This window comes from Chenopodium album, chromosome 22 (genome assembly GCF_948465745.1).
Source record: "Chenopodium album chromosome 22, dcCheAlbu1.1, whole genome shotgun sequence".
Lineage (NCBI taxonomy): Eukaryota > Viridiplantae > Streptophyta > Magnoliopsida > Caryophyllales > Amaranthaceae > Chenopodium > Chenopodium album.
This window is the reverse complement of record NC_137855.1, coordinates 11,733,154-11,877,332: the sequence shown is the minus strand read 5'-3', so window position 1 is coordinate 11,877,332 and position 144,179 is coordinate 11,733,154. Positions and strand designations below refer to the sequence as shown.

Genomic DNA, 144,179 nt, shown 5'->3' with positions numbered 1-144,179 from the left:
CGTTAACTAAACGTAAGTCAAGGGATCTAAGGTCATTTTTAGTCGAAAAAGATGAAAAGACCTCAATGCCCTCCCACTTATTCTCCCTCCAACCTTTCCCTCCGACAATTCCCTCCTAATTTTTGAAAAAAAAAAAAACACAATTCCCACCACACTTACACTTATAAATACATGCTCTGCTTCTTGCTTTCTCCTTGAATTTTTTTTCCCTTTCTTACTTTTCCTTTCAATCAAATCAGCAATGGCTTCCTCGTCTTCCACAAGGTCTATTTCAAGCAACGTATTTGTAAGAGGTGTGTGGGTTAAAAGCATTACCTGCAACTGTAATATATCCTCCAAGAAGTGCGGACATGAGGTTCTCAAACTCAGCAGCAAATCCAGGAAGGCCCTATTACAAGTGCAGCCTTTGTGGATTTTTCTTGTGGGTTAGTGATGAACACATAGTGAGGGATGTTGGTGGCAGACCTGGTAACATGTCAGAAGCAGCACACGTGCAACATTTAAGGGCAGAGTTCAGTGAGTTCATGAAGAAAACCGATGAATTTGCTGATTTTGTCCATATGGTTGTTAAGATTGCAATTGTTATGTATTTTGTCTTATTGGTTGTTGTTTTGAAATAGATCCAGGTTAAGAGTGGGTGTATCAGTTGCAATGGGAAATTAGTTATGTAATCTAATTCGAATTGATATAAATAAAAGTGTTTAATTTATGTTCTTTTCCTTGTTTCTGTAATTATTAGTACTCAATGGTTCTACAACATAAATAAGGTATCAAAATTAGGCAAAATGACATAAATTAGACAAAAGCCATATATTTACTGTTATAGCGAAAGAAAACAACCCAAGCATTTGATGGTTACAACAAAGGTACTGAATGTATTTTGTTCAAAACAAGTACACATTTTCACCAAAAAAAATCCTAACCAGTTTCTGTTCAAACAACCTTAAACTTATGCATCAGTTATAGAAAAAAAAAAACAAAAGCAAATCTGCATATATCCCTTGACTCAGCTATAAGATTGTGACAAGTCTTGTGGCTGACTTGACAGCTGTGAACTGCTGAGCTCAGTTGCACCAGAACCTTCAGCTTGTGATTTTGATCTAGCAGCTTTTGCAGCATTTGTCTGATCTCTAACTCTTGGGTTCTTGATCACAAGTGCTTCTCCAGCCCTGAGCTCTTTCCCAGTCAACCCACCTTTGCAAGTTGCCTTGTTATGTCCAAAACATCCACAACTTGAGCATTTCACAGTCCTTGACCTTTTGCTTGGCTGGTCTTCTCCTTGTTCCCTTTTCCTATTTCTGCTAGGTCTGCCCACCCCCCTTTTCATCTTTGGTGGGTGGACATGTTGAGGGTTCTCAGCAGCAGATTCGGGCCACTGAGCAAGGTCTGGTATGGGGAATATGCAGTGACTGTAAACCTTCTTGTATGTCTGTGCAGAATACCAAGAGCTGACATACTTGTGAGGATCCACTTTTGCATGAGTCATTGCTCTAATGGCATGTCTGCAAGGTATGCCAGTTAATTTCCATGCTCCACATGAGCAAATCTTGGAATTCAGGCTTAGAGGGAACTGTGATTTCCCCTCATGAATCTCATATTCACCAGGACTTGACTGGAAAGCTCTACAAGTTGCCACGGCTTTGCTAATCTCTCTGACCAATTTTGCTATCTTGGGGCAGAGCTCATCATCACTCAAACCCATTGCAGCTTCATGTCTTGAAGCCATTCTGACCATGCACACTCTCTTGATACCTATGACAGCATTAACAGATAATTTAGGAATTTGAAATTGCAAGTGTGAAAATGAAGTATGCAGTGATCATCATTACCTTCTAGTAAAGTCAATACTGGCCTGCATCTGTCAGCTCCAAGTGTTGAGTTAAAACTCTCAAAAAAGTTTGAAGTGTTGGAGTCATTGCACACATTTGGATCAAATTTGTGCTTACTCCACTTGGACTGATGGCCTAAATCTGCAAACCATTGCATGACATCCTCACCACCTTCTTTCAAAAGTCTCTCCATAGCCTTTTTGAATGTGAATTTGTTGGTAGCATTGCAAGCTCTCCAGAATAAAATGTACATAAGTGGACCTGGGAAAGACTTCTTGTAATTCCTACTTAAGTGTCTGCAACAGTATCTTCTTTTAGCTTCTGGCCATACACTTTTCAATGCCACATCAACACCCTACAACAACACAATTTAAAAAGTTATGCCATGTATTTGTAATTTAATATACCAATCAGAAACTGAAACAAAGTAAATATATACAAACCTTTTGCCTGTCAGAAATAATTGTCCAATCTTTTCTCCCTGAATCTTTGACTATGTTGTGAATGTGCCAGAAAAAATAACTCCAAGTATCTTTGTCTTCACTACTAACAATTGCATATGCAACTGGGTAAATCTCATTGTTTGGATCCAAGGCCACAGCAGACAGTCAAACTCCACCATAATTACCCTTCAAATGAGCACCATCAACTCCAATCAATGGCCTACATCCTGCAAGAAAGCCTTGGAACTGTCCAGCAAATGAGATGAATATGCTGCTGAATAAGTTGACTCTTGGAATGCTTTCACTCTCATGCCATGCAACAAAAGCCTTTGATCCAGGATTGGTGTTCATTATGACTTCAGCATATCTAGGCAGATGACTGTAGGACTCATCATGTCCTCCAAATAGCTCCTGAACAACAAATCTCTTCAATCTATACAAGGTGGCTTGCTTCAAGTAAATGCCAAACCTCTGTAATAGAAGCTCATTTAGGGCCTTCCCTGGGATATCTGGGTTAGCCCTTATGTCTTCCATAACCTTAGGTGCAGCCCATCTTACTGTACAGATTGGATTGTACATCTCTAAGCCTCTACAGTTATGGACATCTGGCCATATCTTTTTGATAGCCCATGTCTTACCATCAGGGAGCCTACTAGCATGCAGCCTCCACTCACAACATTGTGCCAAGCAAGTGACAGTGTACCTCTTGTTGTCTGCAGCTACAACAGCTATTGCAAAGCCTTCCTGCACTGCATAATCTTTCAAAGTCTCTCTCAAATGGCCCTTGTCAATGAATATCATCCAAGGCCTAAGCACTATCTTCCCAAATTTTACTTCTTCATACATCTCTCCCTGCTTATAAAGCTTATCCATGTAATTATCATCATCAGAATCATCAATGAATGCTGACCAAAAGCTAGGTTCCCAGTTGTCTTCTATATGTGGAACATTGCCTAATTCAAGCAACTCATCCTCAGGGACATCACCATCTGGATATATCTCTTCATCTGAGTCTTCACCAGAATCATCACCACCAGAATCATCATCACCAGAATCATTACCACCAGAATCATCCTCAGAATCATCACCAGAACCTTCAGGACCCCCACCAGAACCACCCAAACCATATGTCACCCTCCTTCTAGCACTAGGTGCACCACTCTCCCCTATCTTAATAAGGTCCACACCCTGTTTAGGCACTCTACCTTTCTGACCAGTCCACAAACTCTTCCTAAATTGAGTTGTCTTGGGAATTTTCCTAGCAAATAGGTTAGGGTCAGTGATTATATGTGATGGTTGGCTGTTTGGACTTGATCTAGGTAGGGGGGTGTTGTGTTTAGTTGGGACTTGGGCAGGTGAAAACCTAGGACTCCTTCTCAAAGGTAACTCTTTGAAGACAGTGTGTGGTGATATTGGGGAAGGTGGTAACTTCTCACTCCCATGCCCAACTGAAACTAACTGTATAGGTGGGGCCTTACCCTTGCCCTTACCTACAGCAGAATTATCACCTTTCCCCCTACCCTTGCCCTTACCCTTTGATGCTGCACTTTTAGCCTCTGCCATCTCAAAAGCCTTCCTACCCTTGGTATATTCCTTACTAGACATGTCCACACCACTATCCTCAACTTCATTTTGCAAATCAACTGCAGTTACAGTTGGATCATAATTAAACTCTGGAGGGAACATGTCACCTACAATGGGGTCAGTAGGAAAATCATCTAGTGATGGGTCTGTAGGCATAGCATCTACATCTTTGGTTTCCTGAAATTTCTTGACCAATCTCCTCCTAGGTTTAAGTTTGGCCAAAGGTTCTTTTGAAGGTTGCTTAGGATTTGTTTCAAGCAGAGGCTGCTGAATATTTGTTTGAACCAGAAGCTGGTCAATCACAGGTTCTTCACTACTAGGTCTAATTATGTGGCTCATCACTAGTGGAGGTGACTCTGGTTCATTCACATGTGGAGGTGGAGGTGGGGGTGGGGGTGGATGTGGAGGTGATTCTGGTTCTTCCATAGGATGTGCTTGGTTAGCTTGTTCTGCCTCTACATTTCTTCTCCTAAACTCAGAGACTAAGTCATTCATGTAACTATTGATTAAACAGGTTTAAGGTTAATCTATTGATTGTATGTTAGTCAGAAAGCGCACATGAATACAAGAAGAATAAAGTACAGGCCTATTTTTTGGGCAGATTCAATCTCTTTTAGGTTGGATTTGTACCTTCATCTCCGAACTTCCAGTCATGGTTCCAGACCTTTTGGAGTTAACGATCTCCTGGATCGTTAAGGGGTGTAACCTTTACCCTATGAACGGTTTACAAGTTCCTAAAACTTGTTGGCGACTCTTTTGCTATAACTTCCTTCCCTTTGGACGCCACCATGCTTAAGTAGTGTATGATCACAGTGGGGCTCAAGTGTGGGATGTTTGAAATATTCCCTACAGTTTTTCGGCGACTCCACTGGGGAGTATTTCTATTTTAATTCCTAAAATTTATTTTGGCAATAATTTAGAATGAGTGGATGAGACTCGAAAAGTTCTAAGTATTTCATTACGTAATTTTGATTAACATTATTGGCATAACATAAAAAGGTTCGCATTGGAAAGACCATCCGTAATGCATCAAAAACATAGGATTTTTACACGTAGGACATTAGGGAAATATCTTTCACAACTAAAGTCGAAATAATGCTACGAAAAAAAAACTGGAAAATTCAAGAACAGAAAGCTGCCGAGGCATGTAGGAATTAGCGCTGAGAAAACAGCGACAGCGCCGAGCGATGGCTTTGTCGCCTGGCGACAGTACTTGTCGTCTGGCGACAGCGGCATCGTCTAGCGACAAACGCTATTTTCTCGCGCCAAATTCTTCCAATACCGAGCTAGAAATCTACCTTCTTGTTTTGACTATTTTTCTAGTACTGTTTGCTCGGTTTTACTTCCTGATTGAGTTTTTCCCTTTTTTCTGAAACCCATATGTGTTCTACATATGGCCATAACCCTCTGGGAATTCACGCTCCATTTATCTAATCGAACACTCCTAGCAACGAAGGGTACATCCGAGTTTATTGAATTCACCAAACCATGAAAGCGAGTTTAACTCGCGGGGTCCCATCCACTCGCGCCAACCCTTCCAAAGGTAAGGCTTCCGCACGGTGCATCCGGACTCATAACCATGGACCCTCGTTGACTAACCCATATCCTGAACTTTAGAGAACTAGAGCCATGGTTAGGTTGCAAACTCATTGCATCATATTGTGATTATGTGACTACTTGTGCATTATTTGTTTTGCATATCTTATATGTGTTTCCCCTAACCGTTTGTTTGACTTGTGAATGAGTTTCAATAAATTCATTAATGACTAAAGGACTTTGCTAATTTTATTAATTAATTAATAAATGATTAAAGTCTAAATAAATTGATCGAACTTGACTTAGTACGACTTTTAGGCTCGTCCCTTAGAATAAAATACTGGAAACAATCCTAGATCAATGTTCCAGCAATGGCGCAGAGGTCTGGACTGTAGCGCCACACACTAGTGATTAGCGTCAGGCGACAATGTTGTCGTCTGGCGCTGATCCTTAGCGTCTGGCGATAGTCATGTCATTTGACGACAGTCCATATTTCTGCTCGAGTCTTCACGACGAGTCTAACTAATCAATTTGCTTAAACGGTTTAATCGGTTTATTAATGACAGTAATCATGTACAATCCTTAATTGAGTCTAGGCACATAGTCTCATGGTCTCACACAAGAGTTAAAGTATGTCACTCACATTCACTATTAAAGCACACACATAATATGTCACATTTTGACCATGTCTAGAGAGTCTTGTATGCGCGTATTTTCCGTCATTTTTCTAGGGGGTAAGTTGGATATTAATCCTCCAATTAAACTATACTTGTTTAAACCCTTACTTAATCCTAAAAAATACACCCTATTTTTGCTTTTTTGTTTTTTTTATAAACCAATAAAGTCAAAGTCAATTTGAGTCAAGTCATTAAAACAAATAAATGGTTAATTTACAGCGCTTGGTCAAGAAAAGAAGGGCGATTAATCAAAGAAAATACATTTGTTCAAGTACTTCTTTTTAACAAACCAATCAATCGGAAAAGAAAAGCCAAGAAGATAATGGCGTCTCAAGAAGAAGTCAATGAACTCAGGAAGGACGTGGCCAACTTAACTGAATTGATGAAGAATATGGCTCTTCAAATCAATGACCCTGTGAAGCAACAACAAATGGAGCTCATGCAAGAAAGCTTGAGCAAAATATCCAATGATTATAGATTCTAGGGCATTAGCTCACAAGGGGTCTCACTGGATGAGGAACTTCTTCCGCAGAAGTTCAATACCAATGACATCCCTAGGTTCAAGGCAACAGATAATCCTTACTTCCACCTAAGAGCTTTCGAGACAATAATGAACATTAGGGGGATAGATAGGAAAGTTTTTCATTCACTGTTTTCCCTATCTCTTGAAACCGTTTGTCAACAATGGTTTTTTTCCCTTGACAAAGAGAAAATCTCTACTTGGGATGCCATTGTAAACGCTTTCATTGATAGGTATAAATGTAATATTCAAGTTGAAATTGATCATAGGGAACTTTAGATAGTTAAGCAAAAAAGAGAATGAAGGCTTTACTTCTTTCTTTAATAAATGGAAGGAAACCTCTGCTAAAATGATTGAGGTACCTACTGAAAAGGAATCTGTGAGATTATTCATAAAGAATCTCCAGGAAAAGTGTTCCAAACATCTTAAGTACCAAAGCAACTTGAATACTTTCAAGGCTGTTTATGACATTGGAATTAATATTGAAGACGACCTTGCAAAGCAAAAAGCTGGTAACACCAACTCCAACAGTGGCTGGAAAGGAAAGAAGAACGAAAATCCTTCTTCTTCCAAAACCACCCACTCTAATAATGTAAGCACCTTTTGAAGGACTTATGTCTTCGATAAGTGAAATTACTAGATATATCAAGGATCACTATTATGGAGATAATAAGTTCGTTCTTTTGGGTCGTCATTATCTGTTGCTAGACTATGATCAATGATCTTTGGGCTAGTCAAATAGTCCAAAGCCCGCTAGAATGGATCCTATGAGGTCACACACAAGGGTATTGGGTTAAGCAAGTTAGAGGCCCATTTATGGGCCTCATGAGTAAGTAACTAATCATGAATTTGATTGGGCTAGCATAGTTAGATTAGAGTTAGGTTTTGGGCTTTGTCATGGACTCTTATTTAGAGATGAGATCTATAAATAAGATCCATGCCTAGGGTTGTGACACAGAACAATTAACAGTTGATTGTGAATCAAGGCAACCAAATCCCAAAACCCTCTCACTCTCTCTTTAACCCAAGGCTCTCTCTCTCCTCCCCTTGGACTCATGGCCGGCCACCCCTAGTGGCGCGTGTGGTGGTTCGTGGTTGGTTTGTTGCTTGTTATTCTGCTTAGAAGGTCAATTGAAGGGTTCAATTGCAACTAACTAGCATTAGTGGAGGTCTTAATCCGTGCCCGTGGACCAAGTAGAGGAATCACGTTTGAGGTTCTTTGTCTCCCTTGTTCTTGTTCGATCACACGTGGAATCACGCTACAAAGGTATTAATTCTAATTCTTTATGTGTTATGCATGATCTTGGGATTAGGTGCTATATGAATATGATTCATGTTTTCCGCATTCGTACCTATAAACTCCTACAGTGGTATCAGTTAGCCTATGCATGTACATTATATTGAATATAATTCTTTGATAGTCCACAATTTGAATTCAATTTGGAAAGAGAATAATTTAATTATGGGTCAATTATTATTTTAATTGTGATTTAACAATATAGAATCATTAAAAGTTGTTTAATTTGCTCCAAATTATCCATCAAAGATCCGAATTTTGCCCCTAAATCACTTGAAAATTCGAACCCACCCCCCAACCCTAATTTTCGAAATTTTCAAAACCCTAAACCCTAATTTGTGAAATTTGTGTTTTGGTTTTGATTTAATTCGATAATTATGTGATTAATGAATTTAATCTATTTGATTTCATGTTAAATTATGAATTTTCATGATCAAATTACTTAATTTAAGAGTTAAATTAAATTGGGGATTAATTTCATGAAGAACCCTAATTTCAAGATTGAATATGATTTAATTTTGAAATTAATTGGACCACATTAAGATTAATTTAATTTTAACAAAATTGTTTTGTTTTTATTTAAATTAAAATAAAAAAAAGGGGGGGGGGGGGGGGTTTAAAGCAGCGGCAACCGCGGCTGGGTGGCGCAGCCACGGCGGCTGCCGCTGTAGGTGGTCCGGAGGGAGGGCGGGGCGGGGTAGCAGGCAGGTCAGGGAGGGGCAGCAACAGCAGCACCGTGCAAGGGTTGCGCGGCACTGCTGCTGCTGCTGTGCACCGCTGCAAGCAGTGTACACCTCACGAAGTACGGCCACCGTGGCTGGCTTCGGCTGGCCACACCACGATGGCTGGTGCACGGGTCTAAAAAATTATTTTATTTAAAAAAAACAGATTTCAAAATTAAAAAAAAAAAGGATAAGTTTTGATTTTGAAAAGATAATTAACAAAGTTAAAGTGGTTAATTTTGTTTAGTTTGGATAATTATGGAGCAAAAGATTCTATTTGGATAATAATTAATTTAATGAGATTATCCCATAATGAATTTTGGATAATAATTGATTTAAAATTATGTGATTGGCTAGGCAATTAGGATAGAATCTCCTAAATAAGTTAGGATAATCATAGAAAATAAATATGATTTATCTTCCATAATTAAAATATGATTTGATTCTATCTCTTACCTAAAATAAAATATATGATATTTTATGGTGGTTAGAAATAATATATGATATTATCTAATTGCAGTAATTAATTAAAATATGAGATATTTAGAGCCATGTTTCCTTAATTATGAACATTTGATGTTGTAGTTTAGGAAAGCATGATGAGTGATTTATTATGTGGCACTTTATAATATATGATACTATTTATTGCTATATATAAACTAGTATGGCCTATAGATTCTAAATACAATCTGCGCATCGTTTTGTATTTTTGTAATCTAAATACGGTATGCGTACCGTTAAGTATTTTTCTAATTTATTTTATTTTATTTAAGTAGTAGATAGAATAGAATAATATTACAGGTTGCAGTTGATCCAAGAAGCCTATGGAGTGGAGGCCCAAAGGAATAAGATGGATGAGATCCATGAAGATTCAAGTGGGAGCATTTTCTGCTTTATTAGTTTTCTTAGGATTAAGGGGCCATACTATGTCATGTTTTATTTATGCATTAGTAGATTATGCATGTTAGATTTATTTTATGTTGATTGATGATGCGCTAGAGTTCACTAAATAATCACAACATAATAAATCTAGGTCTCAGTAATATTGAGGTTGCTTTTCCAATTGAATACACAACAATCCTTAGATCATGAGTGATGGGTCGGCCTCGGCAGAGTGTCACTTGTTATCATAGGTAATTGTGGGGTAGATCACGTTCTACAAATTTAATTGGTCATACTCAACAAGGTTACCTAAAGAGTTTAGAACCTTGAAGCTAAGGGTAATAATTAAACATGTGATGATTAATTATTCAACCAAGAATTACAAAGAGTTGTAATCAGTAAAGAGTTTACTCACCTTGAAAATGTAATGCTTGATGGTAGGGCCTCAGTCCGGTCAACTATTACACAAATAAAGGATCTTGGAATCATTTAATTCAATAGGGATCAATTTAATATTGAATAAATGCTTTAAAGTTACCAATTTAAATCGTTTATGGTACTTTAAATTTATTAAACATAATTATTGAACTTTGCCTCGTTTTATTTTTGTTTGTAGATGAATAACCTTTACGACAACACTATTTTGCCAAACAAATTGAATTTAAGGCTGAATCTCATAAACTTCAGGGAATGGGAAAACGAGCTTAGAAATGTTCTCAAAAGCCAAAAGCTTGAAGCTCGTTTATATATACCCATTGAGAGCAGATATATTGTTGGTTTTACTCCTGAAAGGCATGCGAAAGATGTTTCGAATGCAGAGAAAATCAGGAAACTCATTTTAGAATCTATTCGAACTTGTTGGAAAGGAAGGTTCAGGCACTATGAGTTGACCAATCTTCATGAATGTCTTCGTGCCATCTGTCGAGGTGGCATTGGAAGGCTAGGAAGTGGAGGCTTCAACGACTATAATGTAAGAGATGTCGTTAATTCGATACCTCATATTTACTACTCCTAGACTGACAGTGTAAGGTTTGAGACTTACAATATCCATTGTAAGATTATGGCTAAGAAACTCATGCTTGGTCAGTCAGTTAAGACCCATGTCAATGAACTGATTGGATTATTCAATCAGATGGATGTCCTAGGGAGGCCGTTCGATGATGACTCTGTACATGATATTATCATGTTCTCGCTCCATGATGGATTTGATCTAGTCAAGCTTATTCATGATGATGAAGGCTCGACAGTGACACTAGTCAACCTTTTGATCAACCACTCAGAGGAGTACTTGAAGAAGGAAGGAAGTCAGTGCTTCTATTGCGGTAGGTGGTCTTGCCACATACTTGGGTGTCCCTATTACACACCAGTGAGAACGGAAGGTAAAGAGTTACCTAACGTTTTTGTTGTAGAAATTAATCTTACTTCTTCCTCAACTTGGGTATTCGATACCGGTTGTGGTGCTCACATTGTTAATAACATGCAAGGCTTAGAAGGAAGTAGGAAGTTAGCAAGAGGGGAAGTCACACTCCGAGTAAGAAATGGAGCAACAGTTGCTGCACTTGCTATTGGAGATTATCATTTGAGACTTCCGTCTGGTCTAGTTTTAGTTCTTAATAAATGTTATTACGTTCCAACAATTACCAAAAACATTATTTCAGTTCCAATTTTAGATACTGAAGGTTTTTCTTTTGAAATAAGAGACAAGTGTTGTTTTATTTCCAAAGAAAATATGTTATATGCTAAAGCGAAATTATTTAATGGCTTGTATGTCATAGATTATACAACTCATATCTACAACATAGATCATAAAAAGCAAAGAACAGATGGATCAAACCCAACTTACCTATGGCATTGTAGGCTTGGACATATTAACCAAAAGCGCATCCAGAAATCACATAAGGATGGACTCCTTTAAACATTTGATTATGAATCATTTGAAAATTGTGAGTCATGCTTGCTTGGTAAAATGACTAAGTCACCCTTTACGGGTGTAGGTGAAAGAGCAAGTGACCTTTTGGGACTCATACATACGGATGTGTGTGGACCAATGAGTTCAAAAGCTAGGGGTGGATTTAGTTACTTCATTACTTTTACTGATGATTTAAGTAGATTTGGTTATATTTACTTAATGAAGCAGAAGTCGGAAGCTTTTGAAAAGTTCAAAGAATTCCATAATGAAGTACAAAACCAGCTTGGGAGAACAATTAAGGCATTACGATCTGATCGTGGTGGTGAATATTTAACCCAAGAATTTGATGAAAATCTGATTAATTGTGGAATACTTTCACAGTTAACCCCTCCAGGGACGCCACGGTTAAATGGGGTGTCATAAAGGAGGAATAGGACCTTATTGGATATGGTTCGGTCCATGATGAGCTTTACTGATCTTCACATATCATTCTGGGGATATGCATTAGAAGCAGCTGCTAGAGTACTGAAAAGAAGCCCGTCCAAAGCAGTTGAAAAGACACCATATGAGATATGAATGGAAGAGTTCCAAGTTTGTTTTTTCTCAAGATTTGGGGATGTGAAGCCTATGTAAAACGTTTACAAGGCGACAAACTACACCCTATATCAGACAAGTATTTCTTTGTGGGTTACCCCAAAGAGACAAAAGGGTATTACTTCTACAATCGCGAAGATAACAAAGTGTTTGTTGCTCGCGATGGTGTCTTTCTAGAAAAGGAATTCCTCTCTAGAAAGCCAAGTGGGAGTAAAGTAGTTCTCGAAGAAATTCGAGACGAGCAAAAAATGGATGTGGATAACACCACATCAGAGGCGAGGGCGCATAATCATGCGTCGAAGCAAGCTAATTCGACTAGCAAGACTCCTATCGTCCCACTTGAATCTAATTCTTGTGAAAATCTTTAAAGAGTTGAAGAGAGAGCATTTCTATTGTTGCTCCTACCCCACGTATTTCTGCCAGAATCAGAAACAAACAGTTTGTTGAGAATGAGGAACCTACAACCTACAAGCAAGCTTTGGCGAGCCCCAACTCAAATGAATGGCTTGAGGCCATGAAATCCGAAATGGAATCGATGTCTGAAAATGCTGTGTGGACCCTGGTGGACTTGCCTAATGGGGTAAAACCTATTGGTTGCAAGTGGGTTTACAAGATTAAAACAGACAAGGATGGAAATGCCTACATCTATAAAGCAAGACTGGTTGCAAAAGGGTACAGACAGATTCATGGTATTGACTATGATGAAACCTTTTCCCCAGTAGCAATGCTTAAGTCCATTCGGATTCTTTTAGTAATTGCTGCATTTTTCGATTACGAAATTTGGCAGATGGATGTCAAAACTGCCTTCTTGAATGGGTTCTTGATGGAGGAAGTGTATATGACACAACCTGAGGGTTTTGAAGATCTAAAAAATCCTGGAAAGGTATGCAAACTTCAGAAATCCATTTATGGATTGAAGCAAGCATCAAGGAGTTGGAACCTTCGTTTTGATGAAGCAATCAAAAAGTTTGGTTTTCTTAAAAGCGAAGAGGAACCTTGTGTATACAAGAAGTCCAGTGGGAGCAGTATAGTTTTCTTAGTCTTGTATGTAGATGACATACTGCTCATAGGAAACGACATACCAATGCTTAAGTCAGTCAAGGAGTGGTTGAAGAGTTGTTTCTCCATGAAAGACTTGGGTGACGCCGAGTACATCTTGGGAATCAAGATCCATCGGGACAGGTCTTGAAGGATGATTGGACTGAGTTAGGAGACTTATATTGATAAGCTTCTTGATAGGTTCGAGATGGCAAACTCCAAGATAGGATTTCTCCCCATGTCCCATGGAATTACGCTTAGTAAATCTCAATGTCCGGTTATGCTAGGATGAGACGTATGGCTATTATACCTTATGCTTCGGCAGTAGGGTCGATAACGTATGCCATGATTTGTACAAGGCCGGATGTTTCATATGCTTTAAGCATGTGTAGCAGATTTCAGGAAAATCCAGGTGAAGCACACTGGACAGCTGCCAAGAACATCCTTAAGTACTTGAGAAGGACTAAAGGAATGTTTCTAGTATATGGCGGTGAAAATGAGTTGTTTTTCAAAGGTTATACGGATGCGAGTTTCCAAACAGACAGATATGATTTTAAATCCCAGTCTGGATACATCTTCTGTCTGAATGGAGGAGCAGTGAGCTGGAAGAGTTCAAAGCAAAGCATTATCGCAGACTCTACAACAGAATCAGAGTATTTAGCTGTTGTTGAAGCAGCTAAGGAAGCAGTTTGGATTAAGAAATTCCTTATTGAGATGGACATTGTACCAAGTGCTCAAAAAGGGATTGAGTTGTATTGTGACAACAATGGCACCATTGCTCAATCAAAGGAGCCTAGGTCACACTTCAAATCCAAACATGTTGAGAGGAAGTATCATCTCATTCGAGAAATCGTTGACAGAGGAGATGTCAAGATGTGCAAAGTTCATACGGATGAGAATATCGCTGATCCACTTACTAAACCCCTTCCATTGCCTAAGCTTGAGAAACATGCTAATGCAACTAGATTGAGGCTAATGATGTAATTTAAGTTCTATTTGTTTTTGAGAAAAACTTATTACATATGTAATACATTCATTGGCAGAATTATGTTTAATAAGAAATTCATCATTTCTCTTATTTAATTATGGTTTTATGATATTAAATAGAATGTCCAAAATAATTATGGATTGATGGGCTCATCAGGTTGATGACCTGGTGATGAAACCCCACAGGTGAACAAAATCCATACATTATTCTGTTCCTAGTTTGAAATCATTAAATTGGACATAAATGATTTCAATAACTGGACTAGCATGTAAGATTGATTGGATAGCGCAGTTTCATGGGCTATAGGAGCGTAGTGATGCTCGGTCAATCACATGGATATGCATGAATGATGCATGATCGAACTATAGACCTACTTTGAAGCTCAAGTATAAAGCTTCCGGATATATTAGTGGATTCCTTTGACATGAGTGGAACATTGATTCCATTCAATGAATTATATAAATGTGTACACTCAAACGTCTTCCCGTAACTGGAGATTATAAAGGGTGTTTCCTGGTTACTTCATGATTTGAGTGGGAGCCTTGGTTTCCACAAGATTGGATTGAGTCTACCTATTTAATTAGGAATGTGTATTGGCCCCTTGAAGAGGGAGAATTTAGAAAATGCATGGCCGTGCTCAAATGGATTACATAGTAATCATTTGTTTTGTAATTCTAACTCAGTTTTCAAGAAAAGATTTGTAGATTAATATGATCACGCCATGAGATGCAATCATATTATCAAATCGACACACATTGACTTAAGGAATTTGAATATTGCGCACTTGTCTCAGACAAGTGGGAGATTGAAGGAGTTATGTCTTAGATAAGTGCAATTACTAGATATATCAAGGATCACTATTATGGAGATAATAAGTTCGTTCTTTTGGGTCGTCATTATCTGTTGCTAGACTATGATCAATGATCTTTAGGCTAGTTAAATATTCCAAAGCCCGCTAGAATAGATCCTATGAGGTCACACACAAGGGTATTGGGTTAAGCAAGTTAGAGGCCCATTTATCGACCTCATGAGTAAGTAACTAATCATGAATTGGATTGGGCTAGCATAGTTAGATTAGAGTTAGGTTTTGGGCTTTGTCATGGACTCTTGTTTAGAGATGAGATCTATAAATAAGATCCATGCCTAGGGTTGTAACACAGAACAATTAACAGTTGATTGTGAATCAAGGCAACCAAATCCCAAAACCCTCTCACTCTCTCTCTAACCCACGGCTCTCTCTCTCCTCCCCTTGGACTCACGGCCAGCCACCCCTAATTGCACGTGTGGTGGTTCGTGGTTGGTTCGTTGCTCGTTCTTCTCATTAGAAGGTCAATTGAAGGGTTCAATTGCAACTAACTAGCATTAGTGGAGGTCTTAATCCGTGCCCGTGGACCAAGTAGAGGAATCACGTTTGAGGTTCTTTATCTCCCTTGTTCTTGTTCGATCACACGTGGAATCACGCTACAAAGGTATTAATTCTAATTCTTTATGTGTTATGCATGATCTTGGGATTAGGTGCTATATGAATATGATTCATGTTTTCCGCATTCGTACCTATAAACTCCTACACCTTTAACCTGAATGAAGTCCTTGCCATGAATAATCAAGGACAAAAGAAACCATTTAGGAGAAACTTTACTCCTATTGGTATGAGTTATGACACCGCATTTGACCGTCTTCATGCAAAAGGTCTTATAACTCCTATTAGACCATTTGAGGATCCACTAGTCGAAAGGAGAACGGCTAATTGGAACCCCAATGCACACTGTAAATCCATCAAGGTAAGGGCCATCTTACTAAAATTGTCTAATAAATTGAAAGTAAAGCAATGCTCTAATCTTTCTTCTCTTTCTTTGCCCTCTTCTAATTCTTGTCAGCTTCTTCCTCTTTATCCATCACCTTTGCTAGCAAGCGTCCCTAAGAGGATCTGCATTCGATCTTGGTGCCGATAGTTTCCCCTTTAGCCATCACACCATGTTTCTTCTCTACCCACACTTTCTTATCTGTTAAGACATCTTTTCTTTTCTCTTTGCCTTTAGTAGTGTTTTTCTTATTAGGCATAATAGAAGTCTTAAATTCAACCTTTTCACCTAGGCGTTCCTTAACAGGAGCTTTCTTGTCTCCCAGACGATTCTTCACGTTGGTTTTATTTTGAACTCTATTCTTGTCCTTTTTAGGTCTATCAAGTAGCCAATACTTCACATCCTTAGACAAAGAAGGAGGAACCTTTTGGGTAACAACTTCCCATAAAGGCCTAGCACTCCAATAATTATCAAACCTCTCCATGTCTTGTGAAATAGGGAATTCATAAGGACGACGAAGATCTCCAGAAGGAATGGTTTAAGCAAGGCCATACTGTCTTTTTACCCTACAGGGGTAATAAAAAGTCAACTTTGATAAGCTAGGAAGACGGCAAAAGGGTTGTTTGTTGACACCAACCATCTTCTCAATTTTCCACAAAGGGATGACCCACTTGATGGCAAAATCACAAGAGGCAAATATTTTGCTCCACTCTCGACGGTCCATCTTTATGGAAAAGCGTTTCTTTCACCTTACAAAGCAATTTGGTGTATATTTGTCAATATTGTCAGGAGGACTAATTAATTCTAGCCTCTCCATTAGCCACATCTGCAAAAATTCAATGCAAATAATTAGTATTACTATACAAAAATATATATTTTTGATTCCTGTAATTAAAAGTATTATTTTTCTACCTGTAATAAAATTGGAGAACCTCGAAGAGGTGCTTTTGGATTTTTCTTTAATTCATCCAAACTAAGCATAGTTTCTCCAACAATTGATGGCATTGGATTCCTCCCTGATTCAATTTGTTCCATAACGAACACTAAAATTGCTTGACCCTCACGATTACTTCCACTAGTGAGGAGATATTGGCTAAACAGGCAAAAGAGGAAAGCTCTCCTCCTATAAACATGAAAATACTCAGAATATGGTCTATCAAAGTAATGGCGTGCAAAATCTTTCAGATTAACTACATTTCCATCTACAATATTTGTTAGATCCCTGTCTTTAAGATTAAAGAAACGCTCAAAATCTTTATAATAATATTCGCTCACATTAAGAATTACCGCAAGATCTATGGAAGGGAAGCCTAGAATGGCACCAAATTCTTCCGATAAAGGACTAATTTCATCATAGCCTAAACTAAAGCAATGGGTGTCTGGATCCCAATATTCTAAGGTGGTATGAATAAAATCTATATCTATGTCTACCCCCTTAATACCATAAATACCTCCCAAGTGAAAGAAATCAAGCTCTTTTCTCTCCTTAGCAGTCAAAAATCGGCACCACTCACGAGTAAAATCACTAAAACTCTTAGACATGATTTCTTAATGAGAATTAAAGCTATAATTATTGTTTTAATCTGCTCGAAATATACAAAAATCGGCAGATTTGGGGGCTATTTATGCACAAAACTAGTACAGTCTGTTTCCCGAAAGGATTCGGAGAAAAAAGTTTAGCGCCAGACGACATGAGCAGCGTCTGGCGACGAGGCCTATTGCCCGGCGACAAAGGTCAGCGTTTGGCGACAGAGAGTCGACACGACGCCAGCTTTTCGCGCTATGCGAATCATGTTTTTATGATTACGACTCGATTTTGTACATTGACTTTACGGTTTTTGACCTCTTGTTTTCAAAACCTTATCCAAACACTTTTTCGATTAATTTAAGCTTAATTAATTTTAGGCTTATTTTAGTCAAAGTTTACTTTATTTTTCATTTTTTCTTTTTGGGGGAGAAAGTCGGATACCCTCCATTGATAATAAAAATGACGGAAATTTTTGCGCAAAATTAGACACAATTTTTCACACACTCACATGCACATGAAATGAAAAATAAAAATGCAGAGATAACATAAGCATAATAAGTTTGTATATACAGTATGTCTAACATAGAAATCATATAATACATGATAGCAAAATCCTACAAGTCAAATAAAATAAATACAGGTACAACTACGATGCCGGAGGACGCAAATGGGGAGGACCTCCCAAAGTATCAAAGAACAAAGCAGATCGCGGGGTATGCCCCTCGCTAGCTCCGGGATCACCGACAGTCGGGATCGACAAAGTAGGGTCAGCCCATCCAGGCTCACCCTGATGATGAATAGCCAACGGCTGAGGCTGCGGCGGATACTGCGACGACGAGCCAACCTCGTACGTCCCACCACCCCCTAAAGGAGCCGATGTCACGCCTCCTTGGCCTATCGGCCTAACATGTGCACCCTCAGACGAAGAGCCTGAACCCTCCGATCTCTCAGCAGGAGCTGTCTCCGATCGGCCACCCTCACCCCTGGAAGAGGTACGTCGACGCCTCGAGCCAGACCCGGATCTCTCTCTCCTAGCCTCGGGTCTCGTCCGACTATGTGGAGGAGGAATAGGATGTCCCTGCGAAAATAAATCATGTCAGATGCAAAATAATTAAATAAAGCATGAGATAAGGATAAGAGAAATACCTCTGCAGCATCGTCACGACGACAAGAGGCTCGATCCCTCAATCACACCAGCAGGTAGCGAAAGGCATCCAAACCCCTCGCCATCCTCGTTACCACCTCGCGAGAGAACTGTCAAGAGACAAGTCAGTGACAATCAAAGATATATTTACAAGTAAACTGCAAATAAATAACTCACCCAAGTCTGGTGCCGAGGTATCGACCGCTCAATAAAGCAGTGATCCGGAGGAGCTAGAGGAATCATCTCCTCAACGGGACCATACATCCCCTGGTAGGTGATAGATATGGGTGGAGCAACAAACTCCGCGCGCGCATCCTATAAAATAAATCTGAGTAGTCAGTTACTACTTGGGGGCTATACAAAAGGCAAAAATGGAAGATGAGGAATACCTCCTCCGCTCCCTCTAGAAAAACAAGTGGTGGAGCCAAAAGCGGCAGCAACGCCTCCGTATAGCATAGCTCCAAACGGGCATGAGTCCGCCAAGGTGTACCCACTGGCGACCTACTCGCAAGGGTCCTCAATCTCGCCTTGTCAAACATGTGCCGAGAAGGGCTAGCAGGAACAACAAAAGCCTCCGAGGAGTGCTGAATAGCCACTTTCTCGCCTATAAACCACAGCGTCGTACGTCCCCTGTAAGTACCGACGCTGAGCAATGTACTGCACAGCAAGCACAGGAATGTCGAAATCGGCCTATGGCCGAAACTCTACGGTCGGCTCCTACAAAATGCATATTCATAAGATAAAATCCTACTAAAGGTACTAAAAGGCAAGTATTTGAGGAACATACCGAGAGGATCAACTCTCGAACGTGCCTGGTAGTAGCCTCATCACTGTGATGGCCTCCCCAACCGGCAGCAATGGGGAGCTCGCGAGTTGAGGGTCTCGCCGGCGCGAGAGACGCAAAATACTCGTAGAATCAGATCTACGAGAATAAAGAAGTGTCAATAAAAGCTAAAGAGATCTAGGGCTAACTTTAATAAAGGAAATAAAGTATACCTCTACGGTTCTCCAAAAGCTTGAGAGCGTGATATCTCGCTCGAAAGAACCATGACGACTAGCAAGTCGCAATTCGACTAGGAAGTCCGCGTAGGCCAAGCTGGCCCAATCATATGACCCGACCATGTGAAGGTCGCGAAGAGCAGGCAAGTAGTAGAGTAGCACTCGACTACCTCTGTCAGGTGAAAAAGTCCCTAACAGCAAGATCAGAGCAAAGATGCGCACCCGCTGCTTTGGGGTGGTCGCACCATCCTGAAAAGCCGCCGCGAGCGTGGACCGGCGAATACACCGAGAGCTAAGATGCGTCAGCTCAGCCTCACTACGAGCCCGAATGGTGATAGGGCCAAACAGCTCCAATACCTTTAGAGAAAAGATGGAGATCTCGCTATCAAATGGAAGCACGAACGAACTAAACTCCAATCCCGTGATGAGACTTAAGTCAGTAGGGGTAACAGTCATCTCACCCCAGGGAAAATGGAAGGTGTTGGTGGTGTCCCAAAAGAACTCCACCAAAGCTCGGACCACGTAATGGCTCTATCTGAAAGAACACAAAGCCCGAGTGGCCCGCAACAGAGGAGTCAAGCCACAAGACTCCCACAGGCGGCGCAGACCGTCATGATCGCGGAAGTAAGTGTCGTATAAGGAGCCAATGGTCGTGTTTCCAGAACCATGGCTACGAACACTCCCACTATGGATCCCACGCCGAACACGCTCCGAGATGTGAAACTCAGGTGCAAAGTACAGAGTTCGCTCATCCCACTCTGGGAATGTCCCTAGAGAAGAAGAGGTCCCTACGCCGACATCGACGGGATCGTCCTCCCGATGAGTCTCCCTAGAACGAGAGCCGAAACCTCATCGTCTATCCATGCTATATTATGCAAAATGACAGTAAATTAAAGGTTCTATAGTATCTAAGGTTCGCTTAGACACATGATACTATGTTCGCAAAAAAAAACAGAGTACGTAGTACTAAAACAGAGCGTAATTTCAATACATGCAGAAATAGCAATTTTCAATAATCAAACAATTTCTTGCAATACTATGACAAATATTGTGACAAATTGAATAAGAATGGCTAGCAAAAATACAAAGAACAAGCCGCATTATTCTCACGAACTCAAGGGGCTTAACAATGGCAATTTGCTCATTTCTTCACCAAATCGAGTAAAACAAGTCTCAAAATACTCTAAAGGCAATATATAAACATAATCAAACAATTTCAAGGCATAAGATTCAACAAACAAAGCAAATTAAGCATAATTGGGTTTGAAATTTTCGAAAACCAACGGATAAACATACTCGAATTCAGCAAAAATCGAGACAAGTTTGATTAAAACTTACATGGATCGGGAAAATAGATGAAATAAGCTACGATTTGCAACAAGTTTGAGCGAATTTGGTTGAAAAACAAGCGAGAACAAGCAATTTGAAGTTTTCGAGCGAAAACGCGAGCAAGCAGCAACAGCAACAGCAAAATGAAGAAGAAAGGGGTTTTATTTGAAAAACCCGACATCAGCGCCGGACGACAAGCTTGTATCCATGCGCCAATGCCTGTCACCTGGCGACAAAGCGAAATCCTGGCGACCGCATGTATCGGCGTGCGCTGGTGCGGCGACAGGATGCATGTCACCCATAAATGATTATGCGGACCTTACACGGCAATTTTGGGTTCCTTGGTACGCCTGTTAGCCCCTATAAGCAATTGACATGATTAAGTAATCGGTTCGGTTACAATTGCAGTAAGTGATCGACCTAGTCAAAGATCGTTTTACTTAGCTTAAAGCGCCTAAGTATTGGCTCATCGCAAGCACCGAACTAATGGTTCACAAAGAAGCACAAGAGCCAAGGTACCGGCTCATTCACAAAACGCGCCGAGGTACAGGAACAGCAGCAAATATTCAAACAAAGCATTGAGGATCAACAAGCGATGGTCTTCGGTAATTTTCCTCGGAAAGTTATCACTAGAAATTGAAGATAACTACAAGCAGCGGTCTTCGACGATGTCCCGAAGCAGAGAGGAGATTGTCTATAGCGGCGAAGCACAGCCGTGGCGAGGTATTGCCACAAACCTTGAAGATGGCGAAGCACAGTCACCTTCGACGATGTCCCGAAGCAGAGAGTAGATTGTCTATAGCGGCGAGGCACAGCCATGGCAAGGTACTACCACAAATTTGAAGATGGCGAGGCACAGCCATGGCGAGGTACTACCACAAAATATCTCTCTTTCTGTTTTCAAAAATATTTTTTCTTTTACTTTATTCATGAAAATTGCCAGTCCAATTTAGTTTGGTCCATCGTAAGGGTCCAATAATAGTGTAGTTGGATTGGGCTCGAAAAGAGCTTTCCAACGATATATTATAAGCCCAATTCCGATGAATAATGAGGAAGTTTTGGATTAAATTAAATTAGGCCCAATGATTTTACCTGTGGCCCAATGGTCTAGAGGATGGCCTATTAATTATTAAACCTAAAGTTATTAGGATTGATTTTAATCTTCTATAAATATCTAGAAGGTTCCTTTTAATTCTAATAAGATTAGGATTGATAATTATATTTTAAAGATGTTTTATTTTGAATAAAATATGTGATTTATCACAAATATGATTTTAATTTGCTTAACGCGGAATTAGCTGCTTAATCGTATTAAGAAGATGATTCTGCGTACAAAGCGCGTTTTAATTTTGACTTAGCGCGAGACGACAATGTTGTCGCCTGGCGCTAACAGCTGTCGCATGGCGCTGCTCCTGTCGTCTAGCACTAACTTCTGTCGTTGGCGACAGGAGGTATTTTATTCCGAGTATGACTTGATTTGATTTCGAGCTATTTTTTCTATAAATAGGGGTCGTATCTCCCCGTTTTTCATCATTCACAACCATCATCTCTCTCTATTCTCTCTCTAAAAGCTAGAAGCTTCTTCTCTCTATTCTTTTTCTAAACCTTCCCTCTCTCAAAATTCCTCATACATTAGTTCTAGGCACACCTAGCCAAGTTCGAAGTTGCCTTCGCCCTAGATGTGAAAGGTTAATATTTCTGAGGGTTTGGTCCCAAATTTCTATTTCAATTATTTAATTTAATTGTTTAATTATTATTTTCCTTTAATTTACTAACGTGTGTATTTTGTTATTAGAAAGAGGTACGAGGCATCGAAGTAAGTAATTTAATTGCTTTATTGATCTTTTGATATAGAAATCATGCTTAGATTATTTTGTTGATTCCTAGTATCATGTTAGGATGTTTTTCTTGCTTCCTAGTATCATGTTTAGGGTAATAACTAAAATTTCTAATATCATATATGTTTATGATGTTTTCTATTTCTTTCCTAATATCATGGTAGTGTCATGTTAGGGCTAATTGATCTTTAATGTTTAGTGACATGCTAGGGTTTGTTATTAATCTTGTTAGTATCATGCCTAGGATCTTGCTATTATTATTATGCTTTATTTTTAACATGATTATGATTATGATGATGATCATTATAATTATTATTATTTCTTGATCACACCTTTTATGCATGTTTAAAGGGAATTTGTACTTGTAATCACGCTTAATAAGATAATTGATAATCTTGTTTAGGCTAATATGATTGTAATTCAAGTGATTGCCAATAATAGTTTTGTTTGTGCATTACTATTCAACCAATATAGATTAAACAGGTTTAGGGTTAATCTATTGATTGTATGTTAGTCAGAAAGCGCACATGAATACCAGAAGAATAAAGTAGAGGCCTATTTTTAGGGTAGATTCAATCTCTTTTAGGTTGGATTTGTACCTTCATCCCCGAACTTCCAGTCATGGTTCCAGACCTGTTGGAGTTAATGATCTCCTGCATCGTTAAGGGGTGTAACCTTCACCCAATAAATTGTTTACAAGTTCCTAAAACTTGTTGGCGACTCTTTTACTTTAGTTTGCTTCCCTTTGGACGCCACCATGCTTAAGTGTACGATCACATTGGGCCTCAAGTGTGGGATGCTTGAAATATTCCCTACATGTCCCTAACTCCCTATTGAGTTCAAGACGAAAGTCACTTGGTAGGTGAGGGATCATAGCTTGATGTCCAATATGTGTTAATTCAAGTCACGAGACATTGACACTTATGCAATTGTTTTATTTTGCCTAGAATTCATTTTTCTTTCCTTTATTTTTCATATCTTCGAATCTGTGGGGGATTGTTGGAAGTTCTTGATATAAAACAAGAGAGTTGGGAAAAACAAAGAGAGAGAAAAAAACAAATGAAAGGGAAAAGTCCCACATTAATTAGGGAATGAGGTTTTTCCCTGTTTTTATATTGTAGTGCTTAAGCACTACTTAATTGAGTGAGTGGGAGGTGTGTGTTACACCACACATACACGCGCGCGCGCGCTGAGCCGGGTCGGGTCGGGCTCAGGCCTCAGGTCTTGGGGTCTTAAGGAATGCGATGCGCGGGCGTGGGCCCTTATTATCTTTTTGGAGAAATTTTATTTCCTTTCTTTGTTAAACAGAATATTCCTTTTTGACTGTTGGGATTACGGAATTTAATTAGTCCCTTGATTGTAGCTGACTGATTCAATTCCTTGATTATTGCTTCTGTTCTTGACTGGCCAAATATTAATCTGGACGGTTTCTTGGCCAAATTCCTCCCTTGTTTTATGCTAGCCGTTTTCCATTAGTTGGCTATATATATTCCGTCTTTCTTCAGCCAGAAAACACACAAAAACTTCAGTCTTCTCTTTTATAAATATTATCTAAACACGAGTTCTTTCTATTCTGTATTCTGAGCAAGTATTCTGAATTCCAGTCGGGTTTGTGAGTGCACATAAACTTTGGCGCTGTGCTTATCCTGGAGGGCGACCGCTTCTAGTCTACTACACCGGGAGGTAGCGCGGAATCGTCTTTTAGGTCAGTGGTTCTCCATGACACGGCTACTGTCAGTTTGGTTCACGCATCAAGAGATAAGTTATTTCTGTTTTATTGCTTTTTAGAATAACAATTCTTACAAAAAAATCATTCATAAACACCAATTTTTATGTTTGGCCTGGCCAAACAATATAATAATGAAAACAAAAAGGAAATCAACTTGGTCTTTAGCTTGTTGGAAAATATGAGAAAATACGAAGAATCTCCAAATTTCAAAAAATAGACACATGGTAGCTGTAAATAGCAATAATATCAACAGATATCAGCAGTTAGATATGGTAGAACGTCAACAGTAATATATAGCAGCTTGCAGAACGACAACGGTAATATATAACAGCTAGTAGAACGGAACAATAATAGCAGCTAGCAGAACGGCAACATCAGACAGTTGTAGCAGGAAAACAGCAGTCAGCAACAAATAGGAGTAACAGCAAAAAAATAGCAATAATAGCAAAACAGCAGTAGCAGCAGCAAAACAGTAGTAACAACTAGCAAAAAGCTCCAACCTTTTCAATCCCGGGATAATAAAAGAAACAAAAATTTATTATTTCTCTCTCTAAACATCAGCAATCACATATATGCAAGCATGCTTCTTGTGGCATGATCACTTCCTATATACCCTAATTTTTCATCTGGATCCATTTGATCCTATATATGTGTGAAAGTATCATATATCAAACAAATGTAGCAAAAAATGAATTATGTGCTTTTTAAAAGAAAACTAGTGAATAGCCCGGGCCTTAGGTTGTAAATTTTGTAATTGTACATACAACTGCTAATTTTTTAAAAAGCATTTAATAGTTTGTATGTGTTTTTAATACTTTTGTACGTAGTATAATATTGATTTATTTGTGTGTAAGATTAGAGCATTAGTGACAATTAGCCTAGATGATTAAAAAAAAAAAAAAAATTATCTTATGCTATCTTTTTTCTTTTTCTGCTTTTTCTTTGTTGCTCATATTGATGTTAGACTTGTTTGTTTGGGCTGAGAAAAGTGAGTATGTGACTCATGTGAGTCTTTTTTTTTGTAATTTTTTTACAAGCTCTTACCTTTTTCATTGGTAATTATTAGTCCTGTAACTTGTGGACTATCTTGTGGGTTATTGAGCTTTATTGTAGTCGTTCAGTTCCAAACCATGTCTGTTCAGCTCTTACCTTGTTCTGTTTTTGCTTTGTTGCTCATATTTCAGTTTTGGATTTGATTTTCTAAGCTGTGTTTTGGCTTCATCACTGAGTTAGCTTGAATATGTTGCCATGCTGCTTCCCCTCTGCTGCAATTTTCATATCCCAATTTAAGTGAGTTAAGACAACAAATGGGCCCTCAATTGTTGATTTTTTCACCGTTTAAGTACTCAATTTCATCGTTTGGGTACTCTTACCCTATTTCCGGCCAAAAAAATTAATTCACCCAAAAGAATTGAGTCCCTTGATTAAAAATTGAGTACCTTGGGTTAACTTGTGGGGCCCACCAAAAAAAGCACGGCTTTCTTTTTTCTTCCTCCCCTTTTCATATTCTTTTTCCTTTTCTGGAAAATTGTCACGAGGTTTGGTGAGGAAAAGGGCTTGGATTGTAGCCAAATTTGGGGAAAAAGGTAAGAATCCCAGCCATTTTGTGAGGTATGTATGATTCTTCAGTAATCTACTTGTTTTTTTACTTTTTTATTTCGATTATTTATGGTATTTGAATAGTGTAGTTTTGCGAGTTAGGGTTTATAGTTTATGGGTTGAGGACGACAATGCAATGGTGACTTGTTGTTGTTTTTTCAATTAATTTGTGCTTATGATGTAGTATATTGCTGCTATGTGATTGATTTTGTTGAATTGTGGGTAATTGTTGTAGAAATTGTGCTAGGGTTTGATCATAAATGTTTTTGTGCGTTCAAAAATTTTATGGGTGAATGTTGCAAATTTGGTTGTTTTTGTTGTCAATTTGAAGTCGCTAACTTTAGATTATGGTCAATTTAATTTGTTTAGGCAAGCAAAAATATTCCAAGGGAGGAACTTGAACACAAAAGGGAGAAGGATATCTGTTCTTGAGAAAGCTGGACTGATTTTTAGGATTTTTTGTCTTATTTTTTTTTTTGTTTGGGATTTTTTGGATTTTTTGTTTGAATTTTTTTTTATTTTTTTTTTTTTTGGAAAATCTTGCTTTGAATTTTGCCTTATTGATATGGTTTTTTTTGGGTGAAGAAGGATATTTTTATGGCTTTTTTTTACTACTGTAAACTCAAATTAATAGCCACTAACGACTATAGATTTAATCAGTCATCAGAGTTTGATTGTGAGTTAGAAAGTTGAAGAGGGAAATATTCTGATTTTTTCATCCTCTTCCTCATGAATTGTCTGTATATTGATATGTATTGAAAGGATTTTCAGGAATTCTTGTTCTGTTGTTTCTTTTTTTTTGTTTTGTGGGGAAATCTTGCTCTCAATTTTGCATTACTGATATGGTTTTTTTCCATATGTTTGGAAGGATATTTTTATAGTTTTTTTTTTGTTTTTTTTTGCTGTTGTAAATTGATTTTAAAAGCCTCCAATGGCTATATTTTTTTAGAAAACAGATTAGTTTAATTTATACATTTTATTTTTATTAAATCTATAACTAATACTAAACTAATTCCCGCTGACATCATCACTATCCACGTGTCAGCTTCTTATAATAATTTCCCTCCAAAATTATTTTTGACATTATTTTCTTTTTAACTTTTTCAAGGTAAAGCTAATATTTGAAAATGGTTAATTAATTATACATTTTTCTAAAAGTTTTAACAATTAAATTGACTAAATAAAAAATTTCTATTTCTATTTCTATTAAGTAAAAATAATTGACGATTGGTCTCTTTCACATTTTCTTTCCTCCTACATTTTATTGGTGATTGTAGAGTTTGGATTTTTCACTCTTTATTAATTCTTCCTACTTTCAACAATGAATAAAAAATGAAGGCTAACATGTTTAAAATTTTATTAAAGCTATGAAGTTAATAAGAATATTTAACAATATTAATCCTTCATTTTAACTCAGTTAATATTACTAGAGGGACCACAATTTGCGTGCTATGTTTTACTTAAATATTAGATAAAGTGGCGCGTTTACCAAAATATTTATAGTAAATTTTTATTATTTAAACCGTGCATTGCACGGGACTAATTAACTAGTGTAATTAGTATTTAATTACCTATAGTTAACGGTGAGTTAAAGGTGAGTTAGTTGGCCGGATTTTGGGTTAAAGTACCCAAAGAGTGAAAAAAATAATTGAGTACCCGAAGAATGAAAAGGTAAGAATTGAGGGCCTGATTGTGATGTTAACTCAATATAAGTTAACTTGGTGTTCAATAAACTTTTAATTTCATTAGACATAATGTGTGGGACGTGACACCAGATTTATTGTTTTGACAGAGCTTCTTGATGACTATACATTTAAGACTACCTTTAGTTTGAATCATCTCCTTATGTTGATTGCTGTTATGCCCCTGCTCCTGTTGCTGTTTTGCTATATAGTTATTCTGTTGTACTTGTTTTGTTTTTTTTTTTTTGTTGAATTAAAATTGTAATATTATAGCTTTGTATTAATGAAAATTATAAGTTTATATACTTCCTCTGTTTTTTTTAGTTGACACCTTTCTATTTTCACGCTTGCCAACGCATGTTTTTAACGATTAATATCTCTAATTATCAACATTGTAAAATTATAAAAAGTGGATATTAATAAAATATACATTGAACCGATTCAAACAAGATCCCACATGAATATGTTTTATCGTATGTATAAACCACAAAAGCGAGTCAAAGCGTGTTGTGTGAATAGTGTAAAAGTCAAACAGTGTCAACTAAAAAAAACGGAGGAAGTATATCTTAGTGTTTATATATCAATTTAAATGAAAAAAATGCAAAAAAAAAAAGTTAGACCATTAAGGGCATCGATTCTAAACAGGAACCGGTACTAAAAACCCCATTTTTGCCACCGAACCATAACTAAAAATATCAGTTTTTGGCATCCCTCAAATAAGCACTGGTCCAAAATCGGTGCGCAAAGCCGGTTTTGAACCGGTGCTCATTCGCTATTTTCTAGTAGTGACTGGGAGTACCGGACGCTGTATTTTCCTTTTATTATTATTATGCGTAGGACGTTCATTACTTCATGTTACATTTACTTACCCGGTTAGCTCCCGGTGTAGTTTACCTCAATTTATTTGGGGCAGGGATTTGGTTGGAAACCCGTTCGATGCGTAATCAAATTAAATGGACATTGGTATTTGTCTAGTTAAATGTTGAATGTCTTGAATGCTTGTTTACAGGTGCAACAAGGTAAGCTGTGCGGTTGATAGGATGAAAGCATGTTAGTGTGTTTGATTTTGTTATGTACTCAACTTTGCTGATTGTGTGTTTGTATGTTTGTATGTTTATTTGGTCTTGTCTTTATCTTGGCCTTACGAGTGGGGACAAGTAGAAAGAAGTTTTTCAGGTGATGAAGTATATTCATGATGAGCATGAGTGAATAGCGAAGCATGCTTAGTTCTCCTCGGAATATGTTGTGTTTTATTGCTTTATTAATATTTATTTATTATGCTTGCAGACTAACGCAAAGGTTTTGGTATCACTTGGTTTTAATAAGGGACTTCAACATTTTTTTTTTTTTTGAAAGAAAATTTTTATTTTATTTGTGCAACAAATAGATAAGTATAAGGAAAATTTGATTCTAATAAACCAACCTTTGCGTGGTCTATTTTTATTAATCCGACCTTTTGATTATTCTACAATAATCCAAGCTTTAGGGGTTGTTCTATTCTATTAGGTCAAGCAGGTCACTTAACCTAAAATAATAGGTCACCTGCCACGTGTTGCATTTTTATTTGTCCAAAAAATATTTTTGGCTATTTTTTTTAAAAAAAAAAACTTTAAATTTTTTTTAAAAAAAACATTTTCCCCCTTTTTTTTCTTTCATCTTCTTCCTCCCTTGCCATATTCCTCCATACCCAGATCAAAACCCAGAAATCCGACAGCAAGGAACCCACACTTCCACCTCCGACAGCAAGGAACCACCTCCGTTGAAACCTAACCCTCGAACCCAGACATCTCGCGAAACCATCGAAAACCCATCATTCCCTTCCTCATCTTTCTCTCTCCTCCGATTTCAAGATCAAAGATGGACTTCTATGGAAAAAGCTCATGAATCTTCTCTCTCCTCTGCGCTCTTGAGCTGCTCCTCGCGATTTCCAAGTGATAATTTTTGGTTCTCTTCATTTTGATTTTTGTTTCTTGTTGTCTATTGTGAAGCACGTGTCTCAAGTTGTTACAACTGTAACATACTAGTGCCACCTCAGCACAATTAGTTAGAGTATTTTAGTGCTCGAATTAGTTGTAATAAATACAGAGTAATATATAAGATCTTGTATTAAGCTTTACATGCAATTAATTCATTTCATATTTTTCTCCTACTATCTTCTTTCTTTCTCTCTGTAATAAAGCTACAGTTCAAAGCCTTTAATAGAGATTAATAAAGCTTCCGATATTTTCTGATTCTTTCTTCAGTTTGTAACATGGTATCAGAGCGAGGTGTTGCGATTCTGATTAGTGCGAAGTTTGTGCTAAGTTCTTGAAGAAAAATCTTTGTGAGTTTTTCCTTCAGTTTTCTGGGTTTAATCAATTGTTTCGATAGTGATTCAAATTGTTTCTATTTGTCCGAGTTTGATTGATTTTGTTGTACGAATTGTTTTTGGGTTTGTTTGTTGGATTGAATCGATTGAATCAATTAAATTTCTTGATTCTGGTTATTCTGGGTTTGGAATTTTTTGTGCATATCTTGTGTTTTGTGAAATTGATTCTTAAAAATGGCTGGGAGTGATAGAGTTCTTGATCTGAATCAAGATCCAACTAGTTCATATTATTTGCATCCTTCTGATTTTACTAGGATGAAGCTTGTTTCTAGTGTTTTTGATGGTAATGGATATGGAAACTGGAAGAGGTCAATGATTGGCTTAACAGCTAAAAATACGATGGGTTTTGTAGATGGAACTTTGACTAAACCTTCTAGTACTGATGTTGTCACTTTAAGGGCATGGAATAGGTGTAACAACATGATCATAGGATGGATTATAGCTGTTTTAGATCCACAGGTTGCTGATAGTATTCTGTTTGTTGACACAGCAAGAGAAATTTGGTTGGACTTGGAAGAAAGATTTGGTCATGCTTCTTCTGCACAATTATTTGCATTACAGCAAGATTTGGCTAATGCTGCTCAAGATGAAGACTCAATTTCGGAGTATTATAATAGGCTTAAGAAGTTATGGGATGAATTGGACAATCTTTGTCCATTGCCTGTTTGTTCCTACACTGGTTGTACCTGTAATTTGGCACAAAAGTATGTGAAAGTTCAGCAAGATCAAAGGTTAATGGTGTTCTTGATGAAATTGACTAACAATTATGCAAATGTTAGGTCAAATATTTTGATGATGCCTGCTTTGCCTACTCTAGCACAAGCATACATGATGGTTTTACAAGAAGAGAAACACAGAGAGTTAAGCAATTTGTCTCAGAAGAATACTGCTGAACCTGTAGCCTTTGCTACAAAAAGGTTTGATAATAGATATAAGGGTAATCGGTATAATAGAGGAGGATATAATAGAGGTGGTTACAATAGAGGTGGTTTCCAGCAAGGTTAGTCTAATAGAGGAGGTGGAGTTAAAAGGTCGATCAATTATTATTGTGATCACTGTAAAATGACTGGACATAGTATGGAAAAATGTTTTCAGCTGAATGGGTTTCCTCCTAGTTACAAGGGGCAGCCTGGTTACAATCAAGGTCAGAGCAATAAGAGGTTTGCTAACTATGCAGAGAGTAGTTTTGGTAGTGGTGATTTGCTTGAGGTGCCTGTACAATCTGTTGCTCCTGATGCTGGTAGTTTCACCATGGAAGAGCTCAGTTAGCTCAGGAATTTTCTCAACAGACAGAAAGAAGAGTCAATGAATGAAAGTGGAGATGGAAGTGCTCTTTTTGCAGGTAACTATTGTATGTTATCACCTGCTTATAGTTCTGGTTGGATTGTGGATAGTGGTGCAAGTGATCATATGTGTTATAGTTTGGATTTGTTTGATTTCTATAGGATAGTTAATGATTTGAAATATTTCATTACTATTCCAGATGGGTCTAAGGTTCAGGTGACACATGTTGGTACAGTTAAGTTGAGTGAGAGTATTGTTCTTGAAAATGTGTTATTTGTGCCTTGTTTCAAGTTCAATCTGATTTCTGTCAGTAAACTTTGTTAAGATGGGCAGTGTACATTAAATTCACACCTGATAAGTGTGTTATTCAGGATTAACACTCTATGACACCTCCACTTGTTATTGGTAAAGTGGGAAATGGTTTGTACTTTGCTGAAGTTGGTATGGGAATAAGAGTTGGAGCAGCAGCTGCAGGATCTTCAGGTACTGCTTGTACTAGTCTTGTAGATCAGGCTAAGTTGTTGCATCTTAGAATGGGTCACTTACCATTTAGTCAGTTGAATTTGATACAAGATAGTGTAGATTGTCATAGAGTTTCAGGTGATATAATCTGCATCATTTGTCCTGCTGCTAGGCAGCATAGCAAATCCTTTCCTCATAATAGCATAAAGTCTTTTGCACCATTTGAGCTTATTCATATTGATGTCTGGGGTCCTTATCAGACTATGACTCATAATAAGTGTAACATGTTCTTGACAATAGTTGATGATTTTACAAGGAATGTTTGGATTCATTTGTTGAAGTCTAAGACAGAATCAGTTGATGTTTTGGTTAATTTTGTTACTTATGTTGAGAATCAGTACAATGCTTCTGTGAAAATAATAAGAAGTGATAAAATGCTAAGGAGTTATGTGAGGGTAAGATTGTGCAGTTGTATACTTCCAGAGGTATTCTTCATCAAACAAGTTGTAGTGACACACCTTAGCAAAATGGGGTTGTTGAAAGGAAACACAAGCATTTGTTAGAAGTTGGGAGAGCTTTGTTTTTTCAGTCAAAACTTCCTATGAGCTATTGGGGTGAGTATGTTCAATGTGCATCATATCTGATAAATAGGATGCCTTCTCAAAGTTTGGGTAATCTAACACCTTATGAAAAGTTACATGGTCATAAACCAGATAACAGTTACTTAAGAGCTTTTGGGTGTTTATGTTTTGTTTCAACATCAAAACAACATAGATCAAAACTGGATTCTAGAGCTGATGTCAGTGTCTTTGTTGGCTATTCTCCTACACAAAAAGGGTATAATAAGGTTTTGAATTTGTCTTCTAGGAAAATTACAGTGTCAAGGGATGTTGTGTTTCATGAAAGACACTTACCTTTTCATCTTTCTAATAATCCACAACCAGCGCCTACACCCTTCTTTCTGCCAGCTCATACACCCTTTCCTACTATTTTTTATGATGTTATCCTTGATGTGTTTACTGAGCAAAGTGTTCCAGCTGATACCACAGCAAGTTCCAGTTCTTCTGCAACCACATCTTTAAGTCAGGGTAATAATGAGTCAACTGTTGTTGATCTTTCTCATGGTGTTAATACAATCAGACAGTCCACAAGGCCAAGAAAACCTCCAGGTTGGATGGATAAGTATGTATGTGGTAATGTAGTTGCTAATATAGACCACTGGTGTAATCTGGTGGCTTTTACTTCTTATTCTGATGATCACAAAGCCTTAATTGCTAGAGTAATGTCTGTCAAAGAGCCTGTGTCTTATAAAGAAGCAGCTGGTGACAAGAATTGGGAAGAGACTATAATGAAAGAGTTACAAGCACTAGAACAGAACAAGACTTGGGTTTTAGTTGATCTTCCAGCAGGGAAGAAAGCAATTGGATCTAAATGGGTTTTTTAAATCAAGATGAAGAAAGATAGCACTATTGAAAGGTTTAAGGCCAGATTGGTTGCAAAGGGATATAATCAGAAGTATGGTATTGATTTTGAGGAGACTTTCTCACCTGTCATCAAGATGGCTTCTGTTAGATGTATCATAGCCTTAGCTATACACAAAGGTTGGCATATTTTTCAGTTAGATGTTAATAATGCATTTCTCCATGGAGATTTGCATGAGGAGGTATATATGAAAATGCCTGAGGGAGTGCCAAACCCTAGTAACAAAGTCTACAAACTGAAAAAGTCCCTTTATGGTTTGAAATAAGCCAGCAGACAGTGGTTTGAGAAGTTAGTTTCTAAACTAAGAGTTTTGGGTTATGTTCAATCCAAAGATGATTATTCATTGTTCATTAAACAAACAGCAAATTACATAATAATTGTTGCTATTTATGTTGATGATATAATCATCACAGGAAATGATTTACAGCAGATCAGTTTTTTGAAGTCACACTTGCATAATACTTTCACCATCAAGGATCTTGGAGTTTTGAATTATTTCTTGGGAATGGAGATTGGATATGAAGATAAAGCTGTCACTATGTCACAAGCTAAATTCACCAGAGAATTGCTTGAGATGTGTGGTATTTCAAGTTACAAGCCTGTTGTTACTCTATTTCCCCTTCATCTTAAGCTGAAAGCTACTGATGGTGATTTGTTGACAGACCCTTCACATTATAGATGTTTAGTGGGAAAGTTAAATTTTCAACTCACACTAGACCTGACTTAGCCTTTACAGTTCAGAATCTAAGTCAGTTCACGTAAGCTCCAAGAAGTTCTCACTTACAGGCTTTGCATCATACTCTTAACTACGTTGCTGCAACAGTTGGACAAGGCATTATATTCAAGGGTGGATTGGATCTCAAGTTGCAAGCCTTTATTGATCAGATTGGGCAGCCTGTATTGATACAAGGAGGTCAATTTCTGGTTATGTGATGTTGTTAGGCAACTCCCCTATCAGCTGGAAATCTAAGAAGCATCCAACAACTTCTAAGTCATCTTCAGAAGCTGAATACAGGGCTATGGCCTCTGCTGCTTCAGAAGTAACCTGGTTAGTCAGAATTTTAGGTGAGCTAGGTGTTGATGATTTGAAACCTATGCAGCTACACTATGACAACATGTCAGTTCTATACATAGACTGTCACTTCACAAGGGAAAAGGTCCTAGAAGGGTTGCTGCAGCTTACTTATCTGCCTACTACCTCTCAATTAGCTGACATCATGACAAAGATCCTTCCTTCTGCTCAGTTTGAAGTCTTAAAGTCCAAACTTGGTATGTTTAAACCATCCCAAGTTTGGGGGGGGGGGGGGGGGGGGATGTGTCTCAAGTTGCTACAACTGTAACAAACTAGTGCCACCTCAGCACAATTAGTTAGAGTATTTTAGTGCTCGAATTAGTTGTAATAAATACAGAGCAATATATAAGCTCCTGTATTAATATTTACATGCAATTAATTCATTTCATATTTTTCTCCTACTATCTTCTTCTTTCTTTCTCTCTGTAATAAAGCTACAGTTCAAAGCCATTAATGGAGATTAATAAAGCTTCCGATATTTTCTGATTCTTTCTTCAGTTTGTAACATCTACTTTTGATTTGCATTTTTGGGTTGTAATTTTTGTGGGGTTGGTTAGTTGATCTGATTTAATTTTGGTGCGACAGCGGGGGTGGAGGTGGCGACGGTGTCGATGTCGAAGAAGAATTTGACGGTATAAGTTTTGGCATTTTGCGGCGCTTTGAGTTGGGGTTTGAATCGGGAATTATGGTTATGGAATCTGGGTTCATTGTTGTTGAGTCGTGGGTAGGGTGGCTGTGGCTGGGGGTAAGGGCAGTAAGGAGGTGGCTGGGGGGAGAGCTGGCCGGAACGCTGGAAAGAGACGGGAAGGGGAGAGGTTGGCCGGAATCAATGGGGGGGTGGGGAAGGGGAGGATTGATTTTTTTTTTTTTAAGAGTTTAAAAAATTGAAAATGAATTTAAAAAATTTGAAAATGAAAAAAAAAATAAAAAAAACTAAAGATCAGGTTGTAGGTCACCTTAGCCTAATAAAATAGAACACCCTTAAAGCTTGAATTATTGTAGAATATTCAAAAGGTCGGATTAATAAAAATAGACCGCGTAAAGGTTGGATTATTATAATTAAATTTTCCTAAATATAAATACAAGTATGTATCAGATTCGTGTATACACACACCGTATGACCTTGGCAATCCTAATAGCTTCAGGACTGAGGAGGCACCGCCTTATCTTCCTATAAATACAAACCCATCTACTCCTTAGGTTTTTTTTTTATTCACAATCATCATTAGAAAAAAAAAAAGGTGGGTTAGAATTTGAATCAGAATCTCCATGGCGTGTTTTGGTGGTTTTTTTCCTTGTGATTCTTCTTTGGTTTTTGTTTCAAGCGATGAATTTGATGATGGTGATAGATCTGTTTCTCATTCCCAATCTCCAGTTTCTCGTTCTCGTTCCCGATCTCCGGTTTGTCGTTCCCGATCTCCGGTTTGTCGTTCCCTATCTCCGGGTTCTCGTTCCCGATCTCCGGTTTCAGTTTGTAGTTCCCAATCTCCAGTTTCTCGTTCTCGTTCCCGATCTCCGGTTTCAGTTAGTCGTTCCCAATCTCCGGTTAGTCGTTCCCAATCTCCGGTTAGTCGTTCCCAATCTCCAGTTTCTCGTTCTCGTTCCCGATCTCCGGTTTCAGTTTGTAGTTCCCAATCTCCGGTTAGTCGTTCCCAATCTCCGGTTAGTCGTTCCCAATCTTCCGTTTTTCCTATTAGTATTAAAGGCACAAAAGTAGACATAGTATCATTGCTATGTAGCAGGCAGCGGGATTTCCTGGTTGACGAAAAGGGTAATAAAATTAGTGTTTCTAGCCTTATGAATACGGGCAAATACATAATTATCCACTGCTTCGAGGTTCCTGTTTTATCGAACTCCTATCCTGGCGAACTTTGCTGGGCACTTAAAGCCGCGTTATCTACTCCTCTGTGGTCCAATAATTGTCAGTTGGTTGTGGCTCTCAACATAAAATCGGAATGGCAACACAAATACGAAGATAGTTATTTGTTAAATTCTTTTTTATCGGCCCTCCCCTCCTCCCTTGCTATCCCCCTATGGGACTCCGCCTCTTACCATCGCCTTTCTGAGTTGAGGCCCCGTTACTGTTCTCTGCCTGCTCTTATTTTAGATCCTAACCATATTGTTTTGGACCAAGATTGTGACGATGTCGTTCTTTATGGTGCTGAATATTTTCCCTTCACTAATGATCACCTCTCAACCTTAATAGCCACTTTCCGTGATTGGTCAACTCGAAGACCTATACCGCCCCTTGAGGATCTCTTGGGTCTTCCACTTGATCATTCCCTATCTAACCTCACTGCTACTGCCACCACTTGTGTTTCCGATCTCAAACATAAGCTTGTGGGATTGTACTTGTGCCGTTATGGCAGATTATCATACAAAATCAACACGGTTTTTAAACAATGTCAAGCAAAACACCGTGACTTGGAGATCGTTGTGGTTTACCTCAGCTTTAATGATAACCCTCTGCATTTCATGGCTTCTGCCAATGCCTTTTTAATTAATCAGGGGATAACTTCCTGGTGGGTGTTGCCGTTCGACAACTCTACCAGCCGTAGGCTGTGGAATATTTGTCTTAGGTCTGATCGTGAGAAGTTGATCATCATAGGACCTCAAGATCAATTTTTAGAAATAAATGCAGCTAGTGCTATTACCGACTTTGACCCAATCTATGATATGTATCCCTACGCTGCGGAACCCATTGCCCGGCAAGAGACTGCAAGGCTTCAAAACCTAACTTTAGAGTCTCTCTTGTTTTCTACTACACAGAAACATGAACATGGTTACCTACTTACCCAAAAAGGTGATCATATCCGTGTCGCAGAGCTTCGAGGCAAAAGGGTACTGCTTTTCATTGCCAATTTGCATCATCCAGAGCAAGACTATGTTTTCAATGTTATCAGGTATGAGACGAAAAATTGGTGCAGTTATAATAAAAAAGAATACTGTATCAAAGAATACTGTAAGGATTCTGAGATTATTCTAGTTTTCGTCCCTCTCTTTTTTTCAAATCAGCTGTTATTCAGTAAAGATTTAATGCCGTGGCTTTGGGATTCCACAATTCCATGGCTCATATGCCCTCCTGATCCTGTTCGTGAAGCACGAATATCCAAGGACACAGTTCTATATGGTTTGGACAGTGATTACTACTTATGTTTGACATTTCGAGAGGATGGCCGAATTGTTTCAAAGAATTGGCCTCAATTATTGTCAGACCATAATTGGGTTGATGATCAGCTCTACTCCGAAGTTCTTTATTTATACAATGAGAAATTAGAAGGTTTTTTTGATTAACTTGTTATCATTTGACAATTAGTTTGACGATCATGTAATGTAAGTTTTTTTTTTTTTTTTTTAAAGACGTTATATTAATATGTTTTAATTACCAGTGTTTTAATAATTGATAACTGTACAATATAATTTTGTTCTTCGTATTTTAAGTTAACATCAGACACATTATGATCTAATGCCTTTAGGGTCGTTCTAATTATTTTGGAGTTCCTGTGCAAGATAAAATTCAGCTCTCCAGAGTCTAAGCAGAGGTGGAGTGCTGATAAAATTCAGGCACCTCTTTAGTACTCTACTCGGGTTTGGGTTAAGGAGGGGCCTTTAGCTATTTCAGATGGTGTTGCTGCAGATTACTGCTTATTCTTCAATAATAATTAAGTGCCTTTAGTCATATCCAATTATCCATGGTATTAAGTGCTAGTCTTTAGGCTGATAGCTGATAGCTTTAGGCAACACTGTTTCAGGGCTAGTCTTTCCTTCTTTCTTCCATTTTGAGGATGTTCACTTATTATCTTCAATCCTGCGTTACGTAACTTAAGTTCCAAAGCTCTAACATTTTGGTGATAGCCTCTTCTGTCAAACTCGTAAAGTTCTACTGAGCTCTTGTTACATTACACTCACTAGTTTTGCTCGTAATTAACTGATTCATATTTGTTCCTTTATGTTCCTCTAAACTCGTCAGCATATTGTTATGCTAACCCCATCCCTACGTAATATTCTATTGATAACCTAAATATATTTTTTGCATATAAAGTATATTGATATGAATCTATGATGATGTATAAAGTTTTACTAACGAGCTCCTAAAAAATTGCCTCATAGTAGTGTGTGTAAACTGTAAATGACCAGTCACATATACAGAGTAAGTCTGAATAGTCCAAAACAAGTTAAGCAAAAGTATCAGTATCAACTCTGGGCTAGTGTCATAATCCTTGGGTAATTTGGAGTTCAGAAGCCAATTATATCTTAGACAACCATTGAAGTCCATTATTATCTTGCTTACTTGACATTTCGAGTGAGCTTATTCAGGTTGGGTCAATTTTGACAAAATGATCCTAAACTAATGAATCGTTTTCATGTTGTCGCTGCACCATAAAGGGCCTATAATGTCATCCATATAACCATGCTCCTGTCATTCATGTAAAAGAAAATTCTGGTGAAGCGATTTACAGGAGGAAAGCAGCCGGATATGTCAGAGGAACAGCACAGAGAACAAATCTGAAGCCTTCTTCTATACAGCCCTGTTTCATGGTCGGATGATTTAGAACTTAAAATTTCTCTCAATACTATGCTTCCATCTATATTGGGTGTGTACACGAACAATACTAAAGGAGAGTATCTTACCTATTGTGCTTCATGATTCATCATGAACAACAAATTCGCTCACCAATCACGCAATCAGCCCAAATATGCATCAATAATTAGTTGTTCAGAGCAAAAGAGGCCAAGAACACAAAAATGAAATTATGGATAACTGACAAAGATTTAAAGAATTATATCAATAAAAGCTTCTACAAAACCCCCAACCATCCTCAGTATCGGGTCCAACCCAGTAGCCAGTTAATGTTTGGGGACTGTAACTTACATCATAATAAAGGGGTGATAGAACAAATGAATCCCTAGATGGTACTCTAATCAGGTGCCCTGAGTACAGACTCTGTACAGCGGTGTGATTCCTGATGCAGGCAGAGGAGATGACTCTGAATGCTGCAAGCATAGGATATGATTTTAGAATAACAATTCAATTTTAAGTTTAAAAGCAACTCTAGCATAAGGAAGTTTGAAAATGTATTATTGATTATATGAAACCATATTGAATATATTAGCATCGTATAAGACATCCATGTTTGCAATATTTCTCAAGGGAAAAAAAGAGCTATATAAAGAGAAAAATAAGGTGAGAAGGTTCAAAAACAAAAGAAAGAAAGTGAGAGAAGGGTCAAAAACAAAAAATGCAGAAGGTAAAAAACAAAGAGAATACGTGAATCCTAGTTGTTAAAACTATGATCTATACCAAATTACCAAGCAGCCAAGATCAGAAGTATAACATCAAAATCAGTTTCTCATATATATGATGGTACCATTTTTTCTAGGCTTCATATTATTCCTGCTCCAAACCAGAGATTCCTATAAGACATTTGATTCCAAACATACATCAACAATCCAAACCTAACCCATTGATCAAACTCATCAGAGTCGGGAGCTTCACAGGAATTGCTTAATTGTTCTCATGTAGCCTTAGTTATGGGAACTTGGAAGTCCCACCAAATAATTAGTAAAAAATGAGCTACAACCATAATGACACGGATAGTCAGCTAGGGGGGAGCAATATAGCAGTTTTGAAGAACCAACAGTCTCATGCCACCAGCTCCTAAGAAGAAAATTAAGATCAAGATGAACATGACAGAAGAGATATTTGAAAGTTGATATAAGAAGCAAAGGTGGATCAAGTCAAGTGCCTTAGCTTACATGCTCTCTTATAGACCATAGACTTGAAACCATGTAAAGAAATCTGTAGTGAAAACCTTAATGGCGCAAAATGAAACTTACATGCTCTTAAAGACCATGGACTTGAAACTACACGGTGATCACTTGTTTTGGGCTGTAGCTCCTGAAGTGAATAAATTACTTTGTAAGTCAGTAAAACCAATCATCAAAACTAAAAAAATAAATAATACAAGTAGTAACAATGTAAAAGTTGCTAATATATTTTGGTGCTTCTACAAGAGAACAATCCCTCCTCACCCTTACTCCCAGAGTAATCACATGAACAGCCAGATCACCCCACCAACTTCCCTGCATCAGCGGGGGAATGGGCTAAGCGCCATAGCTTTTTAAAAGGAAAAAACACCGAAAAGAAGCTCAGGGAAGTAGGGAACTCTTGATATTCGAAATGTGTCATCATATATTGCATTCAGACACAAGGTTACGAGTGAAACTAATCAACAGAAGTATTGAGATATGTGTATTTCAAGCAAATACCAAGTAGTAAAGGACTAATGAACAAAGCTGATTAGCAGAAGAAATGAGATACGTCCTATTACTCTAAGCTGCGCCCTATAATACCTCCAAAAGACTAAGGCCAATCTTACTCACTCAGACTCTTCGTTCCAACTCAAAGTTCCCATACTGCCCAACCCTCGAAAATACACAATGTCGCATACTACATATTCACTTGGATACCATAGTAGAATGCAGATAGCTGCACAATTGACCTCTTGCAATCAACAACAACTATAATTGATTTCTTGATACCAACAATTATAATTGAATTTAATTTCAATCAGCAAAGCCTGAGTCTCATCTAAACAATGTACTTGTATTTCAACAATTTCATACTTCATCTAAGTTAATATGATAGGTACATACACTATTTTGATATGTCCTAAAAACCTTGTCATAGTTCCTAAAACAGTATGATGAATGAATTATCATAATTATATTCCTCAAAAGTCACATACCTACTTAAAAGTTATAACTATATCAAATAACGGTCCAAAATTTTCAAAGTCTCCTACTAATTTAAGGGTTTGAAACTATCCAACAATAACAGAATCTAATGCCTGGAATTCTAGAAATAATGAAGGGGCTAATATCTAACGGGGTAGATTCTACTTGAGCATTGATTTAGAGAGTAATAATTCATTTTATACTTATAATGGCGGCTAGCAGCTTCCACCAGGCGGCTATAAAATTGGGTGGAGGGATATGAAGGTGAAGGATAGAGTACATAGCATGGGAAAAGAAGATGCAGTATAGAAGAGGAATTGTTATGGGGGAAATTGTTATGCTAGGGGGGAGGTGGGTAACTATTAACCTCATTTTTTAGGGAAATAGATTAATTACCCTAGATCTAAACTTTAAAATAATCCAGAATTATTACTCATGTAATTTTTCCCCTCCCATTACACCTATTCCAGGCAGCCCCTAAGTGTTACACTTTTCATTTCTGATCGTGTTTTTTTAAGTGTTATACTTCATTTTTTAGCAAAAAGCTACATTAAAATACAATATCTCTCTCCTCTTATGGTCCCCACCCAAACCCACTACTACTTTTTTATTATATCTATCCTCTCACATTCGTTACTTTTCAATAAACTATTAACCCCGGCCCACTGTCTTTCTTTAATACTCCAACTATCCCACTTACCTCTTATTTTATTTAAGTCAATTATATTGCCTAAAACTATGTGCCGGTCAAAGTGTAACACTTAAAAAAACACGGAAGGAGTGATAATTTGCTTTACACTTTGAATAAAATGAGAAATTGGGAGATTTTAATGAATAACATTATACAAGTAAGTTACAAAATACAGCAATTAGCCTTCAGGTTCTTCAAAAGAAAACTTGTGAAATGTAAGATAACATTAGCTCAAATGAAAATAGGAAAATAAATAAAAAGCGCAAAATTGAAAAAAAGAGTAATACCCTGAAATAATAAGAGACGATTGGAAAAGGAGAGAAATTAACTGCAATTAAACACGCCATTTTCTTCTCTCTCCAAATTCTTCAGCCCTTTTTTGGCTACTTTGAAGTTTGAACTGCTTCAAGTTTTCTTCTGTTGCTTCACAATTTTTCCAGAGAATATTGATGAAATTTTTTTTTGAAAACGAGAATATTGATGAAATTTTAATGGGTAATTATCACTGGTACACTCGTGGTTTTGGCTTTTATCTTTGGTACACCTCATTAAAATTTGATTATCAGCGGTACACTCATAATTAGCAACTAATTACTACAGTAACTAAAACGTTAACTAAACGTTAGTCAAGGGATCTAAGGTCATTTTTAGTCGAAAAAGATGAAAAGACCTCAATGCCCTCCCACTTATTCTCCCTCCAACCTTTCCCTCCGACAATTCCCTCATAATTTTTGAAAAAAAAACACAATTCCCACCACACTTACACTTATAAATACATGCTCTGCTTCTTGCTTTCTCCTTGAATTTTTTTTCCCTTTCTTACTTTTCCTTTCAATCAAATCAGCAATGGCTTCCTCGTCTTCCACAAGGTCTATTTCAAGCAACGTATTTGTAAGAGGTGTGTGGGTTAAAAGCATTACCTGCAACTGTAATATATCCTCCAAGAAGTGCGGACATGAGGTTCTCAAACTCAGCAGCAAATCCAGAAAGGCCCTATTACAAGTGCAGCCTTTGTGGATTTTTCTTGTGGGTTAGTGATGAACACATAGTGAGGGATGTTGGTGGCAAACCTGGTAACATGTCAGAAGCAGCACACGTGCAACATTTAAGGGCAGAGTTCAGTGAGTTCATGAAGAAAACCGATGAATTTGCTGATTTTGTCCATATGGTTGTTAAGATTGCAATTGTTATGTATTTTGTCTTATTGGTTGTTGTTTTGAAATAGATCCAGGTTAAGAGTGGGTGTATCAGTTGCAATGGGAAATTAGTTATGTAATCTAATTCGAATTGATATAAATAAAAGTGTTTAATTTATGTTCTTTTCCTTGTTTCTGTAATTATTAGTACTCAATGGTTCTACAACATAAATAAGGTATCAAAATTAGGCAAAATGACATAAATTAGACAAAAGCCATATATTTACTGTTATAGCAAAAGAAAACAACCCAAGCATTTGATGGTTACAGCAAAGGTACTGAATGTATTTTGTTCAAAACAAGTACACCTTTTCACCAAAAAAAATCCTAACCAGTTTCTGTTCAAACAACCTTAAACTTATGCATCAGTTGTAGAAAAAAAAAAACCAAAAGCAAATCTGCATATATCCCTTGACTCAGCTCTAAGATTGTGACAGGTCTTGTGGCTGACTTGACAGCTCAGTTGCACCAGAACCTTCAGCTTGTGATTTTGATCTAGCAGCTTTTGCAGCATTTGTCTGATCTCTAACTCTTGGGTTCTTGATCACAAGTGCTTCTCCAGAGCTCTTTCCCAGTCAACCCACCTTTGGAAGTTGCCTTGTTATGTCCAAAACATCCACAACTTGAGCATTTCACAGTCCTTGACCTTTTGCTTGGCTGGTCTTCTCCTTGTTCCCTTTTCCTATTTCTGCTAGGTCTGCCCACCCCCCTTTTCATCTTTGGTGGGTGGACATGTTGAGGGTTCTCAGCAGCAGATTCGGGCCACTGAGCAAGGTCTGGTATGGGGAATATGCAGTGACTGTAAACCTTCTTGTATGTTTGTGCAGAATACCAAGAGCTGACATACTTGTGAGGATCCACTTTTGCATGAGTCATTGCTCTAATGGCATGTCTGCAAGGTATGCCAGTTAATTGTCATGCTCCACATGAGCAAATCTTGGAATTCAGGCTTAGAGGGAACTGTGATTTCCCCTCATGAATCTCATATTCACCAGGACTTGACTGGAAAGCTCTACAAGTTGCCACGGCTTTGCTAATCTCTCTGACCAATTTTGCTATCTTGGGGCAGAGCTCATCATCACTCAAACCCATTGCAGCTTCATGTCTTGAAGCCATTCTGACCATGCACACTCTCCTGATACCTATGACAGCATTAACAGATAATTTAGGAATTTGAAATTGCAAGTGTGAAAATGAAGTATGCAGTGATCATCATTACCTTCTAGTAAAGTCAATACTGGCCTGCATCTGTCAGCTCCAAGTGTTGAGTTAAAACTCTCAACAAAGTTTGAAGTGTTGGAGTCATTGCACACATTTGGATCAAATTTGTGCTTACTCCACTTGGACTGATGGCCTAAATCTGCAAACCATTGCATGACATCCTCACCACCTTCTTTCTGAAGTCTCTCCATAGCCTTTCTGAATGTGAATTTGTTGGTAGCATTGCAAGCTCTCCAGAATAAAATGTACATAAGTGGACCTGGGAAAGACTTCTTGTAATTCCTACTTAAGTGTCTGCAACAGTATCTTCTTTTAGCTTCTGGCCATACACTTTTCAATGCCACATCAACACCCTACAACAACACAATTTAAAAAGTTATGCCATGTATTTGTAATTTAATATACCAATCAGAAACTGAAACAAAGTAAATATATACAAACCTTTTACCTGTCAGAAATAATTGTCCAATCTTTTCTCCCTGAATCTTTGACTATGTTGTGAATGTGCCAGAAAAAATAACTCCAAGTATCTTTGTCTTCACTACTAACAATTGCATATGCAACTGGGTAAATCTCATTGTTTGGATCCAAGGCCACAACAAACAGTAAAACTCCACCATAATTACCCTTCAAATGAGCACCATAAACTCCAATCAATGGCCTACATCCTGCAAGAAAGCCTTGGAACTGTCTAGCAAATGAGATGAATATGCTGCTGAATAAGTTGACTCTTGGAATGCTTTCACTCTCATGCCATGCAACAAAAGCCTTTGATCCAGGATTGGTGTTCATTATGACTTCAGCATATCTAGGAAGATGACTGTAGGACTCATCATGTCCTCCAAATAGCTCCTGAACAATAAATCTCTTCAATCTATACAAGGTGGCTTGCTTCAAGTAAATGCCAAACCTCTGTAATAGAAGCTCATTTAGGGCCTTCCCTGGGATATCTGGGTTAGCCCTTATGTCTTCCATAACCTTAGGTGCAGCCCATCTTACTGTACGGATTGGATTGTACATCTCTAAGCCTCTACAGTTATGGACATCTGGCAATATCGTTTTGATAGCCCATGTCTTACCATCAGGGAGCCTACTAGCATGCAGCCTCCACTCACAACATTGTGCCAAGCAAGTGACAGTGTACCTCTTGTTGTCTGCAGCTACAACAGCTATTGCAAAGCCTTCCTGCACTGCATAATCTTTCAAAGTCTCTCTCAAATGGCCCTTGTCAATGAATATCATCCAAGGCCTAAGCACTATCTTCCCAAATTTTACTTCTTCATACATCTCTCCCTGCTTATAAAGCTTATCCATGTAATTATCATCATCAGAATCATCAATGAATGCTGACCAAAAGCTAGGTTCCCAGTTGTCTTCTATATGTGGAACATTGCCTAATTCAAGCAACTCATCCTCAGGGACATCACCATCTGGATATATCTCTTTATCTGAGTCTTCACCAGAATCATCACCACCAGAATCATCATCACCAGAATCATCACCACCAGAATCATCCTCAGAATCATCACCAGAACCTTCAGGACCCCCACCAGAACCACCCAAACCATATGTCACCCTCCTTCTAGCACTAGGTGCACCACTCTCCCCTATCTTAATAAGGTCCACACCCTGTTTAGGCACTCTACCTTTCTGACCAGTCCACAAACCCTTCCTAAATTGAGTTGTCTTGGGAATTTTCCTAGCAAATAGGTTAGGGTCAGTGATTATATGTGATGGTTGGCTGTTTGGACTTGATCTAGGTAGGGGGGTGTTGTGTTTAGTTGGGACTTGGGCAGGTGAAAACCTAGGACTCCTTCTCAAAGGTAACTCTTTGAAGACAGTGTGTGGTGATATTGGGGAAGGTGGTAACTTCTCACTCCCATGCCCAGCTGAAACTAACTGTATAGGTGTGGCCTTACCCTTGCCCTTACCTACAGCAGAATTATCACCTTTCCCCCTACCCTTGCCCTTACCCTTTGATGCTGCACTTTTAGCCTCTGCCTTCTCAAAAGCCTTCCTACCCTTGGTATATTCCTTACTAGACATGTCCACACCACGAAGTTACTTCTTCCAATGATTCGAGCATCCAACGGGTCATTATTATCCAAACACCAACACATCCCAGCATGACGAGAGTCTTGGAACCAAGCACCGTCAACTTGTAGTGACAGTAAAGTACCCCCATAGTAACTCTGACCTAGCTGAGCTGAGTAAAACCCAGGTGAAGGAGAGGCACCTGCGTCACCTCCTGTAATAATAAGGGAATTAGCCGAATTTGCCGAGGATACAAAGACTGAATGAGTGTCCATGACCTCAGCAAACTGTGAATCAAAGGGCCTGGAAGTAAAAGAATCCCTAAAGATTCTGGAGTTCCGACATAACCACAAACTCCAAAGCGTGCCAACAAAGGTACCTAAGCGAGTACTGGAAGGCCCGTCCTGACTAATAAAAAGTCGGATATAATCTTGGATCCAATCTGTGAGAGAAAGGTCTCCATTAAATTTTGAGCGGATACCAAGGCATCTAGCCTCCAAACTTAGCGTGTATTAAAGCACATTCTGAAGAGATGTTGTAAGCCTATAAATCCTCAGGTTCTAAATGACAGAGGTCACATGTCACATTAGGAACCGGAACACCTCTGTGATGAAGTTCCACCTTAACTGCTAGTGCCCCATAGGAACAATTTCCATAGGAACACCTATGTCATGTATATATTTTAAAATTTACGCACATATAGTTCTAGTAGGAAAAAAATGTGCCCTTAGATTAAGCACTTGGCATTACTCCCTCCGTCTCTTATTTACAATCCTGTTTTCCTTTTTGGGTATTTCGAAATTACATTCTTACTTTCCTTTTTTAGTAAGTAAATTTTTACCAAATATCCCAAATTATCCCTATTTTTCTGTTTTATAATTAATGTTTTCTTTATTTTCTCACTCTTATTTTCTTATTCTCACTCTTATTAATGCCTTTAAAAAATTCAGAATCCATGTGCATCACTTTAGATGAATATGCTTGGTCCTTTTATTTTTCACCAAAAAATGTTATTGATCCTTTTTCTTTTTAAAGGATTGATAACATGTACATCATTAAATATTATTCAATCTTTGTTTTATTCAAAGATATCAATTAATGTATTGTAATTCTCATTGTACTTTGTTTTATTATTCTTTATTTTATTCCAAGTTTCTTAATTCTCGTGTAATTTTAGAATTAGGAATGTAAAAAAGGGACAGAGGGAGTAATAAACAATTAAGGGAAAAGAAAAAGGCCAAGCATGGAATTGAATGGACAATTATGACACTTATTTACAAGCATGCCATTGGTGCATACAATTATGTATAGATCAAATATATTTTAGAAATTTCCCCTTAGTATCATATGGATGATAAAAGTAATATGATATTTGCTAATGGTTTCGAACCTCAAACCTTTAGGTAACTGTCACATGTAATTATCAATAAGCCAATATTTTAGATTTACTATAATATTACAACCTACTTTGTATTTGTAACTACTACACGACTACATCTTTGTGCTTTTAGTAAACATTTGGACTATGTAACTCAAGATCCTACTTCGAAGATTTCTCCATTCGGAACTCCGGCATGTCTATAGAGAAGCAAATAGAGCTGCATATTGGATAGCAAATGTTGGGCATATTATCACCGACAAATTGGATATTCCATTTGTACCTCTTCAGCTTTATACCTCATTCTCACCTCAGATGCTTTAGGATCGCCCCTCGTGAGGAGGGGGTCCTAATTCTTTCCTTTTTCTTACCTTACCAAAACATATATATAACTTTTCCCACATCTCTTGTATTTTATATAGAATTTACAAAAAAAAATATAGCTGTATCAAGTCTTGTTAGGTTCGTTCCTTAAACCAAACTAAAGAATATTACTCCATTCTTCCTTTTATTAGAGTCTCATTTCTCTTTATTATGTGAGTAATAAATGTTAGAAATGAGACTCTAATAAAAGGACGGAGGGAGTAACATTTAAAGTTTTGCCTTAACAAGCGTGAAAATCCAAAAGGCGCAATACGAAAAAATGGAAGAAATACATAATAAGATAGAAGAGGCCCTTTAGAGTTTGGAAGTTGCCTGCTTTATGCCATGCCGGTAATTAATAAACTCTAGCTCCTATCATCCTGTTTGGCGATGTAGCTAACTCATCGTAGTGAACCTAGATAAATCTATGTCCTACGGTGAAAGATAAAGTTAAAAACATTTATTAGTTTGAGTTCTTATATCCAAGTAGTGTGTACCCTGGGCGATGCCCCGTATTGCTAGTTTGTGTATTTCTTGAATTAATTTAACAATTATGTTCGACTATTTGTATATTTAGTGTGTGTAGTGGTTCAAGCGTTGCCTCAGATGTCAATTATTTATTTTATTTTTTTTTACTTCATATGTATTTATATTCTAATCTTGTGAAAAATAAATGAATTACATTACCTCTAATTTACTTAATAAATGAAAGGAATATATAATAATATTGAAACTTGAAATACTAATAATAGTTGGTTGAGATGGTAAAAGTATTACCTATATGTATGTATTGGAGGTTATCGGTTCAAATCTTGTTCAAAGCATATTTTATTTTGTTAAATGAAGTGGCTAGCTTACGTACGTGTTATTGTGACGTAACACACATACTTTGAATTGAAGGGTGTCACGTAGGGATGGCAATATTAAGTGGATATCCACGAACCCGCTCCACCCGCTATAAATAAATGGACGAAAACCCGAATTCAATGGATGAGAAGCGGGTGACGGATGAAGCGGGTGATGGATCGAATCGGATGTGGATGATACTTTTTTCACCCGCTAACCATCCACCCACCCGTTTAACATATATTATATTTTTTAATCTAAGAATTTTAATAATAAAATATGAAATGTGCAAGAAAATTACTTATTTTTTTGTTGCAAATTAATTGTTCAAACAATATATTGTTATTGTTTCATTTTGTATTAATAAAATAAAAAAATTATTGTACAAATAACCGAAAATTAGAGTTTATGTGAGTTTTTTTTCCACTTTAATACTCATCCATTAGTCATCCGCTCCACCCGTTTCATCCGCGGATGATGGACGGACGGATATGGATGATGGGTGAAGCGGATGACGGATGGATGTGGATGGAGCGATTAGAGTAATGGATGGATGCGGGTGAAGCTCCACCCGATCCGAATCCGATCCATTGCCATCCCTAGTGTCACGTGACACAACTTTTTAATATATAAAAAAATATAGATATAGATTGGTTTGAAGATAAAACATTTCTTAAGGCTTTTTTAGTGAGCTTATATCCATTGTGTCTCTTAGACTCCTTTTTAACCGTTATACACATCACTTTGATTTTTTTTTTTTTTTTTTTTATTTTATTTTTTTTACATTTAATATTCAAACTTTGACCATATTTATTTATGACTTTTACACCATTCAATTATAACTTTGACCATATGTATTAAACTATCATTAAATACAAATAATATGTAGAGAAATACTCCCTCCGTTTTTTTATTTGCATCACTTTACTTTTTTAGGGTGTTTTTTTTTTAAATGTATCACTTCTATATTTGGTAACTTTATATTATATTTTATCGTTTCTCTTTCTTACTTTTAACCTCACTCAACTTATTTTATCATTTCCATCTCTTTCATGGTCCCCACTAAAATAATAAAAATATATATCCTCTTTCACATACTTTCTATTTCACGGTCCTATCTTATTTAAACTATAATAATTTATTCACCCACTCACAATATTATATTACTTTCCTAAATCTTTGTTCAATCCAAAGTGATGCAAATAAAAAAAACGGAGGGAGTATGTTATTATTTTGATGATGTATACCGTATTCACGTTGTAAAAATTCATTGCATCAACTAAAAAAATTGTAAAAATTCAAAGCAATGCATCCATTGTAAAACAAAAACAGTGTATATACCAAAATATGAATGAAAAAGATAAAATTATAAACAAATTATAATAACAAGATTATATAACATATAGTATATTATTATTATTATAGAAAAAATTTGGTTCCTAGAATGAAGGAAAGAAAAAAAAAAAAAGGAAAGAAAAAACAGAGTAGCGCAAGACACCTCCACCAAAACTCAAAAATATAAACTCACTATTCTCTCTACACTTCTCTTTCTATACTTCACCCCCACAAGAATCGCTCTCCTTCTTCTCTCCTTTCTCTCTCCTCTTTCTTCTTCCTTTCTCTCTTTTTATTTCTTCTACATTTTCCCCTCCAAATTACACCCATTTCCCAGAATCCTGTAAGTTTTTTTCCTCTTTTTTTTGCGTATTTTTTCTGGGTTTTTCTCCTACTTTATGCTTCTTGTTTACTTCTTTTTGTGGCGGGAACAATTTTTCCACAATGTTCTTATTTTTTTGTGTTATTGTGTTCCAGATTACGTATTGGGTTAATGTTGTATTGTGATTTTGAATTTGTTTGTATAATTTTTATGTTGTATGCATGAAAGTATTGGATTTTTGTTTGGTTTTGTTGTTTCAATTGTTTGTGATTTTGTTTGGGTTAGTTCATGTTTTAGGGTTTTGAATTGATGATCGCTGCTTGTTTGTGTTGCATTGTTGATGTACAATGCCCAATTTCTGCCTCTGATTGCTGAATATGTTAATGGGTATTGCATGATTTGTACCGTTTGTGGTTAATTTTGCTGGGTTGTTGTTGATTTTGTGAGGTTCGCTTAGGGTTTTTGACTTTTTGTTTTGCATGTAATGATACATTGCTTATGTGGGTTCGTTTCGATTCTGGGTTTCGAGTGTATTTGTGCTAGGACTTAGAAATATTGAGCTGACCATTGATTGTTAGTGGGATAATTGTAAATTTATCATTTTTTTGGGTTGTTCTGAAGGCATGTTAGGGTTTGCCTTTTGTCTCCATTGACACATTGCTCGCGGGTGGGTGTGTCAAAGTGCCGGGCATCAATTGCTGACTTTTTGATTGAGTTGGACAATGCCGCTGCTCAAGAGGAAGCCATTCTCATTGTTGGAACCCCCTACTGATTTACAGCCTCGTGAGCTTGTCTTTCAAATTCGATTTACAAAAGAGATCTTTCGAGATTATCAGTATCCTTACATATGACTTAAAATTGAGTAAATGATTTATGTATTGTTTTTTTCATATGTATTTGTTCTCCCCTTCTCTCTTTGGATTCCTTGATTCTAAATAGAGAATACTTGAAGCGGCTAAATCTATATCGCCAAAGAATATGGACATGTAAAGTAACTGGAAAGTCTAATTTTACATATGAGGAGGCTTTGGTCTCAGAGCAGCGTGCATCAGAGAAGGTTCAGCAGTTTCCTGAAGAGTTTATTGTTCCTACACTGCGAACTATTCAATATAGTAAGAGCTTCTGCTTGCATTATTTTATTAGTTACTTCCTTTAGTTGTGCTAAATTGATTTCTGCTGATATATTTGCATATGCAAATATCATAAGCCATTGTTTTTGTAGTGCCTAAGATTTGGCTTTTTTTTTTATCTAAATGCTGTTACTAGGGAATCAGAAACTGCAAGCATATCCTTGAACTAATTGTTTATGGAGTTTCCTCTGCTTATTCTGCCATTTCTGTCCTTTTCAACCTATCCTTCAGTTTACTTGTTCTTTCTTTATGAAATTGTTTCTTGCAATGTAGAAATGGTTGGGTGCAGATTGATCCTCTCTCTCTCTCTCTCTCTCTCTCTCTCTCTCTCTCTCTCTCTCTCTCTCTCTCATATATATGTATATTTAACCACCCCCTTCTCCCTTGTAATGAAAGTCTTGTATTCCATTATACAAAGTAATGCAGAAGGAAAGGTGTACATAGGAGTGCATTTGGAAATTTGTTCCTGTAGATAGTGTTTCTGTAGTTAAATATATACCATCTCTGACTTTGTGAATGGCGCTAGATGATATTCTCATCCAATCCTGGACTAAGTACTTGGCTAAGGCCTAGCTGAAATTGCGACCCTTCTTGGTGGCTTGGGTTGGCGAGCTAGTCTTACCTACCTAGGTAATTAAATTAGTGTAGACTACAGTAGTACTTTAGAAGGATGTACTCCATATACCCAAAGGATGAGGTCTTGAACAGGTTTTAAAGAGGATTAACTACTGTACTCACCCTATATTCTTGACGCTGGAGCTGTTAAAGTAAGCTCAGTACAAGCATTGGCCTCTTGACTTTCTAGTTATGCTTGTTAAGACTCTGTCTAAGATGAGGAGATAAATCAGATAATGGAGTGGTGACTATTTTGAGATATGGGATATATCTGTGTTCATTTCTCTCAAGCAGCTTGTCTTTGTTTTTGTTGTGGGTATATGAGTCACAAACTGTGGAAAGTAACTCCAGATGAACTGTTTCAGACTTTCAGTGACCCTCAAAGTTCTTTCTGCTTCACTTATATTATATAGGATGGCTTGGGTCAAGCACATATATGACTGGCTGCATCCAATTCCTGTGGAGAGGATATCTTTGATTAGTAACATGACGATCTGTTCATCAATGAGAAATCAGAGGCAATACACACTGCTATGTTCTCCTCGACTTTATTTTGCTGAGTTCTACTTAATATTGTTGAACTTAACTTATTTTTTCTGATTTTACTATTATAAAAATTGAGGAGAACATAGTCTCTCTCAGTCATTTATCGATTAGACTTGTTTCATTATTGCTGATATTCATGCAGTTAACAATTTCTTTTTGACACTCTTTCATAGGCTTTAATTGAGAATTTTTTTTATTGACTCCCATTACATATATCTTCTCCATTGCCTAAGCAAGATTTGGTTCATGTAGTGAAACAAAGAAATCATAGCCTTCCGTAGAAAAGATCTGCAATGGAACTTTATTGATTTAAGTTATGGAGAAAATCGAATTGGGTTTAAGTCATCAATGGAACAAAATCTTATCAGGTTTTTAGTTAACTATCTTTCAGTGGCTTGGAGTATTGACTGGAAAAATAGACTTTATTGTAGTTACTTCAATATGATCTGAAGTGTCATTAGATTAAGTTTACAGATATTGGATGAACAGAGACATGTATTGTTTTCTGACTTGTCCCTTAGGGTACAGGGGCTTAGGAGATATCACATTTAGTGACAACTTAGAATTCACGTAAAAATTGTGGAAAGATAGATACAATGGCCAGGAAAGTTTGTGTATTTGACAGGCTACAACATATACAGAAGGTGTCACCTACAGTTCTTGTTCTAGCTTAACTGAAGGTGCGATGTATAGAGGATTTGTGATGTCATGTTAGTGCTGGTTTGCTTGCAAATTAATTAGCTTCAGCTTCTATTGGAGCGTCTTGTTGTTGATTTTTTTTGGTGACTTTCTCAAGTGCTTCATGCGCAAGGTACTAGTTGTGGATGTGTTTCTTTATATTATCATCTTTTGCAGAATTAAAGAGTCTCTCCTAAAGGAAGAGATTGATTGTAACACCTCTTTATTGAACATTTTTCAGATGTCTTGGCCTATGTAGAATGTCCAGGCATCTGTTTTTATGTCAATTTTCTGTAATATTTTCACTTCATTTTCAATACACCCTTTTTGTTGAGACATGTAGTTAGCTATGGACTCAGGGTCTGTAAGGGCATGTTCTTTTTATTGTTCTTACCTCTTACCTCCCTACTTCAATTCTTTCAGGCTTCTGAGTCGTATCATGTTGGGTTATTTGTGTTTTCCTGATAAAGCCTCTTTGTTAAATAAATGTGCTTCGTTTTCTTGTCACAGTATTATGAAGTCCTTGTGATTTTGTCCTTCTATACCTTGGAAAAATCCAAATCAGGGGGAGAAAACTTAAGCATCATTCATGTACTTTTACGTACTAGCTGAAAAGATTTCACACGGAAGCTGGTAGATTTCCTGATTGGATGCTAATATGTGTGCCAATGAGGTCGTTGCATTGAATCATTGATATCCCTTGGGGCTTCCCACCTCAACCCCCCCCCCCCCCCCCCCCCCCCGGCCCCTTTTTTTTTTTCTTTTACATGACTGTCATTCTTGAAAAACTCAAATTACTTGATGGTGTTCTACTGTTCTATTTACGGAGTATTATGCTACTAGATTTTTTTTCAAAAGATACTGGTAATAATGGAATTTGAATATAGCCTGTTATGACATGTGAGTTTCATCTCTCCAATTGCAATTTGCCATGAGCCAGAAATTGTCTGTTGTCTTTCCTTTTGGATTGGGGACATTGTCTTAATCAACACCCTGAGATGAATTTGAATTGTAGAACAATACAAAGCAGTCAGTGTGTGGTGTCTTCCGTAGATTGGAAAGGAATAAAGTCTTGAGGCATGATATTGCTGTTGAGTTGTTTTATTCGGCATACTTTATTTGCTCTTCCCAGCTACAAGCCTCTGGAAACTCTGCTGTTATACACGCTCAAGTAGTTATTCTTCTTCACTGCAGGTATGCTTCCGCTAAGCGATTTGGTCCGCAAAATCAAAGCAGAGCTGCAAGAAAGCCTGGTTGAGGGTGCAAAGTTGCAAGGGAAGAAGGATGGTTGTGTACATTCATGCAAGATAATTAAAGTATTAGATGAGGAAGCAGGCAAAGGTCGTTATGAGGTGGCATGGCTTGATAATGATGACGAAATAAGTGGAACTGCTGTGGTAGGTGAAGATGACTTTGTTCGTAAAAAACTTCCATTTGGGCGAGAGGTTCTAAAATCTTATATTAGGGAGTCTACATATCGGAGTCTTCCTTGGGTAATTCACAATAATTTGGCATCAAAATATGGAATTCCTACTGATGCACCTGAAGAATTAAAAGGCAAAATTTCTTTTTTGAATGGGTGCGTGATCAAGAACAAGAAGAGAAAGACAAGTAAGGTAAGAGAGCATAACAACAGGCAACCCTCCCGACACACCCACCCTCCCTTTTCCTTGGATGTCTTTTGTTTGATTTTAAGTTGCTAATGAACTTTTGTTTTCTTTGAAAATGATTAGGAAACCCAAGAAGGAAACGCTGGGAAACATAAAAGGAACAAGTTACAAACAGAGAATGGATCACTCGGTGACAATGATCTGGAGAATGGTGGGTAACAGTGAATATAGAGCCATATTGCTCCTGTGGTACTTGGTTGCTCCATTAGGATTTCTCATTTATTTTGTGGTTTGGTGCTGTTATAAATTTTAGGTAGATGGATACATGTAGTAAAGACACTTTATGCTTCACTTACGTTTTGCACTATTCATGCTGAATATATGATTGTTTACAAGTTGTTAATTATATCAATCGTCATCGCTGAATATACAGGGGATGATTCCATCAAGTATCCAATTGATGACCAGCTTGTGCAGCCTGGTGCTGATGATCCAATTTTCACTGATCGTCCTACTCCATTGAGAGACTTCAGCATACAAATGGATTCTGTTGGAGACCTTTTATTAGTTTGGGATTTTTGTTCATCTTTTAGTAGGCTGCTCTACTTGTGGCCATTCTCTTTTGAAGATTTTGAAAAGGCAATATGCCACAAAGACAGCAATCTTACTCTTATTGTGGAAACCCATGCAAGTCTTCTTCGCTTGCTTATGAATGACGAAGGACTATATTTCATAGTGACCCAGCGTAAGAAGCGTAAACCAAAGGTCAAACATTAATCCTGCTCCTCTTAAAAGCTCCTTTTTCCTGTAATTAATTGGCATATTACCTTTTTATCCATATCCTGTAATTTGCATTTCAGGGAAATCATGTTTTGTTACTCATCAATTTTTTATTGTAATTTTTTCAGATTACTCTAATTACATGGACAGAATATTTGTGCGATTTTCTTGAAATGATTGACATTTCTGAATTAACCACTCATATACCAACTATAAAGCGTGGCCATTATGGGCTGTTAGAACCTCCTATCAAATTGAGAATCTTGAAGGAATTGGTTGACCAAGCCATTGCCACTGATCTAGTGAGGGCGAAGATAGATGAGCGGCTCGAAGAACGACAGACGCTTGCTGCTTCAAAAAGAGGGGAAGCATTAGAGGAAGGTAAGAAGAAGAGGGAGGCAAAAGAACGTCTAAAGGCTGTTTCTGAAACCAATGGCACTATGCTTGAGCATAATTCAGGTACTGCTGAAGAAGTCCCATGTGTGGCAGGGAGTAATGGTGTTGGTTTAGAAAATGGACATGTTGCTAAAGTGTCTTCTGATCAGAAAGATGTGTCTGAGAATGGGTTTGTCTCTTCTTTATTATCAATGAAATATTCATTTAAAAACTGGATAACTGAATATATGTGTTTGACATCTTCTGGGTTTATTGTAGTGAGAGTGACCATAAAAACAGTGGACTGAGGGAAAAGACAAAGAAGCTATTGGAAGATCTGGAGAAGAGCAAAGACGAAAGGGTTTGTGTTTCTTTGTTTCTTTTTCTTTAAAAAGTGTGTTGTGGGCAGGGATGGGCCTGCCCTATTTTAGGTTAGCAGGCCTGCTCATATTTAACCCATGTTCCGTATGAGAATCAAACGCTACTCATGGGACCATGATAATAGTCTAAATGCCGAGTGTGTGTGCCTTGTTCTGTGTCTGTATGATATTTGTGGCTGTCACTGGATGTTTAATATGATTACATGGAAACTGGAGAACATGTGATAGGGTTTATTTATTTTTTTATTTTATTTGGGGGGGGGGGGGGGGTGTTGTACTTAACTGACAACGTATCTCTGCTATTACCACAGAAAGATTTTCTTGAAAAGGAAATGGAGAAACGAGTTATTCGGACCAACTCCTTGGGCAAAGATAGAGATTATAACAGATATTGGTTTTTCCGGCGTGATGGGCGAGTATTTGTTGAGAGTTCTGACTCGAAGCAGTGGGGCTATTATTGCAGTAAAGAAGAGGTAATATCAGTTTCTTAATTCAAGAATCTAAATTTCCCAATCAAACGTTACTGTGAACCTCCTAATTTATTTGTTGACTCGTTTTCTGATTTTAGAATTTGGAGACTCACAAGTTGTGTTATTCATAAATATTTATGTTTGAAATGCTTCCTCCTTTTCATAAATTGGAGTAGCACGTGCTTTTTGAGGTTGAATTTCGACCAATAATTTTTCTCAAATATATTAGTAAACTTATAGAAATTGTACCCTTGGATTATATGCAAAGAACACTTCCATGTTATTATCTTCTGAGATAAGAGTCAAATTTGATTTTGAAAAACAGGGGTGCCCTGTATCTTGAAACGGAGGGAGTTTTGTTTAGAGGGGAGATTAGACTAGAGAGTAAGCATGGCATAAATTGCTCAGCGTTATCTATGGATTATATTGTTTTGGAACATCAAACCTAATCAACATTTAAAAAATTTAGAATGCATCTAGGAGGAATGTTTTAAAAGTTTGAGGAGTTTGCTGTTGGTCTATGTTCTAATGATGTGTTTTTCTGTTAATCCACAGCTTGATGCATTGATTGGTTCCTTGAATCCAAAGGGGGAGAGAGAAAGGGCTCTCAAAAAGCAGCTTGACAAGTATTATTCTAGAATAAGGTTAGTGTTTGATAAGTGAGTCCATACAAATTGTAATTGATCGACCTTTTCATGTGCTGTCCCCAAGCAGGTGGTAAACCTGCATCGTTTGTGCAGTGACATCACATGCTAGCTATATTTAAGTGACTGTTGTGCCCTAGGTCTGGTTCTTGTCTAAATTTCTATACAATTTATCTAACAATTTTTCTTGCAGCAAGGAATTGCAGAAGAGATCCAAAGACATTGCCCGGAGAACTGCTATTGAAGATGCAATTCTTAGAAGGTCCACTAGGGTGCGAGCTCCTCCCAAGGATAATCCTTCTTTGGCATTCCTTCAGTATTCCAATAAGTGGAAAGTTTTGATGGGATAGAGTTAGGGGGTGTACTACGTATACGTTTGTGTTAAACCCTCCTGCCTAATTCAATAGATCACCCAGTGCTGCTTCTAATTTTGCACTGTTCTGGATATGTAAAATTCGTTGATTTGGATTAAGGTGCTTCGTAGTTAATTTCATTGGAGGAAATATAATCAAGTTAGAGCTTAGGACTTAGAAACCTCCCTATTTTTGAAAGACCCGGAAGGATAGGTTCCGTGGGTATAGTAGTAGACTTCTTACCATGAGAGCATCAATTTTTGTAAATGACTACGCCCATGATTCTTAATTAGATGTGACAATTATAGTGCATGTTAAATGTTCATAGCTGTAAATTTATTTGTTGCGCAATCTTTTGTACTTGGTATTGATATAAAGGAACTTGACTAATGAAAATCAAAATTCAGGACAAAACAAAAGAAATTTGCTTTAAGATTTCATTTCTCATGGCCGCATGGGGAAATTTTGCTAAAAGATGATGATTTAATCACAAGAGTATAAATTTGTGAATTATGATAGCTTGACAATAATATGGCTATCTAACTGTCCCATAGAAGTAAGCACAACTTAAATGTACACTTATTTTGTGGGCGAGTAAGGACTTAACACATTGTTAAAGGCCAGAATCTTCTTGTGATTAAGCTCTATAAGACCTAAATGGTAAAGTTAAGTTGCTATTGTTGATGCTCTAGATTCGGTTATAGCTGGAAGGGGCACAAAATTCTGATGGGTTTGAAGGGTATCAAATTCTTCGGCGCCCATTGAGGATGGGTTGTTCCTCACTCCAACTCTCTGTCAAAGGTATTTGAGATTTTGAGGAACTCCCTCAAGTTTCACTTGTGTTAAGTTGTGTGTATCTTTTTGCACCATTTGTATATTGCGGCTATAATAAGTGACCATGGGCAGGGAATTTAGGGTCTGATTAAATAATAGAAATCGTCAACTTCAAGCCTGAAAGCATTATAGCAAAAACAACCCCCTGAAAAGTTTTACAGCTAAAAAGGTTTTAGGAACATACCACACTTGTAAAGTTGTAAACCACCCAATTTACAACAATATAGAACAATTTATGATCCAAGTATCACTTTGCGATTTGTATCCCATCAACTAAATTTGCCAAGTGCTAAGATCTAAGTAATTCACAATCATCTCTTTTGACATATTCAGCATATACATGAAATTAGCTTCAGGAACATCTTAATTTTATTCTTTATTAGTTTGACATCCACCTTGAGCTTCAAGCAATACTGATGACAGCACGACCAATTATGCTGCCCTGACTGAGATCTTTGTATGCGTTGTCTGCATCCTCAAAGTCGTATATTTTTGAGACAGCTGAGCTGAGATTAAAGGCACCTGTTTCTGCCAATTTAACTATCTTGGGTAGGTCCTGTCTAGCTCTTGCTCCGTAAGAACCAATAATTTTCACCTGTAGCTCAATATATAGAAATCAAGATGTATCAGCTACAAAACTCAAGGTAAAACTAGTTGAATAGAAAAACTTTCATACTTAAGTTCTGTGCAATACTTCCAAGGGTTGATGGTTTAATTCTCTTGGGCTTGAGTTTAGGTTTGAAATACACTGTCTGGCCACTATAGTATTGCATAGGGGTATTGAATATTGATCAAGGTGTTCAAAGTGGGGTGTGTTAGTGGAAGATTTATAATGGTTTTCAAACAACCATAATAACCTTTTAATCTCAACTATCCATTATACGGAGTATATTTTCAATTTAACCATTCATAAATTCTATTTTTGTATGAAATTAAACAAAATACACATCTTTTTTACCAAGTAAAATTAACAATGGTGAATGCATTTGGGGAAATCCTACAAATAATAGCATGTTTGATTAATGGTAAAAAAAAATGGAAGTTGTAACAAATGTTAATGAGAATAAGTTAACAATTATTGGGAAGAGAAGTCCTACAAATACTGTCTAGGTATTATTATGGTGGGATTAATAGCATGTTTGATAACTGATAAGTAGTGAAAAGTAGTGGTAATGGGAATGGAAGCTGTAACAAAAGTTAATGCCCATTCCCAAAGTTAATGGTAACTCATCCCAAATCATCTCTTACTTTTCCACCACTTCTCATTTCCGTTCATTACTAATCTTGGGAGGGGTGGGAAGGGGGGGATTGCGCCATGGTTTTGAATCTCAAATGCAATCATGAACACGGTAACATCCGCGAAACCACTTTCGCATGCGATGCATGTAGCTTGCACCTACTTAAGCATGACATATTTAGGAAAAAAAAACTTTGGCAATGTGGACACAATGTAGTGATGGAGTCAATATTAAATATCATGGATTGCGACTATGGACATCAGGTTGTTACTTTGTTTGCAAAATTACATTTAGATTCACATTACCACTATTCAATACCGGCTATCAAAGGGGCTGTGAGGGATTTTTAATACTCATTTCAATTTCCAAAATTAATCCCAAGTCCCTTCAACAAACCAGGAAAATGCTCTTTTTGGGATTAGTATCCTATCTCCACCCTTTCTCTCTCTAAACAAAGCCCTGTATGTATATGATGGGAAGAAGGCAATATAATTTGGAGCTAGTTGTCGTGGAGATGGGGTGGCAGGGGAGTAGGCTGGGTATTGGGATGGTTATATTTTTTTTATTTTCTTTTCAATATAATTATCTCTATTGACTGATCGATAAAATATACCCAAAATATATCACCTTTGGCCAACTATTTGCTTACAGTAGATGAAGCACATATACATTTGTACATTATGTACTGTGGTGCTCAATCTCCTCACTTCAGAATTTCTATTTACTTATGCTTTTAGCTAATTTTCTTATTCTTTAAATAGACAGACGACAATAACTTAGCCAAACAAGCATGTTATACAAAACAATTTGTTAAACTACCAGATCAGATGTGCAACACACCTGTCTACGAACAAGACGATTTATATCAATCTCTCCTCTAGCCCTGGAATCTGCAAGACCAATCATGACAGCTTTTCCTCCATCACGAACACTTTGTGTGCACTGTTGGAAAGTTTTTGGTAATCCCAGAGCCTCAATGGCAATGTCAACACCAGCTCCCCCAGTTATTTCCTGCACAGCCAATTGGAAAACAGGTTCAGCTTAATAATCAAATAACCTTATCGTGAAATGCATGAAAACGTTAGCACATTGATAATGCAATGAAAAGCACATTAAATTTAATTTGACAGCATCTTAAGGCCGAAGTGAGAAAACAAGAGTTTAAATAATGCATATAGGACAAAATAACATGTGGACAAGAATAAAGTGTCTGAAAATTATCTGAGAAATGCCAGCAGAACATTCAAAGCTTTGAGTAGTTGTCAAGGGTCCCAGTAAGAATGTCCAAAATCACAGAAAGGCAAATGCTTCGTATTTATTGAATTTAATAATGCCAAAAAAACTCAACGAGAAGCATTTGATCACAAGATATCCATTGGAGCAATCATCATGAAACTTCTTAATCAGATGAAGAGTATGATGAATGTACAAACAGAATACAAACTGAGCATAGCTCACAGAGTCACAGCCATATTCAAGAACCCATCTCAAAGAGAATTTGCAGGTCAACAATGTATAATGAAGAACAATATACTTCGGTAATTTTAATTTTGCCGTAGTCTCAAGCAGATCTGAATCCATAACATAAAACCCAGTCTCAAATATGAAGACCTATGTGCACATGTAAATAAGTAGTCTCAAAGGCATATAAATTTATAAGCTAACAGAAGGGGTAAGTACATCACTTTAATTTTTTCAACTGCATCTTCTTTCAGAGCATTAACCGTGTGGGTGGCACCAACATCCTTGGCTTTCATGAGCTTTTCAAAACTAATATCCACAGCAATGGTGGCAGAAGCACCAAAAGCACGGGCTATCTGCAAACAGCTGAAACATGCATCTATTGTCATATACTCCCAGTCATCCAAAGTTGAACAGCAAAAAGATTAGTCAATAATTAAAATATAACAAAGTTGGTTACCTCACAAGTAACTTACACTATGCATATACAATGACTTTAATCCTCGAGAATGAGAAGTCTAACAACTATTAAGAGCTTCTGAATCATAAATATGTTCCAGAGCAAGCAAATCTAAATCTACCACAATAAGGTGGATCTGCCCTGCTACAGTGGAGGAGCATTTTCAAGTGAAGTATGCAACTCTTTGGACTTAGAAGAGCTATGGAGGAGAACAATTTCTGGATAAATGCAGTCTTTTGATGTCTACGACTACACTTTTAATGTGTGGAAGTAACCAAGTGAGTGGTTTTTTTCTTCTTTACGCACAAATCAGCTAAGTTCTACATAGGAGTCAATAAGGAATTACGCTTTAATTTCATTCCCGGCAACTAAATATTCCCAGAGTTGTAGATTTCACCCCTTCCCCTTTTAAAATAAAATTTTTTATTTAAAAGATATGATCCTTCTGTGCATAGCTGAGTTAATATTGCTTCAGGGCACGGAGACTATGGGGGAAGAAAAGTGTCAGAAAACAAGGTGGGTAAGTGTGGACCCCACTTTTGTGAAAAAAGTATTGAGAAAATTACTAACGAAAGGTTGTATGTTAGCTTAGCTCTAAGACACCAAGATGATACCCCATATGTGAACAGTTTAATGGTTGAATTGTCCTGCGCATTGCTAGCAGCTTTATGACTAAGTGCCCATTCAGACTTACAGTAACCATGCAAACAACCAAGATTTTAGAATCAAGTCGGCCAGGCCAGTTCAAGAACAAGAGAGAGACTATTGAAGATAAAGATCTTAGAGATGAACCTAATTGTATGAAACCAAGAAATCCAGCATACAAAATATAACTACTCCTTAGCAAGAAACTGTACTAAACGAAAATTTCTGACTCATACCTGGAGCCAACGCCTCCAATACCAATCACAGCAACAGAATCCCCACCACGAATTTCAGCAGCATGAACCATAGCACCATAAGCAGTGAATACTGCACAGCCTAAAATAGCTGACTCAGTATATGGCAATGTGTCCGGCAGAACAGTTACGCCATGAGCTGGAATTACACAGTATTCTGCAAGGCCTCCCATGCTGTACATGTACACTGGTTTCCCTGCAAAGATTGACACCTTAAATAATCAGTCACATGCAGATTGTTGAGTAGAAACTTAAGTTATGCAGTGGGAGATGAAACTTGCCAAGTCTTGTAATAAGGAGCACTCAGTTTTAAATTACTACGTAAATGGAAGTAAGGGTATTTTAGTTATTTAGGATACCAACCCACGTAAGAGTTGACTTAGGCATATTAGAGATACCTAACTCAGTGAGCTCCCATGGATGCTGAATCCAATTGCTAATCTCATGACAAGGAACTAATAATGGGTTTCAAGCTTCTAACATTTCAGGTGAGCTAGAGGTTATTGTAGAGTAAAGGAGGCATTGCATGTTGTATATCTCATAAGCTGTGATATCAAACAGTGCTTGACATCATGGGTATTTATTCTCAAAGGGGAAGACTATATGGCAATTGTTTGCCAAGTTATCAATATGGCGATTTGGCTGAAAATAACAGATAATCTCTTTTTATAAAGTATATGCATGTCAACATAAAGAAAATTAAAAATTGCATAGAATGGGGCCTACCAAAAATCAAGTATGGTGAACCTAAAAGAAATTCAACTGACACACCAAAGAGCAGTAGAGCACCCCATGATTACTAAGAGGCTGAAAAAATTTCCGGACCAAGAATAATCTATCATTGCTCTCCAACTAAGCACTCACACAATTCACCTTCCAAACCTCAATGTTTTGTATTAGTAGATAACCTAAAATAATAAACGGCTATTTCACCAAATGCCCCTGAGTAATTTTTTTATTCACCAAATACCCATCAAAACTTTCAAATTCACCTTACGCCCCTGAGTTTAACAAAAATGTCACCAAATACCCTTAATGACTAATGGACGTTAACTCCGTTAGTCATTAAGCCTAAATATGCCACGTGGCATGCTGGGATTGGTTCTCTTTTAATTTTTTAATTTAATTATAATTAATAAAATAAATTAAAAACAAACCCAAGCCACCTTCCTTCCCCCATCGACCTAGCCCCCTGCCAGCCGAACCCCCGGTATCCACCCCCACCCCCTCCCCTGCGCCTGTGCCGGCGTGACCCCTCCGTCGCCGGAGATTCCATCCCCCCACCCACAACCCCATCCCTCCTCTATTCCCCACCGCGACAAACACCAAAAACCCCCCAATCGGAAAACCCACTCCCCTCTCCCTCGAAAAATCCAGCTCACCGCCAGCGTCCAAGAACCCCTCCCCGCGACGGTGAACCCAAACCGTCCATCCCCCCTCCCTCGACAACCACGCCAAAACCCCAAAATCGAAAACCCCAAAATTGAAATCTAGGGTTTCAATTTGGGGATTTCGATTTTGGGGTTTAAATTAAGGTGTTTGTCGGTTGGGGATGAGGTTTGGGGGCTGGGCGCCGGCTGGGCACCATCGGGAAAGGAGAGTGGTTTTGGGTGGAGTTTTAAGGTGGGGAAAGTGGTTTTGGGAAGGAGAAGGGCGGCGACCGGGGGGGTTGTTGCAGATGTCGGTGGGAGTGGTGGCAGGGGACTGGGGCTGGGCTTTGGTGCGTGGCGCCGGTGTGGGGATTCATGCGGATTCCGCGCCAGTGTGGTTGGGGTTCAGGCGATTCCTCGCCGGCGGTGGTGGCGGGGACTGGGGCTGGGCGTTGGTGGGTGGGTTTTTTTTTTATTTTTTTTTGTTTTAATTTTTTTAAATAATCAATTAATTATTTTTAAAATTTAAATAATTAAATAAATAACAAATAACATTTTTCCATGTGGCATAATAAGGCTTTAATGACTAGCGGAGTTAACGTCCGTTAGTCATTTGGTTATTTGATGACATTTTTGAGAAAGTGATGAGTATTTGGTGAATTTGAAAGTTTTGATGGGTATTTGGTGAATAAAAAAATTACTCAGGGCACAACAAAAAAAAAAAGGATTCTGTCTCCTCACTAGAATGAGATAAACTGCACAAGTGAGAAGATAGTTTGGCCTCCAAACTCTCAAATTATCACTCTTAGTAAATTTTCTTAAGCTAGCAACCCAGAAAATACTTTCACACGCTTCAGAAGCTTAGTCTTCCAAATATAGGTAGAACGAGAGATTCTAAATTTGGAGTTGTTTCAATGTGGTTAACATTTAAAAGGAAAGAAAAGCAAAGGACCCCGAGGAAGCTAGCCACACTATCCTATCATCTATCTTGGAAAATCTGAAAATAAACAGACTCAATGATGCTTCACAATTACTCCGTAGTAAGCTCTCCTAACTCCTAGCCATGACTCGTAGATGTCCCTCCTAATTACTCCCTACATTTTGTATTAATCACAACATTTTCTATTTACATCATTTTTCATAATAATTGCAACACTTATGTATTTGGTAAGCACGTACTACTATTTTATTAATTTTCTACAAATATCACCCATAAACAACATTGAGGATTTTTATAAAATAAAATATGGAAGTAGGAAGTAGGCAGTAAACATTAAACTCTGGTTAAAACATAGAAGCTTGAAGTAAAATGATACTGTAATGTTTGGTAACGATGACACTACTCACCATTGCTCCTAAGGAATAGCCGTGTTTCACCATCGTAAAGAGTTCCTTTTGCTCGATTATATGCAAAGAAATCTTCACAAAGATCATCTTGCCCCTATTTTGCATAAAAAAATGCAAGTAGCAAAATATAAAATTAAGAGGAAGTTATACAAATAAAAAAAAAATAAAAAAAAAGGCCATTATATCTACCTTTGAACAAAAGGAACAGTTACCACAAGGCATGATAAAAGCTCCAACAACATGTGATCCAATAGGACATCTGCGAAATTAAGTATTGCTCGCAACTATTGTCAAGTCTATACATAAGAAATCACACATTATGCATTGCACCATGGATTCTATCATATAGCATATCGAAAAAAAAACTCATAATTTGAAAATTATAATAACTTATCAGTAAGAAGTTAAGAACATGATTAATCAACCTTTGCATAATTCTGCTATCGGTTAGAGGACCATGTTCTACGATTTCACCCGTGATCTCATGGCCAAGGATGCAAGGGCTGGCAAATGGAAGTTCACCTTTTATCACATGAAGATCAGAGTGGCATACTCCACATGCTGCAGACAGGAAATTGCAAATGTCAGAACAAGTCCGTCAATTTCTCTTCGCTCAACCTTACCAAGCCTCTATAAATTTGAATTATCCACCCCCTTCATTCTATCACAAACAAGCATATATAGCAGAACACATAATAATATCAAATATTTCGCAATAAGCCTGATTAAATTTTACAGTCTTTGATATGTATTTTCTTTCTTTGACCATAACTTTTTCTCGTTGTACATGATTAAAGATAGTAATACAATTAACTTCGCAAAGCTCGATTTGACCCATAAAATCAAACTGGGGTCAAATTAAAATGCACTAGTTTTACATTAAAGTTGATTTTGAGACGAATATAAAGCAATAATAAACAGTTGCAAAATAAAAATGCTACTACCCCTATTTCGAAGAACTGGCTCATTACTAACACAATTCAGATGCCTTTGCTCAGTTTTCTCAAACAAAATCATACATTTCTTGTTATATGTATCACTTCTGTCTACCTTCACTCGATTTTATTTTATTTATTATTTTTTTTTTTGGAAAATTCATAGAAAAAAAGCTAGAATCAAACAATTATCAAATAAAAAACATATACAAAGTAAGATTAAAAAATAAAAAAAAAACAAATAAATAAATAAATTCCCATTGCATGTAATTTTCATAATCCATTTATGCTGAAATTCATACAACTACAACAATCTAAAAAATAAAATTTAAATTAAATGACAAAAACCCAACAAAAATAAAATAATAAAAAAAGAAGTATAGAAGATTAAATACCCTTGGTTTTAACGAGAACTTCATTAGCTTTAGGACGAGGCATTTGAAAATCTTCAATAACAAGAGGTTGACCTGGTTTCGTAAACATCACACCTCTCATGAACGAAGCTCCAGCACCACTTACATTATACGACGACGAAGAAAACGAAGCAGAAGAAGGAGGAGAAATCATCTGCGATGAAGAACAAGAGCTTGAAGAATGATGATGATGATCAATGGAAGAATTAGTGAAAATTGATCTTGAGATCAAAGATGGGCTTGAGATTATTCTTTTGATGATTGATTTTCGGGTAATTAACGCCATTGAAATTGGGAATTGGGGATTTGGGGTTGAATTAGGGTTTGAATTGGGATTAATTTAAAGGTTTTTGATGAATGATTATGGTGGAAAGAGAGAGAAATAGAGTTGGTAATTAGAAGGTTGATAAAAGAAATGGAGTAAGCAGAGTGATATACAGTATTGTATAATTAAGAAATTATATTATATTTAAAGTTTAGGATTTGGATTGAATTGATGATTGTACTATGATTAAGACATTTTGTTTTTGTCAAGGTGAATAAAGGAAACTATAGCTCCCAACCAACTCGAGACTACCCGATAAAGTTGGTAATAGTTTGACTCTCATAATCATCCTAACACAAGAAAAAAAAAAAAAAAAAAAAAAAAAAACGGGGATGAGGGTACAACATTCATATCCTATTAAGGAGAACAAACTAGGGGTCTGTCGATTTCTTTCACAAATGTTTATCGTTAAATGATTAGAGCTCATTCCTTTTCCTTTACTCTTCTTGGCTCTTCACCTTTGACATGTGTGGCCTTCCATGTCTTCTTGTCTTGGAGGAGAACTTGAAGGCAGTGGATGTGGAAGTAGAAGGCACTTGGTTGGTTACCAGAGGCATGGGATCATCTTTCATTAGAACCTATAGATTCCACTTCAACTAAATGTGGTAGGAAAGTCACTCACATAAACTTCATTCTCATCCTTGATGCTTGAACCTTCTTTGTTATTATCAGTTAGGCTTGAAAGCATAGGCTCATCTAATTCCTCTAATAGCAGTAGTGTTGGGCTTTCCAAATTTAGTATTAGCAACTACTTTGTGTTTATGTGTTGGATGAATATATATCATTCATTGTTTGATAATATGATTAATTGTTTTGATGATATCATTAAGTATTTATGTAGGCTGCTGATACGATTAATTGACTGAATGACATGATTAATTGTCTGGATGATATGACTAGTTGTCTTAATAATATTAGTAGTTGTGGTTGGATGATATCATTTTGTCGTTTTTTTTTTACCACAAAAGGGAACATTATATTATATCCATTATAGAAATGTTGATGATTTAAATCAGCAAAGCATACAGGAAAGTTAGAGAGCTTAGCAGCATCTCATAGTCACCTGAACAAAAAGAATAGTCTGAGTGTAAACACAGCCAACTCAGAGCTATTCGAATTAGAGTATAACTTAAACCATTATGGTATTTTTTAAAGTAAACAAAAGAAGAATTAAAGAGCAGCAACAATAAGATAACAAAAGTTGTTGCAAAAGGACATAGTTGAAGGATCAAGCTTGGTGGACTTCAGTGCATAAGTCTGAAATATCTCAGCAGGTGGGTAGCTAAAAGGGACTCTTTCTCCCACTTTGATCTTGGTTCTTTCCATAGTAGCAAGTTTGTCAGCCACAAAGTTTACTTCTCTACTTGCATGAAAGATTGTAACTGTCCAATCTATCTCAAGAAGACAGGCAACATCCCTTATCACATTTCCCAGATGATATCATTCATTGTCTAGCTAGATGACATGGTTAATTGTATAGATGATATGACTAATTATTTGGATGATGTCTTAAGAATCTAGTTTGGATAATTTTAGAGAGAGAAATTATAGAAAACTAAAGTTTTTTTTAAAAAACCATTAAATGCAAGATATAGTAATTTTATTTTACGGGATATAGTAATTATCTTTTGCTTATTTCAAATAAATGCACAAACATTGCCGAGCTCTTTACATTTCAACAATACGTTTTTTTTTTCCTTCAAATTTCAACAATATGTTTTTTTTCTTCACATTTCAACGGTATGATTTGGATGACATGAGTGTTTTATGATACAAGTAGAATGGCGGCACTTCGTACTACATGAGTAGAGTGTTCACAAACCAGCTTGGACCGAAAAATGGACTAGAACGAATTAACCAATCCAATCTTTAAGTCGTGAAATAATTTGTTTTTTTTTTCAGTTTTCAGTCTGATTGGTCCAAAACTCCTTTTTAAAAAGGATTGGGTTTTCTTTGCTTGAAAATATGCATAAAATCTATAAAAATGATCAAGATTTTTTTGAATAGTAAATATAATTCATTGATACAAAGTCATACGAAATCTACAAAGGAGAGTCGACCTTAACAAATACATAAGATATAAAATCAAATGAAAATTTCCTTCATAAAAACTATGATCGTCGAGTAGATCTTGTAAGAACATTTCCCGTTTATATCGCTGGAAGATACAACCTTGTTAGAGAGACAATCTAACGATCCTTTGTACCCTTGAAGATGTTTTCCTTCTAATTTATATGAAGGTATTCGAAAACTTGATAATATTTGAGATCTCGAAATAATTTTTTACCAACAATATAATTTCACGACAACTCCATTGGATCTAATATCATAGATTCAAACTTAAGAACTTTCTCCCCAAAAAAGAGGAGATAAACCTTTTTCTTTCGAAGGAGGTTGAAAAACCCTTCCTTTATTCGAGTTTTTATTGTAATATTTTTTGTAAAAACTTAAAATCTTTTCTAAAAATATATTCTTCTATTTTTTTTTATATGGTCTCAGTCTGGTCGTAGCTTAATCACCTCGGTCTTTGGTTTTGAAATTCAATATTTTTGTTTTCGGTCTGGGAGAATGGCCCTAAATATGAGGGTGTAAATGTATTTTTTTTTTTTTGGCTAAAAGATAATACAAGTATCTCTTATTTCTCATGGTCCCCAATCTTATGGATTTTTATCATCTCCAATTTTTTCATAATCGTGTTTTTATTATCTCCACTATATATTAATACAATTTCTTAAATATCTTAACTAGTACGGAGTAGCTTGAGCGCTTGACATTTTGCTGTTTTAATAGCTCAAAAAATGTTATTATGTAAAAATTGTGCCTAGTCAAATTGTTTTAGTTATTCCAAACCCTTAATTCCCAATCAAATGTAGTTGGCGGAGTTCGAATTTGTGATCTCAAAATCATGATAGGTTGTTCACCAACTTCATCAATCTTGCTTGATTAAGACCAACAAAATACTGACTCACTTGGTAAGTTTTTTTTTATCTCAAATTCTAGAGGTTTGGGGTTCGAATCCTAGTAAGTGAGGGTGCTAAGATGTAGGAATTCCCTTACCCTCCCGTCTAGTTCCAAGTGCTCACCCGCAAATACTCCCTCCGTTTTTAAATACTTGTTGCTCCACTTTCCTTTTCCGGCCGTTTTTAAATTCTTGCTCCATTTCCTTTTTTAGAAAGCTTTTACAATATTTAATTCATTTATCACACATAGTGAACCCAACATAATACTCTCTCTCCTATTCTTCCACTACTTTTGCTTTTTACAATTTTTTATTTTCTCAACTACCCCATTACCTCCATATTTTATTACTTTCCTAAAACTCCACGCATGGAGAAATAGAACAAGTATTAAAAAACGGAGGGAGTACAAAACTAAAAAAAACCGTGTGGGTTGAGAACTAAGAAAAAAATCTAGCTTGATTAAGAGTAGTATTCCTTCCCTCTCTTTATTTTTGCCCCATTGCCATTTTTCGGGATCAAACTTTGAAAAATTAAATCATATAAATTACCTTTAATCTATAAAAGATAATATTCGTAACATTGTAAAATTTTTTTAATATCACATTTTTATAATTTTTACGTGTATAGAATTCAAAACTCGTATATACATATTTAAAGACGCATTTAGGAGACCGCGAAAAATCAAATATAAGAAGGAAAAAAAAACGGCCGTATGTGTATTCGTATTTGTAGTGCCCACCAAAATACAGCACACAAAAAAAAAAAAAAAAAAAAAAAAAAAAAAAGGAATTGGTTAAAGGTGCTGTCGTCCTCGTGGCGGTGCTGGACATTTACTGTAAAAAAATAGCAATAATTCTCTCTCCTGAGTCCTGACTCCTTCCCTTTCCCTTTCCCTTTCCCTTTCTGTAATCTTAAACCCTTCTCTTTCTCAAGATTCTCTTCTTTCATCACCTTAATTTCTTCACTAATTAATGCTTCTTTTCCTTCTGATCTCCGCCATTCTTTAATTCTCTTGTAAGTTTTCATCATTTTATCAATTTTAGTTTCCGGATTAATTCATCTTTTGTATTTGTATTTAGTTTACGGATTTGATATACGCAGTCTTAAGGGCTAACTATAAATACTCCGTATTATATATTTGTATAAAGTATATATATAAATATACGGAGTATTTATTTAGTATAATTATTAGTTAGAAATGAATGATAAAATCAAGCGTTTGATGGGTGTTATTAAGTTGAATTATTTCTTAATGTTCTATGTTAAGCTTCTGTGTTTCATAATTTGTTAGGACTTAGGAGATGGAATAAGTGATTTTATTAACTTTGCTTGTAATATTGGCAATGGGTATGTTGAGAGGAGTATGGTATATTGAATGATTGAAATGTAAGTAGTAAGTATACTTTGTTGATGTTTTTGGTTTATTTTGGGGTTTATGGAAGTGGGTATTTGCCTATTTGGGTGATCAAGTGGAATTTAACGTTCTAATATAAGTTTGTGTTTTGTTAATAATACGCAGCTAATGTTAATACTTCCTCCGTTTTCTTCTAATCGCAAATTTTTCCATTTTGGGTGGTTATTAAATAATGTTAGCATTGCTTTAATTGGTTGTTGGATTCCTCGTTGTTTGAAATCCCACATCGTTGCAATTAATTGAGAATGGAGGAAGTATTATTTTGTGTGTTTGAATTGTTAACTTTTCAAAGAAAATGACTTTTGGATTGGCGAGGTATTGTTGGACATCATATTAAGTATTTTTATCTTTCCAGTGTGGCTAGGATTGGGATTGGCGTATGTTTCTAAGTGCTCTTGAGGCTGCACAGACTGTTGATAGGTAAATCACTTAGCTATTATTGGTATCATTCATATATGGGTATCGTTCCTCTGAATGCCTATTCTTTCGTTCGATCTTGTTAAGAATCATTGTTTATTTTTTGGTTGATAGAAATGTATGCAGTGCATGTTTGTTGAAGGGTAACACTTCTCACATATCATTGTCTGTTATTATCATATGCATGTAGTTGTTAGTTACAAGTACTAGATGTAGGTTAGGTGAGCTGGGTTAAGTTTTGACCGTAATACCCTTTTCGTTGTTTGTGTTTGCCATCGGAAATTTTCAGTCTATCATTAATCGTGCATTCATGCTCTTTTGTATGGATTTATGGATGGTTCTATTAGTCTGACTTTCCCTTGTTATATAAGAAATGTGCATGAAGTTGAATTGGATGGAAAACAAAGCTACATATTTTATCTAATGACTCAGAATTCACCATGGCCAAGTCTATGTGATCCAGTAACATGGCTCATGTCTGGAGTTTGGTCCTAATATTGAAAATGCATGAAGTAGTTTTATTTTGTTTTTTATTTTGTAGCTGAAATGTTCAGTTAACTTTTGCTGCCAAGTATTGATTTCCATGCTGATCTCCTTTTAGAAATGTCACTCCGTAAACTTTGTTAGATGAATAAGGACTTCTAAAAGTTTTTACCCCATTTGTTGGCAGACTCAAAACTTCGGGGAGATGACAATGGCTGCTGAGCTTGTAAATATTGCAACAAGTGACAAACTAACTGAGGTTGACTGGGCCAAAAACATTGAGATCTGTGAAATAGTTGCTCATGATCAGAGGTATATCCTGTTGAATTAAACTCTATGTTCTATTATTGGCATACAATCAATTATGAAATCTTTTATTGACCTATATTGTTACAAGTTTGGGCATGAAGTTTATAACTGAAGAAATTGTATCAAGAAAAATACATATAAGGGTTCCATTAGGGACATCTGTTACTCAAAGTTTTGTTTTGACTTTTAATATCTAGTACTTGTAAACACTCTCATTCTTCTGCTGGAGCGATATAAAAAAGTTGGTAACAATGACACTATGAGAGTTTGAGGTTATATGCATGTCTGAAGGAATCAGTAGTCTGATCTATTTGTCCATATGTTTCTGCGGTCTATAGATCCTTAGCCTTGATCTTTATATTATCTGCTCATGTTAGCAGAGGTGGTGTTAAGCTAGATTAAGGTGCTATTGCTGTAAAATCTGTAAGAGAGAATTGTAGACTTGTATTTTTAATAATTAATGAGTCCCGGATTAGGTAGCCAGCATACGTTATAAAGACTAATCTTTAGCATATAATTGAGAAAGTGTCTCCTTGGTCGATCCCATCTGTTTATGTCGAGGCTTTGTGCTGCTTGCTTTGGCTTGTTTACAACTAAGATCTCTATCTGAGCTATCTATTCATGTTTAAAGAAGCTGTTACCCCCTCTTATTTTCTGGTTATTTATGACTATACAAGTTTACAAGCAGAAAGTTGCTCCACAGCATATCAGTAACATGGTACAAGAATTAGCTAATATTATGAAATAATGAGAAACCACATTATTGTGCTTTATTTTTATTTTTTTGGGTTGGGGGGAGGGGGGGGGGGGGGGGGGGGATGGAGGTAAGTGAGTGATTGATAGCCTAGAAAACAATTAATATCTATTTCTCAGAGTTGGAAGACAATTTTTATCTTAAAGTGCAGATTGATTTCTTTTAAATTCAAGTGACCTATGGAAACATCCTCACCATCATCAGAGGGGTCATGTATCTGTTTTCTGATTTTTTATACTCTTTTGTCTTGATAAGAAGATCCAGGTTCAAGGTATTAGTGAAAAAAAAAAAATCGATAGTACTTTCACTCTAAGTTCTTCATTGTGTCATCATCTGAATTCTTAGACCGGATTTTGGTGTTTCTCTTGGTGACCATTGGGTTTGTATTCTATGTATTAATATGTAGGCTATGAGCTTTTTCCAGTAGTAGGTGATGTTAGAAGCCAGTTGCTAAATTACATCTCTATTGAATAATCAATCAATTATTTATTTATATTCTTGTGTGGTGTTAATTTAGTCTTTTTTTCACGAGGAAACTGTCTATGATGAGGTGGGAGTAAATTTTGCAAGCATATGGCTGTTACACTATTGTTTAGGCTGGACTTACCAATCACTTGTACAATTTGTGCCTAGGATCCTTTTGCTTGATGAAATCAAATTTGCTGGCTGAATATAATGTATCTGTTTTTTACAAAATTTTGAGGTCTTTAGTGCACCTCTCTTCTCTGGTGATTTCTTTTCTTTTCATCAGCTTAAAGCGTGTTAATGTCTCGGCAATTATCCTGTATAGGCAAGCGAAGGATGTGATGAAAGCGATCAAAAAGCGCTTGGGTAGTAAAAGTTCAAATGCTCAGCTATATGCTGTTATGGTAGGTAGAGCTAATCAGTTCTTTCAGGATTCATTATTGCATTTCCTTACATATATGGACACTTTATTGTTGGTCTTGTTTGTGTATGTGTCATGTTAGAATAATGATGCATGCTCTTTCAATTGTTGTTATGAAAAGCTAACATCTTATAAAACGGTTTGGTCATTGGTTTGTTGTTGTAACTTTCAGCTGTTAGAGATGTTGATGAACAATATTGGTGAGGCTGTTCATAAGCTGGTGATTGAAGCAGGTCTTCTCCCTATTCTAGTTAAAATTGTGAAGAAAAAGGTATTTATCACTCCCCCCCCCCCCCCCCCCCCCACAAGACAGGCTGATGGAAAGCAAATTCTGATAGTCTATTGATGCACGATCTCTCTTTCTTGTCTCCTGTTATGCAGTCTGATTTACCAGTGCGAGAAAGGATATTCCTTCTTCTGGATGCAACACAAACATCAGTTGGTGGAGCGACTGGAAAGTTTCCTCAATACTACAATGCTTACTATGAGTTGGTGGTAGGTGTACTTGCATGCATTTCCAGCTTGTAACTTGTCAAGTCTTATATTATTCAAAGCAATTATAAAAGTTGAACTGAACTGTATGGTTTTTTGCTGGTATATGGTGGTTCTTTTTTTTCCCCCCCTCAGGTCTCATCTAAGCCCTAAGAGAAATGGTTGTGAAACATGTCAATTAATATTGTATTAATGTGCGAGGTGTGTGAACTTTTTTGATTTTTGAAGTATTGCTTTAGATTTCCTACTGCTTTTTGCAATGATTGTGAATCAGTTTCAAGCCTCTCATATTCATACTTCCCCCTTGTCCTCGGAGGATTGTTTAAGATTATTTTAGATGCTTTGTTCACAAAAGTTGGGAAGATAGAAAGCTCTGCCTAAGCGAGTAAGCGATGCTTCAATGTTAAATTCATTTCTTGGTATAAAGTAATCGCATCTCCCAGTCATAATTTATGGTTTGGACTTTGGAGTTTGACTAAGGTGTTGCGTTTTATTAGATTCAATCAGTCTAATTGTTTGAACCCATAAGTTAGTTTATTATACGCCACAGTTAGAATTGTGTTATTTTTAATAAACCAAAGTTAAGGAACAAGTTGATGGCTTTTGAAGTACGAATTATTGTATTAGATAGTGCTGTACCAAGTTTGAAATCCTGGCCTGCCACTGATTGTAGCTTTATCACTTTATGTCACACATCATATCCTTTTCTTTTCTTGTGGCTTCTCTTTGTATGATTCTTTCTTTTCTATTAACTTGTGTGGATTCTTTAGTTTCTATTAACTCGTGCAGATTTTTTATTATACTCAATCCTTGATAGATTATAGCCTTTATGTGGAGGTGGAAAAAATTTAATGTGAAGTTAATAATTTCCTAAGTTGTGGCACATCACTACATCAGCATGTGTTAGGGGAAACACTAACTTGGAAGGTTGGAACAATAGGAGAAAGTTGGCATATTTGAGATTGGGGGTGGGGTGGGGGGGGGGGGGGGGGGGGGAAGAGGAAGGGAGAGGGTTAAATTTCCAAGAAATTTTTGCTAGAAAATTTAAGGTTGTAATTGTTGAAGATGCTTTTCATTGTCCTCTTGTTCGTGGTTGGTTTAAAGTTTAGTGTTTTGGCATCGGATTTTGTGGCGCGCTCTTGCCTTTTGGCGACAAGGACACAAGCCTTGTGCGAAAACGGGGCTTCTGAGCACAAAGCAACACAAGCGGGTGTTTGGATCTCAAGGCGCTTACGTCTATTTGGTGGGCTTGTGATGGCCGTGCAAGTCAAAGCAGACACCAGCGGGTCCGATTATGAGCTTCTAATAGCGTCTAGTGAGTTGGGGGGTTATTATGCAAGCAAGACACAATATCTATAAAGGTCTAACAAAAACACAAGCATAACAGCCAAGCAACACCGGGTAGAAAGCCTTTGGATTTAATTAATCTCTTGCCCTTTGAAGAGCTTTAATTTGCATTTACAAGATTCTCGATTGACAGTAATGCAACAATTGCGTCTAAGGCCTGAAACTTTAAACTAAAAGCCTAGAAAAGCATTAGAAAGGTATCTAAAACATAGAAAGGAGGTTGGATTCTAACACTATGTTACTTAGGCACAAGCATCTTTCATTTTCTAAGAGTTGAGATGGGGGTAGCTTGAAGAGGTACTGTGGTGATATTAAAATGTGGAGGTCCTTTGAGCTTGAATTGTATTCTAATTAGGTTATCGTTCCTTTTTTGTATATTTTCCTCTTAGTAAAAACAAGGGTACAAGAGATACAAAATTGTTGTTCACCACACTTCAGGGAAGAAAATGTGAGAATTATGCTCCCCTCTCCCAAGATTGAAAGAATTCAAGAGTTAGTGACTGGACCTTCACATCTTGAAATTGTTTACGTAATAGTAGGTATTTTTATATGTTTTCTTTTGTTTGTCCAAAAAAAGATGGGAAGGAATTGTAGAGTTAGTGACTGAACCTTCACATCTTGAAATTGTTTGTGTAATAGTAGTTAATATTGTATGTTTTCTTTTGTTTGTTCATCAATTGGCACACATGTTATTGTTTTTAAATTCTTTTGCTCCCATATTTTGTTGTTGCCTTTTCTGGATTAAGATTTGTTGTATTGTATTTGGGTAGTCTATAATGATTTCTGAATCTAAATTGAGCTGATCAGTTCTGTTTATGTAGAGTGCAGGAGTAAAGTTTCCTGGAAGGCCTAATGCAGTCTCATCTAACCATAACTCCTCTGGTGCAAGCCAAATTAATTTAACTGTTGGAAGTATTGCCGCCTCAGCCAGTGAAAGGGCCCCTAAAAGGGAAGAACGTCAAGAACCCCCTCCTCCTGGGTCCAGGTAGATTGATTTACTACTCTCTTTCTTCATAATTATACTCGACATTCTTTTGGTTTTCCTGATATAGTTGTCAAATCTCTAACAATTATCTAAGTCATGAATATGCCAGTGTTCCAAATAGCAATTTTGCTATGGTGAAGTGTTAGTATAATATGCATAAAAATATTCTAGAGTGGTGTATTAGCATTATGGTGCATGAAGCTTATTGCTTTTGAAATTTGTGCCCATGCAGTATAATTGAAAAAGCTAATGCTGCATTGGAAGTTCTAAGAGAAGTTCTGGATGCAGTCAACGCTCAAAATCCTGAGGTATTTTTAAACTCATTTTCTTTCGGTGGATGCTACATTTTCATGCAAATTCTTCAGTAGCTTTATGTGCATTTTGAATACTAACATCCTCTCTGTCAAGTCCTCAATCTAAGCTTGGCTTGATCTTGGTTTGACCAAGCCTAAGCCAAGTTGGGCCTCAATATGAACATTGTGAGGTTCAACTCACGTGCCTTTGCAATATATTAGTATTTATTTTCTTATTATTTCCCCCTTACTTTGTTACTATGATTTTATTTTCTCATCCATAAATTATTGAAATAAATTATTGAGATGTTGGTAAAGATATCTTATAAGATGCTAACATAAAGAAATTAATAAGTTGAGGAGAAAAAATAGGAATCAAACTGATCTCAGAGTGTAGTTTTAATCAACTGGCCAAGCGTTAGCTCAAACTCAAGGCTATCTGAGCTCTGCGCTGAGCCAAAACTCATACAAGCTGAGCCAGAGTCTGGCAATTTGGGACTTGAGTGATTTGGGACTTATCTTGTGTTTTTTCCTACTAGTACAATAGTCTCCAAAATTATTGTACAGCTAGGCACCAGGACAATTATTGAAGTTAATGTCTCCAAGTTAGCTGTATGATCCTTTTTACTCTGTTTAATTCTGTAGAGAGCAATGTTATAGACTGTACAAGCTCTGCTTGCTGCCTGTCACCTTTTTCTCTCTCATTTTTTGGGGTTATTTCTCTAAATTACTTCCATTGAAATTGAAATGTATTTGTAAAGATACTTGTCTATATCTTGAATCATTTTTTTAATTTATTACCTAAGTTGCACTGAAAGGGCTGGGCTGCTGAGTTATCTTTCTGCAGTTCTTGAAATCAATCACTTATGAAATATTCCTCACATGTGTATAAGATCAACATGTTTTTGGTTGGGTAGCATTTTTCATATCCATTTCTAGGTTCTCATTCTATAATCTAAAACAAGTGAAACATCTTCAGTGTCTAAGCCTCTAAGACCTTCAAATACTTGTGCTAAAGAAGCAGAGTGTAAATGGTTGGTAGGATACTAGTTGGCCTCAGTTTTTCTTACGATTAGTGGAGCTCTTGTCAAAACCTGAATGAAGCTTGTCATGATTTGGCTGACCTTGATTGACATGCACTTATTGACTTTTATCAGGTAGAACTAGGTGTGGCATGAATTGAGAGCATGTCATGTAGCTAATATTGAAACATTTTGAAGATCTTATATTGACTGATGAATATGGCTGCAAAGGTTTGTGGTTATGTATTGTGGAGGTAATACTAAGGGAGGTGGACATGGGGTTTTGGATGGAGGGGACTAGTAGAGCTACCAGCCTACCACTTAAGATATCAAAAGAACTTGTGGTTAAGATTTTCTTGAAAAAAGATTATCACTGACATGTTAAGTAATTAAGATTACCACATCAGTTACTCTAAAAAAAGGTAAATAGAAGGGGGGAGAGAGAAAGAGAGAGATAGCACACAGGGACAAATGCTGACTGCTCTTGTTTTGGTGGATTTGACCTATTTTAGATCTAGAGTTTGTGACTCACGAGTTTACTTTCTCTCCTATGGGTCAGACCTGGATTTCATATCCGCACCCAGGTCTTGTCGTGTCAACAATAGGGTAATGGCCCAAGTCTGAGCATTATGTCACTTAATATTGGGAAAGTCTAGGCGAACTTCCTTACCTTGCGAAAGTCTAATTTCCATGGATATCAAGCGCTGCATGCTACACTATGTCACCTGAGTTCCTTTATCAACTCGTATAAAGGTATGGAATTCTTTTCAGGAACATTATATATCTTAGACACTAATTATCTTGAAGGTATGAACAATCTCTTTGTAAAGAAGGAATCAAAGAGACAGGGAAAGAAGAGAAAATTATGTGAGATATAAACTCTCAAATGGGACTTGAGATCATAAATTTAGTATGATTTAGCAAACAATACAATCTGAACTGTGGTAAATATTTGTAACACATAAAGACGTGCAGAACTCATTTAAAATCAAGAATATGTATATGCTGTGCTCCTACATCTGTGTCTAATTTATCAATTTATGGAAATTTTCCCAATTACCAATGTCCAAATTACGAGTCTTGACACACCTAACACATGGATATTCACTCATTTCTGACACATTTACAGTAGTCATAACGTGTCTGAGTAACATAGATGACATGCAAACTAGGTTTGGAGCTGCTGAATGTTGCTTTTGATGGCAAAATTATTCATGAATCAGTTGCTACTAAATTAAGTGTTGACATGTTTGAGCATTGTTCTTTTGGCTGTTCCAGCCTGTTCCTTCAACTCTGAGCTGTACCCTTGTTCTATAAAATGTTACCGACTGTTATTTCGTTCATGATCCTGTATCACTGGCCTAGACTATACAGTCTTTTTCAAATGTTGTATTTGTTTAGTTTGTAAGACAAGTTTGCATGTTCTCTGACATTTTAATCTTTTGAAGAAGGTAAAGGTCTAAAGGAGATGAGTTTCTGTGTTCTTGGTGTATATATTATAGGCTATCATCTGTTCCAATCTATTTTTTGTATTGGTCGCTTTGTCATGAACTTGATAAGTTTTCTCCTGTTCATCTGGAACTTTGATTGTACCATGTATCCTCAAAAAGTGAACAAGAAGCTAGGGGAATTCATTATTTAATGTCTACATGTTTTGGCGTGCTTCTTATGTCATTCATGACTTCATCACTTGGGTTTGACTATATAGTGCAGGGTAATAGGGGTAAGGTAGTAAGAGATATTAGCTATATATGGAATTAATGCTACTTAAACCTAGTTTGACTGTAGCTCTCTTTGTGTTTCTCTTTTAGGCAGCAAAGGATGAGTTCACTCTTGATCTTGTGGAGCAGTGTTCATTTCAAAAAGATAGAGTAATGCACCTTGTGATGACATCCAGGTATATATTTTAAAGTAGTGTTTCTGGTTTCCAGTTTTTTAATTTTAGTTTTGTTGTTGTATGTGCTCATTACTACGTCATCCTCTCATCAAAACAAAATCAATTATGAGTAGGATTATAGGAAGGCCTTTAGACTCCATCTTTTGTTTTCCGCATGCATTCCAATATTAATATTATATTAAAAAATGATCTACTCCCTTGAGTGTTTTACTAATCTAAATTGTAAAAAGTGAGTGGGTGTAGGAATAAGGCATGAGAGATATAGCAAAAGGTGGCTGAGTGTAAGAAGTAAGTGGAGAGAGTAAGGGAGTGAGTGGAAAGGTGTAAATACTGCAAAAACACTAAATAGTGTGGGGTAATAGGGTTAACTATTAATGCAATAAAACAAAAGCGAGTTGAACTTTTTGAAACATCTGAAAGCAAAAGTGAGTAACTCTTTGGGACTGGAGGGAGTATATATCTTTCATTGTTCTCAAAATTATATGTACTCTTTGTGGAAAATGATGTTTCAACACATGATGGCACACCTTCACTGCTAATTTATTAGGTTGTTCACACTAAGTTGGTTCCCTGTGCTACTCTTGAACCTGTCAGTCTGTTATAAAAAGCGTAATATACCATATAACTATGTGTTTTAGGTAATTTTGTTAGATTACCCTACATTGGAATCCATTATGTGGTGAACCCAAACTTGTTACCTGTCATTAATTAGAATATTAGATGTAAAAATCAAGGGAAATTCTCATTGGTAGCTTTAAGTTTTTGCTTTTATATTTGGTAGCAATAAAATAATTCCATTTACACTTTAATTGACCAATAGTAGCCTTCTTCAGGTCTACTTTTCCAAAAGGGGGTAAAAGAAGAATAGTGTTGCATTCCCTAAGTTCCAAAATGAATTTCGTGTTCATTTTAAATGTTAAACTATTGCTGGAAATTATTTATTAATTTTTTAAATATCTATATTAATATGTTTAAAAGAGTAGAACTTTTGTTGGATCATCCAAAATTATAGTGCAGAGTTTATTTTGGGGTGGAGGGTAAAGAGTCTTGAGACAAATTTTGGACTATGAATAAACTGTTATAATTGGGGCACTGCTATATGCTATTACATCGAATATCATATTATGATTTTAAATATGTCCATTTTTTTATAAACAGAGATGAGAAATTGGTCTCTCGGGCTATAGAGTTGAACGAGCAGCTGGGCAGGATTTTAGCAAAGCATGCAGCTCTACTTTCAGATGGCCCTGCACCAACAGCTAATGTTCCTGCGCCTCCCAAGCAGCCCACTCCACCATTGAGCAATAATAATCACATGGATACTGCCACGTGGGTAGCAAACCATAAAAATAATAATATTAATGGGGCTAGGGGCACTTGGGCATCAAACCAAAAAAATCACGTTGGTCAACCCACATCACCACCAAATCGTATCAATCGCACTGACCATGAAGATACAGATGAAGAAGAGGAGGCAGCGCAGCTTTCTCGTAGGTGTGTGCCTTTGCAGTTTATCTTATTTTTTTATTCTCCTTGGTCTTGGAATTTGTGTTGTTGACCTTGGACTTTACTCAGGATTCGGAAAGGAAAAGCACTTGTGAGGCCTGAAGATGAAGAAAGTGCAGAAGAGAGGACCTTTGGAATGCAGGGTGCTTCCATGCCAACAGAAACTTTGCATCGGCCTCTTATACGACCTCTAACTCTTGAGTCACCATCTCGTGAAATGCAGGGGCCACCTTCAGCTACTTTGATCCCACCCCCACCTTCAAAGCATGTTGAGAGGGAAAAATTCTTCCAGGAGAAGAAGGGAGATGGCGCTTCTTTGTCAGGCCACATGAGGGGTCTGTCATTACACAGTCGCAATGCTAGTAATAGCTCGTACAATGGGAGCATAGGTTCTTGTGAATGATTTAGTAGCCCACTCGAGTATTTTGATTTATTATGCGGCTTTTAGTGGTTGAGTATTGATATGTTTTCTGCTGTGGAAGCAAAGAGATCTTTCATTGTTGTGGTTCTGGGTTTGTGTGAGGGTGTCTGAAGATGTGGACATACAGGAATATGCCTGGTTACTCATGTCGATGGCGACAATTTCTTTATACAAGCTTGTGTCGGGTGTTGGTATGTTTGTGTAACAAGTTATTGGGAATGGTCTTATTGGTCTATAGGAATCAGGTTTCTTGTAGCAAAGGTTTTTTTTAAAATGAGTTTGTAAATGAGTCGTTATCCTTATAAGACTTATTGGCATATGTATATCTATACCTGAATGAATGTAGCAATCATTAATTATTTATAAGCATACTTGTATATGTTTTATGGTATGTGCACTAGGTTTTCAAGATTTTCTGTTGCTGAGCAAAAGAGAATATCTTAACTTGTAATCCATCAGAGTTGTGGAATGCATTTTTGTGTACATGTTAAAGATTGCTATTAAGATTTTTTATTTATTTATTTATTTATTTATTTTATTTTATTTTATTTATTTATTTATTTATTTATTTTATTTTATTTTATTTATTTTATTTTTTAATTTTTTGATATAATTTGTGGAAGCCAACTAGCTTAGTATAAGTCCCGAGACTGAAGCAAAGGTTTCCTACTCTCCTCGCATATCCATCACTGTCCTGATCCTAAAATTCCCTGAATTAGACATGAAAATTGTTCCCTACAAACTCCTTGTGATCTCTCATAAATTATGCAAAGTACATCCTTAACATCGTTGGCATGCTATCTCTTCCAATACCCTAGCTCTCATTTCCTCAACAACCGGACACCTACAAGATGAAGATGGTTCTTTAAATATACAATTGTAAAGTCTATGATAATCTTGTACAAATTCCTGGCTTACCACCCATCCAAGCTTCTCACTTTCCTTGACCATGATAAAAACACTCAACCTTTAACCTATTTTATGCTATATTAGTTCAAAATCAAATGAAATACTTGTAAACACATTCGACTGTCTCGAGCCTAAACCCTTGAGTGCTCCAACAAAGCAAAACACTCGTATTCCAACCAAACCTATTTTTTCGTTCATTTAGAACTCCTAATATGCAAATATGGTTGCACTTTCCACTTGAGTTGTACAATTGCCCTTACAAAAGGGACGTATCGGTATGGAGTTGTATCATCACGTGCACCTAGTATCACATGTCATGTAAACTGCATCGAACCGATGATTGGATTAAAGAACAATGCCGCGTTAATGATGGAATCTATGTCTTGCTTAGAACTGCAGCCTAGCAAGAGCAAAGTGTTGTAGTGGTTTTGAAGCAAAGGTGGAAAAATTTTCATTATATAAGTGAAAGAAATAGCTAAAAGATTATGAGAAATGGGGTAATAATAATATTCTTGTAGGCTGTGAAGAATCCTATCAATCATGAAGAAGAGTCTAATTGGAAAGAGGTTATGACAATTGACAAGTGGGGGTTTTTAGAATGGTTTAATGAGTGAAATAAATAGTTGAAGGATTATAGAGACATGGGGTAATGATACTCATTTTCTATAATGATTTGTAGTTAATAGTTATAGAATCTTTTCCTTTTATAGTTGCATCACAACAACATGCTATTTTTAAAAAAAAAATTAACTTACTATGTAGATATTTTTCTTATTGAAAACTTTTGAAAAGGTTCAAAATTAAATATCTTAACTAATACTCTCTCTTTCCCCAATTGTTTGCTCTATCAAATTTTTCGCAATCTCCAAAATAACATTTTTGTCCATTAATATCTTTAATTGTATATTTGTAAAAACTGTAAAAAAATCGATATTTTGAAAGTATTCCGTATATGTTTAACCAAATCTAAAAAGATATTACATAATTATTATTTTTTCCCCTTAATATATGTCCAAGGGAATCTATAGTCAAAGTTGATGAACTTTGACTCCTAATAAGAAATTAGCAAAGAGACGAAAGAGTACGTACTAATTAAGGGTCTGGTCTGATTGACTGAATTGAGCTGAACAAAACTGAAGTGAACTGAACTAAACTGAATATTTTATGAGAGTTTGAAATTAAGAATTGAACTGAACTGAAAATAATCTGAAAAGAACAGGCACTAAACAAATGAATTGAGCCGTATAATATTTACATATTTGTGAGTTATACATATATTGTTTGCCGGTCCATTATTTATATTTGGCGGACTATATAAGTATACAAAGCATGGAGTGCTTGGTTAATATAACTAATAGCTATATATGCACGCGTTACCGCTTTGGGTGCTTAAATTTCAAAATTTCACTACTTTTTGATCACTAATATAACAATAAACTCAAATTTAGAAAGTTAACGTAATAAATATATAAATAGTAAGTATTGACCAACTTTAAATTACGTGTTTAATATTTGAATTAAATGGAAATTTATATGAGCCAAACCGACTTAAATCAAATATGTCTAATATATATTTGAAAGTGTAATTTACATAATAAGCTAATTAAACATGTCTCACATGAGCCTCAATTTCACTTGACTTGTTTTGACTATTACTCCCTCCGTATTTAAATACTTGCTCCATTTCTCCATGCGCGGAGTTTTAGGAGAAATTGGAGAAAGTAATAAAATAGGGTGGTAATGGAGTGGGTGGAAGAATAAAAATTATATAAAGTAAAAGTAGTGGAAATAATTGGAGGAGAGATAATATATGTTGGGTCCACTAGATAGGAGAAATTAATTAAACATTGTAAAATTTTCCAAATAAGGAAATGAAGCAAGTATTTAAAAACGGCCGGAAAAGGAAAGCGGAGCAATTATTTAAAAATGGAGGGAGTACAACCTAAACTTGAATCAAATGACTTATTTAAAAAATAGAATGAAACTTATTGTGTTCCCTATTGATTAATAGTTAAGATTAAAATAGTTTTATTAATTAAAACGATGTATACCTTATTACATAAATTTATCACTTAGGGCCTGTTTTAATTTATTGAACTGAACTGAATTGATTGGAGCTGAACTGAACTGAACTGAATAGAGCTGAAATTAATATTTTATGAGAAAAGGAAAGTAGGAGCTAGACTAAACTAATTGAAGTTGAACTAAACTGAATTGATTGAAGTTGAACTAAAGTGAACTGAACTGAACTGAAATTAAGCCGAAGAGAACAAGCCCTTAATTTTACTAGAATTAGACTAGATTAGTTTGAAAAATTTATAAGTAATTCAAGTCTTTATCTTTTTGAATGTGAACACAAATACATAACAATGTGTAATTAATCATCAAAAAATAAAGTGAAAAAAATTTAGAACTAAATAATAATATGTAACTAAGATCTTTCTAATGAGAAAAGGTGCACAATTGCTAATAGTCTAAAACTACAAGCGGTTAATGATATCCTTATCCGGCTATCCGTATCGTATCGGAGTTAAAGGGATGTGGCCATGTGGGCGGTATTATGGGCTAATTGGGTAAGTCGTCAGTAGCAAATATTCTCATAATAACAATTAACAAACATTAACACAAAAAAACAGACCTTCTGTAATTCTCTTTAGTTCTGAGTGTTTCTCTCATTTCAACAATCAACATTGAACATTCCACCCCACCTTCTTTGCTTTTTTCCTTCACTTTACTCTCTCTTTCTCTCTCCTCTCTTTAATCACTCAATTCCTTTTCTTAATTACAAACTTTGCTTTTTATTCTCTCCCCTTTTTTCTTCTTACTACACTTGATTCTCCTATTTTCCCCCTTTCACAAAATTCATAACTTTAATAAACAAAAAATACCCAATTCAATTTAAATTTAATTAAATTAAACCAAAATAATGGAAAAGTACGAGGTAATGAAGCAATTGGGTGCTGGGAATTTTGGTGTTGCTAGATTAATGCGTCATAAAGAAACTAAAGAACTTGTTGCCATGAAATTCATCGAGCGTGGTCAAAAGGTTTCTTTTTTTGGTGAATTTTTTGAATTTTTGAATTTTAATTCTGGGTTTTATTCAGAAAAGAAATCATGAAAATACCCAGTTAATTATTTATCAAAATTTTGAATTTTGAATTGCTTTTTTGCAGATTGATGAGAGTGTGGCAAGAGAAATCATCAACCACAGGTCGCTGCGTCACCCTAACATTATTCAATTCAAGGAGGTAATTTGGGTTTTTGATTGTTTAATGTTATTGTTATATAGAGGCAGTGATGTAGACGGGATTCGATCCTTGATCTTATTTATCAAATTATTGTAACTGCTAACTAGTATAGAGTGTTGATGATAATTTAGAGGATAAAAGTTGGTAATTTGAATGTGAATTTTAATGATTTTTAGGTGGTTTTGACACCAACTCATCTGGGAATTGTGATGGAATATGCCGCCGGCGGTGAGCTTTTTGACCGGATTTGCACTGCCGGTCGTTTTAGTGAGGATGAGGTATATATCAAATGTTTATTTCAGTTACTTTTTAATTTAAGTTAATGCTTTTTCTATTTTTTTTCTTGTTGATTTTTGGTTTGTTTGAAGTATATTAAGTTGAATTGTAGTGAGTTGCTTATGTAGTTATGTTACAGTCAATTAATTATTAGGGAATTTAATTTTTTTTGTATCAATTTGCATTTGCACCTTCTTTGGGAATTGAGCCCACTTGGAATTATAGTAACAATCAATAATTCAATAGCATGTTGTTTTTTTAAAAAAAAATCAGTTTTGTTTAGTAATCATTCCCACCCTAAGTTTAATCTATGAATAAATCATGCTTTGTTCACTATTAGTGCTTCAGTATTTATACTTCTACCTTGTTTAGGGTTTTCACGCCTTGTATTCTCCTGATCTAAGTAATCAAGCTATATTTCCAATATATTCCCGTTGCTTCTAACACTTTTTTAGGGCTTGTTCTTTTCACCTTATTTTCACTTATTTTAGGTCTAATAAGCTTAGTTAAGTTCAAATAAGTTCAGTTCAGGAAAAAATAAGATCTGGTAAAGGTTGCCCAAATTCAAATTACAACTAAAATAAGTTTTAATAAGTTCTAATAAGTTTGGATAAGTTCAAATAAGTAAAAATCGGGTGAATAGAACATACCCTTAATGAAATTTACAAAAGATTATACTATATATTTTTATATCAAAAGGTTATATATCTTTTATTTATATCAATAGTAAATGATAACCCCTACAAAGTATATGAAAGCATAATAATTCTTGTTAGAGTGAAAACATGCCCAACTTACAACTTGCATTATGGGAAACGATAAAAGGCTAATACGTGGTTATTCAATATGCCAAGTAATACAACATAAAAACTCTTGCCTATCTGCAAATAAGTTAAATCCAAGACCCAAGTGTGTCAAATTTTAAAGTGATAGCTTCTTCATTGGGTGTCCTTGATTCTACATCATTTTCTCTCTTCAAAATAATTTGTCCAACTTTAAAGGCAAGTTCCTGACATTAAAGTTAACACTCATGCCTCCAACATCACTAGGTAGCTCAATCTTGTATGCACTATCACCATATCTCCAATGACTATCAGCTTGACGATAAGTTCTTTCTGTACCAGGGGAAATGTTCCTTCCTCAAATGTGTCGAAACCAAATCTCTAGCTTGAGATAATGTCTCTTAATAGCTCGAGTTTGAAGTTTGATATTGCTTATTATCTTCTTAATCCTAGCTTTCACTTCAGCACAAGTTTTTTTTTAGAAGATTCAAGTTTCTTCTTTGATGCTATATGTTCAATCTCACTTTGAAAAGGAGGCAATTTCAATGGAAGAAATGGATTAAGGCCATTCACCACCTCAAAATGAAGAATGATATGTAATAGTAGAATAAAATCTCTTGTAAGCGAACTCATCTTTTTGCTGATTAGTGACCTTGGACCTTGGTGGTGGAAAGTTCTAAACAATTTAGTACCTACAAATTTCCACAAAATTGGCCAATTGTGACTTAGAAACTTATTGTCATGATCAGAGATTATACTCCTATGAATGACATGTAACTTCACTATCTGATTGCAGTAGAGATCTGTTTTATGAAAAATAAAGTGTCCCATCTTAAAGAATCAACAACAATAATAATGATATCCTTTACCTTGTTGAGCTCCTAGGAAGTCTAAATATAAAATCCATACTCACACTTTCCTAGGAACTAGAAGTGGAGTGTAAGGGCCCGTAGAAGTACTCTTTGCTCCAAAATTACTCGCCAATCCACTACCATGCACCTTTTGAATAAGTAATTCTTGTACCCTGTGATGAGGAATGCACAACCTGTTACCCTATATAAAAAACCATTTTGCACAATATTTGGTTGAGTAGGGTTTTCAAGTTAGTGCGAATTAAGGATCAGTTGTATATTGTGACTTCTATTACTCAAAGCTAAGAATTCGAGCATCTACCATAGCAAGTAAATGAATTATTCGTGAAAGAGCGTCAACACCAACATTGCTCTTCCAATCTTTATATCTAAAACTGAAGGTAAATAATTGTAAGAACGCTGTAACAACTCCACCAGCTTAGCATGCATGTGATTAAGAGCTTTAGCATCAGGACACTCCCTTGTTGTATGTTGTGACAATTAAAGCATCTCTGATTCTGCTGCTACTTTTCTCTTATGAACTCCTTGTTTTTATACTCTTCTTAGGATCCTTGTTGTGTCCACTTGTAAAAGATTTGCAGTTACTTGACGATGTACTAGATTTGGCAATAGTGAGATTCACTTTTGTCGTTGGCTGCATTACTCTTATAACTACTAGAGGGTGTTCTCAAGATCAATTTTGTCGGAGATCTTTTTTGCAACCCTTTTAAGTACTCTAATTAAATCCTGAATTAAAATTAGAGGCTTCAATGTTACTCCTGACCCTCGATTAAAATTCACTAAGATGTTTTTTATTTTTATTTTTTTATATATATATATTTTTAATTTTTTATATCAACTTTCATCCTAAATTGTGGATAAAAATCTTTTATTTATACTATAGTAAATGATAAACTTGTAACGAATAGGAATATCTAATAAACTCTGTTGGACTTATAACAAGCCCAATTTACACCCTACAAAATGTAAAACTTCCACTTTAAGGGTAACGGTAAAACCATGGGTTTATAACTGATAAAACAAGCTAAAAATGATAACAGAAAAAGCAAAATTGTGTAATTCTTGCTTAGATGCTAACAAATTAAAGCGAAGGGTGTCTAAGAATTAAAGTGATAGCTTCTTCAAAGTGTGCCTTTGATTCTACGTCATATTATATACTTGTTATGGTTAGGCTACCTCTAGCATTCTCCTACAGTTAATGAGATTTGTGTTTGAATTTCATTCCAGGCAAGATATTTCTTCCAGCAACTGATCTCAGGTGTTAGCTTCTGCCATTCCATGGTAATATAACATATCTTTGCTATCTTAGTTTTTGATGTATATTTTTATTAATTTTATGTCACAGCTTAGCTGACATGCTTTTTTTTTTTTTTTTTTAAATTTTATTTTATTTTATTTTATTTATTTTTGTTTATTTATTTATTTTTTTGTTGCAGCAAATTTGTCATCGAGATTTGAAACTGGAGAACACTTTATTAGATGGAAATCCAGCTCCCCGCCTAAAGATATGTGACTTTGGTTATTCCAAGGTTCGAATGAATCTTACCATATTTGTATTTTCCGTGAAGCTATGACATCATGTGTTTTTTTGATGGCATCACATGTTTATTTGACTTTTAAAGTAGTTTATAATTTAAGTACTTTAATTAGTCAGTTTACTGATGTGTTCATTGTTGTTAATGCAACTTGCAGTCATCTCTTCTGCATTCAAGGCCTAAATCCACTGTAGGTACTCCAGCATACATAGCACCTGAAGTACTTTCGAGGCAAGAATATGATGGCAAGGTGAGTCTTTAGAGATTACTCCTTGGTTGGGCAAAACTATGGCTGATAATTTCATATGATATAGAAATGTATGTCTGTGTGTTTGTGGTGTCATATCTCTTGGTCAGCTTAACTGGTTGACCCATGATTAAGATAAAAGATGTGATGATTTCTGTTTCCTCCAATTCAGTATAATGGGTCACATTTGACTTTTTGGTTAGATCTATTTCTCAATGGAATTATGTTGATTGGATCTTAGACATTCTTAGCTCTTTATCCATCTGTTCATTCCTTAAACCTCTTTACACTTATATTTGCAACCTTCATTTACTACTTTATCCAACAATATTTACGCTTACCTTTGTCTTATAATGTACCTAGTTACCTACCTACCTTTATACACTCCCTCTCTTACTTTATCCATTTTATTTCTTTTACCCACTCATCACATCAACACTCTCTCTAATTGCCTAAAACTCCGTGAGAATAATAAACGTCAAGAATAAATAGGAACGAAGGTATTAATTGTTTATTTATTCTTTATTATTTGAACCTCTGTACATGTTATTATAGGGTGATTGACTATTTACGTCAATGACTACTATTGCAAATAACAGTCTTAGCAACATTTTTTTCTTTTTTATGGTCATTTTATTCCTCTATAAAACCATTGGAAACACAATGTTTTCAAGAAGCTTAAAATAACATTTTAAAAATAACAGCCCCAATTTGACTTTTCACACTAGAATTTTCCATTAGATATAAAATCTGTCTACCAATAAAATAAGTAATAATTGTAGACACCAAGTAATGTAAAAAAGCCTACAAAGGTACTTTTTCACTCCAACTAAGAGATTATAGCCATAGTTCACAAGCTTTGACTACCCAAGTCAAATGTAATTTATTATTTTGAGATGAATTTAGTCCTTTTTTCTGGGGCTGTCTATGGTTCACATATTGGACTGTGCAGAAGTGATAATGGTGCTGTTCAAAGATAACTCTAGTCAAGATTCAGGCAATTTACTTGTCTTTTTCTCAGTAGTCTCATCATCAAGCAGTGATTTATTTTAAGCTTGATAATGGTCGAGATCTCTGTATTACTTGTAGGTGATAATTTTGTAATTTTTTTTCGTTAAGCCTGCTTATTATATGGTACAAAATGTTGGGCTGTGAAGCATTGTCATGCTCATAAGATGATGTGGTAGAGATGTGGCGGAGATGTGTATACTGCATTGGATGTATAGCCATACACGAAAAGATCATTTGAGGTTCGCGATAATTCGGAAGAAGATAGGGGGTTATATATTGCGAACAAGATGAGGGAGAACCGCCTAAGGTGTTTTGGCCTTGTAAGATGGAGATTGAGTGAAGCTCTTTTGGTTAGGAGGCTTGAAAAGTGGCAAATTGATGGGATTGGGAAAGACTTAAGAAAACTTGGAGGAGGGTGATTGAGAGTGATATACTGATATGAGTGTTTTGGGGATATAGGAATATATGTTGTTGGAGGGAAAAATATCTGCATGAGGGCCGGCATGAATTTAAGTTATATACTTTTTTTTATGTACCTAAACTCATTGTGTTTTGCAAACTCTATTTACTTCTTTTTTAAGGTTTTTTTTATAACTTTTTTGGGGTTTTTACGTGCTTTTGCTCTCTTATAATCTCCCCTTAGCCCCCTTTTATTAAACTTCTGAATCTTATTTTTATATCCTCCTGTTGGGTTTTCAGCTTTTCACATTACACTGCCCCTGTTTTTATGCTCACTATGTTCTCGTTTTTCATCCACTTTCATTGCATCACTTTAATTAAAAATTTGCGACAGTTTTTCATGCAATTCATGTTAGCTGACTCCAAATCATTTTAGGACTAAGTCTTTGTTGTAATTGTTGCTGTTGTTGTCGTAGACTTGTAATAGCCTCAACCAACATGTTTTTCTGGTGGGTAATGATAATAAAAATAAAAATTAAAAATTAAAAATAATAAATTTAATAATATAAAAAAAACTCTGTAGTCTGTACCCATTTTTTTTATATAACATTATCTTTGCTGAAAAGTTAAATGTAACTTTGTACTTGATCAGCCTATATTTCAAACTTTCTGATGCTAGTGTTCATGTTCAGTTAGCAGATGTGTGGTCGTGTGGAGTGACCCTATATGTTATGCTGGTTGGAGCATATCCCTTTGAAGACCCTCAAGATCCCAAGAACTTCAGAAAGACGATTACAGTAATCTCTCTTTTTCAGCTCTCATAATGAGTTTGTAGAGGTTTTAATTGTATTATTTTATTTCAGTTTTTAACTGTTTCATTGATGATGTTTTCTGCAGAGGATTATGGCTGTTCAATACAAAATTCCAGAATATGTTCACATATCACAAGATTGCAAGCATTTGCTTTCTCGAATTTTTACTACCAATCCAACCAGGGTATGTATGTTGTTGAAGTTTCCTCTATGTGACTGTTCTTTGGTTGACAATGTTTCTTTTCTGGCTCCCATTAGCTGCTGAAATATATAGAGTGATCTCAATGTTGTTGAATTTACTTTTTTATTTTTTAAATCATGGTTGGTAGAACCCTAAATGTTTGGTTGCTATTGGAATATGTGAAGTATTAGTCTTGTGAATCTACATTGTCTAAGACCTGGTTTGTTCTGTATGTCTCCAAGACTCTCCGTTCTCCATTACCTTTTTTTTTTTTTGGCTCATTCCTTTTTAAGTTGACTTTGGCAAATGGCATGTTATGCTGTATCTTTTTTATAAATACTATTGCCTTTTTTGTCACCCTTTTTTTTCAACTTAAATTCCAAAATAAAGATACAAACTTTAGAAAAAAGCAGAAAATTTGGTGGGGTTGAGGTCATTCTCGATGATGAATGGTATCATAAAAAAGTTATGGGTTATCGAGCTCAATTTACACTAAAAATGAGTTCAAATTGCTTAGATTAGGTCTCTGAGGTACCAAGTTTAACTCACAATTGTATCTCTTCGCTTTAAAAAAGGTTCAGATCACTACAAAAAAACAAAATTCAGATAAGGAGTATTTGGCTTTGAAATTAAAGCCTTGAAATTCTAATCCATTCTGCACGGAGTGAGATGATCAGCATGCAGTGTAACCTTTGCCTGCTCATCTTTATTTTTTCTCATCTTCTCATCTTCTCAGCCATAAGCTTTGAGTTTACATATCTTCCCTAGCACATTTATTTACCCCCTCCCCCCACGGAAATCTGTCTGATCCTTTTTTAATGTGTTACGTGTCAAATTATCTAATGGTCTATTCTCTGCTAACAACACAATATTACCCATTGTTATGAGGAGTTGTTGACTTGCTGGTATATGTTCTGGTACTTGGTATCCCAATTTGTCAGGATCTTTTCTGGTGTTTATGGAATAGTATGTAGAACTAATTGCTTCCTAAAGTGTTTTGCGTTAAGCTTTCTACATATGTAATTCTGCAAATGTTAGATTAAGACACTGAATTTATCTACTATTTTGATGGCTAAATATTCCCTTTGTCATTGTCTTTGAAGACAAAAGATTGGTGTACCTTGAGTTGATAAGAAAATGAGTGCGAATTTGAACTGCATTTATATTGGTCTAATCTATGTACATGAATCCATATTATAGATGGTTGTTTGTCCAAATTATTGCAAATATGGGGTTATATAGACTAAAATTATTCTGTTTTATCAACATCCCCTTGTTTTTGCAGAGAATTACCCTTAAGGAAATCAGAAGCCATCCATGGTTCTTAAAGAATCTTCCAAAAGAACTAACTCCACAAGCTCAAGCCGTCTACTACCAAAAAGATAACCCAAGCTTTGCTACACTGCAAAGCGTGGAAGAGATAATGGAAATCGTGGGGGAGGCAAGGAAACCTGCTCCTACAGCTAGGCCTGTCCCGGGATGGGAGGATGAGAATGAAGATGATAATGATGAAGATGCAGAAGAAGTAGAAGAAGAGGATGAAGAGGACGAGTATGATAAAACCGTGAAACAAGTACATGCAAGTGGAGAGTTTGCTCTTAGTTAAGTTGGCGTTGTTGCCATTGTAGTCAATATGTTGCATAAATTTTACGTTTATCAAAGTGTGCATAGGTGTGGGCGTGTGGCATAATTAGTGCTCCGAAAATTTGAAAGGTTTTAAGATGTTTGAGGCTGTAAGCCTGTGACTTGGTACTGTTAGTTTGTATAAAGGTAGCACTAAAAAATGGCACCTTTTTTTCCCCTAATTATGATTGGTGAATACTTGAAGTATGAAGTGTATCATATGCTTGATGTGGTCATGTTGACACTGTCAAATTGAAGTGTTACAAACTCCAATTTATAGTAAATTAGTAATATTATGGTTTTTTTTGTATATTATTGTTAATGGACTGTCTTTCTTGCTTAGCATAGTGGTTTTGAAAGCAATTATAAAAAAGAAATAGAGGGAATACTATGTATTCAATACTTGTATATTTCTCTTGTTGAAAATCTTTGAAAAGAATTAGACCTTATTCTCTTCACCTTTAAAAAAGTTACTATTTAATAAAAAATATAATTCAGTAAAATGTGGAAATTCATTGTATCCCACTTGTAAGTAACTCACATTGAAGTAAGAAGAGAGATTATTTCACTTTATAAGGCAAAAGGAGTAACTCTTACTACTCCCTCCGTGTTTTTTTAAGTGGTACACTTTGACCGGCACATAGTTTTAGACAATTTAATTGACTTAAATAAAATAAAAGGTAAGTGGGGTAGTGGAGTACTAAAAAATTGTTAAAGAAATATAGTGGGGTTAAAAGTAGTAGTGGGTTTGGGTGGGGACGATAAGAAGAGAGAGATATAATATTTTAATGTATTTTTTTGCCAAAAAAGGAAGTGTATCACTTAAAAAAACACGGTTGGAAATGAAAAGTGTATCACTTAAAAAAACACGGAGGGAGTATTGCCAATTGATTTTATTATGGAAGCTTCAAACCCTTGTTTGTGAATCAAACTCTTCTCCTTGTTTGGGTTGCCCAGGTCCATTTTATATGCAAAAACTAGTAATATGAAAAGAAAAAGAAAAAAAAAAAGAAAAAAGAGAAAATAATAGAGAATCTATAATAAAAAATAAAAATTAAAAAAATTAAAATTTTTTTTGTAATTTTAGTTCCGCTCAAGTTCATTATATTTAGGCAAGTTCGAGCATGATCCCAATTCTCAAGCTTTCTTGCGAGCTTAAAATTTTTGTTCAAGCTCGGTTCATTTTGTATACTGTAGCCAGTGTTTGTGGACAACTCATTTATTCATTTATTAAACAAGTTGATAAACGAACATGTTCCATGAATGACCTTAATTATAATTGATGAGCTTCTCTAATAAATGAGCTTACCACATTTGACATTTGAAAATCTCAAAACTTGAATACATATTAATTAAACAAATCATTTGAAGCATGTAATGTATGAGGTATACACAATTATTTTTTTGAAACTAATGCTATGTTAAGTTCATGATTTATTATTATTATTTTTTTATTTATTTATTTTTTTACCTAATATTATGATTTTCAAATTTGATCTTATTTGTATATTATTTCATAAAAAGAAAACCTATCAACTGTAATATGTAACTACTTAATATGAATTTTTCATTATTTATTTAATAACAAAATTAAATACATTTAACAAAAATTAATCGCAAATAAAAAGACAAAATTAGCGAATTAAAGCTGTGTTTAGTTCCTTATTTGTTCTAATTTAAACTTATTTTTTCTAATCCAATCTAAATATATGTATTTTTATATTTGACCTAATTGTCCGATTTGCCTAAACTTTGACCTCATGTATTACACTAATCTACAAGAAAAACATTTGTTTGCCAACCAAATGAATTCATTTTAACCCGATCCAATTTGATCTGATACTCGAATACCCTTACCCGTTTAAGCCTCAACGTAACTCAAACCATATGAACTCAAACTGCATCAAACCAAGTAAAACCTCTAACAACCCAACCCCTTTCAAACCAGCCTAACTATATGACCGAAACTGATTACAACTAAAACCCAAATTGAAACCATACCAAAAATCAAACCGAACCGAACCAACTCACTAATTTAATAACCAAATGATCTCATCTTAAACCAAATCAAAATCGAATCGTGAACCTGAATTGACAACAGATCCTATCTTTTTAAACTGTTGTGGTCTACTCTATTCTGCTAAAATTTTCCGAGGCTTCTCGACTCATAAGCTCAAAAGAACAAGGCCTTGCTCGGACGACGAGATGGATTATAATTGGAGTTAAGGAAGATGGGCGGTGATGGGAATAGTGGGGTAAGTCGACATTAGCATGTAATCCCATAAACTACTCTTCTCTCATTTCCACCCCACGTGCTTTCTCCTTCACTTCCTCATTCTCTCTCCTCTCTTAATTACCAGTACTCCACTACTCACCACACCACTTTTTTCCATCTTTCTATTTATAGTACCTTCACTCTCTCCCTCCTCCTCTCCTCTATTTATTTAGCTTATTTATCATGCTTTCTTTTCTCTCCCTTTTTTCTTCCTAATAATTTCTCATTTCTTTACAATTCACAAAAAAGAAGAAGAAAATCCCAATTAAATTATATTTGAACAAATATGGAAAAGTACGAGGTAATGAAGCAATTGGGTGCTGGGAATTTTGGAGTTGCTAGATTAATGCGTCATAAAGTAACCAAAGAACTTGTTGCCATGAAATACATCGAACGTGGTCAAAAGGTTTCGTTTTGCTAATCATTTTTTAATTATAATTTCTGGGTTTTCTTTCAAATTAGATTTTATAAAATACCCAGATGCTAATTTTGTGATTTTTTTTAGATTGATGAGAATGTAGCAAGAGAAATCATCAATCACAGGTCGCTTCGTCACCCTAACATTATTCGATTTAAGGAGGTAATTTGGATTTTGGGTTTTTTTTTTTAATTAACTCCATTTCATATTATTTGCAACGATTTGACATGAAGTGTGAATAATATAAAACGGAGGTAGTACATCAATTTTTTTTATCAACAAAAAGTGGTATAGATGAGATTTGATCCGAGGTCTTGTGGATAATATTAGGTGGTTTTGACACCAACACATCTTGGAATTGTGATGGAATACGCGGCCGGTGGTGAACTCTTTGACCGAATTTGCACTGCTGGTCGTTTTAGCGAGGATGAGGTATATCCTCACCTTTTTGTTTTGGGTTCATACTTTTTCTATTTATTTATTTTTATTAATTTTTGGGCTTTATATTGAATTATTGTGTATTCATTTGATTTGTAGTGGTTTATTTATGTTACAATTACAAATAAATAAATAATTAATTAGTAGACTTGTACTAGTAACTTGCATGGCTAGCTACTCGTTTTGCATCGTTTTTTGGGGTTGAAAGTGGGGTCCACTTGGGATTGAAAGCAGCAATCAATGCTCAATAACATGTTGTTTAATCTCATGATAATCTTTAGCATTTTTTAATAATCATTTCCATTTTAAGTTAAATTTATGACAAAATCATGTCTCGTTCCCCTATTAGTGTTTGATTATTTCTACTTTTAGCTTCTTATATGTAGTCGTACTCGTTAATGGCCTTAGGGTTGTGTTTAACATTTTCCTATAGTTAATGAGATTTGTGTTTGAATAATTTTCCAGGCAAGATATTTCTTCCAGCAGTTGATCTCAGGTGTTAGCTTTTGCCATTCCATGGTAAAATAACAAATTCTTGCTATCTTAGTTTAGTGCATCATTGTGCACTTGTATTAATATTATGTTAAGCTTAGAAAATATGCCAATTTTTATGTTTAATGATTTATATATTTTGGGTGGCAGCAAATTTGTCATAGAGATTTGAAATTGGAGAACACATTGTTAGATGGAAATGCAGCTCCCCGCCTGAAGATATGTGACTTTGGTTATTCCAAGGTTCGGATGAATCTTACCGTATTTATGTTTTCCATGAAGCTCAACATATAGTATATTGTATTCTGTATCATGTGTTTGCTTGACTTGCTAAGTTGTTTATAAGTAAAGTACTATGATTAGTTTATTCACTAATTTGTTTATTGTTAAAACTGCAACTTGTAGTCATCTCTTCTGCATTCAAGGCCGAAATCCACGGTAGGGACTCCAGCATACATAGCACCTGAAGTGCTTTCGAGGCGAGAATATGATGGCAAGGTGAGTCTTTAGAGAGTGCTCCGTAATTGAAGGGGCGAAATTATGTCTGGTAATTCCAGGCTTGCATTTTGCACATTATAAGTTGTATACAACTATACAAAATACAAGTGTGTGTGTGTGTGTGTGTGTGTGTGTGTCAGAAATATTGATTAGCTTAACTAGTGGACCCATGGTTAAGATTAAAGATCTGATGATTTGTTAAACCTTCAATTTAAATTGACTTTATGGTTAGACCTTATGTCATGGTAGATTCTATAACACGGTGATTTCATAATAATTAAATCATTTTTGAAATGTGTTGAGTCCACATTATGACTCAATGTATATTTGAAAAATTAACTGTCAAAGCGAACCTTTTCCAACAAAATCAACCGTTTTTCTGATTTTGGGGTAGACTCAATATAGGAATCATACTAGTACATTCTTTAGCGTTTTTAAAGAAAATATAGATCATGTGAAGGTTAGAGCCCGCAAATGTATACAAAGTTAAAGCATACTCCGAATTCATTCCGAAGTGATTCCTTGCTTTCATTTTCATATTCCCTTTTTTGTGCGGAAAGGGTCATCATTTATTTCTTTTGAAGGATTTGGGACATGTGTACATAAAAATGCATATAATGAGTCGCGAGAGAAAATAAATGCACTCGCTTTGCTGAATGGATGCCTTACCTTGTCTTTAGCACCCATGTGACCACATGTTTCAAAGTTTAGTGTTACTGCGGACTTAATGCAAGATGGTTTCATTTCTAAGTTGTTTGGTCCATGTTACATTTATTACACCAATTATTTATGTCTATCCATTGAAAGGTCAAACCTTGGGGCCTCTGATTAACTCCTCATCAGTTGTTAAGGGAAGATTTGATTGTTATGTCAATGGGCCGAAGTCAATGAATCTCATATATTTATATATGCTCTGATTATCTGAAACCTTGAGTCTGACTAAATGAGGCAGGGAGTATGGCTGTGTAATGGGTATAGAAGTCATGACTCAAAACTCTTTAACTAAGGCTTAATAGGAATAAAGTTTATCTTAACTAAAAGATTGCTATGTAAATTTTGAAACATTATTAAAGTACCTTGGTGGAAATTAGTTATGCATCTAGATAATATCTTTGGTCATTGTCAAGATTGTGCTACCTGGCACCTGCGTATATTGTGGGGAAGCTTTAAAAAACTTTTAAAGCAACCTTAGCTTGGTACCACATTAATTTTATTTTATTATTATTATTATTATTATTATTATTTTATTGGAAAATTCTCTTTGGTGAACTCCAAGTTTTTAAAATTCTAAGCGGTAAACAAAGTTTTTTAAAATTATCTTTGGTACTCCTAAACTTTTTATAATTATTAATGGTGCCATTAATTATTATATTTTATAAAAAATTTAACTATAGTTAGGTTTTTTTATTTTTTTAACAATAACATTTAACTATAGTAAGGTTTTTAATTATTTTTTTAATAATTTAATAATTATACTAAAATTTTTAAAAAAAAAAAAAATCAACCACCCTTTCCCCCCACCCACTGCCAGCTCCCCCTCCCCTGCACCCACCCACGCCGGCGGCCAACCCCCAGTCGGTATGCCTGGCCTCCCCACCTCCGACCGGCGACGCCCAGCCTCCCTCACCTCTCGCACCTCCTCTCTTTCTCCTTTCCCCCACCGTCGCCCACCCCGCACCTCTCTCTTTCCCATTTCCCCCACCACCGCCGGCAGAAATTCGACCAAAAAACACCCTGAAATTCGACCCAAAACCCCCAGAAACTCGACCAACAAACCCCCATCAAATTCGACCCTAAAGTCCAATCAAATTAAACAACAAATAGCAATCAAATCACCAAAAATTCAGAGCTACAATCCCCCAATTTCGAGCAAAACACCAAAAAAAACCCTAAGAAATTCGAACCCACACCAACCTGGAAAAATTGAGCAAATTCGAGCATAAATCCGGCCTCCATTTAGAGCAAAAAAATCGGGATAAGGGAGGGGTGGGTGGTGGGCTGGGTGGCCGGGGTTTTCGGGGATGGAGGAGAGGTCGCCGAGGGTTTTTGGGGTGGGGGAGGTTTCCAGGTGGTTTCGAGGGTGGGGGAGGTGAGGTTCCAGGTGGTTTCAAGGGAAGAGAGGTGGAAATCGAAGGAGGGTGGTGGGCTGGTCGCCGGCGCCAGAAAAGGGAGGGGGTCTGGGTGGCAGCGGCGCCGGCAAAGGGAGGGCTGGTGGTCGGGGCTGCTGGTTGGGTGGGGTTTTTTTTTTTTTTTTTTTTTGAAAAATATTTCTATAATAATTTAATTATTAAAAAAAAAAACTAACTATAGTTTAGGATTTTTTATTAAAATAACACTTATTAATGGTAATCAAAATTTAGGTTTACCATTGATAATAAAATTTAAGAATGTTTACCACTTGAAAACTTAAAAACTTGGAGTTCACCAAAGAGAATTTCCCTATTTTATTTTTTAATGTTTATCCTTCCTTCTAAAGTAAGAAGATGGTATTAGCTTTAGCTTTTTATGTTGGCTTATATTGATTATGAATAATGATTATGATAGTATTATATATTTATGTTGCTAAAGGAAAGGCCGACTTATCTGATTTGCTTTTCATCTATTGCTTTATGGGATTTTGTTGATCGCATATGTGATCAAGTAACTTGATGAGTTTTTCTTGAATAAAAAATAAAACTGGTCTTTTTGATTAAATTTTTATTATGAACCCCTACTTGTTAACTTTTTATGTACTTGTTTCTTTACTTATATTATTGTTTGAACCTCAGTAAATTTTAGTATAGTTTACAGTCATGGCTACTATTGCAAATAATTGTCAGCCTTAGCAACAATTATTTCTATTTATTTGGTTATTTTATTCCTCTATTCACAATTGGGAACACAATGTGTTCAGAAAGCTTAGAACAAAATATTAAAGTATTATCCCAAATTTGACATTTCACTCTATATAGATTGTCCATAAATTAAACATGCAATAACGATTAGGCTAATTATTAAATACCGAGTTTTATTAATAAGAGAACCTTTTCACACCAACTAGGAGAATTTTGCCATTGTTAGCAAGCTTTGACTACCTAAGTCAAATGTAATCTACTTCTTTATAAGAGAATTTTAACCTTTGTCCGGGGCTGTCTAATTGTCTATGGTTTGCATATGGGACTGCAAAGACCCAAAGTGATAATGGGGCCTTTCAAAGATAGTTCTAGTTAAGAATCTCAAGATTTAGGAAGTTTACTCAATAGTTGCATCAACAGACAGTTTATTAATCTTCTGCTTGATTATGGTCGTTCTGTATTACTTATAGTCAATTGTTCTGTAATTTTCTTGAAAGCCTCAACCAACAGGATTTTTGGTGATAAAACCCTCCCTGTACCCAACCTTTTTATCCAAAATGTTCCTTTGCTGAAGATCTTAATGATTCTTAAATATAATTGTACTTTGTAATTGATCAGCCTCATAAATCCCTGTTATTTAAATTTCAAAATTTCTTAAGTTCTTGTTCACGTTCAGTTGGCAGATGTGTGGTCATGTGGAGTAACTCTATATGTTATGCTGGTCGGAGCATATCCCTTTGAAGACCCTCAGGATCCAAAGAATTTCAGAAAGACAATTACAGTAATCTCTCTTTTTAACTTCTCATGATTAGTTTGTAGAGGTTCTTATTGTATTATTTTGTTTTAGTATTCAAATTAATTAAATGTTTCATTAATGTTTTCTTTTGCAGAGGATTATGGCTGTCCAGTACAAAATTCCCGAATATGTTCATATATCACAAGATTGCAAGCATTTGCTTTCTCGTATTTTCACTACCAATCCAACAAGGGTATGTATGTTGCTGAAGTTTCCTAAATTTGTTTCATTGTCTGTCTATGGTTGACAATAATCCTTTTCTGGCTTCCATATGATACTGAAATACATAATTGTAGTAGTTTGAATGTTTTTGAATGTAATTTGGTTTCATATTGTGGTTGGTGGATCCCTATTGTTTGGCTGCTAATGGAATATGTTTGTCATGTGAATCTACATGTTTCTATGGATTACATCATTTGTTCTTTGACCATATCCATTACTCTTTTTTTGGCTGTCACACTTCTATAAAATGTGAATACTAAAAATTTGATAAATAGCATAATTGTAGCACTGAAGTTATAATATGATCATCTACATATACTAAGGGCTTTTTATCGTCTTAAGAAATAGTTTCTATAATGAATTAAAAATATTTCCTCCGTTTCTTTTTAGTTGCTACACTTTCCAATTTCGGAAATTCTTAATTAGTTGCAACACTTTCCAATTTTGACATTTCTTTCTTTTGATCTCTCTCCTACCCACATGGGTCCCTTTTATTTTTCTCTCTTTCTCTCTCCCCTTAAAAAATTGTCTAGGAGACCGTGAAAAAAAAAATTAGCAACTAATTAAAACGGAGGAAGGTATGAGCTTTAATATATTATACAGTAAAAGAAGTTTAGATTAGGGCCACCAACCTCAAATTTCCACCAAAAATAAGTTTAGACCAGTGCCAACAAGTATAGATAAAGTCTGCTAAGTTCAATTAGCAACTATCTTGTCTGGTTCAAATCACAACATCAAATAATTTCAGATAAAAGTTTTCACAAAAAATAGCCTAAGGAATCTCATCACCTATTCTGCATGAAGTGAGGGGCGAGATCAGTATGTAATATAACTGCTACCTGCTCATCTTAATTTTTTCTGGTTGTCTTCTCAGCAAAGTGTCGATTCAACAGATCTTTCCACGATTAGCACACACTCACCCAGTCACCCCCCTCCCCCCACCCCCACCACCCCCCCCCCCCCCCCCCCCCAACTCACTCCATGTGTCTGAAGCCATATTACTCTCTCTTTCAATGTGTAATTTGTCTTATAGATTGATGACTGAATTTCTGCTGACAGCATATGATGAATTTACCAATTGTTAAGAGTCTTAAGACTCTTCCTTTGAGACTGTTGTTTAGAATATACAAGTTCATGGGAGCATTTGACTTGCCGGAATATTTAATGATACTTGATGTCCGAATTACACTGGCTGCTTTCTGTTGTAAACATATTAGTGTGTAGGATCAACTGCTTCTTAATGTGTTTTGTGTTGAGCTTTATACTTGAGAATTCTTTACATAACCAATATGCAAAAGCTAGTACTTCCTCCGTTTTCTTTTACTTGCAACACTCTATAAAAGGAAAAGTTACTTTAGGGAAAAACTATACTATTTCCCTTATTTAAAGCACATGACCCACTAAATTACACTCCTAACAACCGCTCATCCCATTTTAAAGTGTATTATATCATGTGAACCCCACATTTCTTAAATACCGTGAAAAAGTGTGTGTTGCATCTAAAAGTAAACGGAGGAAGTATATGACTAAGTTTATCTCCTACATCAATGGCTTTGAATAATTAACTCTTTTTCAATCGCTTTAAAAGATTGTGTATCAATGAATTTATCTAAGCTTACATACATGTAATCATATACGTGTTATGCAATTGTTTGTCCAATTTTCTGCTAATATCTGGTTATGTAGACCAAAATCATTTTGATATATTTAATCAGCATTTCCATTTTCCTGCAGAGAATTACCCTAAAGGAAATTAGAAGCCATCCATGGTTCTTAAAGAATCTCCCAAAAGAACTAACCGAGCAAGCTCAAGCCGCCTACTACCAAAGAGATAACCCAAGCTTCGCATCTCTGCAAAGCGTGGAAGAGATCATGAAAATTGTGGGGGAGGCAAGGAACCCTGCTCCTGTATCAAGGCCTGTCCCGGGATGGGAGAATGAGAATGAAGACGATGAAGATGCAGAGGAAGTAGAAGAAGAAGAAGATGAAGAGGATGAGTATGATAAGACAGTGAAACAGGTTCATGCAAGCGGAGAGTTTGTTATCAGTTAAGTTGGCATCATCGCCATTGTAGACAATATGTTTTATAAAAATTATGTTTATTAAAGTGTGCATAGGCGGCATAAGCTAGTGCTCCGAAAATTTGGAAAGATTTAAGAAAATTATGGCTGTAAGCCTGTAACTTGGTACTGTTAGTTTGTATAAGTATAGGAGCACTAAAAACTGGCACTATTTTTTTCCTTCTTATTATTGTTGAATATTTGAAGTGTACTATCTGTTTCATGTGGTCTTGTGGACACTGTCATATTGAAGCACATGTTGGCCGTGGTAGGCGAGGAGCATACAAAATGAAAAATGTCAATATTTGATTCCAATCCTATCCAGCCCGATTTTAGACTTGCACACAATCTTTACCCGTCCCGTTTGGATCGACACATAATTCATATCAACTAGTATTGCCGAACATGAAAACATGAATGAATTTGAAGAAAAAGCATGGAAGATTGAAAGGCATGACAGAAATCACGCCGCAACGGTCGGGAAGGCAGAGAAAGCTAAAACAATCAGTTTAGTGCAATTCTTCTTTAGTTAAGGTAATGAGTTAATCCAGTTGTATAGTTGTTGTGTTGGTCCAACTCTTTCCCTCACTTTTAGCAAAATAAAGAAGTTACAAGTCTTAACACATGCACACTCATAACTTAAACTTGGTCGTGGGCCTCTAATTTTAATCATGTATCCTTCTAAAGTTATTGCCATTCTTGCCGATTTTAACGGGCATGTCATCAAGATTTTGTACATTTTTTGCACTTTTACCTCTCAAAAGAATGGATTTGTGGATAACCTAATTTAAGTCATTTCACTTTTTTTTTTTTGTTCTCTACAAATTAACTAGTTACATACCATAAAACAAGTTTTTATAGTATGGACGCTAGTTGATTTAGTTGGTTGAGCGAAGGTCATAAATCAATCCTTAAACCTATGTTACTTGAACTCGGGTACCCAAATCTGACATGGATACGTGTCCAAGTGTCCCACTTGACTATATATTTTGTGAAAAATTTCTATGATTTTGAACTAAAATGAAGTGTTCAAGTGTCTCATCCATGTCCTATTGTCGAGGGTCCGACATAGGTACGTGAGGTGAAATGAAGTGTTCGAGTAACATAGCCTTTAACTTTGAATGATAGTGAAATTGGCCCTCTATTAACTTCTCTTTGTCTTTAATTTCTTTCTTTAGTTGTGAAATGAAGTTATGTTATATTTTGCAATGAAATTGACATCTCTTTTAGTTACTATTTTGGTATGTCGTAGAAAAATAAATTATGCTTAATAACCAAATAGAATTCTCGGGGATTTTTATTTTCTTTTCTCATCCTGTCAAATAATCAAGCAAATCAGATTTCTAAACACACTTCTTTTTTTTTTGAAAGGAAAACACACTTTTTATTTTATCCTTAATTTAAATAAAACTCAATATATAAAATAAAAAAAAACAAATAAAAGTAAAATTAATAGGGTCCAATAATATACCTCAATCAAATAAACCAGAGTATTAAATTCCCAAAAACATCATGCCAATAAAAAAAACTCAATACATTTATTAATTAATTTAATTATACAAATATTAAAATTTACCATCAACAACTTTTTATTGTAATTTTTTTATTCAACAACTAATTTGCTTTATGAATTTGGATGACAGATTGTCAACGGAAAGAAATCAAAATAGCAGGATAGCATACCCTACAAAAATACACATAATCTTGGTTGTCTGAAACCTTTAAAACATTAGACAGTCTGTTTTCTATCATTCTATGTTAAGAGTAGTTATTTTTTATCCACCTTAAACCCACTTTCTCCCACTCTTCAATTCATTCCCACATTCTTATTCATCATTTCATTTCTTTTCATTTCTCCCCTCTTTTTATTTAAACTCCCTTCTTTCCCTCTTCTCTTTCACCATTATTCAGCTGTCTTTCTTTTTTATCTTTTATTTCTGTAATCCAGTTAAACTAATTACAATGGCTGAAGAAACAGCTAATCAAACCACCGTTACGCCCACGACGAATGAGCAAGAAGTTGTTGTAGTAACAGAGGATTCAATCAATGATGTCGTAGCGAAGTACGAGGATAAGGATGAGAAGGAGAAGGAGAAGGAGGAGGAGGTAGGTACTGAAACTAAGGCTGTTGTTGAGGATGTTACCGCCTCGAACGAGGAGGAGAAGGAGGAGGTAACTACTACTGATGTGAAGGTTGCTGATGTTGTTAATAATGAGATAAGTGAGGATGATAATGGGTTTTATCCTGAGAATGAGAAGAAGGCATTGGATGAGCTTAAGCAGCTTATTCAAAATGCTCTTAATAATAATGAGTTTAGTGATGATACTCTACCACCACCACCACTGCAATCGTTTGCAGAGGAGGGTCCTACAGTGGTTGATGGGGAAGTCGAGAAGAAGGCGGTTGATGAGGAAGAGGTTAAGGAAGCTGCGGTCACCAATGAAGGGGTGGAGGAGACTGTGGCTAATAAGGTTAGTGTAAATGAGGATGGGACAAAGACTGTTGAGGCTATTGAGGAGACGGTGACTTTTGAAGAGCAGCAGACGACTCCTGGTGAGTCGAACCAGGAGTCGTCTGCTGCGGTGTCTTCACCTCTTGCTGATACTGAGCAAGAGGTGAAGACACCAGCGGAGGCAGTGAAGGAAGTTGCCCAACTTCCTTTATTGCCTCCGGAGGAGGTGTCCATATGGGGCGTACCCCTTCTCAAGGATGAGAGGACGGACACCATCCTCTGGAAGTTCCTGCGTGCCAGGGACTTCAAAGTGGTGGAAGCCTTCGCCATGATCAAATCCACCATTAAGTGGAGGAAAGAGTTCAAAATCGATGAGTTGCTAGAGGAAGACTTGGGGAATGACTTAGAGAAGGCGGTGTTCATGCACGGGTTTAGCAAAGAAGGTCACCCTGTATGTTACAATGTTTATGGTGCATTCCAAAACAAGGAATTGTATCAGAAAACACTCTCTGATGAAGAAAAAAGGCAGAAATTTCTGAAATGGAGGATTCAATTCTTGGAGAAAAGTATCAGAAAGTTGGATTTTAGTCATGGTGGTATTTCAACTATGGTTCAGGTTAATGATCTTAAGAATTCTCCTGGACCTGGTAAATGGGAGCTTAGGCAAGCTACCAAACAAGCTCTTCAATTGCTGCAGGATAATTACCCTGAATTTGTTGCCAAACAGGTCAGTTAACAATTCTTTATATGCTATTTAAGTAATTTTACATCATATGGTTCCGTTCGGATTTAGTTGTCACATTACTTGTTATAACATTAAACGATGCTATTAAGATGACAGGAAAAAAAAATTGATCATCATAATGTATGTTACTCGACTACTCATACTCTTTATTTTAATCTCAAGTACCCGTGTCGGATCCTCATCACTTGAATATGGGTATGACACTTGGACACTTTATTTTAATTCAAAATCATAGAAATTTTTAACAAAATAGTTGAGTCGGACACTTAAACACGTACCCGTGTCAGAAATAAGTACCTGAGTCCGATTAACATAGATCATGATAATAGTTGCAAATATTAGCTAATTTAATTTTTTTTTTCAATAATATCATTATTTGTAATGAATTATGGGATCAAAAGTTTTTCTTGTTTTTATTTATACTACTCCCTCCGTCCCATAATTACAGGCAAATATACTATTTTGGGTGTCCCAAAATGTTCCTCCTATTACTAAAAATAACACCTAATCATTACTTAATTTTTAGTTTTTCTATACAAATTACACACATACCTAAAAAATCATTACTTACTTTTTCTTTTTTTCATACAAAATACACACATACCTAAAAAATCATTACTTACCTTTTAACTTTTCCATACAATATTCTCTACTTTTTATTATCCCTATACAACATTCTTCACTTTTTATCTTTTTTCATACAATATTCTTCTACTTTTTCTATCCTCCTTAAAAACCGTACTTTTTAGAGTTATTTTCCTGTAATTATGAGACGGAGGGAGTAGTTACTTTATATGAAATGTAATATTTTATTTGGTGCTTCAATAATGTAATTGTTTATATGATAGGTGTTTATCAATGTGCCATGGTGGTATGTGGCAGTCAACAAGATGATAAGTCCCTTTTTGACTCAGAGAACAAAGAGCAAGTTTGTTGTTGCTGGACCTTCTAAATCTGCTGAAACTCTTTTCAGGTTTAGCCTTATTATTTTTGCTTTTATTTCAAAAAGACTCACTTTCTCTGTTTTTTATTGCATCATCTATTCATATTCTTATTGGCGTGTGATTTGATGAATAAATTAGATAAACTAAACGGATAAATTAAATAAGTTAATCCGAATTGATAAGAGAGGAAAGTGTCGGGCTATTAATGTTTATGTTATTGTAATAAACTTTTATGATCACCATTTAACTTTTCTAATCTATCCTTTAAATTGCACGCTAAGGGCTGGGATTATGATGCAAAACAGAGGAATTAGTTTTTATATTAGGATTAACTTAGCTTATATTATATATATTAACACTAAATTAAGCATTTGTTTTTGTTATAAATTGATAATTTTAGTTACATTGCTCCGGAGCAAGTACCAGTTCAATATGGTGGATTTAGTAAAGATGGAGAATTTGGAAGCAAAGATGGTGCAACACAAATTATTATCAAGCCAACATGCAAGGAAACTGTGGAATTTGCTGTTACTGAGGTTAGCCTTAAGCTTAATAAGTTTACTTATGTTATTGCATTACTTATTATTTGTCGAGTTGGCCTAATGGCCTCTGTAATCAACTACGACAAAAGAAACGATTAATTAAGGGCATGAGTTAATTCTGTTGAGAAATAGATAGAATAAATGTAAGATGTGAGCATGAACAAAATTTTGAGTGTAAGGGCCTGATTTCATTGACTGAACTCAGCTGAACTGAACTGAACTAAACTGAAATGAATATTTTATAAAAGAAGGAAATTAGGAGCGGAGTTGAAGTGAACTGAATTTTAACGTAAGAAAACAGGGACTGAGTGGTGTAAAATTTCATTGGATTCTTGTACGTACTGATTATGTTTTAGTTTCGGGTACTCTTTGTGGGTCAAAGCTCTTCTTTTAGTGGGTGGACAAGACCCCACCATTGTTGGCTTAGGCCTTCATTCGTTGAATTGAAAATAAAAAAACAAAAAAAAAAAAAAAAATTAAAAGTGTAACATAAAAAACATAAAAAGGTGTAAATTCATATTCATCTACTTTATGACTATAATAAAGTTTACAGTAGTATTAGTTTAACGTACAAATGGTAAAATAAAGCATGTGTATTAGTTTTACTTTAGTAAAAAAGAGACAGCAATAGAAGTTAGTGTAAAAGAAAGCATGTGTATTACAGTCTTACTTAAATGAACATAATATATATTGGAATGAACTCAAAAAGATGAGAGAAAAGTTTTTGTTTTGGGACAACCATTTTATGAGAAATGAAAACTTCAATTAGATAGAGAGTATATATTCGTTTTTATTTTAAATATTCTAATCAATGGTTTCGATGGTTACAATTTCATTTGTGTTTTCAGCATACAATCTTCTATTATACTTGTATTAAAGTCCTATACGTTAAATTAAACATACTAATTTTAAAAATATTTAGTGTTTAACACGTAAATTTTGAATTCTGAGATAGAAACTTAACCACTAATCCAATAAAATCGCGTAATTTAACATCTTTCATATGATTTACTATGCAGGCATGCCATCTAACATGGGAAGTGAGAGTGCTTGGATGGGAAGTAAGCTATGGTGCTGAATTTGTGCCCAATGCTAAAGATAATTACACTGTTATTATTCAAAAAATGAGGAAAGTGGGACCCACTGAAGAAACCATAATTAGCAACACCTTCAAGACTAGTGAGCCTGGCAAAATTGTTTTAACCATTGATAATTCCTCCTCTAAGAAAAAAAGACTCCTCTATCGCCTCAAAACCAAGCCTTCTATTGATGACTAAACAACGAATCATTATATTTTATATTAATATATTACTTTAATTAATTTTGAGGAATGTCCTTTTTTTTCAAGTATTCATTTAGCTGTATTTTATCATGAATTATATTATAATTATTGTTAATATATATTATTTTGGTTGTGAAGAAGGATCAAGGATGGTTTATGGAATATATTTTCATTAAATTGATTTTGTTGTTCTTAAATATATATACATCAAGTTTCAAAGAAAGATTTGTTGGTGTAATGTCTATTGCATGCATATAGAAGTTTGTGTTAGTAAGGTTAAATTATTACTTACTTTGCATGAACTTTTGCTAATTGCAAATTCCAACAACATTTTTATTATTTTACTGTATTACCTAACTTTTTAGCAAGGAGATGTCAACTAGTACTACTACTTGCGATTTGACTTGGTCATTGAAAGGATTAGAGCTTGTTCTAATTAACTGAACGGAGCTGAACTGAACTAAAGTGAAATGAATTGTTTATGAGAGAAGGAAATTAGAAACTAAAATGAGTTGAACTGAAATTAAGTTGAAGAGAACATGCCTTAGTATGATGATACATGTGGATGCAAATGAAAATTTTATTTCTCACATTAATATGATGTTTAGTGGTTTTTGTTGTTAATTTTTGGGCATAAGTATGATGTAACCATTTTTTAACAAAAAAAATGTAGATATTAATGGAGGGTTGTAAAGACAATCCCATTAAAAAGAGTAACACGACTCATATATGCAATTTCATTAAGGATGGTGTTAATACATATGCATTGAGATATATCATATATTATTTTAGGAAGATATTTATTTCCTAATATTATCTTTTGTATTTCCTAAATATTCTAGGATATCTTTAATTCTAGGTTAAGGAAATTGTAACTATTATATATGGTGGTGTCATGATTATTGAGAATTCAAGCTATTCAATTCTATTTTCTCTATAATTTATCATGGTATCAAGAGCAGGTTGATTTTTTTTTCTCTAAACTATACAATCCATCATCATGTCTGGCGGTGACAATGATACACCTCCACCGCCGCCACCACCAAAGATTGAACCCAATTCCCCCTATTTCCTTGGTCCTCAAGACAGACCATGCGATTTTATCACTCCCACTCGTCTCAACGGAGATAATTATGAGGAGTGGGCAGCATACATTCAAACCGCTCTCGAAGCTAGGCGAAAATTTGACTTCTTGGACGGTACCATCACTAAATCATCTCCTCCGTGTTCAAAGTCCGATTGGACAACCCTTAATGCCATGCTTATTTCATGGTTAACGAATACTATTTCTGCCGAGATTCGGACTTCCCTAGCCAAGTGCGAGCAATCCAAATCAATGTCTGTCTCGGTGTATTACGGCAAGCTTCACGCTCTATGGCAAGAACTCGATCATCATGAACCCTTAATTTCGTGTAGTTGCTGCTCAAAGTGTACAGCAGGTCAATTACATGAAGAAAGACGGGAACAGACCAAGCTCCATGATTTTCTAATGGGCTTATACAGCGGCTATTATGCTTCTTTACGCACCAATATTCTCTCGTAGGACCCTTTGCCAAGCCTCGACAGAGCATACCAACTCGTGACTCAAGAAGAGCGAGTGCGGCAGGTCAAGCAGGAACCTGACGAGCAACAGCCTGCCAAGGCACTTGGGTTCGTTGTTCGTGCATCTTCTACCGGTGCGCGTGGTGTCAAAAGTTGTTCTCATTGTAAAAAGCAGGGCCATGATTTTTCTAGCTGTTGGTTCAAATCTCCCTGTCCACACTGTCAGAAGAAAGGCCACGATCCCGCGAAGTGTTTTGAAGTTGTTGGCTACCCCGATGGCTGGCAGCCACGCACCAATCGAGGGGGGGGGGGGGGGGTTCGTGCGAATGCTGCTGTAGCAGAATCCCCTATTTCAAATGGACAGGTTTTCTCCACCGAACAGTGGAAGGCCCTTGCAGGTTTTTTTGGGTAATTCTAATGTTCCCGAGAATTGTCTAAGTGGTAAGTTTGATGATACTAGTTGGATCATTGATACTGGAGCAACGCATCATGTCACCGGAATTAAAAATTGGTTATTTGATACTTACAGTATTGAATGTCGTGTTGGCTTGCCCAATGGGGACAATGTGCTAGAAACCTTGGCCGGCTCTGTTTCTTTATCCGATAAAATCACTATCTCCGGAGTTCTTTTTGTTCCTAATTTAAATTGCAATTTAATTTCTGTTTCTCAACTCAGTGATCAATTGAATGTTGTGGTACAATTTAATTCACATATGTGTGCTATATAGGACCGACTGAAGGAGCTGATTGGAACGGGTCTTAGGCGAGACAGACTCTATTATCTTAGCAAACCGGATGTGGTGCAACGTGTGTCTAAGGTTGAGGCAACATCAGATGTGGATCTTTGGCATAGAAGAATGGGGCATCCTTCGGAGAAAGTAGTTAAGTTACTCCCTCAAATTAGCAATAAAAGTAGTTTAATAAAAGATTGTGAAGTGTGTTTTCGCGCACAACATCATAGAGACAAGTTTCCTTTGAGTGACAATAAAGCTTCTAGAATTTTTGAAAAAATACATTGTGATTTATGGGGACCATATAGACATGTTTCGTCATGTGGTGCTCGTTATTTTTTGACTATTGTTGATGATTATTCACGAGCCGTTTGGATTTATTTGTTAATTGATAAGACAGAAGTGTTTCAAATGTTTATGGCGTTTGTTGCTATGGTTGATAGACAATTTAATCACACCATCAAAGTTGTACAAAGTGATAATGACACCGAATTTAATTGTTTACATGACTACTTTGTTGCAACTGGTATTATCTTTCAAACCTCATGCGTAGGTACTCCTCAACAAAACGGGAGGGTAGAGAGAAAACACAAACACATTCTTAATGTTGCTAGAGCCTTGAGATTTCAGGCCAAATTACCTATTTATTTTTGAGGGGAGTGTGTTTTAGCCGCGGCTCACTTGATTAATCGGACTCCTACACCTATTTTACACAATAAAACTCCCTTTGAAATTTTGTTTCTTAAATCACCCTCCTTTGATGCTATTCGTACCTTTGGTTGCTTATGCTTTGCTCACAATAAAAAAACTAGGGGTGATAAGTTCGCTAGTAGGAGTCGTAAATGTGTATTTGTGGGATCGATATCCTTTTAGGAAGAAGGGATGGAGGCTCTATGATCTTGAAACAAAGGAATTTTTTGTCTCTCGTGATGTGAAATTTGTCGAAGAAATGTTCCCTTTTGCTAGCCTGGATGAGGTTAATATTGTGCCTAATTTAAGTGATACGGAGGATAATATTCATGTTGATTTTGCTGCTTATGACTTGGGTTTTATTGAGAATAACAATATTGCAAATGAAGCCACGCATATTGACTTGGAAGCAAGGGAATCAGACAACTCCGCAACCACCCCGTGGCAATCTGCTGCTGCCCGCAGGGGGGCTGCGGAGTCCCCTACATTGCTCCCTGCCACGGACCAGCAGCAGGTAGGCAAGGCAGAAACTGCCCACCCACAGCAGTCCGGGCAGCAGCAACAGGTTCCAGCCCCTGCCACTGCTGAACCCAGGCAGTCCGAGCAGGGCAGTCCCCAGGCAGACCCTACTAGGCCTGTTCACGGATCGGATATCCGATCCGAAATCACATTTCGGATCGGATATCCGAACCTTCGGATATTAGATTTTGATATCCAAATCCGATCCGAAAATTTCGGATATCCGAAATCATTCGGATCGGATGTTTCGGATATCCATTATCCGATATTAATGAAAATTGTATAAATCTCATTAAATGTTTTGCTTTTTGTATCATTAAGCATAGTAGTCTTTTAGAAGACTATTTAATTGGCATACATAATAAACTAATAAAGTCTATTTAATTACCACAAATACAAAAAACTATAACAGTAGCAGCCTTCTTTGTTAGTTTGGCGATAAGACCAACAAGTTGGTGAGCAAACCCAACAATAGAGGAGACACATACACATATTAAAAATCAAAATTCCCAACAGATGGATCCTTATAATCTTTTAATTACCAGAGGAGAGTTGAATGGTGATTTGTTGAGCAACGGAGAACAAACCAACAAATTGGCGACTGAACGAAGAAGATCGAAAATTAAAAAAGAAAATTAGGCCCATGTATTCAGGGGTTGCAGAAGATCGAGGAATCGACTTTAGACCAACAAAGAGCAAAGATTACGAACCAAAATTAGACTCAGTTATCACCGAAAAAATAGAGAGGTGGCTGAGTGACTGAGCGGCGGAGTTTGGAATATAGGGTTCCTTTTAGAGAGATGAGAAAGAGGCGGAAGTAGGTGAGAACTGAGAACTCACTAGGTTTGTTGGGCACTAAAAATTATTTTATAATATTATTATAAAAATATTTTTGAAAATTTTATATGTACTGATGTATTGTCATATACATATCAGGCTTACAATTTCAGATATCAGTTCGGATATCTGAAAGAAATATCCGATATCCGATAATATTCGGATATTTTTCGGATATCGGATATCCGAAAATTTGAAAATCAGTATTTGAATCCGTATCCGATATCCGTTTTTTTGGATCGGATATCCGATCCGAAATGATTTTTTGGATCGGATATCCAAAAAATCGGATCAAATACGGATCGGATTTTCGGATTTTCGGATTCTCGGATAGTTTTGAACAGCCCTAGACCCTACGACACAGCCACATCAGCCAGATCAGGCGCCTCGTGAGCTGGGTCGAGGTTTTCGTGAAAAGTACTCTTCGGTTCTTCTTCGAGATTTTGTCACACATACCGTTGCTAAGAGTCTGCCTCCGCCGCCCAATCAGTCTCCAGGTACTCCGTATCCTTTAGCACATTATATAAATTGTAACAACTTCTCTGTCAATTATCAGAAATTTATTGCAGCTGTTGTTCAAAGCTCGGATCCTAAATCTTACAAAGAGGCTATGAAATTCGATGGGTGGCGCAAATCTATGCAAGAAGAAATCCGAGCTCTGGAAGATAATGGAACTTGGACTTTGGAGCCTCTTCCCCCCGGTAAGAAAGCTCTAGGAAGTCAATGGGTCTATAAGACCAAGTTTTTGTCTAATGGTGAGGTCGAATGCCTCAAGTCTCGTTTAGTAGTGTTTGGCAATCATCAGAAAGCGGGAATTGATTATGATGAGACTTTTGCTCCGGTGGCTAAGATGACCACAGTTCGCACTTTTCTTGCTATTGCAGCTTCTAAAATTTGGGAGATTCAGCAGATGGGTGTACATAACGCATTCTTACATGGTGACTTAGTAGAGGAGGTTTATATGAAACTTCCTCCCGGGTTTGAAAGTTCGAATCCTAACTTGGTATGCAGATTGCGCAAGTCGTTGTATGGCTTGAAACAGGCTCTCAGATGTTGGTTTACTAAACTTACCAAGGCTTTGAAACAATATGGTTTTAAACAATCTTACTCTGATTATTCTTTATTTACATACTCTAAGACTAATGTGCAAATTAATGTCTTGGTTTATGTTGATGATCTCATTATTTCTGGGAATGATTCCGCTGTACTTACTGTTTTTAAAGCCTATCTAAGTGATTGTTTCAAGATGAAGGACCTTGGTCCTTTGAAATATTTTTTAGGCATCGAAGTTGCTCGTAGCTCTGCAGGTTTATTTCTCTGTCAACGTAAATATACGTTGGATATTATTTCTGAGGCAGGGTTGTTGGGTGCAAAGCCTAGTGGATTTCCAATGGAGCAAAATCACAAATTAGGTATGGCTACCGGTGATTATCTACCGGATCCTGAGTCATATCGGAGGCTAGTTGGTCGATTGATATACCTTGCTGTCACTCGGCCCGATCTTGCTTATTCTGTCCATATTCTAGCTCAATTTATGCAGGCTCCTCGTATTGAGCATTGGGATGCCGCTTTGAGAGTGGTACAATATTTGAAAGGCACTCCGGGTCAGGGAATTCTATTGAGTTCGGCTAGTGACTTGACTTTGGAGGGGTGGTGTGACTCTGATTGGGCTGCTTGTCCTTTGACTCGGTGTTCTCTCACAGGTTGGCTAGTGTTCCTTGGAAAATCTCCGATTTCGTGGAAAACGAAAAAGCAACCCACCGTCTCTTTTTCTTCATCTGAGGCCGAATATAGGTCAATGTCCGGGGCTACTCGTGAGCTCAAATGGCTAAAAGCCTTATTGCTAAGTATGGGTATTCAGCATCCAAAGGCCATCAAATTGTTTTGTGACAGTCAGTCTGCTTTGTACATCGCACAGAATCCAGTTTTTCATGAACGAACGAAGCACATTGAGGTAGATTGTCACTTCGTTCGTGATGCTATTAACGAAGGCTTAATTTCTCCATCTCATGTTTCTACGAAGGAGCAGTTAGCTGATATCTTTACTAAAGCTCTCAGAAAGTCACAGTTTGATTATCTTCTCTCCAAGTTGGGCATTTTGAATCCGCATGCTCCAACTTGAGGGGGGGTATTGAGATATATCATATATTATTTTAGGAAGATATTTATTTCCTAATATTATCTTTTGTATTTCCTAAATATTCTAGGATATCTTTAATTCTAGGTTAAGGAAATTGTAACTATTATATATGGTGGTGTCATGATTAATGAGAATTCAAGCTATTCAATTCTATTTTCTCTCTAATTTATCAATATGCTATTATTTGTTTTCGTCTTACAAAAAACATCTCATATGAGGCCTATTATACTGTTGATTGAGGGAAGATCTCGACACGTAAACTGGTCTCGGGGTGTATTTTGATACTTAAATCAGCTAAAGAGTGTCGAGGAGTAACTTGTCCTAGACTCTTAAGAGTGCAAGTGCAAGTACAATGTATGAGCATTAGTTTCTTCGGATCCTCTAGGCTAGCTATTTATTTGCTTTAACAATTAGACTACCAGGCCTTGCTTAGTATTTGGGCCTGTAATTGGGCCATGTTTATTTTATCACGTTTCATTCAGTAGAAGCTTCTTTAGATTGGGCTATAAAGGCCCAAAATAGGAGGCCATTTTGTTACCCATATACTATTGCAAAATTTGGTTATGAATCAATAGTTAATGGCTGAGTTCACTCAGCCAACAATAGCTGAGGTCACCGCCAAATTGAACATTTAGTGTAATAAAAATGAACATTTTTTAACTGAACCTATTCTACAATAATTTTGTATTTTTCAATAATCAAATGTTCATTTTCATGCACTATGACGTTCATTCTTATTAAATAAATGTTCATTTTCATGTCGTATGATGTTCATTCTTATAAAAATAAATGTTCATTTTATTTTTTAATTAATACGAAGTACAACTTTGTGTTTGTTCAGTTGTATAAAATGTTCATTTTTATAATAAAGGATGTTCAATGAACATTAGCATTTTGTTCATTATTAAAAAACATATTGTTGACTTATTTAATTGATATTAAAACCATATAGCTCAATCGCATGATATCCATTCAAGAAAATTGAACAAATCAATGTATTTAAATTGAAACTTAAAAAAATATTGATGAATAAACAAAAACATCATAGGTTTATTGTTATTTACAACTGAAATGTTCAGTTATATAATATTAAATGTACATTTTTTTTCAATTTCATAGTTTCTTTATTTTACCCTTATATTATAAATGTTCATTATTATTTAATGCAATGTTCAGAAACAAATGTTCATTTTTTTTTTCTAGTATATGTTCATTTGCTCGGCGCAATCTCAGTCAAATATTTGCGGGTTACGAATGACTTTAGTAAATGAAGTTAGAAGAGGCTTTTTCAACACCTTGAATTGATATTTGATTAATTGATACTAGGTATTTACAAAAATATAAAACTTGATTCTTGGTAAAAAAGAGAAAGCATAATCTTATTCTATAATTATATGGTGAAGACAGATGAATAAAGATCAATTTAACATTTTAGAACGTAGATGAACTACAGTAATGTTAAATACTAATAGGTGATTACTTGATATCTTTTTGGTAGCAGTCATACAAGTTGTTAGAAGCAAAGATAAATCTTCAAGTTTCATTGTTTAATTGGCCTTGAGATGTTCCAATTCAATTAATAAGAGCTGCACCATTACAAACACTAGATACCTTGTCCTTGCCAAAAGACAGTGTGAATCAACCAACTCGCGTATGTAGATCCATATTGTTACGTTTGTTCCTGCAATCGAAGCCATAACTCATCACCAAAGCCTTGAGGAAAGACCGACAAATGCAACTCTTTGGATCGGAGGTGGAGGAACTAGAGTTGAACATTGATAAGTGTAAAAGCTTAGCTTAGCATAGTTGTTTTTCATTAATGCATCATGACATCTAATTATCTAAATCAGCATAGGAACCAAGACTTTCTAATCACCTTAAGCTTCCTTATAAAGTTATAAGATAATATCAATACGTACATAACCTATTATGTCTTAAAATATCACTAAGATATCTAGATAATACGAAGTATTTTTCTAAAACTCTGAATCTAAATTGAAGCATTAGTTATGAACTTATGATCGAAACATATAGTGCTCATGTTTCTTAATTAACATGCTTGAAATTGTTGTATGGATGCGTATTTTTACTCAAAATAATGGTGATTCAAATACTATACATGCATAAAGAGTGTATATAATGGATGGTTATTCAAACAATTATAGGTATTCTAATTAACTCTTTTTGTTCTTAAAACTTTACAACAATTTGATTGAAACATTTATCAATATACATGTCTAATCATAATTGTTTTGGGTAAAATTACCCTAGCCACGTGGGCCAATCAACGGACGACACGTGTCGCCCTCGCATTGGTCTAAATAGGGACCAATGTCCTTTTGACACGTGTCATCCCACAGCCTGGGGAAGTAACGGCCTTCAGGCCCAAATCCCGAGACAGCCGCAATGCGGCGCAGCCACTAATGATTAGGGCTATGACCTAATCATTGGCACGTTTTCCAATGACCCTATAAATAGGGAGATTTACCCCATTTTGGGGGGAGGCAGAAATTACGGAACAATTAATTACTTTCTCGAAAACCGAGAGAGACTCCTGATCTTCTCGGAATCCGAGGAGATCTCACCTTTATTTCCGCACCTTTTCCTTCCCATTCAAGTACTAACTTGACCGTCGGAGGCGGAGCTCCACTCATCCGGAGTCTTCGTGGTTTTGCAGGTACAGGCGTGCATCCGGATCATACCTTGTGTTGTAACTCTCCCGAGGGACCAGAAAAACCCCAAAACATTTGGCGCCGTCTGTGGGGAGAGTACCTCAAGTATGGTTCAAGAGTCTGTACCATCCCCTAACCCTAATGATCTCCAGCCGGTTATACATCCGGTGAACTCTAATGATCCTCAGCCAATGGTTTACACAGACCATGAGGATGACGACCAGGTTGAGACATACGTGGCCAAAGATGGGTCACTCGTCTCACGATACATCCGTTCTAGGGAACACTTAGAACGCCGCACCGACCAGGCGGGCCCGAGCAGGCTCCCTGAACAGCCGGAAGGGGAAACCCAGAAGGCAAGAGGATCGGCTCCCGTCACCAGGGACGAACTCATGGAATTCATGACAAGTTTCAAAGGTGAAATCAAGGACCTGATCAACAAGAGGGCTGGCTCAAGCAAGGGTCAGTCGGCAAAGAAGACACCTCAAGCTGGGAGAAGAAAGCCGGTTAAGGACCGACAGCCAACTCCACATCCTAAGGAGAAGGCAGCCGGTGCCATAGACTGGTCAAAGATCCTCCTCCCAGAGAAGGGTCCCAGGAGAATCATCCGGTAGAATCAGCCGGGTGGTAGTAAAAGTTCAATCCCAGACGCTCGGGAAATCATCGAGCGCCAAAGGGGTCAGCAGCTGTCTGAGTCGGCATCCACATCGACCTTCCCAGACAGCTTCACTAATACATCTGCTAGGAATGCTCAATCCTTGCATGAGAGCCAAACAGGCGGTAATACTGCCTACCTGGGCCTCAAATGATTGGGAATGCCCCGTATGTACCCCCTATGGTATACGGGCAGTATTCTCCTCACTTTATGCAACCTGCCCTCTTTGGGGGACAGGCGGCATTCAACGGGGAGCAGGCGGCATATAACGTCCCTCCTCCTGACTGGCAGCTCCGTCTGCTCAAACTTGGGGAACACACTTCTGCGTTCACCAAGGAAATAACCGAAGCGGCACAGCCGTCTAAGGTTAAGAATGTTTTGGTTGGTGTTTATGATGGCACCACCAACCCGGAGGATCACCTCATGGCATACACCAACCTTATGCACATGCAGGGGTTGGAGGACGCTATGTGGTGTCGGTGCTTCCCAGCTACGCTGAAGGGCATTGCCCAACAGTGGTTTGGCAATCTGCCGGCTGGGTGCATTGACAGCTTCAGGAAGCTAGCCTTCCTGTTTGCCTCCAATTTCTCCATGAACATCCCTGCCAAAAAGACGAGCTTAGACTTAAGCACCATCCGGCAGGGAGATAGAGAAGGTTTGCGCTCCTATGTCAGGCGGTTCAACCTGGTAAGAATTCAAATCCAGGGGCTGTCTGACGAGGTCGCTTATACAGCCTTCTTTAAGGGTCTGAAGGACGGGTCAACCTTCAAGTTTGACCTTGTCCGAAAGAGGGTCTTTACCCTTCAAGCGGCGTTGATGGAGGCGGAGAGTTTTATTCAGGCCACCGACCTCTGCTCGTCCAATCATCAGTCGGACTCTAAAAAGTCTGACAAAAAAGAGAGTCGGTCAGCTCAGCCGGCTAAAAAATCTGATGAGAGCAATAAAAGAAAAGAAGTTTGGGCGGTTGAGGAGTCTGACCAGCCGTCCAACAAGAAAAAGAAAGAATTCAAGCCGTATGTCTCACGGTATGAATTCAACAAGGACTGCAGCACCATCTTTAACGAGGTGAAGGGCCGGCTGACCTTTGAGAAGCCGAATCCCATGAAGAGTTCCGTTCAGTCCCGGAACAAAAATAAATTCTGCCACTTTCATGAAGAAGTGGGTCATGACACCAATGATTGCTATAGTCTCAAGCGGTCATTGGACCGTCTGGCTGACAAGGGCTTGATGAAGTCCTATGTCTCGAAGTCCAAAGGGGCTTCTAAGACAAATCCTGGGCAGTCCTCCAAGATTGTCCAGCCGGCTAGTAGCTCGGACACTGATAAGGATCCGGTCTACACCATAGCCGGTGGATTTGCAAGCGGTGGCCCGACCATTCGGGGCACCAAGGATCATCTGAAAAGGATGATCAACTCAGTAGATGAGGGACAGGCATCCTCAGGCGGGAAATTCCCGGATGTCCTCATCTCTGAGAAAGATCGGGGCAAAGTCCGCCGACCGCATGACGACCCAGTCGTCATCGAGAGCAAAGTGGCCAACCAGCTGGTTGGTCGTATTCTGATAGACACCGGTAGTTCTTCTGACCTCATCAGTTACAAGTGTCTATCCAAGCTCAACTATAAGTTGAGCAATTTACAGGAGGTCTCCCACCCTCTAGTTGGCTTTGGAGGGGGAGTCGTCCACCCAGTCGGTCAGATTGATCTACCCATCCGGCTGGGGCAGAAGGGCCACGGGCGCCATCTGGTCGTCCGGTTCTTGGTGGTTAATGAACTGACCGCCTATAATATCATTCTTGGCCGACCTACTCTAAACGAGTGTAAGGCCGTCATCATCCCGGCTCTAATGCTGTTGAAATATGAAAGGGATGATGGCTCTGTTGGCTCTCTGTACGGGGATCAGAAGACGGCCCGGGAGTGTTATCTCTCGGACGTCAGACCAACGGCTGCTGCAGCCGGACCTCCGAAGGAGCAAATCAACCTTGACGATGTCAAGGATCCTGACTTACCTCCACCAGCAGCCGGAAAGAAAAGAAAGGCTGATCAGCTGGCGGAGGTGAAGAAAGAGAAGAAATAGCAATCACTGACCGGGGAACGGTCAGATGATCTCCGTCCCCAGCCGGCTGGTGAACACATTGATATTCCGCTGGATGAAGCTCAACCAGAACGAACTGTTAAGGTGGGGACGGCTGCTCATAAAAAGTTGGGTGCAGGATTGCACCTACTGCTGAAGGAATTCAAAGACATCTTTGCCTTTGAAGTGGAAGAGATGCCAGGCGTTAGCCCGGATCTTGCTGTCCACAAACTCGCCGTGGATCCAAAAAAGAAGCCTATCCGGCAAAAGAAAAGAAATCATGGCAAGGAGAGAAGTCAGGCGGCAAATGCCGAAGTTAAAAAACTGTTAGACGCTGGGTTCATTCGGCCATGTAACTTCCCGGATTGGGTAGCAAATGTTGTGCTTGTAAAGAAACCGAATGGTACTTGGCGCATGTGCGTTGATTACACTGACTTGAACAAGGCATGTCCAAAGGACAGTTATCCGCTTCCAAAGATCGACAGTCTCGTCGACTCTACAGCCGGGCATGCCTTGATGAGTTTTATGGATGCCTATTCAGGTTTCCACCAGATACCCCTGTGGAAAAGAGATCAAGAGAAGACGGCCTTTGTCACAGATCAGGGGTTATTCTGTTATACGGTGATGCCGTTTGGGTTGAAGAATGCGCCTGCTACTTTCCAACGAATGATTAATACAGTCCTCATTAATCAACTGGGAAGGAATGTGGAGGCGTACATTGATGACATGATAGTCAAATCAAAATTACAGGCGGATCACCTTGTGGACCTCCGAGAAACATTCACCACACTCAGGCGGCACAGGGTCATGTTAAATCCTAAGAAATGCGTTTTTGGTGTTGAGTCTGGGAAGTTTCTCGGATTCCTGATTGATCAAAGGGGGATAGAGGCTAACCCCGAGAAGATACAGGCGGTGATTGACATGAAGTCACCCCGCTCTGTCAAGGAAGCTCAGAGGCTTACCGGCTGCTTGGCTGCGCTTGGGAGGTTCCTCAGCCGGTCAGGTGACAAGTGCCTTTACTTTTTCCAAGCAATCAGGAAAAAGGCTAGATTTGAGTGGGGGGATGATGCTGAGGCGGCCTTTCAGAAATTGAAAGATCATTTACACTCTTTGCCACGGCTGGTCAGTCCTTTGCCAAAGGAGACGCTTTACATGTACTTAGCCGTCTCGGATCACGCTCTCAGTGCCGTTCTCCTTGCTGAAAGAGACGGTGTTCAGCTCCCATGCTATTTCATTAGCCATGTTCTCAGAAATGCAGAGCTCCGGTACCCCATGGTTGAAAATTTTGGCCTTGCTCTTTTCATGGCAGTCAAGAAGTTGAAACCTTACTTCCTGGCACATCCGGTGGTAATCCTTACGGATCAGCCACTCAAGCGGCCAATGACAACTTTGGAGTCATCCGGGAGAATGCTCAAGTGGGCTATTGAAATGCAAAGCCTTGAAATCTCCTTCGAACCAAGAAAGGCAGTGAAGGGTCAGGCGTTCGCCGACTTCATTGTTGAAATGACAAGGCCGGCTGTTCCGGATAACCTTGATCAGGTTTGGAAGGTGCATGTAGACGGAAGCTCTACTATGAACGGCTGTGGTGCAGGTATTATCTGTCAGTCCCCGGAAGGAGATAAGTATGAATATGCACTACGGTTCAAGTTCCAAGCCTCAAATAATGAGGCAGAATATGAAGCCCTGTTAGCCGGTATCCGTATGTGTAAGGCGGCAGGGGCAACTAAAATTGACGCCTGCTCGGATTCTCAGTTGGTTGTTAGCCAATACCATGGTGAGTATGAAGCCACCCATCCGGCTATGATCAAATATTTGCAGGCGGTCAAAACCGAGGCTGGGACACTTGAAGAATTTCATTTGTGTCAAGTGCCTAGGTCGGAGAACAATAAGGCGGATGCTCTGTCAAAATTGGCATCCTCCGCCTCCTGTGATACGCCTCGGTCGGTCTTTTGGGAAGTTATGGAAAAGAGGAGTATATCTGACGAAGATCCCATTGGAGTACTTGACCGAAGCTCTACTTGGATGGATCCCATCCGGGCTTATTTGTCAGACGGTACGCTCCCTGGTTCATCACAGGAGGCAGCTGTACTGAAGAAGCGGGCTGCAAGTTTTGAGATAAGAAATGGAGAGCTCTTCAAGGCGGGTTTTCTGAAACCTCTTTTGAAGTGTGTTACCCCTGAAAAAGGGAAAGAAATTCTCGAAGACTTGCATGCGGGATACTGCGCCTCTCACTCAGGCGGCAGATCATTGGCTGTCAGAGCCAGGCGGCATTACTTCTGGCCCACTCTCGAGTCTGATGCCATGGAGTTTGTGAAAAAATGTGACAAGTGCCAAAGGTTTGGCAAGCTAATCCATCGCCCGGCTACTGATTTAACGGCTATCCACAGCCCAGTCCCGTTTGCTAAGTGGGGCATGGACATTTTGGGTCCTTACACGCCTGCACCAGGCGGAAAACGTTACATATTAGTGGCTGTGGATTATTTCACCAAGTGGGTGGAAGCTGAGGCGGTAAAAGGCATCAAGACAAAGGATGTCATCTCCTTCATCTGGAAGAACATCATCACCCGGTTTGGGGTACCTATGTCTATGGTGTTTGATAATGGGCCTCAGTTTGAGACGCCCCAGCTCAAGACTTGGTTGGGAGACCAAGGGGTCTCACATTGTTTTGCATCAGTAGGCCGACCCCAAGCAAACGGCCAAGTTGAAGCCTTCAACAAACTCATCTCAGACGGTATAAAAAAGAAAATAGAAAGAGCCGGTGGTTTATGGGCTGAAGAATTAATTCATGTCCTATGGGCCATCCGAACAACTGAAAAAGGGGCAACCGGTGAAACCCCATTTCTCATGGTATACGGTGCTGAAGCCGTCTTGCCCATTGAGCATTATGAGCCAACTTTAAGAGTCATGTTGTATGACGAAGAGGCAAACTGGGAGGCCATGCGGCTTGCATTGGACTCACTCCCGGAGCGCAGGGGCAATGCCGCCTTGCGTCATGAGATTTACCGTCTGAGGATGACTCGAGCCTACAACAGGAGAGTACACAAACGTCCTCTGAAAGTTGGGGACTTTGTGTTACGGAAAATGGAGGCAACCGGTAGGGCCAATGAACTTGGAAAGCTAACTCCTAATTGGGAAGGCCCCTACCGGATCTGTGATGAAGTTAGAAACGGCACCTACCGCCTGGAAACTCCGGACGGCAGACGGCTGCCTAGAACTTGGAATGTAGACAATTTGAAAAAGTATTACTTCTGAGATTCTGTAAATCTGGAAAGTCTATCAATAAAAGTGGCCTTTTCATTCCAATGTTGTTATCTATACATACATGCGGTAACTTGCACCGCACCCTCTGTGTAACACACAGACGGGGCAAACCAAGTCAATAACTTGGTTGACTTGGTCATCTTTATTTCACCATCTGTGTAATACACAGACGGATAAACCAAGTCAATAACTTGGCAATTTCTATCTACCATCTGTGTAATACACAGACGGGTAAACCAAGTCAATGACTTGGCAACTTTTATCCACCATGTGTAACACACAGGCGGGGAAACCAAGTCAATGACTTGGCAATTTTTATTTTTGTATTTGACCATCTGTGTAATACACAGACGGGTAGAAAAATGAGGCCAATGGCCGGATTAAAATTTATAAATCCGTCTGCTCCACTATGGGTATGGCGTCCGGCGACGCCCCTCCGGGTGTTATCGTCGCAGAGGGTGTTTTTATCAAATGCTCTACCAACATATACAGACGGCAAAAATTGAACGGCCTAATTGGTCAACTCATAGCTATCTGGCCAAAATAGTCTAAGAACCAGGTGCACCGTGAAGGCAGCCGGTGGAGATCCTAAAATCAGAATTGGACTATTCAACGAAATTGCGCGAAGTTATCCCAACGGGGCAACTGAACAAGTGCAATGGATTACAGGTATCACAGGCGGCCTTAAAGTTGTCCTGGGACCATTACTTAGGCGGCTAAATGTCTCCTAACTCATTAAAGGTCAGGCGGGTAATGTATCCTCCGACTGTGTCACAAGATCATAATTTGAATCAAAAACCGTCTCAACAGGCGTACAAGTGTCAGCTTCATGACGACTGTGCGTTGGTTTGGGGCAATCACCATTATGATTGATTGAACTTGGGAACATTCCATACTCATTAAAGTATCAAAATTCCCAAGTCCAATCAATCATAGCATTGAAACCAACCACCCAGCCGTCAGGGGCAAGATCAGCCGGTTTACTGGCCGCCGCATGCTTTAAACAAGTTAGGCGATCTCAGGCACAAGCATTCAGAAAAATTTAATAAGCAGATTTCAAAGCAAACCGACCTAGTCGGCACATTCATAAAATACCCGGTTGAAAAACACCGGGGGAAGAAAAATAATGTATACCGGATCCTCATCCGGGGAAATAAGTTGGGTTACACAAAGACACTCGGCACGCAGGCCGGAAGTGAGTAAAAGAAAGCATAAAATGGCAAACTGCCGCTGATAATCAAGGTTGTCCGGGAGGCTGAGAATCCGTCTGCGCTGCAGCAGGCTTAGGCTCCGCCTGTGCGTCAGCCGCCTGATCACCTTCCCCCTGCTGCTCCTTCAGCCAGGAATCATAGGATGCCGACATAGGCTCGTTGGCGTCCCTTCTGCGGAAAAGCTCTTCAGCGTATTGGATAGCCTGATCCCAATAGCTGTAGTCCACATCGGGGTGAACAGCCGCCCAAGCTAGCTCCATTCGGAGACGGGCGTCGTCCTCCTGCTCAGCAATCACCCGGTCCTCAGCAGCCTGAATGGTCGCCAAGAGATTTTCTTGGACCTTCGCCGCCTCCTCCTTCAGGCGGGCAATCTCAGCTTTCAGCTCGGTGTTCTCCTTGGAGACACCTTGGAGAGTCTGGAGTTCCTCCTTGGCTTTTTTAGCCTCCTCCTCGGCCTTTTCACGTTGCTGATTAGCCGCCTTCAGGGCCTGAGCTGCCTCCCGGAGATTTTCCGCCTGTTCCATCAACTGCTCTTTAGTTTCAAGAATGTTAAGGTAGCATTTATGTTCAGCTACGTTTAATGACTCTCTAGCAGATCTGTTGGCTCTGTTTACCTCGTCTCTCTTCCTTTGGTAGGGCCGTTTGAGCCCATCAACTCTCAGCAGCGCCTGAAAAAGGAAGTTCTATTAGACATCCGGGATAAAAAGTTATACTGAAAGTAAGAAGCGAGTGTACCTCAGACAGCAGGCAGGTAATGCGTTCCAGGTTGAACGTCTCAATGCCTGGAATGGCATCCTTCGCCCGCTTGGGGACAACACCCAACATCGCCCGGGCATGCGCCTGGACATCCGGCCACCTAGGCGTTTGATCTGCACCAGATGTACAACTAGGTGAGTGACCTATATAGGCGGCACCAATTTGATGCCGGCTGTCTGATGAAGAAGTCTGCTGGGAGTGAGATTTCACCCTATAGGGCCATCCCAACTCCATAGGGGCAACAAAGGGATTATTTATACCTTCCGGGGGAGGGGCAGTACTACCTCCAGGCGTAGAAACGGCGCCCCCCGACAGGTCAAAGCCCAGGCCAGCTCCTCCCAGGCTAACGCTTTTCCCAGCAACAGTCAGGCGGGTCCCAGACTTGCCGTCTGGCCCGACTTTAGCTATGCCCGTTCGGGCAGATTTCACGCTGGTGGGAGTGGAGGCGGAGTCATCTCTTGCCCTCTTCCCGAAATCCCTTGCGAGGGATCTTGGAGGTTCTCCCCCCTGCAAAAAAGAGTTAGCAAGTTAAAGATGCTATTCAAAACGGGATTCTTGAAGGAAATTCACTCAGGCGGGATCCTGCTTACCGAAGCCTTTTGCTTGGCAGCCTTGGCCTCCGCCAGATCCCTCCTGATCTGGGCAGCAGACCGTCTGGGGGTCTTCTCTTCTCCTACCATTTCCAAAGCTTTTTCTGCAAAAGGGGAAACACTAAAAATAAGTAAAATTGCAAGAAAACAATACAGACGGTAACTAAGCCGGATGTATAGCATACGTACGCTTTGTGAACATGGTGCTCAGACCGCAGGCGGACAGGAACGCCTCGTCCCTGAACCATGCGCACATTGGGATCCAGTTCCTGGGAACCTTAATAGTATCCCCGGTTGACAGGGTTTCGGTTCTAAGTTCAAAAAATTTGGTCTCCAAGATCTGGTCATAATCATCTGACGGGATCTTGGGCAGTGCAACCTTCTTGCCCAGAAGTTCCGGCTTCTTATTATACTGTCTGAGCTCCCGATTTTCCCTCTCTGTGGGAGCCGACAGAAGATAAAAACGATTCTTCCAGCCGTCGTACTTTGACACTTTGTCCAGTGTCATTTGATATTGGGGAAGAGTCGTGAGGGTGTACCAAGCCCTCCAGCCGCCTGGACTGCGACTGAGATAGTGCATGTGCGAGAACACCTCCCAGCCGGGGTTCAAGCCCTACATCTCGCAGGCGGCAACGTACCCTAGAATGTTGGCCCACGAGTTGGGGGTCAACTGCCAAACGCCAAGACCATACCCTCTCAGTATGGCCTTCACCGCATGATGAAGCGGGAAACGGACGCCAGCTAAGAATGCCGCTTCGTAGCAGCCGAAGTAGGAATTAGCGTTTGGCTGATCGTCTTTCCAAGCTATGGTACCTAGCTCAAGCGGCATCCGGACGGTGAATCCATCACCTAGGGGACGCAGTTTGAAAAAGTTATCTATATTCTTCAACATACTCCGCCTGTCTTTGGCAGAGATGTGAATACCGAAGGGGTCATCCTTCTCGTTCCATTTCTCTCTCTCCTCAGCCTCGCTATCCTCAAGCGGGAAGAAAGGAGCATCATCCTCTGAAGAGGATTCTCCGGATGACCCGGAGATGGAAGCAGCAGCTCCTTGAGCTCTCCTCTGGGAAACGGTCCCTTCACCGTCTCCCTCAATCAGGATGGAGTCATTGGGGGTTCTAGGGATCCCAGATGGGGAATATTCCCCCGAATTCAGACTCACATCCCCCTCCTCAACCGGAGCAGTCTCATTAGACGGCACTTCCATTGCGCCGTCTCTTCTGCGCCGCCTGTAGGCGGTCTGCTTAATCCTGGCCATCGTGTCCTGCATAGACACATAGACAGGCGATTGAGGAGGAGTACTAAATCGCTCCATGCACCCAGAGCCGGCACTCCCAGTCCTAGACTCAGCCGTACCTGGAGACCGGCTGACTTCTAACTTAGGTTGTGCCGTGTGTGTTGGTGATGAATCCATTTATTGAAAGAAAAATGTAAAGTTGAAAAAGGAGAGAGGCGGTACCTTACAATGAAGCTTGGAGTTTGATTTGCTTGAAGTAAAGATTGCTTGCTGGGATCACAGACGGCAAACTGACCTTCTGTGTCTAGCTCCCCAAATTGAAGGATTGCTTGAAAGGGTCACAGGCGGATGAAAACCGGCTGTGATAAGGTTAAATTCAGATGGCTTGTTATGACGACAGACGGGAAATTACCGGCTGTATCAAGCGGAAGTCAGATGTTCTCTCTCTAAGAATCTGTGAGTTTAATCTCTCAAAAAAGTTTATGTAAAACGTCCAAATGAGATGGTTGACTCTCCTATTTATAGAAGGGTAAATTCAGGGGCAAAATTGTAATTCCCCTAAAAAAAAAAAAAAAAAAATAAAAAATAAAAAATAAAAAATATATATATATATATATATGCACCGGCTGTATATGTACCGGCTGTATATGCACCGGCTGTATATGTACCGGTTGTTCATCCAGCAAGTGTGACATGTTACAGATACCACGTGGCGCGCCACGTCACATCTGTGAGGGGCAAATGTTTTGGGTAAAATTACCCTAGCCACGTGGGCCAATCAACGGACGACACGTGTCGCCCTCGCATTGGTCTAAATAGGGACCAATGTCCTTTTGACACGTGTCATCCCACAGCCTGGGGAAGTAACGGCCTTCAGGCCCAAATCCCGAGACAGCCGCAATGCGGCGCAGCCACTAATGATTAGGGCTATGACCTAATCATTGGCACGTTTTCCAATGACCCTATAAATAGGGAGATTTACCCCATTTTGGGGGGAGGCAGAAATTACGGAACAATTAATTACTTTCTCGAAAACCGAGAGAGACTCCTGATCTTCTCGGAATCCGAGGAGATCTCACCTTTATTTCCGCACCTTTTCCTTCCCATTCAAGTACTAACTTGACCGTCGGAGGCGGAGCTCCACTCATCCGGAGTCTTCGTGGTTTTGCAGGTACAGGCGTGCATCCGGATCATACCTTGTGTTGTAACTCTCCCGAGGGACCAGAAAAACCCCAAAACAATAATATATGCAATTATGTTAGAGGCAAACACATCAACATCACATCACATGAACACTGAGCATCAATGCATTGAGAAGTACTCGTATGATTTTAAAGTGGTAAAATGATCTAAACCTGATTGGACTCGTGGATAAAAAATGGAAATGGTTAGAAGACTAATCCATATAAAAGGTCAATCTAATCACACATTAAGCAACTTCTACTACGATTTATTGATAATTTAAATAATTGAAATTTAACGACTCTTCAAAGGATGCAATAATAATAAGTAAAAATAGGATTCCCTCAAAAAAAAAAAAAGTTTCAAAGCTAAAAAAAAATCTCTAGGCCACCAAGGGATTTGAAGATTTCAAATTCAAGTACAACACCACAATGCAATAATAACAAAACACAAATGACAGTCATTTTGATTTACAAATCTGCCATCTTTTGTACATATTCTGCAGTACAATCTTGGTGTACATGTTACATGTAACTAATGCTTCAGTTTTAGATTCAAAAAAACAAACCAAAAAACAAATATACCAGTCTTTCAGATGAAATCCAAATAGCTTTTAGCTTGTGACCAAGCACAAAATCATTAACTAATCTACCTTGCTAGTGCTACCACACTTCAACACATTAAAAAAAAAACACATAAAAATAAATAAATAAATAAGTAAATTAAAATAAAATAAAATGAAAAACAAGAGTAAAAATATGATACTTTTCACTAGTGTCCATAACATGCAAGGACAAATTGGCCAAAAATTACAAAAATAAATAATGAGGAAAGTTGTATGAGCATGTGAATTAGAATTACTGTCTCATGTGGTAATTTTTAGGCAAAATTATTGGTATACTCTTATCCCAACAAACAAACTCTTTATAAATTGTGTGCACAAACTTAGAGTATTTCAATACTTATTATTATATTTAGTTTTGATCTTTGTTACTAAGCTTAGTTATTGCTCAAATAAAGCTAAGAAATCAGAAGTTTGCAATGGGCAGAAGACTTTTCGAGGTTTGCTTCTTGTTGTTGCTTGTTTTCTTTGCTTCTTGTAAGTGATTCGTTATCTTTAGCTTTCATTTACTAATTCTGTATACTTCTTGCATATTCCCTATATTTATTGGTCAATTTCTTTTACTCGTTCGATCTTTAAAGATAATCTTCATTCCCAATTGTATTTTAGTTGTTTTTAATGTAAATCTTTGATTATTATAATGCGTTTAGTATATATATTATGTTAATATTGTAACTAGAATATTGAAATAAATCTAATAAAATTTTACCGACATTGTTTTCAATAATTACAATATCTTAGTTTAACTTCACTTGACCTTTTTGTAATTTGACCTCTGGTGATCTGATCTGACTTTTAGAACTTTTTGACTTGATTAGTATAAGTGCTTTGGAATAATTTTTCAACACATTATGATTTTTTAATTTGCACGTACAATTCGATCACACATTCTCCCTTTACCGTATTGTCTATTGTCAATTGTCATTTCAATTAAAATTTTCATTTGTGGGCCTATATTCAACAATTTGAATCTAAATTAACCTTTGCTACATTTAAGATTAATTTGAATTGAAATAATTGAAAATGAGCGGCACAAATGACAATTTTGACGGATTTAACTTTTGTATACATCCGGTGTACAGTAATTTACTGTACATCGGGGGTCACTTTTTATCAAATTTAGGGTCACTTTTACAATTTTTTGGGTAACTTTTATCAATAAAGTATAAATACTTTGTAACATTTATTTATGATAGGGTAACATTTATCCATATTAGGGTAACTTTTGCTTATTTTAGGGGTAACTTTATAACGGATGTACAATATTTATTGTACATCCGATTTATTTAAAAGTTTGTGTTAAATTTTGTCATACGGTAGTGATGCCAAAACAAAACCAAAATAAAACAATAATTGTTTACATATATTAAAGGAAAAATTGTCAGAAACTACACGCTTAATAAGGGTATTTGGAAACAACTACCCACTAAAAGATTTTATCAAAAAAACTACCCCCTAAATTTAAAAAGTTTTAGTAGCACCACCCATTTTTTTCAATTTTTCTCTGAAAAGACACGACGCAATGACAAATTAGACCTTAATTCGTAACTCAAGGTTAACCAATTTAAATTAAAAGCAACAAATTCAACCAATTTCAAATTATCACCAATTTCTAAGAACCCTAATTTTTCTTATCGTTACACCCTAACATCAAAATTCATAATTAATGGATTAAAAGAGAAGAATTACCTATGAATTGCATACCCTACTTGTTTTCACTTCTTTAATTCGGGATTTTTAGAAGAAAATTTGAAAAAGTGGGCCCCATACGCCGGACTTTCTCGCCGGAAAATGCAAATGGGTAGTGCTACTCTAACTTTTTAAATTTAGGGGGTAGTTTTTTTGATAAAAATTTTTAGTGGGTAGTTGTTTCCAAATACCCCTATTAAGCGTGTAGTTACTGACAATTTTTCCTATATTAAAGTGTAAGTTGTTCATAATAGTTGAAACTTAAAGTCGAAACTGTAAATTAAAGGTAGTTATATCGCACATATATTCTCTATTAGTTGCCAAAAAAAAAAAAAAAAAAATCCATGTTGATTATTAAAGATATTAATGGTTTAAACTCAAAAGTATGCATTATTACATTGACAATAAAACACATTAAATAAACTGAAGTGGAATCTAATATATATATTTAAAGGGGAGTTTTCCCTGAGTTTTTAGAGAGCCAAATACTAATTTTCTTAGTGCGCCATATAGGATTATAAGTTGAAGTTGTAGCCAATTAAATAAGAGATTATTAATTTATTTTAAAATTAAATAATTCAAATGTCACGTAAGCAAAATTGACGAATGAGATTGTAAAGTTTAAAGTAATTAAATACAAAATATTATCTTTTCAGATTAGAAATTTTATCTAATATTTTAGAACTAATATAATAACAATTTTAATCACATAAATATGAAAGATACTAGATGAATCCCGTGCAATGCACGGTTTGTTTGAATTTTTTTTAAATATATATTTTTTTAATTTATGTGCTAAAATTGGTTATACATTTAGATAAAATTCTAATATTAAAAGATAATATTTAATATTAAATTAATTTAAACTTAAAATTCTCATTCGTCAATTTGCTTGCGTGGCATTTGAATTATTTAATTCTAAAAGAAATTAATAATCTCTTATTTAATTGGCTACTACTAAGATTTATAATCCTATATGACGCGCTGAGAAAATTAGATCCTACGTGGCTTTCTAAAAACTCGGGGAAAAACTCCCCTTTATATATATATATTAGATTTTGTAAAAAAATACTAACAAAGCGTGCATCGTTAATTTAACAGTCTAGTATATTCTATGTTGGTCGTTTTTATCTCCATTTTTTTTTTTTTTTTTGGTTTTGGGTGCAATAATAAGGTCCTTTTTATTTTAGAAGAGATTTAACAATATAAATATAAAAAATGCAGCTCAAGTGAAGCAAGCAGAAGGAAGGATATGCCAATCACGAAGCCGGTACTTCAAGGGACCATGCATACGTGATCATAACTGTGCGATTATCTGCCGCGCCGAAGCTTTCTCCGGCGGCCAGTGCCGTGGTTTCTTCCACCACCGCCACTGCAAATGTACTAAGCTTTGCTAGCTAGCGGCCTAGCGTTGCTTAATTAGGTTAGCTAGTTGATCTACTAATAATAATCTTTTATTAGTTATTTCAAGAAGTCTATGCGAGTGAAGTCAATTTTACCTGTTTAATGTTAATATCGCAGCTTAGTGAATTGAAAGCACGTAATATTGTAATAAGCCTACACCATGTATGTGGTATGTCACTGGTTACTTGCTATTTTGCTAATGAATATCTAATCAACTCTTGTCAAAGGAACAATATATGAATGAGCAAATTAATTAATAAGTGCTACTTCATGCGAAAACAACGAAAATATACTCAAGCGATGGGACTATGCATGCTATCAAATTGCCACACCAATATCGGACATTTTTGTCAATTTGTTACACATAGAACACTATACATGTATATATGTCGGACACGTGAACAAATTATGTTTGGATTTTTGATATTTGTAGACAATTAATTGGACACAAATTGTGTCCTTGCTTATATATTGAATAAGCAACGCTTTTTTTTTTTTTTTTTGTTTGCTTTAATTATTTCAATGCTTTTGAAATTTTCTTGTGTTTGTTATGATGACCACGCTCTCTTTCTTTACTAACACTTCTCCAATCCCCATCCACTTTAATTGTTGTATTTATTTATTAATTTATTTATTTTTAACACAAATTGTTGTACATCTTTACTATTGTTCGTTCTCCTCCTATTTGCATATCTAATTAAATAAAAATATCGACCAAACAATATAAAATAACTTTCTCCTGATTCTACACCTTCCGGTACTGACTCTTTTTGGAAGGTTCTTTGGTCTCTCCAGATCCAACCTAAATGAAAGTTGTTCTTATGAAAACTTTTACACCGTGCGCATGCGGTCAAGGTGGAACTCAATCATAGAGGAGTTCTAATCCAAGATGTGTTCTGTGATATTTGTCGTTCGAAACCAGAGGATTTGCAACACCTATTCAGAATGTGCTATAGTGCACGATCAGTGTAGAGGGGTGGATGCCTAGGCATTCGCTCAAAATTTAATGGAGACCTTTCTCTCTCAGATTGGATCCAAGATTATATCCGACTTTTTATTAGTCAGGATGGACCTTCTAGTTCTCGCTTAGGTACCTTTGTAGGTAAGCTTTGGAGCTTTTAGTTATGTCGTAACTCCAGAATAATCTTTAGGGATGCTTCGGTGTCTAGGCCTTTTGGTTCTTTAATTTGTTTGTGGAGGCCATGGAAAATTATTCCATTTTTGTCAACTCGGACGCCCCCCCTACTACACCTAATACGACGCCGACAAGTGGTGGTGCTTCTCCTCCACCTAGGTTTTACAGTGCCCAGCTCGGCTTGGATTCCCAGGGGAGTGCTTTACTTTCTTTTCAATAGATGGCTCTTGGTTCAAAGATTCTCAACAAGCAGGAATGGGATGGTGCTTGGACAATGATGACCCACTTGACGAGCGGATCAGTGGTCGTGGTGGTAACTACGGGGTTTGTTCCTTAGCTTTACATGCGAAGGCGTTGGCATGCATGTATGGCCTACAATGGGCTTTGACCGAGGGTTCCTGTCCCTCACGGTTTTCACTGATTCATTTAACTTGGTCACTCTGCTTTGCGGGGAGGGCAAGGTAATGTCGCTTATATTTGGCTCATTCGAAGGATTTTACATCTTGGCTCTTCCTTCTGGGTTTGTAGTATTCATAAGACGGACCATCAGTGCGTCCAGAGAGCTCATTATATTGCAGGAGAAGCAGCGGTTAACTCTATTTGCTTTAGTAGAAATATGTAATTTGTTTGTATCCCTTTGTCAAAAAAAAAAAAAAAAAAATCTTTCTTAATAAAAATACAATGAGAAACTCTATAGACTTGAAAGTTCATCATCATATTGATTTTTTTTATTTTTTATTTTTTTTCAAACAATTACTGTCCTAATGTCCAATACCAATTTATATTTACTATCAATTATAAAGATCAAGATTATGTAAAAAGGTCTTGTTGTTGATGTTAAACGATAATGTAAAAAGGTCTTGTTGATGATGTTAAACAATGTAAATCTATAATCAAAACTGTCTGGGCCTAGAAGTGGCGAGGCTGGGCCGGTATAATTTATTTTCATAATAATAATAGTAAGGGCCTGTTCTCATTGACTGAACTCAACTGAACTGAACTGAACTGAACTCAGCTGAAGTGAACTGAACTGAACTCAGCTGAACAGAACTGAACTGAACTGAACTGAAATGAATATTTTATAAGAGAAGGAAATTAGGAGCTGAACTGAACTGAACTGAGCTGAACTGAACTGAACTAAACTAAACTGAACTGAATTTCAACGTAAGAGAACATGCCCTAAATACAAGTGGGTCAATGGTTAGGTAGTGTTATTACAAGTATACATTATATACACTCTTGACCAGAGTTTGAATTCCATAGAAGCTTGTTTCGGGGTTTTTTGTGATCTCCTCGGATACTGGTCACGCTCTGCTGGCAACGAGACTCGGACACCTGCAAAACAACGAATATTCCGTTTATCGGAATATTCGCCTCCGACGCTCAAGTTAGTGAACGGAAACGGAAAAGGCTAGAGAGAGAAAGTAGAGAGAAGCTGGAGCTCTTTAATGACCTATATTTATGCTATGTCACAATCCACCCCTCCCATCATAAATGATTGGGGTATTTATAGGGGTGGGAACATGCACCCCTCTAGGGTTTATGCCCTAGAATTTCGTGACGTGATTGGCTGCGCAATCAGAGGTCGCCACGTGTCGTGGGGGGGCGCCGTTTTACGGCTTTCAAGGCTTTCTCGGGATTTGGGCCTGAGGTCATCAGGGCTCTTTTCTCATTCTGATTGCAGCATGAGGGCATTTAGAGATGGCTGACAGGTGTCGCCATGACAAGTGGACACGTGTCACATTCTCACTGGGCCACGTGTCGCCTGCTTATTGGGCCACGTGTCACTATGAAATTGGGCCACGTAGCTGGGGTATTTTTACCCTAAACATTTGCCCCTCATAGGGGGTGGCTCGTACACTTACTGGCCGCCTCCTCTGATCTTGCACGCTGGACGTCCTGGTACTCTGGGTTAGGTTTGCTTCCCATCTGCCCTGGACGTCCATATACTTTTGACTCAAGGCTCTTTTTGCTACGTGGACGTCCATATATTTTGCCCTGGACGTTCTCGTAGTCTGGAATGAGCTTGACTTTTTGTTTGTCTGGACGTCCAAATTTTGTACTGGACGCTCTTGTACTCTGGGAGGAGCTGATCTCCTAACTGCCCAGAACGGCCACATCAATGAGACTGGACGTTCTGATACTCTGGGAGGAGTTAATCTCCTAACTGCCCAGAACGGCCACATCAGTAAGACTGGACGTTCTGATACTCTGGGAGGAGCTGATCTCCTAACTGCCCAGAACGGCCACATCAATGAGACTGGACGTTCTGATACTCTGGGAGGAGTTAATCTCCTAACTGCCCAGAACGGCCACATCAGTAAGACTGGACGTTCTGATACTCTGGGAGGAGCTGATCTCCTAACTGCCCAAAACGGCCACATCAATGAGACTGGACGTTCTGGTACTCTGGGAGGAGCTGATCTCCTAACTGCCCAGAACGGCCACATCAATGAGACTGGACGTTCTGATACTCTGGGAGGAGTTAATCTCCTAACTGCCCAGAACGGCCACATCAGTAAGACTGGACGTTCTGATACTCTGGGAGGAGCTGATCTCCTAACTGCCCAGAACGGCCACATCAATGAGACTGGACGTTCTGGTACTCTGGGAGGAGCTGATCTCCTAACTGCCCAGAACGGCCATATCAGTAAGACTGGACGTTCTGATACTCTGGGAGGAGCTTATCTCCTAACCACCCAGAACGGCCACATATCTTCTTTGGGGTAATCTGGGCTTCCTTGATTTCCGACGTACTTCCTGGCTTTCTTATCATGCTTCGTACGTCTGAGAACTGGGCGGACGTTTTTTCTCTTAGATTTTCTCAAGTTTTGGGGACTAAGTGTTGAAGGTGCAAAATCCTTGAATCTTCCACTTATTTCAGTTCACTTTAACGTGCCGTTAGTTGTTCGTCTGGTCTTTTTCACAAATTAACAGAACCCTAACGTCGTCCTGGCCCTTTCTTTGAGTAATTTCTCAAGAAATTACCGTTTGAATGTTTGGGCGGGAAAGACGGTTTTACCATTTTGCCCTCATGAATTCACTCTATAAGTATGGGAGGTGAATTCTCATTTTCACACTTTACCCAATTGTGAATTCTAGAGAGAGGTCAGAGCGTTCTAGTGAGAGAAAGTTGTTTTTCCTTTAATCTTCAAGAGCGCCGCCGTGAGTTTGAGTTTTTCGGGCGTTTTTGAGTTTTCCGGTCAATCTTCAAGAACTTCACCACCACATTCAGAACTTTCAGAACGTACAGAGGTAGGCCGTCTACATTCTCTTTTACTTGTTTTCTTTTTCTTGTACTTCAATTCTGGATCCATACTCGGCTTCGTCCGACTCTTCTCATGAGGCCGACCGTTCGCCTGGGACTGAGGAATCTAGAGTGGACGGAGAAGAGTTGTCTCCTCCTTGGAGTGAGTCTATGTCTGATGCGTACATACTCACCCCCACTTATTCTTCTCTGTCCCAACAGGCAATGGCGAGAACCATGCGTACGCGTGAGCTTCACGCGGCCAGGAACCCAAACGGAAGTCTGGTTCATCCTAGGGTCCCTTATGACCCTAGTGACCCAAGTACAATGGTGGAGACTGACTCCACCACCCAAACAACGACCGCCTCCACTGGCTCTCATCACTTGGCCGTGGAGGTCACTTCTTCCTTCGAGGAACGCCTGCGAGCTGAAGGCGCCTCGTCCGCACCTGCTCCGGGACTTAGGTTCCCTCAATTTGCTGGTTCTATCATGGATGGGACCGAACTGGCAGCTTGCAAAGACAACCCTTCCAATCCTGGGGCGGACGCTGCTGGACCGTCCGTCCCCTCTTCCTCTCAACCTCTTCAACTGAGCAGGGCGGACAGGCCCTTGACGGGAATCTCAATTAGGGAACCGTCCGACCTGCCTATTCGCAACGCCCCTCCTTCGGGAAGTCAGGCGGACACTGCCAAGGACAAAGGCAAGCGTCCATTAATTGAGGGGGGCGTCCCTTCTTCCATGGGCGTACCTAGCTCAAGAGGCCGAAGCTCGGCCGAGGCAGCAGACCTGGACAGGGTGCTGTCCTCAGAATTTGGAAGTGCTCCTTCTCACCAACTTGAGGGGGAAGAAGTTGAGAAGGAGGCCGTAGGTGAGACGGCCGACGGTGAGGCGGCGGCCGAAGAAGACGTCGCCAATATTGACAATTTCAGGGACCCGTACGCCTGTACGGTTGGGGAGACAGCCTTGAAGTTTTTGAGGAAGGACTTTGAGAAGTACAAGGAGTCCCTCCATCTGGGGGAGGGATTCGAAATTCAAGTCCCCAGGAAGGCCATTGCTGTGGCTACCTGGGATGAGGAGAAGCCGCGCAAACGAGCGTTTTGCGTTTATAGGGCCGCCTTGGACGTGGGGCTCCGCTTCCCTCTTCACCCATTCGTCCGGACTGTCCTGGACGAGTACGACATCGGCCTCTTCCAACTGACGCCAAATAGTTGGTTGAACATTTTTGGGTACTTAGTGACGTGCATCGCTAAGAAATTCACGCCAGACTTTGCGGTCTTTTGTGAGATGCATTCACTCACTCGGCTGGAGAAGGAGGTGGACGGTTGGCTCATCTTGAGTGCAACCAGGGATTACATGGTCGTGGTCGACCGTGTGAGTAAGTGGAGGGACTGGAAGCACCGCTTCTACCGTGTCAAAACTCAAGACGCGGAGTTCAACCTCCGCATGAACAAGTGTCGTCCAGAGCCTATTCAACTCGGACGCGGAGACCACAGGCCTGACAAGCCGCCCATCCACCCAAGCCACGAACACCAGCTCGAGTACTTCAAAGTTAATCGAGTCAGGCGGGGCAACAAAACTGAACGGGTCCCCAGTCATTGGGTTCCTCTTGCCAATTGGCTTAGGGACCCTATCTTCATGTCTGCGTACGGCCTGTACCAGAACATGCCCCAAGGTGGACACTTAGATACATAAGCTTTTCTGTACGCACATAGAGTTTTTCTTAGAAAAATATTCTAACACTTTTGCTTCTTGTTTTTGCAGCGGAGGCGTACGCCATGCTCGACTCGGCCCAAAAAGCAGAGGTTGAGATGTCCGAGGTGGACTTGGCCAGATACAAGGCTCGCTTCAAGATGTACGAGCAACTCAAAGAGGTAAACACTTAGCTTATTTTTTGAATCTCATTTCTTAATGCGTCCGTTCTGCTATATTGGAAGGAACCTACTTCCTGAGTTGGCACGGACGCTTTATGTCCGTTCACGCATGCTGGAAGGGAGCTCCTTTCCCAAATCGCACGGACGCCATCAAATTTTTCTAACTTGATGTTTTTGCAGACCTCCTCTTCCACCCCGAAGGCCAGGCGGAAGCAGCCGGCCACGTCCACTCCTGATGCGAACGCATCCAAAAGGAGAAAGACGGTTGCTTCCAAGTCGTCTTCTCAGACTGCGGCAAAGGCGACGTCGCAGACTGCTACAACGCAGTCTAAAGGAGAACAACCCCGGCTGACACAAAGCGATGCCTCCAAACCCATGGACCCTGCTGCTGATCAGGTCCATGAAGAGTCCGTCCCTTCAGACGGTGGGGAAAGGTTAACCCCAGAAAAAATGACCGGTCGCTGGATAGGGACGATGCTGGTCAACCCGCCGTCCAGCGATGCTGAAGGTGATCGTCCGGGTGAGAGGGAGGCCTCTTTGCCGCCTCCTCCCATCAATCTCTCTCCTCCAAGCTTCTCCACTAGTTAGCCTTTCTTCTTCATTTTTGTACATCTTTATTCATTTGTACTTGTAAATTTTAGCTAACTTCTCGTACACGGTCGTCCGCAGATATATCAGAGGAGATGCAACTGAGGGCGCCCGGCCAGTCACTGACTGGTGCGGACAGGAAGGCCATGCGCGAAGCCATGGTTCGCGCGGTCCCCCCTGCGCAGCGTGACAAGCTGCGGGGGATTAATGAGGGCTTCCTCGGCCCCATGCTTAATTGCAGTGCTGAGGTACGCTTCATTTACATAATACTTTTCTTTCCAACACTTAGCACAATTTTCTTATATTTGACTGTTTTCTGTTTTCGTCCATAGCTCTTCCTCCGCCTGAACGCCTTCCTTGAGTGGAAGGACAAAGAAAACGAGCGGCTGAAGCAAGCCTGGCTCGTAGTTAGGAAGGCTCAGGATGGAGTAACTGGGACGGCCGCCGTCCAAAGGGTACACTTTGAGACCCAAATAACCGCGCTGTCCGACAAAGCGGCGCAGCAAGCAGAGGACCTGGTCAAGCTGGGCAAGGCACTCGAACAGGAGTCCTTGGCCAGGGAGGCCATGAGGGTTGAAAGGGACGAGGCCGTCCTTGAAAAGGAGAAGTGGAGGCTGGGCTTCGAGGCGTCCAAAGCCTTGTCAAGTGAGCTGAAGTTGGCCCAAGCCAACCTTAAGTCTGCTCTAGATGAAGCGGACGCGCTGAGGGTCGAGGTGGAAACCTTGAAGAAGTCCCTTGCGGACTATGAGGAGCGACTTAAAGCCCCTCGGCCGATCAGCGTTGAAGAGGTCATCCGCATCGAGCAGAATGCTGAAGACAAACTTAAGGCATACTTCTTCGATGCCTTTGAACTGATGGTGGACGAAGGAGAAGCCGCCTATTATGAGGAACGCTTCAAGAAGCGGCTTCAGTACGTCTGCCTCAGAGACGAGGCAAAGAAGGCCGGCATGTCTTCTCCTGAGCTGGCAGTTACTTCTCCCGAGTCCGGAGAGGACGGGGATGAGGAAGATGAGGAGGAGGAGGCGGACGGAGGGCTTGCCAAAGCCGAGGACGCCAAGGATGCTGAGGAGCCTGCCAAAGATAATACGGCTGAGTAGAGCTCAGGTCCTCAAGCAGCCATCTGATCAGCTTTCAAGCTTTCCTTTTTCAGCTTATTCTGTAGTCTTTTTTTTTGTTTTTATTTTGAGGCCGCCTGTTTGAGCGGTTTTGTAAACGTTTCGGCCGCCTTTGTGCGGTCTTATTAATAAGATTTCGTCCGCCTTCTGAGCGGCTTTTACATCTGTTTCATAACTTAGCAATTTTTTGCAAATCTTCTCATTTTTGCAAGTTTTTCGTACGTCTCAGAATTATGCTTTTTCGTACGCTCCTAGGGGTATGCCCCTTTATTCGGTGTTCGCCTAGTCCATTCTCCAAGTGGTTTGATTAACTTGGTAGTTTTTATACCTTAAAGGGTATGACGACTAGCAAGTTAATCAAATCATAATAATGATTGCCCTTGGACTAGGTGAAGCACCGAATCAATTTAATTGGCCGTTCGGCTATCATTGTACGAGTAGCCCGTTGAATCTATCGCTCGGACACACCCTAGAGATCTCAAGTATTATCTCAACTTAGAGATTTCTGACTCGGCTGGGCTAAACGCCTAGGTATACCCTTGCCCTATTTGTAAAGAGTACTTGCTTTTTAAACAAGTTCAGAATACCTTGCCTCAACCGTCCGCCTAGAATTGGAGCGGACGAATTGTTTTTTTTTTTTTTTTTTTTTTTTTTTTTTTTTTTTTTTTGGCCGAATTGCTATATTGGGAGCAACCTTGCTTCCTGCTTGCTTCGGCCATTAAAAAGAATGGTAGGCCGTGTTGCTACATTGGAAGCAACCTAGCTTCCTTCTTGCTTCGGCCATTAAAAAGAATGGTAGGCCGTGTTGCTACATTGGAAGCAACCTAGCTTCCTTCTTGCTTCGGCCATTAAAAAGAATGGTAGGCCGTGTTGCTACATTGGAAGCAACCTAGCTTCCTTCTTGCTTCGGCCATTAAAAAGAATGGTAGGCCGTGTTGCTACATTGGAAGCAACCTAGTAAATCTTTTCATTCGGCCTTTGGTCATTAATAGTAATAATATGCAAATAAACACAAACAATAAATAGTTTAACAATGCTTGACTTTTCATTAATTTTGTCAAAGATACATTGTTGTGGCCGTATGGCTTTAATTACAAGGCTCGGTCAATAGACCTAGCTGTGTAAACAGCTTTTTGGCTAAGTACTTAAAGAAACAAAGACTTAAACATGATATTTCTTCAAGTTGTCAGTGTTCCATGTCCGTGGGATCTGACGGCCATCAATTGCCTCAAGGCGATATGTGCCGTCTCGGACTTCTTCCCTGATTCGGTACGGCCCCTCCCAGTTTGGGGTCAACTTGCCGTCCTCATTGGCACGGCCAACAGCTTCCATTTTCCTCAACACCAGATCTCCCATTTTTAACGGCCGTTTAGACACTCGGCGGTTATATGCCCTTGTCATCCTTAAGCGATAAATTTCATGCCTAAGCGCCGCATTGCCCCTAGCTTCTGGAAGGAAATCTAGGGCGGTCTTCATGGCCTCCCAATTGGCCGATTCATCATAAAGCATTACCCGCAAAGTGGGCTCGTACATTTCAATTGGGAGTACAGCCTCAGTTCCATAGACCAAAAAGAATGGAGTCTCCCCTGTAGAACTCTTTGCTGTTGTCCGTATGGACCATAGCACATTGACCAGCTCGTCTGCCCATAGGCCGCCTGCCTTTTCAAGCTTGCGCTTGATCCCATTTGAAATCAACTTGTTATAGGCCTCAACTTGACCATTGGCTTGTGGACGGCCGACCGAGGCAAAGCAATGGGTAATGCCTTGGTCTCCCAACCATTCTTTGAGTTGACGTATCTCAAACTGGGGTCCATTGTCGAACACCATTGACTGAGGCACCCCATACCGAGTGATTATACTCTTCCAAATGAAAGCTGACACATCCGTCCATTTGATGCCTCGGACGGCCTCAGCTTCAACCCATTTAGTGAAATAGTCTACTGCCACTAGTACATATCGTCTCTGGCCGGATGCAGGAGTATACGGCCCCAAAATGTCCATGCCCCATTTG

At 37.7% G+C, this 144,179-nt stretch overlaps 7 protein-coding genes across 8 annotated transcripts; 6 read left to right on the top strand and 1 right to left on the bottom strand.

The window, feature by feature from the left end:
• The first annotated feature begins 30,211 nt into the window (after window positions 1–30,211).
• On the top strand, window positions 30,212–31,042 carry LOC145603951 (uncharacterized). The gene has a single exon (XM_081659917.1). It carries the CDS (start codon window positions 30,212–30,214, stop codon window positions 31,040–31,042), a length of 831 nt encoding a protein of 276 aa, XP_081516043.1.
• A 19,226-nt stretch (window positions 31,043–50,268) lies between these two features.
• Window positions 50,269–58,411, top strand: LOC145605017 (uncharacterized). Of its 2 annotated transcripts, XM_081661026.1 has the most exons (11): window positions 50,269–50,482; window positions 51,083–51,296; window positions 51,401–51,573; window positions 54,625–55,046; window positions 55,164–55,251; window positions 55,474–55,805; window positions 55,949–56,385; window positions 56,475–56,556; window positions 56,887–57,048; window positions 57,601–57,689; window positions 57,883–58,411. In XM_081661026.1, the coding sequence occupies exons 2-11, from the start codon at window positions 51,184–51,186 to the stop codon at window positions 58,037–58,039; spliced, it is 2,055 nt and encodes a 684-aa protein (XP_081517152.1). In that variant the 5' UTR covers window positions 50,269–50,482; window positions 51,083–51,183; the 3' UTR covers window positions 58,040–58,411. The 2 variants fall into 2 exon arrangements, with proteins under 2 accessions (XP_081517152.1, XP_081517153.1); XM_081661027.1 differs by lacking the exon at window positions 50,269–50,482 and having other exon boundaries at window positions 51,160–51,296; window positions 51,403–51,573.
• A 575-nt stretch (window positions 58,412–58,986) lies between these two features.
• On the bottom strand, window positions 58,987–67,443 carry LOC145604497 (uncharacterized). The gene is made up of 8 exons (XM_081660380.1): window positions 66,982–67,443; window positions 66,077–66,212; window positions 65,841–65,910; window positions 65,652–65,745; window positions 62,917–63,130; window positions 61,800–61,941; window positions 60,955–61,125; window positions 58,987–59,471 (listed from the first exon to the last, which is right to left on the bottom strand). Exons 1-8 carry the CDS (start codon window positions 67,283–67,285, stop codon window positions 59,280–59,282), a joined length of 1,323 nt encoding a protein of 440 aa, XP_081516506.1. The 5' UTR covers window positions 67,286–67,443; the 3' UTR covers window positions 58,987–59,279.
• Window positions 67,444–71,128: 3,685 nt separating this feature from the next.
• Window positions 71,129–83,039, top strand: LOC145603794 (TOM1-like protein 5). Its single transcript, XM_081659777.1, has 11 exons — window positions 71,129–71,298; window positions 72,054–72,118; window positions 72,786–72,910; window positions 74,452–74,530; window positions 74,720–74,818; window positions 74,929–75,042; window positions 77,208–77,371; window positions 77,604–77,679; window positions 80,498–80,583; window positions 81,742–82,077; window positions 82,159–83,039. Exons 3-11 carry the CDS (start codon window positions 72,804–72,806, stop codon window positions 82,490–82,492), a joined length of 1,395 nt encoding a protein of 464 aa, XP_081515903.1. The 5' UTR covers window positions 71,129–71,298; window positions 72,054–72,118; window positions 72,786–72,803; the 3' UTR covers window positions 82,493–83,039.
• Window positions 83,040–86,086: 3,047 nt separating this feature from the next.
• On the top strand, window positions 86,087–94,715 carry LOC145603795 (serine/threonine-protein kinase SAPK7-like). Its single transcript, XM_081659778.1, has 9 exons — window positions 86,087–86,465; window positions 86,593–86,667; window positions 86,844–86,945; window positions 89,825–89,878; window positions 90,034–90,126; window positions 90,290–90,382; window positions 92,482–92,586; window positions 92,687–92,785; window positions 94,068–94,715. The coding sequence occupies exons 1-9, from the start codon at window positions 86,346–86,348 to the stop codon at window positions 94,386–94,388; spliced, it is 1,062 nt and encodes a 353-aa protein (XP_081515904.1). The 5' UTR covers window positions 86,087–86,345; the 3' UTR covers window positions 94,389–94,715.
• A 1,964-nt stretch (window positions 94,716–96,679) lies between these two features.
• On the top strand, window positions 96,680–104,638 carry LOC145605852 (serine/threonine-protein kinase SRK2B-like). The gene is made up of 9 exons (XM_081661918.1): window positions 96,680–97,086; window positions 97,186–97,260; window positions 97,429–97,530; window positions 98,002–98,055; window positions 98,179–98,271; window positions 98,434–98,526; window positions 102,037–102,141; window positions 102,251–102,349; window positions 104,113–104,638. Exons 1-9 carry the CDS (start codon window positions 96,967–96,969, stop codon window positions 104,428–104,430), a joined length of 1,059 nt encoding a protein of 352 aa, XP_081518044.1. The 5' UTR covers window positions 96,680–96,966; the 3' UTR covers window positions 104,431–104,638.
• A 1,576-nt stretch (window positions 104,639–106,214) lies between these two features.
• LOC145605090 (patellin-3-like) lies at window positions 106,215–110,547 on the top strand. Its single transcript, XM_081661107.1, has 4 exons — window positions 106,215–107,618; window positions 108,485–108,609; window positions 108,981–109,116; window positions 110,142–110,547. The coding sequence occupies exons 1-4, from the start codon at window positions 106,401–106,403 to the stop codon at window positions 110,397–110,399; spliced, it is 1,737 nt and encodes a 578-aa protein (XP_081517233.1). The 5' UTR covers window positions 106,215–106,400; the 3' UTR covers window positions 110,400–110,547.
• Window positions 110,548–144,179: the final 33,632 nt, after the last annotated feature.

Bases quoted from the DNA above. Each gene is read 5' to 3' on its own strand.
- LOC145604497 (XM_081660380.1), bottom strand. From the start codon at position 67,285: ATGGCGTTAATTACCCGAAAATCAATCATCAAAAGAATAATCTCAAGC. The intron at 63,131-65,651 runs GTGAGTAGTGTC...CAATCTTTGCAG, and splicing joins GCTATTCCTTAGGAGCAATG to GGAAACCAGTGTACATGTAC. The intron at 61,126-61,799 runs GTGATGTACTTA...TTGGCTGTGCAG, and splicing joins ATGCAGTTGAAAAAATTAAA to GAAATAACTGGGGGAGCTGG.
- LOC145603794 (XM_081659777.1), top strand. From the start codon at position 72,804: ATGACAATGGCTGCTGAGCTTGTAAATATTGCAACAAGTGACAAACTA. The intron at 77,680-80,497 runs GTATTTTTAAAC...TTTCTCTTTTAG, and splicing joins TCAACGCTCAAAATCCTGAG to GCAGCAAAGGATGAGTTCAC. The intron at 80,584-81,741 runs GTATATATTTTA...TTTTATAAACAG, and splicing joins CACCTTGTGATGACATCCAG to AGATGAGAAATTGGTCTCTC.
- LOC145603951 (XM_081659917.1), top strand. From the start codon at position 30,212: ATGGCTGGGAGTGATAGAGTTCTTGATCTGAATCAAGATCCAACTAGT.
- LOC145605017 (XM_081661026.1), top strand. From the start codon at position 51,184: ATGCCGCTGCTCAAGAGGAAGCCATTCTCATTGTTGGAACCCCCTACT. The intron at 55,047-55,163 runs GTAAGAGAGCAT...GAAAATGATTAG, and splicing joins AGAAGAGAAAGACAAGTAAG to GAAACCCAAGAAGGAAACGC. The intron at 55,806-55,948 runs GTCAAACATTAA...TAATTTTTTCAG, and splicing joins GTAAGAAGCGTAAACCAAAG to ATTACTCTAATTACATGGAC.
- LOC145605090 (XM_081661107.1), top strand. From the start codon at position 106,401: ATGGCTGAAGAAACAGCTAATCAAACCACCGTTACGCCCACGACGAAT. The intron at 107,619-108,484 runs GTCAGTTAACAA...TTTATATGATAG, and splicing joins CTGAATTTGTTGCCAAACAG to GTGTTTATCAATGTGCCATG. The intron at 109,117-110,141 runs GTTAGCCTTAAG...TTTACTATGCAG, and splicing joins TGGAATTTGCTGTTACTGAG to GCATGCCATCTAACATGGGA.
- LOC145603795 (XM_081659778.1), top strand. From the start codon at position 86,346: ATGGAAAAGTACGAGGTAATGAAGCAATTGGGTGCTGGGAATTTTGGT. The intron at 90,127-90,289 runs GTTCGAATGAAT...TGCAACTTGCAG, and splicing joins GTGACTTTGGTTATTCCAAG to TCATCTCTTCTGCATTCAAG. The intron at 92,786-94,067 runs GTATGTATGTTG...TTGTTTTTGCAG, and splicing joins TTACTACCAATCCAACCAGG to AGAATTACCCTTAAGGAAAT.
- LOC145605852 (XM_081661918.1), top strand. From the start codon at position 96,967: ATGGAAAAGTACGAGGTAATGAAGCAATTGGGTGCTGGGAATTTTGGA. The intron at 97,261-97,428 runs GTAATTTGGATT...GGATAATATTAG, and splicing joins ACATTATTCGATTTAAGGAG to GTGGTTTTGACACCAACACA. The intron at 97,531-98,001 runs GTATATCCTCAC...ATAATTTTCCAG, and splicing joins GTCGTTTTAGCGAGGATGAG to GCAAGATATTTCTTCCAGCA.